At 37.4% G+C, this 144,179-nt stretch overlaps 2 protein-coding genes and 2 pseudogenes across 2 annotated transcripts; 3 read left to right on the forward strand and 1 right to left on the reverse strand.

The window, feature by feature from the left end:
* Positions 1-34,060: 34,060 nt before the first annotated feature.
* LOC149190816 (putative E3 ubiquitin-protein ligase ARI1 pseudogene) lies at positions 34,061-35,206 on the forward strand (annotated as a pseudogene).
* A 27,477-nt stretch (positions 35,207-62,683) lies between these two features.
* LOC149190817 (uncharacterized) lies at positions 62,684-66,002 on the reverse strand. Its single transcript, XM_089412275.1, has one exon. The coding sequence runs from the start codon at positions 65,794-65,796 to the stop codon at positions 63,478-63,480; it is 2,319 nt and encodes a 772-aa protein (XP_089268401.1). The 5' UTR covers positions 65,797-66,002; the 3' UTR covers positions 62,684-63,477.
* A 1,967-nt stretch (positions 66,003-67,969) lies between these two features.
* On the forward strand, positions 67,970-99,450 carry LOC149190818 (uncharacterized). Its single transcript, XM_089410597.1, is given in 2 exon segments — positions 67,970-68,324; positions 98,204-99,450. Coding segments are annotated over 2 exon segments (1,602 nt in total).
* A 404-nt stretch (positions 99,451-99,854) lies between these two features.
* On the forward strand, positions 99,855-104,478 carry LOC149190819 (uncharacterized; annotated as a pseudogene).
* Positions 104,479-144,179: the final 39,701 nt, after the last annotated feature.

Below are 144,179 nucleotides of genomic sequence, written 5' to 3' on the forward strand. Positions count from 1 at the left end.
TATTTCCCGGAGAGAGAATGTACCCAAATTGTATAGACTTGATACAAACTATTTCCAGGAGAGAGAATGTACCCAAATTGTATAGATTTGATACAAAATGCTTATTTTTAAATAAATTCAAAACATATTAAAAATATATATTTATATATAAAAAAAGATTTCTCAACCTTTCTTTAAAATATTTCTTATTGCACTACACTAGTGTGGCAGGTTTCACGAAGAATATGAATCAATGTTGGAGAAGAGTTACAATTGTGCAAGCATATGTTTGTGTAAAAATTAACCAATACCCAAATTGATAGTACAATTGAGATTTTAATTAATTTAAAATAAATATATATATATATATATATATATATATAAAATAATTTAGAATGTAGTTGTTATTTGGTTTCCAATATTCATTATTTTCAATTTTTAATATTTTTTAAAAAAATACTTATACTTTATAATCTTTTATAAAAATTCAACAATTCCAACTTCATAATTTTAATTAATTTAAAAGAAATATATATATATATATATATAATTTAGAATATAATTGTTATTTGGTTTCCAATATTCATTATTTTCAATTTTTAATATTTTTTTAAAAAATAATTGTACTTTATAATTTTTTATAAAAATTCAACAATTCCAACTTCATAAGTTTATGGTCATCTTTGTATTGGTGGGACAATTGCTAATTATATTTATAAAAGGCAACATTTTGGCCATTTACGATCGCATCTTCTCATCCTCCTCTCGTCGCCCTTCTTGATATCACCTTTTTTTCTTCTTATTTGCTTCTGGCACCGACAACATTGTCTGCTAAATATCGAGCAGCTTTTTTCTTTTTCATTGCTTCCAGCACCAGTAGCATTGTCTGATAAATATCGAGAAGGATTTGTAATGGTGGAGTGGATGATGAGCGGCGATGAGGAGGATTTGATGAGCGGCGATGAGGAGGATTTGATTGAGGAAAATGAAGTCTGCGTAGAAGATGTTTCTATCTCCATCCCTGACGGCGCACAGAACATCAGCCGTCACAGAGAGAGGATTTACGTAAGGTGATGGATATCCTTGTTGTTAAATAACAGGTTGCTCGCACACTCCTGATTCATTATCGCTGGGATTTTGCAAGATTACTTGATCCATTTGTAGAGAGGGGGAATGACTGGTTATTTTCCCAAGCGGGGGTCGCTATTAGACTGGAATCCACAAATCCCCTCTTTGTTACCATCTGCATTGTCTGTGCAGAGGGAGATTTGAAGGAAGAGGACACCACAACGATGAATTGTGGTCACACTTTCTGCAATGTGTGTTGGACAAAGCAAGCGGATTAAGTGCATGGCTCCCGACTTTAATGTCATCTGTGATGAAGACATTATAAGAAAAGTAGTCACTGTAAAAGATCCTGGAGCAGCCCAACGATTCGATCGCTTCCTATTTGAGTCCTATATTGAGGACAATGACAATGAGATACTCAGAGATATATTGACACCAACACAAAAAGAAATGAAACAGAATCTTTTTGAAGATCAACAGCAGCAGCTAGAGGGAACAGTAGAAAGGCTTTCAAAGATTATTGAGGGGCCTTCTGATCAACTGAGTGTAATGGCCAACCGAACGAAAGATATTGATCTCACTCGCCTCGTGGAGTTTATCCAAAATGATTAGGTCCGTAACCTTCACTTGACAGCACATCCAATTGCTACATGTAACTCCAAGGGTGTCCACATACTATCTATCTGATACGAAATCGATATCACACTAATACTATATTATTCAGCGCCATGTATGACACAAACCATCCATTTTGAGTAGTCTTTGTTTTCTGAACGTCTCTTACATTCATTGTCTTTGGCGTTGTGTTTCATATTAAGTAATACTAATGGCATTAGTCATATAGTTGAGATTAAGTCAATGGTCGAACGTCTCTTACATTCATTGGTTTTTGGATACCAGGCACACAATCAGAATGGTGTTGGGATGAAATAACGTAGGTTCTATCTTTTTTGAGTTAACTAATATTAAAATAATGTAGATCCTACATTTTTCCCTCATTCTTTGTTGTGTGCTGCCCATTTAAGGTAAAATATTTTTATTAACCCTAGTACTAATTGGTATAAAATCTACAGTAAACAATGGTGGGGATAAAAGCGGCTGGAAACCTCATGTTCAATGGTATTTTTAAAGCTCGTAATTTTGCTGAGAAACAGGATCCCAAGGTGCATTTTTCTACTTTTGTCAGTCTTTGTATTCTATTTTATGTAGGAAAATCAATAGTAGATGAATTCTATTTTATGTAGGAAACTCAATGGTAGATTCCAAGTGCAATGCTAATCTCTAATTGAATTTTATTTAACTATTTATCATAATATATGTAACTTAATGTCTAATGTTGTTTTATAGAAGGATTTTCTGTTTTGCAACTTCCATTTTTAGTTTTTTTGGCTCTCAGTTGATTTTGTAATGTTCTTAAATATACACCTATTTCTTAACTTTTTGCTGAATACATTGATTTTAGAATCTAGCCAACCTGAAAGTCCCACAGAAATAGAAAAATCCATGAGCCATTTTGGAAATTGTCTTTCTTTTCTCCATGGAAAAACATTGTGGGAAACCCAAGGGAAGCTTCTTCACATTCAGTGACAAGTTTGAGCTAACCCCTTGGGCTTTGGAAAGCATTTGTACATTTGTCTGATATATAAGTACAATTGTAGGTGGCATCTCCTCATTTTTCTTGGAATTGTTTTAGATTTTTGGTGTAAAGATCTAAATGTGTTACTTTTATTTACCATAATGTGTCTTTTGGGGAAATCATGATGCATCATGCTTTATACAAAAAGGATAAAATTGTAAAAACAAAAATAGAGTCTTATGGATCATCATCACTCTGTTAGGAAATCAAGAGCACCTAGATTAGGGTGATTTCTCTTAATTTTGATAACTACTTTTGATGTTCTTTTACTTAATTTGATGTACTTGTAGTTAGCCTTTTCTTTACTTGATTATTGTAGTGTTCTTTTATCATCAAACCTCTACCAAAAAATGAAGATCAATAATGCAAGATGACACAAGATATAGACTATAAGCGAATGCCAAAACCTCTCCTCTAGAGAGGAAAACCCACAAGAATTCTTCTATTCTTTTAGAATATTCAAATGAGGAATTCCAAGACTTAAGACTCAAGACAAAGACCCCTCCAAGACCAAGTGAGACTTCTCCTTGATGAACTTGCTTGTCACAAAGTCAACCCAAGTCAGGCTTGCTTCACAACTGTTGCTACTTCTTCCTTTGACCACAAATTTGGAACTGCATCCTAAGACTGCAATTTTTGGCCTAGTTGCATAAATCCTAGCTTCACACGTGTGGGAAAAGATGGTGAGAAATCTTCTCTTGACTATATTCTTTTTTTGTGTCTTTCTGTGAGCTGATTGGATTGTCCTCGAGTGTGGTTGAATGCCTTGTATATTTAGCCTTTTCTTGAAGCACAAACTATCATTGTGAGGCTGACTTGTCATTGTTAGGATGATTGGTCTTCTTGTAAGCCAACTTGGTCTAGGAGGAGGACATTTGACTCTTTTCACTCTAAATAAATCCTTATCCTTTTTACATGATACAACATTCCCAATAGGGTCTTTACATATGAAAATGATTTCTTTGGCTTTTTGACTTCATGAAAATGCCCTAGAAGCACTCAATGGGTACTTTAGTTATAAATAAAATGACTTTGAGCATGAAACCCATGCTACAAAATAATAATAATAAATTTTGTTTTTCTTTTACATTGAATACATAACATAAATAGTGCATGAGACATTATGAAAACCGAACCTGGTTACATTTTCCAATATACTATATTGATGTAATTGTTTAGAGTTAGACTAACAAAAATAGTGCATAAGACATGATAAAGACTAATATACTATATTGATGTAATAGTTTAGAGTAAATCTAACAACATATCTCAAAATAAGTATAGATCCTCATCACTTGAATATTTCAACTTTACATCATACAAACCACTTGTCTTCATGGAAATATTCCTTAAAGTCTAAAAATTAGGAGCGAGGTATGATGGTAAATGAGTTTCATTCATTGTTTGACAACTTGCTATGGTCTATGTATCATATTGTTCTAAGAAAAGACTTCACCTAGAGCTGGATGGAATTCCGAGAGCTTCACCGCCATAATCAGAAACTGAAAATTAAATTTTTAATATGTACACAAAAAAACTGAAAATTATATATATACTATACTATTATCTATAAAATTTCTTAGTCCTCTTCTGGAGCTTTCCCACCAGCATAATAAGAAACTAAAAATTAGATTTTAATGCCTTGAACCTTTCCTTGAACTTTATACTATGCTTTACAGCCTTCAGGTAATTAATAATTTAGCTATATAGCTTAAATAGAATATCCACTATGTGGGGTTTCAAACAGGTGGAAAAACATCCTTTAATAAAAATTCAAAACCCCTAAAACTCTAATTTTATTCGCTTGAGATCTGGCATGTGAGGGCGAGCTGGTAGAGGATTTGTTTCTGGGCTTGAATGATCCATTTACGTGTTAGATCCTATGCCGATGTGGGCTGATTTGTATTTGTATCTTGATCTGAAATGTGGATCTGCAGATCCAGCTTCAAGTCCCTGCGCATTTGGTAATACAGGGATTATTTATATCAATATGAGTGTTACAGGCCATGTGATTTAACTTCAGATGTTATGCAACATATCAATATTACCAGCACGGTATCAAAAAAAAAATCTGAAGTCTGAATATTGTGATTCTCCCCGGTGTAATCTACAACCACATACCTATGTACTACTTTAAGGTTGCTTCTTGAATTTTTTCTCATATTTCTGCGCATAATGTAACATATAAACAGAGAAGTGCACGATACAAGTTTAGAATGATGAAATATGCTTAGTGGTACAAATGTTTGATACAACAATGCCTATGGTTTGCTTATTGTTGATAATAAGTACATTACTTCCTAGGTATCTTCTTTTTCTGACTGTAGCTATTAAACATATATATTTTTTTATGATGATGCTCTAAAATAGCAATCCTTTTGATTGTTAGCTATTAGATAAGACTGGTAAAAGTACATCACGTGCCGGGAATTTTCATTTTCTGATCATAGCTCCTGAAAATATATGCGAAAGGACCTTTTGGTAGTCCTTCTGTTTGTAACCCAATACTATAAGGTGACTTTCTCTGATGATGTTAAAAATTACTATTAGTATGCTGGTTGGAGCTTTGTGTGGATTACTTATCGTATACTTGAAAAAAATTGAACTCTGAAACAGTTGCAATGATGCTGCTGAAGTTGATGCAGGTGCGATTATTGCACACCTTCTGTATTTATTTTAATCCGGACTTCTTGTCCCAGTGGCCTTTAAGTCATTAATCGTATACCTTTAGTGGGTAGGTACAACGGAAATTGATGGTTAACAGATTGCCTTAGTGGTCCCATGTTTAGGGTTGAGGGTAGCTAAAGAAAACGCTGTGCATATGTATCTGAGGCTTTGCCTCATTTGTAAACATCATATGATCTAGTCTGAACACGATTCATTGATTATCTGCATATCGAGGATATTCACTATATTGTTATTCTGGGTTGTTCATATGTGTGGAGACTACTTTCCTCAACGGTTATTTGTTTTAACTTTATCAGTTGAAAATAGTTGGTTTAATTGTGTTTGCTGAAAATTTATTTCTTTGAGGTAAATGCCTATTGTTCGTTGATTCTGTAGGAGAGAGCAAGAAGAACTAAATGGATTGATAATTAGTTAACTGGTTAATGTTTGGTTAAATGTCATCTCTCTTTACATTAGCTTTCTCTCAGGCAAAGACTCATCGAACGTGGTTTTTCCAAGGCTAGAGCAGGAATAGATTACGAATCATCATATGGAAAGATCTGTCCAAATGATACGATATTGAAGCTTCAAAGGACAACACCATATTACAGAAGAAATCGTGCTCATGTATGTAGTTTCTAAGTTCCAGGTGAGTTTACACATGGTGTTGAATGTCCATAAGGGGCATGCGATGCCTATATGTACAAGCTCTCAGAGGGTAGTGTCATGAAAAGAACATCATGTTTTGTCGGCATTCTTTGGAAAGGAAAACAAACTTTAAAAGAATCGTGAACAAATATATGCATTCTTATGTATTGGCAATTTCTCATTACACATCCTTAAATTGTTGTCAATATAGATAATTTCCTAAAATTGGTCTTATATGGTGAACTTCTATCCATCTAGTACATTATAGCTAGATGATAATTTTTTTGTGATAACAGATTTCCCCCCAACGTACTAGTGTTAGGAGCAAATCGTATGACCGAAGTACATTGTATGGACACAATCACTAGACAATAAAGTGGGTTAAAGAGAGAGAGAGAGAGAGACCAATGGAGCTGAAGCGAAAGAGGATAGTGACAGAGGGGCGAGACCAATGCAAGTCTCTTTTTATTTTGTGGTACCGAATCTTAGTGAGGGGGGGGAGGCATACCTATATTGGCCGAGATAATGTAGTACAAAAATAATGATGTGCCGAGCAATAAAATACACGCTGAATGGTACATGACATGTTGGCATAAATGAGCCAAAAAATAATACAATGTGCCCCATATACATAATGTGCCTAGAAAAAAAATGATCCAGGACTGAATAACATAACATCTAAGTACATGAGATATAATGGCCCTTACCTCAAAAAATGGGTGGATGGGAGGGAGAGTAGAACAACCAAAGAAGCCTTGCTGAACAGGATAGGGTCATGCAAACTTAATGGATCATCTAAAGGAGACATGCATGTTATGAGTGTTACAAGTGGTAGGAATCAAACCCATCAAATATGTGGAACTGCATCTGTGGCTGTAGCATAAGATGAATTCATCTTAGCATTTGGGGGATACCTGAAGGGACACCCCCTCATGAGGTCTAAAACATCTCACACACACACGGGAATCATTAGTACAATCCCCTGCAGCACTGGACCATTAAGTGTATGAATCACAAGCATGAAATAACTAATTCAAAGGGAAATGATAAATCCCTTTGCTTTATCTGAGGCACCAAACAAGAGTGGAAGCTGGAACTAAGATACACCACTCTCTAGGTTGTTCTTCTGGAATAGATGTGCTGATGTCAACAAATAGGGCTTGCCATAGGTGAGGAAATGAGGATCCTCAACTAACGCACGAGGAAAAATAGTAATGTAACTGATGGACTGACACCAGGGAAAATGGATAAAATGGGACTGAGGTACAAACAAATGACTTCCCTTGTTAGAGCATTAAGTGCATGGTTGGCCTGGCAGCGCCTGACTTCACTCCTGAGAGGATGGTCGACAGTATGACTGAAGGTCAAAATGGGCGATGCAGGATGAATGGCATGCAATGATGGTGTAATATTGTAACATGATACAATGGGATGCAAAATACACTCCATGGATGTAAAGGTGACACATCGTGGATGCTCTGAACAAGGGTGACTCGATGACGCTGCAACACAGCATAGGCCTAGCAGGGACCATGAAAACATGTGCAAAACTCATGACATATCGACACATGAGACTACAAACATTAAGAGGAGTTAGACCTCAAGGTACAAGCGTCACATCTGAAGATATTTGATTTTGAGAGGTGACGAAGTGGCCCTTCTTGGAAAAATTGTTTCGTGGTGAAGTGTCAAATCATAAAAATGAAGAAAGACCCATTAGAGTACTTGGTGAGATATTTCCAATGGTGCTGAAAATTTGTTAGATGGAGCTATGGTTTGGTCAAATATTCAATAAAAAATAGGGGTTTCCCTAGAAAAGGGCTTTTTCCCTCCAATCTAATTCATTTTCTAAGTGAAGTGTGGTGAATTTGGAGAGGGGTAGAAGGCCCTAAATCTTGTGGAGATTGTAGCGAACAAACCGACCATCAGAATCAGGATCCGTGACTTTCAGGAAGTGGCCTTACTTGTCTAAAGATGGCCTTAATGCTTCTTGGAATGATGGTTCTTGTTGAAGAATTAAGGGAACTGAAAAACGAGAATGAACTACTAGAGGAGGTCTAGAATCATCCTTACCCACTAAGTCAAACATGGGGACTATGTGGTAAGGGTGGTATGGCATAGAGTAGAATATTTGAAGATATGGTGTTAAATGTCTACAATATGTGATGTGAATATGGCTTGCCGGAGAGGCTGGTAGGACAAACTATCCAAGGAATGGGAGGATAATCGATCATACTTAGATTCTATGGGATCTAGGCTGAGACTTATGTTAATCAATTGATAAGATGGCCAGGGGAAAATCATCATGCCCCCAAGCATGGGATACTACCCGAAAACATATGTGATGGAGGGGACTGATCTAGTATGAAAAGGTGGGGATGATGCCCCCTAACATGAGGATTTTATGGAGCGCCATTATTTTTCAAGTGCTTGAAAAAGGAATTCAAGCATCTAATCCCAACTTGGCGCGAGATCCTCCAAAGGATGATAAGGAGGTGTAGGGGCATATGTTCCCCCTAGTCTACTATGGGCGTACTAGATGGATTTAGAGTGGTGGAGTCCAAATATGGAAGGACGAATGCATGATGATGCATATCATCCCAAGGATAATCAAGGGTATCCATGGCTTCCATGATATCCTTATCGGAATGGAAGATGGGGGAAGGGAGGAATATTGACTCATGATGTAGCGACAGTACCTGGTGCATCATCTTGATAAAGAAGGTTCACATACGCATCATCTAAACTGGTAGAGGATGAACTAGTAGATGGAAAATCTATCGATATTGATACCTTGGTATTTAATGAAGGAGGTTTGATAAAAGTGCGTGCAGAAACCTCAAAAAGGCTTTCCTACGAGGAACTCAAGGATGATGATAGGTAAAGGATATGGACTGTAGAGTTTTTCAACTCAACATCGTGGGAGGGATCATGATGGTGGGACCAAAGTCCCCTTGTTCTGGTGTACTAGTGGTACCAGAATCCACAGGTACAGGAGTAGATGATCTACTACAAGTGGCCTCATAATCGCAAAACGCTTGAAGGAAATTGTGAAATTTGTTGAGACGAGGGGAACAAGGGGAATAATGACCATAATGATCACATAAGGCACAAGGGTGATTTGTGTGCAACGTTTTGAGTTTCTTGGTTAGTCTCGGTAAGGTAACTTGGACCTCAGAGATCTTTGACTCAGGGAACATTTCATGAACCAAAGTTTTGAGATGAGGAAGCTCAAGGCAATTATTCGTGGCATGCCTAGAACCTCACACACAATACACTGAGGTGTCGGCTTTGGATGTTTGGGAGCTAGAGGTGCTTGGGGAGCCTTGACCTTAGGTACCTTCTTCTTGGATTTTCCCCCTTGTTTGGATGTTATCGCAACAGGAGTGGGTTCCTGCTAAGGTTGCGGTGGAATTGGAGCAATGACAGGGGTCGTAGCGACCAGTTGAACCGGGGTCAAAGTGTGATATGGTCTAAGATGACTAGGCAGAGTGTTCAATGGGGGATTAATGTACCACACTGGGATCCCCAAAGTCATATTAGAGAGAATCAACGAAACCATAACAGGGACAAAATATTCCAGGACAAGGAAACAAGAAAGGTATATGTCCTATAGGGTAATGTCCCGATGAAACATCTCCTGGATGGTTGAGACCTGGAGGAATGGTTCCTAGTGGGAACAAAGTGGAGGCACCCACAAAATGGGGAGGTCCTGGGGGGTGGATCCTGATAGATCGGTTGAGATAGTAATAACAGGGTGCTGAGGAGCTGAATGTTGATTAGATGTACCCGACTTCTTTTGAGCAGCCCATGACACTTGTAACATGCAAACACTCAAAGAGCTAGGCTTAGAGATAAGAGGGGGAGGACCGGGGAAAACACCTAATAATGAGGAATATTTGTAGACACTCTTGTGCTTGGAGTCCCTATTACTTGCATTTATACCAATAAGTATGATTTAGTTCCTTCCTAGTCCAGTAAGATCAAGGATTGGGGGTTCCAGTAGATCACCAATCCCCCTGCTGAGCCCTATGGTTCCACCTCCACTTTATCATACCTTCTCCCTAATCTCCTACTTAGCTCCTTTATTTTCTTTACATAGCACTTTGAATCTTGCAAAAAAAAATATCAAGTTGTTCCATTTGAATCTTTTTTTTAGCAGATGTTGTTTCTTAAGGCTACTACTACCTCTTATATTCCATTATAAAACTTTCATGATTTAACTATAGTTTAGAACTGTGGGCGAGCATAATGCTCTCATCTTACCTGAATTTATTAGCATAACTCCCAACTCCTTGAGGGCGACGTTGTTTGACTTCCTCCATCTTTTATGATGGCTCTTCTATGGCACCAAAAATGTCTGAGATCCTGTTACTTTCACTCCTAACTCATCTTTTTCTGGATGCAGTATTTTTTGCCCCCTTAATCTTGTTTCTTCTCTCATCATGTATAGATATTGGATTCTATCTATTTGATCGACATTGATTACTTCTATCCCCTATTTTCTCGCCTATTCCATAATATCCTGGATATTAATTCTCTCATGCTCGATTATCTCCTGCAATTCTAGATCCTAAATTCCTACTTCGCTTGGGGGCATTTCTGCATCTCCATCAAAACCTTTGGGTAGATATGAGATATCCCATTGTTGTTCAAAATCCTTGTTCAACTGGTCCCTCCATTAACCAGAGAATCCAAGAACATGCATTAGATATTAAGCACATCGCTCTCGTTCCTCAGCCTTAGTTGAACATGCAGTGAAATCCAATCACCATGTATGATTCTTGGGTCATCGCCATGGTTCATCATTTCCATCATAGGAAGATTCGAGAAGCCATTGAAATTGAAAAGCGCGTTATTAATATTAACAGGGACGATGGTTGGAAGTTAAGTAGAAGCTAGATCCCCGCTAAAATAAGATAGATGCTATAACGTAGATCAAAATAATGTGAAGAAACATTTTCTCCCATGGCTGAAATAACATAGATCCATTCTGGAAATTGGAGCAAATGTTTCTTCAAAATCGATTCCTTCAACCTATGCATATCCTTTGCAAACTAATCTTGCCTTGTTCCTGGTAACCTATAATCCTTCAAATGTTTTGCTCCCCCTGAACCTATAATGAAACTACCATCTTGTTCAAACTACCTTCCTATCAATCGTAGACTTGTGCCATATACTGTTGCGTAGACTCCTCCTCTTCAAACATTAAGGAGTCAACAAGCCAGATTTTTCAAAATATTGAGTCACGTAATAGGCCATATTGACTTGAGTCAATATCTGAAGCAAATGTTAATTCCTCGTGACCTTTTGCTTTTATAAATCCCGAAAGTATAACTATTGAAACCCTGTTATCTGCGTTGTCTTCCTATACCTGTTTCCTTTTCTAGACCTTCTTATTCCTACAATATTGAGCCATGTTCCCACAGTTATGACACTTGAAGCATTCAATGTTGTCCATATGTGATTCCATCTGATATCTGCGACCACGAGCATTATGGCCATAGTTATGGAATTTGAAACATTCAATGTTTGGCCCATCTAGCATGTATTCTCTTTTGACAAAATCATCATGGAACCTGTCTCGTGATCCTACAAACTTGCTTCTAGGGTTTTGCAGATAATGATTGTATCTGTCAAAAACTTCATAATCCCTAGCCATATGTTCATAGTTAGCACATAAAAAACAATAACCATTAAATAAATGTGTGTACCTAAATGGTTCATTTGTATGCAGTGGTCCTTGATAGTTGTACTTGTCAATAACTTTACAATCCTTTGCCATATGTCCACAGTTATCTCATGAAAAAAATTAACCATTAAATAAACGAACATACTAGGAAAATGTTTCATTCTTCTTTGGAGGCGGTGTTGTAGTTTGTTGTGGTCCTTTGTTCTTGATTTATTTGGTCTTGTTCTCTGGAGTTTCAACATTATTCTTTGGCTTTTCACTTTGATTAACTTCCTTCTTAGAATCATCCTGCGAGGATGTGGAGCTTGTACCTTCATCAACTAGAGCTTTACCATCTTTAATTGCCTTCATTTTTTCTTCTTCATCTGCCTTATCTTGTAAGTGTTCCTGTTGCGATCCCTTGAGTTTATTGATCTCATAACAGATTGCATCAAGTTCTTCTTTCTTTTGAGCAAGATCTTCTTGAAACCATCTTTTCAACATCTTCCTTCTTTTTTCTGCCTCCTTAACCTGTAGCTTGAGAAGAGTGGTCTTCTCTACTTCTCTGTTGAGAACTTGTATTTGTTCCTTCTACTACTCATTTTCAATCCTAAGCTTGCTTATTTCTACTGAAAATTTTTCTAATTACTTTTGTTTTTGGTCAACAGAAAATATGTATCTTTGATTAGATTCCTTCCTTTCAATTTCTACTTCCTACATCTGTTGTGTGATCCTACTAATCTCTCCAAACGTTGTGTCGAGTTCTTGTTGCTTCTGTTGGACTTCTCTCTTGAGGTCTCGTTTCTTTGTATTCTTGATTTCTTCCAATTGAGTTATAAGCCTACTAATCATCTTCTCAGACTCTTCATTTTCTTTGATGAGTTCTTTTGTTGTCTTCAATTCTACTTCCAAAAGTCTCGTCTTTTCCTTTTGATTTTTGAGTTCCTTTAACACCTTGGTCACTTGATTTTGAAACTCTATTTTACTCATTTCTCCCATTTCTTCATCATGATCAGAAGGATCCAAATTTTCAATAACATCTTGACTTGATTGCTTTGTTGAATAGATATTATCAGTCTTTTCCGAAGAGCTTTAGCTGTTGAACATTGACCAACTTTTGTTTTCACAGAATTTGGAAAAACATTAAAAATTACATTCATGGACTTTGGATTGTACCTTTTAACTTCGTTGGTAGATGTGTCTCCAGAGACAACTAATTCCCATACTCCATGTCCCTGCAATTGTAATTCCATCGTGGATTCCCATGTCCAATAATTATCTGCATCAAAATCAAGGGTTGGTACACAATACTCACTTTCTTGACATTTTATTGTATCTGTACCTTCCTTTGAAATCCTTGTAACCTACTTCTTTGTCTTTCCCATCTCTATGCTCTGAAAACTGACTTACAGTGGTTAAGCTGTTACTAAAGGAACCAAGATCTGATACCAATTGTTGGAAATACTGAGAGGGGGGCTGAATCAGTATTCCTTAACAGTTAGCACTTTTAAATATTTTCAGAGCATCAGTTAATCTTCAATTATTATTAATGTTTATGCACTAATAAAAGTAAATAGTAGACACAATAATTTTAGGTGGAAAACACCCTTCGGGTCAAAAACCACCGAACACTTTTCTAATAAATTCTTTAATCTTTAGCCCCAATTGAAATGAAAGCAACAACTTCCTAGAATTTTATAAAAGCATTCTTCTCCAGCTCACACTGGAAGGACGCCCCAAGGCTCTGGTTTCTTTATTAGTCAACTGAATGGATGCCCAAACATCCCAGACCAACCTACCACCCTCAGGTGTTCATAGGCTCCAACCTGTAGGCGACTTCATGCACCAACCTAGCACCTCCCTTCCACCCTATAATGACTAAAATGAGACAAGAGTGTGGATTCTCGTACTAGATACAACAATCCATGATAATATATGATTGAAAATGATTTTGACCAAACACCCAATCACACTATGACCTGAAACCCAACCATGACATCATCCCAACAGAGGCTCTTATACCCCCCAATAATGCCTTTTCGACTCTAGGTAGATTGACTCTTTTACAATAATGACTCTTCCAATGATGACACTTTTACAAATGACTCTCTTAAAAATTTACAATTATGACTCCTAGCCTTGACACCTTCTTCACAATATACGAATGACTATCATGTCATCAAAACCTTTGGGTAGATTTGGGATATCCCATTGCTGATCAAACTCCTCGTTCAACTTTAGCCTTTCTTCCTCTCTTCCTTCTCTATTTTCCTCACTGTCCTATTTTTCCCCTCCTTGTTCCTCTTTGTTTTACTCGGCTAGGACTTCAAAGCCATTTCTCTGAGCTTTTCTTTCCCCCTAATTTTGTTGTTGTTGTCTTCTATTAGGTCTACCCCTCGGAGTGGGTCTGACAAAACCATCTGCATCCTTTCGGTCTGTCTCTTTGTTTTGTTCCTCCATTTTTCTTGAAGGGAATTCCCCTATCAAGTGTCCATGTTCATGACATCTTCTGCATCTAAAAGGGATATGTTCATAGTCCATTGGTTGTAACCGAAATTCATCATGAAACTCTAGTTTGACTGCTTTAGGCAATGCCCCAGAGAAATCCATTTCAATACAGATTTTCGCATACATTGTGTATCTTCCTTGTAAATTTTCTTTTGATATTTTAATTAATTTTATGAGAGAATCTCCTATCATATTTAGAGTTGTATGGATCAAATAGTCCAAGGGAAGGGAATATAGCCTGACCCAAACTGGGACGCATGTAAAGGTTTCCTTCTCTGGGTGAAACTCTCCATCCATGGCCTCATGCATAAACCAGTTGATGCAAAAAATAAGGACCGCCATCAAATATTCAGTCTCTATATTCCATATTTGAAAACACCACCGTAAAAAAGCCTTTAGACCCTAGATGTAACTCTATTTCTCCTCGCAGTTTACAATGTTGTTTATTCCTATCACACAAGTCTTTTTTTGTGGGCCAAAGACCCATAAACATGTATATGACATCATATGACCTCGTGTGTTCCTTGAATGCCTGGGTCTCGGGATCGATGATCAATGTCGTTGGGATCACCATTGTTTGTGGCTTACATGACCCTGTGGAGCCTTTTGACATCTAATGTTGTTGTTGGTCCATTTTCTTTCCTGTTGGGTCCTTTTCATCATTTATTCTTTTTCCTTTCCCACCTACTTCTTCCAAACCTTGGACATTCTCTCACAAAAAATATGCATATGCACCGAAGCGCATCCTGATCCCCTTTCCTTTGTCCATTGCCACATTCTGATAAGAGGGATCCCCGCTCCCTCCTCTAAAAGCCATCCAAATAAAACCATAGTTGCTGCTACACAGAAACCCTTTCTTATCCCTCTTCAAAATACTGTATGAAATTTATTCCCAATATCATGTCTTATCAATACCATATGCATATGATAATTCTTTTAATTAATGAGTTTAATTGAAAGGCAAAAGAGAACATAACTAGTTTGGAGATAAATTTCAACCTTTGATTCGTGAATACTATTAAAAATATTTTAGAATATTTAGAGGACATAGGGTAAATCCATACCATCTTCTTAATAATTATTGATAATTAAATTAAAATTCTCAAATCTTTATTCCAAAATAAACATGTCTATGAGCATAATTAAAAAATATTAAAAAATTAACATAAAATAAAATAAAATATTTATAGAATATTTTGATTGCAAAATGAGTTATGGTTTTTGGGGATATGTATTTATAAGTCATGGTATTATAGCAAAGATAGAACAGACATAATGGAGATAATATAGGTGTTAGATGTTAGATGTTAGACATTGGATGTTAGATATAATTTTTTTTATTGTAAGTTTGTTTTCATTAATAAAATTAAGAACACATTTGTAGAAAAATGATTATGTAACCATATGTAAATTTAATTAATAATCACATAAAATTTTAATACTTACAACATAACAAGACTCTTAGATCCATCTTAACTCCGGATCTACCAAGCCCTAAGAGGGATCAAATCTATTTTCACTCTAAAAGAGGGTTGTATCTCAAGAGATCCCTCTTGGGGCTTGTAGGATCCAGCGTTGATGGATCTATGTTGGTTTTATTATTAATTTTTTATTTTATTTTATTTCTTATTTTTAGTTTTATGTAATTTGACCAATTCAAAATGTTTTATTGATAACCATCATCATTATTATTATTATTTTATTTTGACTGAGTCAAAATGTTTATAGGACATTACAACATCTTCCTATTTTTATAATTATTAATTTTTTATGTGCTTATTGAAAATTTATTATTTTAATTGATATGATAAAATCCATGTTAATTTATAACTACTATTTACTATTTATATGTTAAATATTTTAATGTGATATTTATATTATGATTTTTTATTATCTATAAGTTTGTTGGTAGCTTTATTAATAAAAAAAATTACAATTTAAAAAAATTGAATTTAATTTTTTTTTTAAATCTAACATCTAACATCTAATATCTAATGCCTACACATCTAAACTAACAATTACACCAACCTAGATACATCTTAACCCCAGATCTATCAAGCATCGAGAGGGATCAAACCTCTCGAGGTGCAAACCTATTTTTTGAGTGAAAAACTTGAGGAAAGGTTTGCACCTCGAAATATATCAAACCTCTCGAGGTGAAAACCTCTTTTTTGAGTGAAAAACTTGAGGAAAGATCTAACATCTAATATCTAATGCCTACACATCTAAACTAATACTTATACCAACCTAGATCCATCTTCACCCTAGATCTATCAAGCGTTGAGAAGGATCAAACCTCTCGAGGAGAAAACCTATTTTTTGAGTGAAAAACTTGAGGAAAGATTTGCACCTCGAGAGATGTCAAACCTCTCGAGGTGAAAACCTATTTTTTGAGTGAAAATTTTGAGGAAAGGTTTGCACCTCAAGAGATTTGATCCCTCTCAGCGCTTGATAGATCTAGGGTTGAGATGGATCTAGGTTGGTTTCAGTCGTGTGCAGTCATAAAAAAATTATTGAAGATATAATTATTTTGATCATTTTAAATATGCTAAATATGTCTAATATTAATTTGGTCAATTTGACTTTAACTTTGATTAGTTACCTCAATTTTTTGAGATGAGAGAAACTGTTAATAACTTAATGATGAAAATGATGATGTGAATAATAAGAATATAGTGAATTACAAACAATCTTCATTGCGATCAATTTGGAACTATTTTCTTCTACTATTGTTATTGTCACACCTATTAGTTATCTTCTATTACCGTGTTTGAATGTAAAATGATTAAAAAATTTGAATGATGGAAAATGAGAATAATAAAAATTTAGCCAGTTACAAATAGTTCACAGTTTTAAGAAGAAGATGTTTAAGGTAAGTGAAAATTTTAAGTGGGATGAAAATTCAAGTATTTTATTTATGGTTGAATTACTGTAACAAATAATTCAATCCACATTATGAATAATTTTTATGTGCATACACTGAGAGAGTTTTTATGTTTTGCGGGCGAGATAGAGATGTAGATGGAGGGGGAGAGAGGGAAGAAGAGAGAGGCAAATACATGGAGGGAGGAAGAGATATAGATATGGGAAGAGAAGTGTTAGAGAGAGAAATAAGGAGAAGAGAGGGAGAGGGAGTGGAGAGTGAGATAGATAGATATGGAGAGAGAGTGTGTATGTTTGGGGGGTGAGATAGAGAGGTAAGGAAGGAGAGACAATGGGAGATAGAGATACAGATGGAGGTGGAAAAGATGTGCTTAAACTGAAATCAATGCAAACTATTAATCTAATTACCTTGAAATTAATGTACATCATACATCTAGTTGCATCAAATCAACATCTACATTGAAATCAATTCATCTAGTGCAAACAATCAAATATGATTAGAAATGAACATCTACACTAAAATCAATGCATCTACTGAAAACAATAAAATAGGTTTAGAAATCAAAATCTACACTAAAATAAATGCATCTAGTGCAAGCAATCAAATAGGATTAGAAATAAATATCTACACTGAAACCAATGCATCCAGTGCAAGCAATCAAATAGGAGTAGAAATCAACATCTACAGTGAAATCAATGCATCTAATGTAAGGTATTAAATAGGATTAGAATTTGACATCTACACTAAAATCAATGCATCTATTGCAAGCGGTCATATATGAGTATAAATCAATATCAACATTAGAACCAATACATCAAGTGCAACCAATCAAATAGGAGTAAAAATCAACATCTACACTGAAATCAATGCATCTAATATAAGGTATTTTATAGGATTAAAAATCAATATCTACACTAAAATCAATGCATCTAGTGCAAGCGATCAAAAAAGGCTTTCCTACATGCAGAAACCTCAAAAAGGCTTTCCTACGAGGAACTCAAGGATGATGACAGGTAAAGGATATGGACTGTAGAGTCTGTCAGCTCAACATCGAGGGAGGGATCATGATGGTGGGACCAGAGTCCCCTTGTTCTGGTGTACTAGTGGTACCAGAATCCACAGGTACAGGAGTAGATGATCTACTACAAGTGGCCTCGTACCGCAAAGCGCTTGAAGGAAATTGCGAAATACGTTGAGACGAGGGGAACAAGGGGAATAATGACCATAATGATCGCACAAGGCACAAGGGTGATTTGTGTGCAACGTTTTGAGTTTCTTGGCTAGTCTTGGTAAGGTAACTTGGGCCTCAGAGATCTTTGACTCAGGGAACATTTCATGAACCAAAGTTTTGAGATGAGGAAGCTCAAGGAAATTATTGGTGGCATGCCTAGAACCTCACACACAATACATGGAGGTGTCGGCTTTGGATGTTTGGGAGCTAGAGGTGCTTGGGGAGCATTGACCCTAGGTACCTTCTTCTTGGATTTTCCCCCTTGTTTGGATGTTGTTGCAACAGGAGTGGGTTCTTATTAAGGTTGCAGTGGAATTGGAGCAATGACAGGGGTCGTAGCGACCAGTTGAACTGGGGTCAAAGTGTGATATGGTCTAAGATGACCAGGCAGAGTGTTCAATGGGGGATTAATGTACCACACTAGGTTCCCCAAAGTCATATTAGAGAGAATCAACGAAGCCATAATAGGGACAAAATATTCCAGGACGAGGAAACAAGAAAGGTATATGTCCTATAGGGTAATGTCTCGATGAAACATCTCCTAGATGGTTGAGACCTGGAGGAATGGTTCTTAGTCAGAACAAAGTGGAGGCACCCACAAAAGGGGGAGGTCCTGGGGGGGCGGATCGTGATGGATCGGTTGAGATAGTAATAACAGGGTGCTGAGGAGCTGAATGTTGATTAGATGTACCCGACTTCTTTTGAGCACCCCATGACATGTGTAACATGCAAACACTCAAAGAGCTAGGCTCAGAGATAGGAGGGGGAGGACCGAGGAAAGCACCTAATAATGAGGAATATTTGTAGACACACTTGTGCTTGGAGTCCCTATTACCTACATTTATACCAATAAGTACGATTTAGTTGCTTCCTAGTCCAGTAAGATCAAGGATTGGGGGTTCCAGTAGATCACCAATCCCCTTGCTGAGCCCTATGGTTCCACCTCCACTTTATCATACCTTCTCCCTAATCTCCTACTTAGCTCATTTATTTTCTCTACATAGCACTTTGAATCTTGCAAAAAAAAATATCAAGTTGTTCCATTTGAATATTTTTTTTAGCAGACGTTGTTTCTTAAGGCTACTACTACCTCTTATATTCCATTATAAAACTTTCATGATTTAACTATAGTTTAGAGTGGGTGAGCATAATGCTCTCATCTTACCTGAATTTATTAGCATAACTCCCAACTCCTTGAGGGCGACGTTGTTCGACTTCCTCCCTCTTTTATGATGGCTCTTTGTGGCACCAAAAACGTCTGAGATCCCGTTACTTTCACTCCTAACTCATCTTTTTCTGGATGCAGTATTTTTTGCCCCCTTAATCTTGTTTCTTATCTCATCATGTATAGATATTAGATTCTATCTATTTGATCAAAATTGATTACTTCTATCGCTTGTTTTCTCGCCTATTCCACCATATCCTGGATATTAATTCTCTCATGCTCGATTATCTCCTGCAATTCTAGATCCTATATTCCTACTTCACTTGGGGTCATTTCTGCATCTCCATCAAAACGTTTGGGTAGATATGGGATATCCCATTGTTGTTAAAACTCCTCGTTCAACTGGTCCCTCAATTAACTAGAGAATCCAAGAACATGCATTAGATATTAAGCACATCGCTCTCATTCCTCAGCCTTAGTTGAACATGCAGTGAAATCCAATCACCATGTATGATTCTTGGGTCATCACCATGGTTCATCATTTCCATCATAGGAAGATTCGAGAAGCCATTGAAATTGAAAAGCGCATTATTAATATTAACAAGGACGATGGTTGGAAGTTAAGTAGAAGCTGGATCCCTGCTAAAATAACGTAGATGCTATAACGTAGATCAAAATAATGTGAAGAAACATTTTCTCCCATGGCTGAAATAACATAGATCTAGTCTAACAATGGGAGCAAATGTTTCTTCAAAATCAATTCCTTCAACCTATGCATATCCTTTGCAGACTAATCTTGCCTTGTTCCTGGCAACCTATAATCCTTCAACTATTTTTCTCCCCTTGAACCTATAATGAAACTACCATCTTGTTCAAACTACCTTCCTATCAATCGTAGACTCGTGCCATATACTGTTGCATAGACTCCTCCTCTTCAAACATTAAGGAGTCAACAAGCCAGATTTTTCAAAATATTGAGTCACGTAATAGGCCATATTGACTTGAGTCAATATCTGAAGCAACTGTTAATTCCTCATAACCTTTTGCTTTTACAAATCCTGAAAGCATAACTGTTGAAACCCTGTTATCTACTTTGTCTTCCTATACCTGTTTCCTTTTCCAGACCGTCTTATTCCTGCAATATCAAGCCATGTTCCCATAGTTATGACACTTGAAGCATTCAATGTTTTCCATATGTGATTCCATCTAATATCTGCAACCACGAGCATTATGGCCATAGTTATGGAATTTGAAACATTCAATGTTTGGCCCATCTAGCATGTATTCTCTTCTAACAAAATCATCATGGAACCTGTCTTGTGATCCTACAAACTTGCTTATAGGGTTTTGTAGATAATGATTGTATCTGTCAAAAACTTCACAATCCCTAGCCATATGTTCATAGTTAGCACATAAAAAAAAATAATCATTAAATAAATGTGCATACCTAAATTGTTCATTCGGATGCAGGGGTCCTTGATAGTTGTACTTGTCAATAACTTTACAATCCTTGGCCATATGTCCATAGTTATCTCATGAAAAAATTAACCATTAAATAAACGAAAATACCAAGAAAATGTTTCATTCTCCTTTGGAGGCAGTGTTGTAGTTTGTTGTGGTCCTTTGTTCTTGATTTCTTTGGTCTTGTTCTCTGGAGTTGCAACATTCTTCTTTGGCTTTTCACTTTGATTAACTTCCTTCTTAGAATCATCCTGCGAAGATGTGTAGCTTGTACCTTCATCAACTAGAGCTTTACCATCTTTAATTGCCTTCATTTTTTCTTCTTCATCTGTCTTATCTTGTAAGTGTTCCTGTTGCGATCCCTTGAGTTTGTTGATCTCATCACGGATTGCATCAAGTTCTTCTTTCTTTTGAGCAAGATCTTCTTGAAACCATCTTTTCAAGATCTTCCTTCTTTTTTCTGCCTCCTTAACCTGTAGCTTGAGAAGAGTGGTCCTCTCTACTTCTCTGTTGAGAACCTGTATCTGTTCCTTCTACTTCTCATTTTCAATCCTAACCTTGCTTATTTCTACTGAAGATGTTTCTAATTACTTTTGTTTTTGGTCAACAGCAAACATGTATCTTTGATTAGATTCCTTCCTTTCAATTTCTACTTCCTACATCTGTTGTGTGATCCTGCTAATCTCTACAAACGTTGTGTCGAGTTCTTGTTGATTCTGTTGGACTTCTCTCTTGAGGTCTCGTTTCTTTGTATTCTTGATTTCTTCCAATTGAGTTATAAGACTACTAATCATCTTCTCAGACTCTTCATTTTCTTTAATGAGTTATTTTGTTGTCTTCAATTCTACTTCCAAAAGTCTTGTCTTTTCCTTTTGACTTTTGAGTTCCTTTAACACCTTAGTCACTTGATTTTGAAACTCTATTTTACTCATTTCTCCCATTTCTTCATCATGATCAGAAGGATCCAATAACATCTTAACTTGATTTCTTTGTTGAATAGATATTATGAATCTTTTCCCAAGAGCTTTAGTTGTTGAACATTGACCAACTTTTGTTTTCACAGAATTTGGAAAAACATTCAAAATTACATTCATGGACTTTGAATTGTACCTTTTAACTTTGTCGGTAGATGTGTCTCCAAAGACAACTAATTCCCATACTCCATGTCCCTGCAAATGAACTTCCATCCTGGATTCCCATGTCCAATAATTATCTGCATCAAAATCAGGGGTTGGTACACAATACTCACTTTCTTGACATTTTGTTGTATCTGTACCTTCCTTTTAAATCCTTGTAACCTACTTCTTTGGCTTTCCCATCTGTATTCTCTGAAAACTGACTTGCAGTGGTTAAGCTGTTACTAAAGGAACCAAGCTCTGATACTAATTGTTGGAAATACTGAGAGGGGTTTTGAATCAATATTCCTTAACAGTTAACACTTTTAAATCTTTTCATAGCATTAGTTAATCTTCAATTATTATTAATGTTTATGCACTAATAAAATTAAATAGTAGACACAATAATTTTAGGTGGAAAACACCCTCCGGGTCAAAAACCACTGAACACTTTTCTAATAAATTCTTTAATCTTTAGCCCCAACTGAAATGAAAGCTACAACTTCCTAGAATTTTATAAAAGCATTCTTTTCCAACTCCCACTGGAAGCACGACCCAAGGCTCTAGTTTCTTCAGTAGTCAACTGAATGGATGCCCAAACATCCCAGACCAACCTACCACCCTGAAGTGTTCACAGGCTCTAACCTGTGGGCGACTTCATGCACCAGCCTAGCACTCCCTTCCACCCTATAATGGCTGAAATGAGACAAGAGTGTGGATTCTCATACTAGATACAACAATCCATGATACTATATGATTTAAAATGATTTTGACCAAACACCCAATCACACTATGACTTGCAACCCAACCTTGACATCATCCCAACAGAGGCTCTTATACCTCCCAATAATGCCTTTTCGACTCTAGGTAGATTGACTCTTTTACAATAAATGACTCTTCCAATGATGACACTTTTACAAATGACTCTTTTACAAATTTACAATTATGACTCCTAGCCTTGACACCTTCTTCACAATATACGAATGACTATCATGTATTCAAAGGATGTCTTGCTGTAATGCTTCCTTTGATTTGATACTTCTGCTCTTGAATTCTTGCTTGAATTTTTACTTGAATCTTCTTCTACCTGCATGCAAAATTTCCCGGTGAAACCAATCCCAAACAAAACAAAATACCCTTCAACTTACCTCTGCCTACAAAACACAGGTAAGTGCATAATAATGAATACATGCAAATTAAAATTACAATGCATACCTGAAGCAACAATCCACGATACAATATGATTTACAATGATTTTGACCGAACACCCAATCACACTATGACCTGCAACCCAACCACGACATCATCCCAACAGAGGCTCTTATACGTCCCAATAATGCCTTTTCGACTATAGGCAGATTGACTCTTTTACAATAATGACTCTTCCAATGATGACACTTTTACAAATGACTCTTTTACAACTTTACAATTATGACTCCTAGCCTTAACACTTCTTCACAATATACAAATGACTGTCATGTCTTCAAAGGATGTTTCGCTACAATGCTTTCTTTGCTTTGATACTTCTGCTCTTGAATTCTTGCTTGAAGTTGTACTTGAATCTTCTTCTACCTGCATGCAAAATTTGCCTGGTAAAACTAATCCCAAACAAAACAACATACCCTTCAACTTACCTCTGCCTGCAAAACACATGTAAGTACATAATAATGAATAAATACAAATTAAAATTACAATGTGTACCTAAAGTGTGCTTGTCACTTTTGTTGTTGACTTGTTGCAACAGTAGACAAAGACTCCCACTGTTGATATAGGCCTAGACTCTATGCAAGACTATATCCAAAACTGACCTAAAGATATATACAATAGAAACTGATAACAGACCCTAGACTTGTGATGAACCAAGTTCTAAGTATAACAACATAGACCATTCTATCAACTAAGACAAGGCAAGCAACATTAACTTACAACAGCATATAGATTTAGTAGACTTTGTGTAGCATGAAATGTGTAGTATCAAGAATCGGACATCCTAAATGTGGTATCAAAACTAACTGTGACATACAGAGACATAGAGATATAACCGTGACCCTATATATACTTACGTTGTCCTGCAAAAATATATTTCAGAGATGATACTCAAAATTCAAACACTAATCATGCATACCTTGTTGTAGGAGACTTACCCTTGACTGTTGATGTGTGGTCCTTAGTGTAGTAATCCCTGAATTCATGCTTTTCCTTGCCTTCTAGGTGCTCGATATTGAATCTATTGTATCTATAAAATTTTGGATCTCTAGGATCTGAAATATTGTCCTGTCATAGCCCTCTGAGTCCTGTTTCCAACCCCACAGGTCAGATCAATATTGGATTCTTCAAGAAAGAGTTATGCCCAATCTCTCACAATTACCTGATTATAGACTGGTTTAGTAGAGTGAACTTGTACGAAGTGCCATGTGTCATTGTTGCAACCTTCAGCCTTGAAAACTCTACTCAACAAACTATGGTCTGTCTTCTTTCTCTGACTATTTACAAAATTTAAATCCAATGCTCAGAGGGAAAGTTATGACGATTTTCCCAAGGTCACCAGTTTGACATGGAATTCGGGAGCCTGTCAAAACCCTAACTTCCTTAGATCATATCACCGCAAATATAGCGAACCAAGATCTGAAATTTCATCCAAGGTTCAACAAGATTTCATATCAAATGGGTTTTAAGTGCATCTTCTGAAGCTTCACAAAAAATTTTATAGTGACAATTCCACGATGACCTGTTTGAAGCCACAAAATCCCTACTATAGGAGGATATGAGGGTCATTATTTATTTGAATGTCTTGAGCTGAGAGGGTCCTCAACAAGTGAACGTTGGAGGGATTTTAGGAGAATTTTTTTATTATTATTAATTATTTACTATTCAATGACCAGAACTAATTATGAGTGCCATGCCACAAACTCATAGGGTTTTAGCCCACTAACTAGGGTTACTAACTTCAAACGCACATAACTCTCAAACAGTGAAGAACTGTGAGGCGTACCATATATCAACGAAAACATATCGATGAGTAGAATCCATAAAGAATATATTTGATGTAAAATCGTATGGGTTGTCACGTCAACATTCCCTTGCAAGATCAAGGTAGCCCCTGGTGCTACTTGGGTTGACATTAATGACAACCATTGATCAATAGTAGTTAGCTTCTTCTTTAATTGATTATTATAGTGTTATTTTATCATCAAACCTATACCAAACCTTGAAGTTCAATAACGCAAGAGGAAACAAGATATAGACTATAAGCCAATTCCAAAACCTCTCTTCTTAAGAGGAAAACCCACAAGAATTCTTCTCTTCTTTTAGAATATTCAAATGATGAATTCCAAGGCTTAAGACCTAAGACAAAGACCCCTCCAATATGAAGTGAGACTTATCCTTGATGAACTTGCTTGTCACAACTGTTGTGGCTTCTTCCTTTGACCACAATTTTGGACCTGCAACTTGCGACTGCAAATTTTGGCCTCGCTACAGAAACCCTAGCTTCACACATGTGGGAAAAGATGGTGAGAAATGTCCCTTTCTTCCATCACTTGAGGAGATGCTTCTTCCTTAGTAACTTGGCTATCAAATAGATCCTTTTGAACCCCAAACTTCAACCTTTTTCAGTGACTACAATTTTGGTCTTGCTGTTGCAGAAGATGCCCTAGTTTACTTGCATGTGTGAGATGATGTAACCGAAAACAGTCGATGATGTAACCCAAAAGAGTCTCCAAAATGCTTCGATCTTTCTTCCTTGAGTTCCCTTCTTCACTTGAATTTAGTATTTTTTTGTCCTTTTGTGAGCTGATTGGATTGTCGTCAAGTGTGGTCAAATGCCTTGTATATTTATCCTTTTCTTGGATCTCAAACTGTCATTGTGAGGCTGGTAGGATGACTGTTCTTCTTGTATGTTGACTTGGTCTAGGAGGACATTTGACTCTTTTCTCTCTAAGTAAATCCGTTTTACATGATACAACATGCCCAATAGATTAATTATATATGACAATGAATTCTTTGACTTTTTGACTTCATGACAAAGCCCTATAAGCACTCAATGGGTACTTGACCTATAAATAAAATGACCCTGAGCATGAAACCCACGCTACAAATAATAATAATATTTTTTTCTTTTCTTTTACATTGAATACATAAAATCAATAGTGCATGAGACATTATGAAGACTGAACTTAGTTACATTTTCCAACACACTCTATTGATGTGATAATATAGATCAGGTCTAACGACATATCTCAAAGTGGGTCTACATCCTCATCACGTGAATATTTCAACTTTAACGTGACTTGACTACTGGTAACGTGACTTGCTTTGATGATGTTATAAACTACTATTAGTATGCTGGTTGGAGCTTTATTTGTGGATTACTCATCATATACCTGAAAAAAATTGAACTCTAAAACTGTTGTAATGATGCTGCTGAAGTTAATGAGGGTGTGATTATTGCACACCTTCTGTATTTATTTTAATGTGGACTTCTGGTCCCAGTGGCCTTTAATTCATTGATGGTACACCTTTAGTGGGTAGGTACAACTGACATTGATGGTTAATAGGTCCCATGTTTAGGGTTTGAGGGTAGCTAAAGAAAACCCTATGCAATGTATCTGAGGCTTTGCCTCATTTGTAAATATCATATGATCTAGTCTGAACATGATTCATTGATTATCTGCATATCAAGGATATTCACTATATTGTTATTCTGGGTTGTTCATATGTGTGGAGACTACCTTCCTGAAGGCTTATTTGTTTTAACTTTATTAGTTGAAAAAAGTTGGCTTAATTGTGTTTGCTGAAAATCTATTTCTTTGAGGTAAATTCCTATTGTCTATTGATTCTGTAGGATAGAGCAAGAATAGATAAATGGATTGACAATTAGTTAACTGGTTAATGTTTGGTTAAATGTTATCTCCCTTTATGTTAGGTTGCTATTTTTGAGGCAAAGATTCATCGAATGTTGCTTTTGTAGTCTAGAGCAGCAATAGATTATGAATCATCATATGGAAAAATCCGTCCAAATGATATGGTATTGAAGCTTCAAAGGAGATCACTTCGACAATTTACATAAGAGTGGGCATAAATTCAAAACTACATTTCTTTTTATCCAAATTTGATGATTTTTAGGTCAATTTTGGTCCTCTCGAAAAAAGGAATTCAATGCCATAATTATCTTCTTCAAAAGACTTGCCGAAAGTGGAATTTGGCCTTCATTACCAATTTTAAAAAAACTAGTTGAAACTCATAATCTAATGTGGGAGTTTGCTTTGGCACCATCAATTCCATATCACTTGTTTTCATAATTTGGATTCTATTTAGGGCATGGGAATTAGAAAGTGAGTGAGCTAAGGCTTAATGGTGGTTGCACTTAACATCAAAGAGTGTTATTGGGATGTGATAGACAAGTTGATAAACTGCCTCTAGTGTATCTAACATACATGAATGAAAGGTTTTAGTCAAGCCTTCCCTGTGGTCAATTCTTGATGTTTCTAAGTGTTTGTAAATTTATGAAATCCTATTGTTTTCCTTGTTACATGAGTCTTTATTCAAGAGTATGTGTAGAGGCTTGACCATATTTTCAAGAATAGACTCAAAATGGAATTTTCATGTGGCATTATATTGATGTTTTTCATGCCCTTTTATTATTGATCCATTTTCTTCCATTAAACCCTATATGCTTTGGTTGCTGTAATTATATGGTGTTCTCAATTCCAAGGGTCCTGAAAGACATATTTATCATTTAAGTGGTGTTTTTTTGGTTCCAAACAAAGATTGTCAGTCAAATATGTACAAGCTCTGAGAGGGTAGTGTCGTGAAAGGAACATCATGTTCTGTTGGCATTGTTTTGAAAGGATGTAACAAACTTTTAAAGAAGCTTGAACAAATATATGCATTATTATGTATTGGCAATTTCTCATTACATCATTCTGTTCTGATTGTTAATTGGTAAAATATACTTTTTCTGCAAGGTTGGAGTATGAATATTTTGTCAAGGAAGAAAAAGAATGGGGTCTTTTCTTGACCATGATACAACAAATTTCATTACATCGTTAAATTGTTTTCAATATAGATAACTTCATTCTTGAATCTAATGATTTTTTATGATTTATCTTTGAGCAGAGTAAATGATCCAATTGTAGCAAGGTTGTTGAATAAAGCTGGTGAGATGTCATCTCTTGTTCCTCTTGAAGATGAGAGTATAAAGACTCTGTATGTGGGCGGGCTTGATTCAAGGGTTACTGAAGTTGATTTTAAGGACAATTTTTAGGCATATGGTGAAATTGAGTCTATTAGACTTGTATTTCAAAGAGCGCATTTGTTACATATATAACCAGAGAAGGGGCTGAGAAAGTAGCAGAGAATTTGTCCAACAAGCTAGTTATAAAAGGCTTGAGATTAAAGCTATTGTGGAGAATCTTGAAATATGATACAGGATACCTCACATTTTAAGTAGTCTTTGGAATGATTAGTTGTGATTTAAAACCTGACCTATTGGGCTTCCTCCACGTTTCTCTAGGGGATTAAATAGTTTTCTCCTATGTGTTTATTGCACAAGTAGCATCTCAGACCAATTCTAAGCAGGAAGTCCTAAAATTGTATTTGTATATGTAACTGTGTCAATCCTGTTCAACTCCTTACTTTTCTTACTTAAGGGTTCTATTGTTATCTCTAAATACTTTTATTAGTTAAAATTGTATTTGTATATGTAACTGTGTCAATCTAGTTCAACTCCTTACTTTTCTCGCTTAATAGTTCTACTATTATCTCTAATACTTTTATTGGTTAAATAGTTATTGTAGTTCAATAGCCTCATGTTGCTGCTTGTTATCTTGAGGCATGTGAGTTTTACACCATTTTATTTAAATAATGACCTATTAGAATTAATGGCTATGAAAGGAGAAAATTGTTGATTTTTTATTATATTTTTAGTTAAATAAAATAAACAAGTATATTGAATTTTTGGTTTTTTATTATATATTTTATTTATAAAAGAGAGTGGGAAATATTTTTATCTGGGAGTGAGATTATTGATGTTTTATAATACTTTTAATTAAACAAACCAAATACATATATTCATTTTTGTTTTTTATTATATTTGAAGTTTTTTAATTTTAAAAATGACATATGTCAACTCCAAGTTGAACACAAGTATACTTACACATACTTGCACATCTCTCTCCTATTGGGTTGTAGAATAAGTCCCTTTGTAATAATTGAAGTAACATGGTTAATTTATCATTGACAATTTCCTATAATTCTTTGTTTTGGGCTTCCCATTTAAGCTAAAAGATATTGATTAACCCTCTACTTGGTGAAGACTGATTGGGATAAAATCTATAGTAAACATTGGTTAGGATAAAAGATGTGGGAAACCTCATGCTCAATGTTATTTCTAAAGCTCTTTTATAACATGTTTATGTTAATTAGGTAGTTAATTGATATATATATATATATATATATATATATATATATATATATAAACAAAAATTAACTCTAAATATAATAATCATGCATATATTAATAATTTAAATGAATAAAAGTATATTATAAAATATATAATATAACTACATAAAATTTTAATATTTACAATATAACAAGATTCTTAATTATGGATCTTACCATTGATATTATTAAAGTGTAAATAGGTTTGCTTACAATACCATGGGGAAATATTGTGGCTTATCAATACCACATACCAAAACCATAACTCATTTCAAAATCAAAATATTTTATAAATATTTAATTTAAATTTTATTTTATCACAATTTTTTGAAAATTTCTCTGGGTCCATTATAATTCTACTTTAAGATATCAAAAACTTAAAAAACCTATATTTCTGACATTTTTTTACTACAATTTTGAATAAATACCTATTATATACTTTATAATAAACTACTAAGGAAAAACAAAAGTTATATAACATCATAAACTAAAACAAAGAAACAACAAAAAAAAAAACAAACATAGCTTTCCAAACTGGACACTTCTTCAAAATTGGAACTCATTGATCAATCTTTCTGCTTTGGATTTTTAACTCTCTTCCCTTTTTATGCCTTGTGTATTCACTAGCTTTGGCCTCTGCTAGTGCTAGCTTAAATCCTGTGACAAACATGTCTTCTATATTCACTAATTTATAGTGAATGGTTGCCATTCCTGAATTAAAGGGATTTTTGAGTTTTCTCCTAAGTCTCGTTTTGTTGGTCGAAGGCGCTCAACATGCCTTCCATTGCCTCTAGAAGCCTGTCCATAATGGGGTTGATGTTGATGTTTTCAATGTTATGAGAACATTCTCCATGAACAACTTGCACAACATTAACACTTTCTTACCGTTGCTAGCTTTTATACCCATGAAGAACTTTCACAACATTAACACTTTCTTACCGTTGCTAGCTCTTATCCCTATTAGGTCCGGAGCCCTAAAGGTCAAATATAAACTTGTCCGTCAAATATAATCCTAGAGGGTCCTATTGTCTGGTTCATTCATGTCTATTTGGCTTCAAAATTCTTGCAGGAGATACACTTTGATATAGAGGAAGTGAAGGAATAATGCATTTGAGAGCTGACTTCACATGCAACCTATGGATGCAAGATCGACAAGAGTACTAGACGGGTGGTGTCCGAGGCCAAGTAGTAAATGACCACTGCTAGACTATATGGGTTGTCACTTTTGGAACTTTTATATTTCAAAAAATATATATATATATATCAATATTAACTCTCTAGTTTATGATGAAGATTCTTAATTTTTAAATAGGTTTTGTTTTAATGTCATGGACCAATATTATGGCTTATTAATACCATATGCACATGATAATTTTTTTAATTAATAAATATAATTAAAAGGAAAAAGAGAACATAACTAGTTTGGAAATAAATGTCAACCTTTGACTACTAAATAGTATTAAAAATATTTTAGAATATAATCCCTACCATCTTAATAATTATTAATAATTAAATTAAAATTCTCAAAGCTTTATTTCAAAATAGACATGTCTATTGGCATAATTAAAAAACATTGTAAAATTAAAATAAAATACAATATTTTGATTATGAAATGAATTATGGTTTTCAAGGATATGGTATTGATAAGTCATAGTATTCACCCAAGGTATTGTAACAAAAGCTATCTACAGGTAAAGGATCTTTAATATGGTAAAGTTGAAGGTAAATCTACATGGTTAGAAATCTTATTACAAGTTTTTGCATTGAGAGGAGCTCTACAACTAGGGGATAGATAATGTAGGGACATTACATGTTATATATACTTTTTAAAATTATTATTTCTTATATTGTAAGTTTGTTTTCATTTATAAAATTAAGAACGAATTTTTTGATAACTGAAAATGATAATATACGCATCACATTAAAATATAACATATAAATAGTAGTTATAAATTAAGATCTGTATTACCATGTAAATTAAAAGAATGATTCTATGCCCATATTTAAATTTAATTAATAACCACATAAAATTTTAATGCTTACAATATAACGAGATTCTTAACACGTGGCCTAAATTAAAAAATGATTCTTTACCCATATTTAAATTTAATCAATAACCAGATAAAATATTGATACTTACAATATAAAGATTCTTAACCAGTAAGTTAATCCATCTTAACTTCAGTTCTACCAAGAGTCGAGAGGGATCAAATCTCTTTTCACTTTAAAAGAGGTTTGTATGTCAAGAGTTGAGAGGGATCAAATCTCTTTTCACTTTAAAATAGGTTTGTATCTCAAAAGATTTGATCCTTCCAACACTTAGTAGATTGAGAGTTGATAGATCTACATTGGTTTTATTATTAATTTTTATTGAGTAAATTATTAATTTTTTTATTTTACTTTATCTTTTGTTTTTAGTTTTATGTAATTTAACCAAGTGAAAATGTTTTATTGATAATCATCATCATTATTATTTTTATTTTATTTTTATTTTAATTTTATTATGATTGAGTGAAAATGTTTACATGACATTACGTCATCTCTGCATATTGGGTTGGAGAGTGTCTCTTTAGGAAATTACTTTTTATTTTTTAACTAACCCCACTTGTAAATGTTCACAAACATTTACACTATTACAATATCTCCCCATAGTATTTTACTTTTAATTTTAATTTTAAAATGTTATAAAATAAAATATTTATGAAATATTTTGATTATGAAATGAGTTATGGTTTTTGGGCAAGTAGTATTGTGAAGTCATAGTATTGGTTGATGGTATTGTATCAAAACATATTTACAAGTTAATAATATCCATGGTAAAATGGGGTGAATATCCATGGTTACGAATTTTGTTATATTGTAGGTTTATTGTAAGTATTAAGTTTTAATTTTAAAATTAAAATAAAATATTTATAATTTTTTTGGTTTTGAAATGAGTTATGGTTTTTGGGTATGTGGTATCCATAAGCCATGGTATTGTAAGAAATCCTATTTAGAACTTAATAATATCCATGGTAAAATGGGAGCGAATATTCATAGTTAAGAATCTTGTTACATTATAAATATTAAATTTTTGTGTGTTTATTATAGTATGTTTATTATGGCTAAGGAAATCATTATTATTATAGAATTATCATCAAAAAATCCTAGTGTGGGTGTTAAATTGGTTTATTATGGCTAAAGAAATTGGCAAAGGCTTTGGAGCACTCTAGCATTGGATCAAGGAAAACAAAGATCAAGCAAGGAAGAGCCAGGATCTAACAGTTACAACAAGATTATTTGCAAGTATTTGCATGTGTGATTTCCTTACTAGCTTTGGCATGCATGGCACATGCATGTGTGTATTTGGTTCTCTTGTTGTCATTCTCATGGGTTTTGCTAGGTGTGACAATGTTCTTTAGCCTTGCCTTTCCATTTTCGGATAGTCATGGTGTGATGAGCTCTCTTATATTTGGTTGAGATGGATTGTCGAATGGTTTCGAAACTGAGTGAGGTGGTCTCTGAAAGAAAGAACACAAGGCCTAGGAATCCTTGGACTGAAGTGGAATTGCGGTGAAGAAAGATTTTGTGTGCCTTGGTGGGCCTAGGAATCCTCAACTAACGAATGACAAGATATACAATAAATACTAGATGTGTGTGTCCTTGATTAGGCCTAGGAATCCTTGACTAGTGAATAATAGGATATACAATAAATCTCGAGGGTTGAGTATTGATTAGGCCTAGGAACCCTAGACTATTGTATAGTGGGATGTATAGTAATATGTAGAGACTAGGAGACAAGAAAATTCCTCACGATGCAAGTGGAGAGAATGGCATCCATGCTTGTTTAGGGCCTAGTGATATGGTGGGGATTGAAGTAAAGCCTAAGGAAACCTGGTTTGGTTTGGTTTTGCATCCCACAATCATGCTTGGAATACAACATGGGGATGATTGGCTGATAGAAAGATTTGATTTAGCCATTCTATGCTCAGGTGGTTCGTGGAAGTCTCATACTATGGGAGATGGACATCTTGCAGTGATAGGTGGCAACCCTCCATACCCTATGTTGGTATTCATTAGAGCAATGCAAGAGTGCATTGAAGTCCTTGAGTAGTTGAGGAGCAATAGTGGACAGATTGAGAGTTGTTCACAAGTGGAGTTGCGAACAACTCGACAATAGTCTCAATGTGCTGTGCCATTAATGGAATAACGCACAACTAGTGAGAAGATTGGATAGTTGAGATTCAGTGTCCAGATAGATATGAAGTTAAGATAGATCTATATTAACTTAAATGTAATAACAATAACTTTAAATTAAAATAAAGTTATAATTCACTTAATAATTATTATTATTATATATTTTTAATGTGAGATTTACCATAAAATTAAGGTGATGGATATCCTTGTTGTAAAAGAACAGGTTGCTCACACACTCTTGATTCATTATCACTGGGATTTTACAAGATTACTTGATGCATTTCTAGAGAGGGAGAATGACTGGTTATTTTCCCAAGCGAGGTCGCTATTAGACTGGAATCCACAAGTTCCCTTTTTGTTACCATCTTAATTGTCTGCGTAGAGGGAGATTTGTAGGAAGAGGACACCACAATGATGAATTGTGGTCACACTTTCTATAATGTCTGTTGGACGAAGCACTTTCTTCTTAACATAAACGAAGGACAAAGCAAGTGGATAAAGTGCATGGATCCCGAATGTAATGTCATCTATGAAAAAGACATCATAATAAAGCTAGGCACTGTAAAAGATCCTAGAGAAGCCCAATGTTTCGATCGCTTCCTATTTGAGTCATATATTGACAACAACAAGAAAGTGAAGTGGTGCCCTAGTGTTCCCAATTGTGGAAATGCATTCAGTGTTGAAAGAGACGTTTACTGTGAGATTCAGTGCAGTTGTGGGCATCAATTTTGCTTTAATTGTTTAGCACAACCACACTCTCCTTGCTCCTACTCCATGTGGAAGCTGTGGGAGAAGAAATGCCAGGATGACTCTGAGACAATAAATTTGATTACAGTTAATACCAAGTTGTGCCCCAATTGTGGGAGGAACATGGATAAAGATGGTGGCTGCAACTTGGTGAGCTGTGTATGTGGCTAATACTTCTGCTGGTTGTGTGGTGGTGCCACTGGAATAAACATTGTTGGGCATAGTTGTGGTCGATATAAAGAAGATCAGGAGGAGAAGGATATTGAGAAGGCACAACATGATTTGAGAAGGTACACACATTATTACTCTAGATGGATAGCTCATAAGGATTCATTAGATCTTGAAACAAAGAAAAGGGAATTATTAGAGAAAAATATTTTAGATTTTGAAAGCAAGGAATCTCGTGTTAGTGACAATAGATGGCTACTAAATGCACTGCAAAGGCTGTTTAGATCAAGGCGTGCCCTTGCTTATTCATATGCTTTTGCATTTCACGTGTTTGGTGATGAAATACTCAAAGATATATTGACACCTACAGAAAAAGAATTGAAACAAAATCTTTTTGAAGATCAACAGCAGCAGCTAGAGGGAACAGTAGAAAGGCTTTCAAAGATTATTGAGGGACCTTCTTACCAACAGAGTGTAATGGCCAACCAAGGGCAAGTTATTGATCTCACTCGCGTGGTTGATACAATGTGTCGAAGAATGTATGAGTTTATCCAAAATGATTTGGTCCATGACCTTGGGTTGAAAACACACCCAATTGCTACATATAACCCCAAAGGTGTCCACATACTATCCCATATGTAATTGATATCACAATACGTGTATTATTTTATTTTATTTTGGAACTTGGTTTTTATTAGTTTAATTATCTCATTGAATTATATAATATTTTAAAATATAAATTTAATAAAATTAAAATTAAATTAACTAAATCACGAATTTAGCAAGAGCATCAAATCTCTTTTGGATTTTTTTAGAGTGCAAAATTTGAACTAAATGTTTTCACCTTGACAAATTTGGCCCTCTGAATATAAATAAATAAATATCTATATATATATATATATATATATATATATATATATATATATATATATATATATATATATATATATATATATATATATATATATATATATATATATACATACCCCACTTTTTTTTCCAATCACTTTATATAATGCATTTATTGCAAATCTTAACAAGTGTGATTTCTTCCAATCATAGATTCACTATTTGGGGCGCATTGTCTCCAAGGAGAGGATAAATTTGATAGAACTAGATCTGTTCAAGAAATTTAATCTAAAATCATGAGACAAAATTCTACTCTACATAAATTTGATATAATTGGATCTCTTCAAAAAATTTAATCTAAAATCATGAGACAAAATTCTACTCTATTGATCTGCTGAAAGAAACTCACAAGTTAGAACAACATGCATAGACATGCAATAAGCACAACGAAAAATACACAGTGATTTCTAGGGATAATCCAATTGGAAAAAACCCCTCAAACCTCTTTGAGCTGAACCTACAAAAGAATAAACCCATTTTAGTGTGACCTATTACACTACTACTATAATAATTTTAATTATTTTCATTGCATGGATAGGGGCTCTTCAGGCCACTATGGTAGAGATATTGTGAAACCAGTGCTTCCCTTACTACTCCTCCTGAAGGCTTCTTGGTAGACTTCTTGTGTGAACATTTTGTTGTGTAGTTCCCAAAATCGTGGTAGTGGAAGCATTTTATCTTACTCATGCCTTTCTTCTTGCCATTATTTTGGCTGGACTTAGCTTGGATCTAGGTCTTCTTCCCTTTTCCCTTCCTCCCCTTTGCAACCAATGAAAAATTCCCTTGATCCTCAGTGTTGGATGATGTTCCATCCCGGTTATTTCTTCCGAACTCTTCTTGAACCAAATCAGACCACAACCTTTCCCAATTCGGTAATTTTTCCCTTCCATTCATGAAGTCTTGGTAGTTGTGCCAAGATTTTGGAAGGCTTAGAAGAGCTAGGCTGACTAGTTCATCTTTTGCAACATTCACACCAACCCCTCCAAGCTCATCCCTAAATGTGTAAAACTAGAGAGATACTGTGAAATAGTATCATTCTTCTACATCTTAATGTTTCAAAGTTTGTCTTTCAGGGCCAATTTTTTTATGGCCACTGCTATTTTCAAATAGCTCAGTCAATTCCTTCCATATAGAAAATGGTGTCTCTTTGCCATGGAGATTTGAGACCACATGGTTTCACACACCTTTTAGAAGAATTCTCCTAGTTTTTGCAACATCCCTCTTCCATTGGGATAATTGTTGTGCATCTAACTATGGAGGTTTTATAATCTCAGTTTTAACATATTCTAACACACCATTATCATCGACCATTGCTTCCATTCAATCCTTCTAGGCTATGAATTTCAAGCTAATGATCCAGGTGGATATTGGTTGCCACCCTCTAATTCCACATGAACCCCCCATCATTGTTTCTTTCATTTTTTTAGTTTCCTTATTTGCATCAAAATTTATGATTTTTGGCAGTTTTTCGGGTCCTAAACTTCCGGAGCCATTTTGAGGCCCTAAACGACTTTTTTTGGGAAAAATGGGAGCAACATAGTTTGTTGGATTGATGTTGCTCATCCCAAAGTTGTATTCCTGGGATAGATATTTCTAACAAGTTATTGTGCGTGTCAAACGGAGATTGTATGCCAAAGTTACAACCCCGGTAAGTTGATGTACCAATTTACAGAAAACGGGGCCCATAATTTGGCGATTCATCTCCTAGGGTTAGGGTTTTGGATGTTTAGGATTTTCCATTGTTTCTCAACAATAAATAGGCCTTAGAGCCTCATTGAAAGTTATTTTAGAGGCATGTATCACTCACATCTCTCCTCAGAGATAAGCTACCATCGCCCGAGCTAGTTTATTTCCATTTATTTTTGTAAGCATATTTCAGTATTTTACATTAATGAAATGAAGTATTATTTCTGCTGTATCTCTATAGTTATGGCTATCCATGTAATTTTTTGCATTCCTGTTTAAATCTGGATCAGTGGTATCAGAGCGGTCTGCTCTTTCTTTGTTTTTCTTTGCATGTCCCCAACGAGGTCAGGATATAAGGAGTTAGGGCTTGAACTGGTCGAAGCTTTGCAAGACCAACCTCACAAGTCCTGGCGGCCTCCATGGCAGATGAAAAGAAAGAAAAGGGGGTAGAAGATCCTATCAAAATCTTTCTCAAAGAGGCCCTCAAAATAATTTTTCAAACCAAGCTTAAGCAAAAATTTAAAAAAATCTACACACCTTTTTTCACTTTATAGGAGCTCGATATTGCCTCTGATGTATATCTGTAATTTTGGATCATCCAGTTCTGAAATTGCGACCTGTATTATCCCTCCATGTCCTCTTTCTAATGCCACCAGTTTGATCCAAATTGGATTCTCCAAGGAAGAGTTATGTCAAATCTCCCACAGTGACCTGATTATGGACTAGTTTAGTAGAGAAAACTTGTACGACATGCCACATGTCCCTATTTCAAACTTTGGCTCTGAAAAATATGTTCAAGAAACTATAGTCCGTCCTCTTTCTGTACCTTCTTACAAAACTTCAATTTGATGCTCAGAGAGACAGTTATGACGATTTTCCCCAGGTCACCTGTTTGGAATGTAATTCAAGAGTCTGCAAAAAAGACCAACTTCCTCAGATCATATCTCTGCCAATATAGCGCAAAAAGCTCTGAAATTCAGACGCAAGGTTCAGTGCGATTTCGTCTCAAATGGGTTTTTTTTTCGCTTTTGAAACATCGCAAAAAAAAAAATGTTATATCAAAAATGCCACAATGACCTATTTGGAGCAGCGAAACCCTAGAATCCAAAGCTCTGATACCAAATGTTATGAAACCAACTCACAAAAAGATAGAAAAGATAGATCAACGCCTTAGAATTCAGCCTCTTCGAGGGGAAAACTCCTTTACATTACACAAATGAATGATTCTTTCATGATTCAAATGAAAAAACCTCCTTTCTATATATAGGAGTCTAAGGAGTCACAATATAACCCAACCAACCTAACGATAATAATATAAACACAAAAATAACAATAGAGGGATTCTATGGGGCACAGTAATAACAATATGGGGACAATAGGGTCACAACAATATTAATAAGGGATATAACTACAATATTAATGGGGTAATCACTAGTATTATAGGGACTTAACACAAGCCCTATAACCCCGCGCCACTTGTCCTCTCAGTGAATAGCTACCAGCTCATTTTTCCAGGGAACACTCCTAGTGTGCATCTGATTCCAAGTGGCAGTGCTAATGACTAAAACAAATCCATCTGCAACCTTCACTTCTCTACTACACAGTCCCTCGGGAATCCAGTCACCCCTTCTATGCAGTAACTCACCTTCCAAGTTCCGCTGGCAACCCCATCCTAGGAAGTCCATCCTTTAACAAGGCTTCCTCACATCGAAAGATACAAAAACCAACGCACATACCTTCCACAACACATCATACCAGTCATAGCATGCTCATGGAAATCAATGGACACTATTGGGTACCAATGTCCCACAATGGCCCTACTCCTGAATACTTTACCAGCATGCTACTACATGTTCCAATTTATTTTGTTGTTGTTGCCAATTATTGCAGTCAATTTCAATCGCCCAACCGAGCATTTCACACATTCCTATACCAAGCATATAACTTTCATTAGATTTAAAATAAATTGAAATAAATTCACATCATACCTCATTGGTAGCTCGTCAATAAGGTGCATTTGCAATCTTGTTTGCTTCCTATCATAACAAGTCAAACTAGCATATTTCACCAAATCAACATGTATACAGATATCACATCATATTAGATCAAAACATAGACATCAAAATCATATATTATATATAACCATCATAAACCAAAATCATAAATCATAAACCAGAATCATAGATCATAAATCAGAATCATAGATCATAAACCATAATCATAATTCACATGTAATCATCATATACCATAATCATAAGTCACATGCATAATAAAACTGAAATACAATATTGACACCTATCCTTCATCAATCCTTACTTCTGCCCTTTTTCTTTTGTATAGACACTGGATCAGTTACCATACCCAACAAACACCCATTGCCTTCTCCTCTACTAGGTGCACATACGCATAGTGTGCATCACACACATACAACCACACCTGACACACAACACCATGCAATACATGCACCTACACCTAATGTTCAACACATACACCTACAACTAGTGTACAACACAGTGCATCCATCTATACTTGATGTGTAATACCACCCAATACATGTTCCTAAACAAAGTACAACACAACGAGTACACACACTGCAATACCAAGACTACATGATGCACATACATAATACCACATGCTCTCAACACAACATGTATGAAATGCACACAATACCACACGTGCAACAGTACCATATGTACAACATGTAAACAATACCACCAGTACACCGCACCACTTGCACAACATGTGCACACCATCACATGTACACGGTGCTAGTTGCACAACATGTACACAATGCCACATGTACACCAAACCACTTGTACAACGTGTACACAATACCACATGTACATAGTACCACACACACGAAATGTACGCGACACCACATGTACACAACACCACTTGCAAAACATGTACACAACACCACTTGTACAACATGTACACATCACCAGATGCACAAAACAACACTCGTACAATCATGCACACCACACCATATGTACATAGAACCACATGTAAATCATGCACACAACACCACTTGTACATAGCATTGAATTCCCAACATGTACATAGCATTATCTGTACACAACACTACATATCTAACATGAACAGAGCACCATATGCACACACACCACATATACGTCATGAACACAATACAATATGTATGCAACACCCCATATGCAATATTCTCACAACCCTATTTGTACCATCATGTACATAACATTGCATAAATAACATGTACACATGCTATGTATACGCAACACCACAAGTGCACACATAATTTATGCAACATGTACAACATATACAACATATGCATAACAATAGTACCACACATATAGAACCACACTGACCCTACCAAGCAACCCTGCTTCCCATGTGTTATCCAAGCTTGTCTTAGCATGTCGCAGACCACGTTGCTTTCATTTTGCTAGTGTATCCTTTGGTATAACATGTCCACAATATAGTCATAATATAATCACATAATATCAAATCATAACCACATGATATTGACCTCTTATATTTGTCATGACTACTCTCCCCACTTGATTCCTCATGAACTAGGAACCTTTTCATACCATTCAGTTTCATAAGCAACTATTCCTTCACAAGAATGATCCCTGATAATCCCTATTAGACAATGACATAGATACATACATACATACAAATATAATTGTTAGCATAAAGCAATCATCACCTTGTTAGACAACGACATATATACATTCATGTATACATATATAAACATCATCATAATCATGATCATAACATAATTACCAGATAACATAAGGTCTAGGTTAAGAAAAATTCATTTACTCATGCAACACATGGGCAACATTGAGAACAATAGTTCCCAACATAGCCAAGGCATATGATGCCTCAAATCCATTTACTTTACCTTTTCCTATTACCTTTCTCATGACTATACTCCTACTATCCATTTATCATAATGGACCCGACTAGTCCAATCGATTGTCATAGCCTTACCTTACACTGCACTTACTCATGCACAGAGCTTCATCTGAATCTTACATTACCTTTTGGGTACCACACAATGCAAAAGCACAACATTGACACCATGACTCAATCCCCATGGTTCCTAAGGAAAGCTCAACCTAAGCCATCTTCAAGATTTCATGGCAACCTGTCTTGCCATGCAACTCCGTGCATCATGCTTCCATAAACACATAATTCTCAATATATAATTAAGCATAATAATACACCATCTACCTCATCTAATTGTTCCATGCATGCTTCTTACAACTGAACACATCCATGCCATCTCTCAAGGGACTCCAATTCTTTAACAGATCCACCTATAGCTAAAGACTATCTATTATACCTGACAAGTGGGCGTTCATGAATATAGCACATATCCACATAATGTCAGACAAAATCAAGGTTAAGAAGATTTTCCTATGTGCAAAGCACTCATTCATTCGAAATTAGGGTTTCCAAACATAGCCAAATGAATTCTTTCTCAATTCTTTTCTTTTACCTTTTTACCTTGTTGGAATCGAGGCTTACTATATGCTGTCACACCACCCAACTGTTTGTTATATAAACACATAAAATATTACCTTGTCATGCTAATACCAAGCATGTTACCCTGCAACTTCTCACACATGTCAACCACATGTTCCAAATATCAAGACAATCATATCTATTAATTTGAAATCAATTTTTACCAAAACTAAAAATCATGTCATAATCCATAGTCAACTCATAGTAATCATTCATAATACTACAACTATCACCTACTATACTCAAGTACATACCAACTATCTCAAGCAACCCTACCAAGCAACCCTACTTCCCTTGTCTTATCCAAGCTTGTCTTAGCATGCCGCAGACCACGTTGATTTCATTTTGTTAGTGTATCCTTTGGTATAACATGTCCACAATATAGTCATAATATAATCACATCATATCAACTCATAACCACATGATACTAACCTCATATAATTTTCATGACTACTTTCCCATTTGATTCCTCATGAACTAGGAACCTCTTCATACCATTCAGTTGCATAAGCAATTATTCCTTCACAAGAATGATCCCTCACAATCCCTATCAGATAATGACATAGATAAATAGATACATACATATATAATCATTAGCATAAATCAATCATCACCTTGTCAGAAAACAACATGCATATATTCATGTATACATATATAAACATTAGCATAATCATGATCATAACATAATTACCAAATAACATAATGTCTAGGTTAAGAGAAGTTCCTTTATTCATGCAACACATATGCAATGTTCAATGTTGAGAACAACAGTTCCCGACATAACCAAGACATATGACATCTCAAAGCGATTTACTTTACCTTTTCATGTTACCTTTCTTATGACTATACTACTACCGCCCATTTACCACAATGGACCCATCTAGTCCAACCAATTGCCATAGCCTTAACTTCCGTTGCGCTTACTCATGCATCGAGCTTCATCTGAATCTTACATTGCCTTTCAGGTACCACGCATCTCTCCTTGAGCTCCATCAACTTTCCTCTTTCCCAACCAATTCCCAAGACTCAAAATAATAAAAGATAAGACAAGAAAAAACCAAGAAGAAGACCACAAAAGCCCATAATGATATGACACTACAACGAAGTGACAAGGCCTTGCACCAGACATAAACAAAACCGCAAATCAAGATCAAAATACCAAAAGCACAAGACTAACACCATGACTCAATCCCCATGGTTCCTATGGAAAGCCCAACCTGATCCATCTTCAAGATTTCATGGCAACTTGTCCTGCCATGCAACTCCATGCATCATGTTTCCATAAACACATAATTGTCAATGTATAATTAAGCATAATAATACACCATCTACCTCATCTAATTGTGCCAAGCATGCTTCTTACAACTAAACACATCCACACCATCTCTCAAGGGACTCCAATCCTTTAACAAATTTACCTGTAGCTAAAGACTAGCTATTATATCTGTCAAATGGGCGTTCATGAATATAACACATATCCACATAATGTCAAACAAAATCAAGGTTAAGAATACTTTGCTATGTGCAAAGCACTCATTCATTTGAAATTAGGGTTTCCAAACATAGCCAAAGGAATTCTTTCTCAATTCTTTTCTTTTACCTTTTTACCTTGTTGGAATTGAGGCTTACTATATGATGTCACACCAAAACAAAGCTCAATAACCGACACCACATTTCCAACTTCCGGACCTAAACATTAACACAAAGTGTCGGCCAAATGTCTTCCTAGGCAATGCTTCACTCACAAATCCTCAACAGCCATTGATCCAGCAGATCAAGTATGACAAATCTCTCCTAATCAAACTGATTGGAAACTAACATGCTATCAAAACCTTCCAAAGATTCACCTCTACAAACACATCCCCAATCAATAATATACTTTCACATGTACATAATCAAATACAAACCTCTGGGGTCATTCTAGATGTTGCTCCTCAAATCAGTAGGACTATCAACTGAATCCTTGACAGAATATTCCTCAATCATATACTTTCATTTCCTACTTCTCATGTAGCAACATATCCTCCGAAATTCATTTTTCAATTAACACCAAGCTATGTGCTCCCTCTCAACCAAGAAGCCCCTCTTCATCTGGACTCCCTCTTAATATTAGGGAGATATCTTCTATTCAGGATTCCTCAGAGAGATCAGCTTCTTCTTTTCATCATCGGAGAATCTTTCATGAATTTTGTTAGCACTCCAGGAAACTCTCCTAGGTTGTAGCTCGGAGATGCCTGGTAACATATAAATCTTCAATATCGTTCTCTGAACTATTGGAATGGATTGGGGTTTGGATCAAGTCAGATGACCGTTTCAACTCTGTTTCCACTGAAGACATGCATGAACACCCTAAGCTTGACAAGGCTTTCGACCAATAATGCTCAATGGTTTATAGATTCAAAGAATAGATGGAGAATCCTAACTATACCAACAGATATATACATAAACATATATGAATGGCTAGCTACATAAAGTAAATGAAGCTTGCAAATCTAATTTATCAATGAAGAGATAAGATGACAGTTATCTAGCATTAGACACAGAAGAAAACATGAATAACCTATTCAAGTGCAAGCTTAGAACAGAGGATAAGATGGAAATTGAAGATGTAACAACAAAAGAAGTTTGTATTACTAGAATGAAGATGGGATGCTAGGAGGAACAAAGTATCCACAGTCTCCAAAAGTTGAACCCATCTTCCTTCAAACTTTCAGCCATTTATAGGGCTTTTACTATACTCTCGAACTCTCTGAGGCTCGAGATGTCTTAATCTATCCCTTCTTTCTTCTAACTACTTGATGTCGTAACTAGACAAACATGAGCTCAGAGAGCTCTGTTTCTAACAAACATGGTAATCAAATTCTGGTAATTTCGTCGTGTTGTCAGGTGGTTCACTCATGCCAACGATGTTCCATGATCATTTATGTTGGTTCGGGTGCATCGTGCTGTTGTTTTTCCCTTTTCGGCCATGCATTTTGTTATTTTAGTTCATAGTCCAACTGTCAAAAACACTGACGAAGCCAACAAATTTCCTTTCCGAGTCACTGTGGGAAGTGGGGTACGGGGGCCGTTGGATGGTGTGGATCGACGGTCGGGATGTTGGTCAGGTGGCAGAGATTGATCTGATTGGAGATCAGAGAATGGAGAGCACAACGGAAAGGAGATGAACCGAGAGAGGACCCGCCGATATTTATGAGCACAGGTGTGTAATTTTTAAGTCCGGCTTATGGTTTGACTACGAGTTTTTCCATGTTTTCCTTTGTATTGCGATAATTGTATGGTCCCAAGTTTTTAAAGGCTTATGGCCAAAGCGGAGCAAGAGGAGACATGGACCATCGGAGCTAAAACAGGGGACATTTCCGTTAAAATAGCAGCACTGCACCTCAGGGCTAACACTGGTTCCTTCTGGGGATGAAAGCCTCCTTGTGAGGTTTCAAGAACTGTAAACTACTGCCTTTCCAATAACAACCAAAACAAACTTATCTCCTAGTGTTCCATTGGGCATGGAGTTTATTTGCATAGAAAACAAAAACTGAAAAAACCTATTACAATATTAAGGCCTTAAAGCCTCATATGAAGTAAAGTTTCAAAAATCGCCCACTGACTAGGCCATCAAAAATACCTTCTCCTCCAAATTGTGTAGAATGAAAGTATTTTTTATCTGAACTTGAGCAATGACAAATGGTCTCGTCCATAAGGCATCAAATTTACTATGGTTTCCCTTCTTTTCCTTCAATGCATCCCATTTGAGAACCCAGTCACCAACCTGAAAACTATCCATTTTTGTCTTTCTATCAAAGGTTTCTTTGATCTTCTTCTGATGAATTCTTGACTTCTCAACCAGTTGTTCTCTGATCTGATGTAATTCAACCAAGCTACTCATTCTCCTCGCCATGTCCTTCTCTTCATCATGTTCTTCTTGCAAGACTTTGGCCACGGGGAGAATAAGCTAGATAGGAAAAACAGCATCATCGCCATAAACCAGCTTAAATGGAGAATTTCCTATGTACTTCTTGTTGGTAACTCTATCAGCCCATAGTGCAAACTTCAACTTGGAATCCTAGATCTTTTTTTTTCCTCCAACAGTTTTTTTATTATCCTTACAAAACTCTTATTGGATGATTCTGCCAGACCATTGCCTTGAGGATAATATGAGGTAGAATGCACTAATTGAATGCCCATGGATTCACACATGTCCACCAATTCTTCTTCCATGAAATTTGCTGCATTATCAATGACTAGTTTGGTTGGGCAACCAATTCTAGTGAAAATATTCTCATTCAAGAACTTTAAGATAATCTGATGATTAGCATTTTTAGTAGGTATAGCCTCAATCCATTTGGTGAAATAATCAATGGCTACCAAGATCCATTTGTGATGGCCACTGGAATGTTGATTGATCTCACCTATGAAGTCCAAGCCCCACTACTGGAAGGTACCATTGGCATGTACTGGCTTCAAGGGTGGTAGTAGAGTAGATCCTTCTTATCCCCCCAATGCTTTAGGAATGCATCATTTAAAGCGTCAATATCTACTATAGACCTTGGGGTCAGTTCTCTGAACCATTTTCTAGCCTCTCCATCTAGACTTTGGACAAAGACTCTCATCCATACATCATCTTCACTAATGTCCAAGTTATCAGCGTAGCTATAGAATGATTCAAGATGTTCCTTAGCTATAACACCTTTAGTCCCAGTGAACTTAGGTATATGCTTTTGATATTCTCAAGTAGGCATGGCATTTAAAGGAGTGGGCAGTACTAGAGGTCCATACCTAGCAGCTATGATTCTTTCCATTTTGGTAGGTGCTGCCATAGTTGTGGTGGCTATAAGGGTACTGGAAATCTGAATGACAGAGGGTTGAGGAGTGACTGATAGGACTAAAGGAGTATGATGGATAGGAGGAGAGGCTTCCTTTTGGCTTACAACAAAAGGATAACCTAAAGAATAAGGAGCTCTATGAATCTCTTAGATTTTTTCTTCACTGCTAGTATTAGATGTTATACTCTCAACATGTATTTGTTCTATTACAAGATTTTCTTAAAGAGATATAGAATATTTTTTAAAGCTACTTGAACCTGATGCTCCTTTCTGCAACGCCTTTCTTTCTTTGACGATTTTTTTAGGGTCAGGTACCAGTTCATCTCGTGGCTTCTAAGGATTTCTCCAAGTATGCCTCATAAACTGAGCCAGAACTATGGAGTGGAGTCGCCAAGAAGTTCGTCCTCCAGTAGAGTCGCCAGATAGATGAATACAACCCAAATAGTGTCCAGACTTTATCTATCATCAAAGCTTGATCTGTGGTGTCCCCCAGAGAAGCTGAGCTTTAGTCTCCTCTCCCCGGCAGCGGCGCCAATTATGTTAGCACTCCAGGAAAATCTCATAGGTTGTAACTCAGAGATGCCTGGTAACATATAAATCTTCAATATCGTTCTCTGAACTATTGGAATGGATTGGGGTTTGGATCAAGTTAGATGACTGTTTCAACTCTGTTTCCACTCAAGACATGCATGAACACCCTCAGCTTGACAAGGCTTTCGACCACTAATGTTGAATGGTTTATAGATTCAATGAATAGATGGAGAATCCTGACTATACCAACAAATACATACATAAACATATATGAATGGCTAGCTACAAAAAGTAAATGAAGCTTGCAAATCTGATTTATCAACGCAGAGAGAAGATAACAGTTATCTGGCATTAGACACAGAAAAAAACATGAATAACCTATTCAAGTGCAAACTTAGAACAAAGGAGAAGATGGCAATTGAACATGTAACAGCAAAAGAAGCTTGTATTACTGGAATGAAGATGAGACGCTAGGAGGAACAGAGTATCCATAGTGTCCAAAAGTTGAACCCATCTTCCTTTGAACTTTCAATGATTTATAGGCTTTTTACAATACTCTCGAACTCTTTTTGGCTCGAGATGTCTTAATTTATCCCCTTTGTCTTCTAACTACTTGATACTATAACTAGAAAAACATGAGCTCAGAGAGCTCTGTTTCTAACAAACATGGTAATCAAATTCTGGTAATTTTGTCGCGATGTCAGGCGGTTCACTCGTGCCAGTGATGTTCCATGATCATTTCTATTGGTTCGTCTACATTGTGTTGTTTTTTTTTCCATTTTCGGCCATGCATTCAGTTATTTCAGTTCACAGTTCGATTGTCAAAAACACTGATGAAGCCAACAAATTTCCTCCCCAAGTAACTGGTGGGAAGTGGGGTATAGGTTGGATGGTGTGGATTGACATTCGGGATGTTGGTTAGGCGGCAAAGATCAGAGAATGGAGAACACAGTGGAAAGGAAATGAACCGAGAGCAAACCCACCGATATTTATGAGCGCGAGTGTATAATTTTTGAAGTCCGGCTTATGGTTTGGCTACGGGTTTTCCTGTGTTTTCCTTTGTATTGTGATAATTTTATGGTCCTGGGTTTTTAAAGGCTTATGGCCAAAGCATAGCAAGAGGAGACGTGGACCATCGAGCTAAAACAAGGGACATTTCCATTAAAATAGCAGCACTGCACCTCAGGGCTAACACTAAGCTATGTCCTCCCTCTCAACTAGGAAGCCCCTCTTCATCTAGACTCCCTCTTAATATTAGGGATATCTCTTCTATTCAGGCTTCCTCAAAGTGATCAGCTTCTTCTTTTCATCATCGAATATTTTTTTATGGATTCCAACCATTTCATCGAAGTTATTATCATCCTCGTTATGCTTATCACATCGAGCATCTTCACCAAGTTGAAGATTTTGCATTTGCACAACGTAGATAGCAAGTACAACCACATCTATAGAAGCATGAAGTTATCCATATCAGAGTCATGGAATCATTTCAATCTTTATACACATCAAATACCCAGACTTAATTATGAACAAGAGACATATACTCTTCAACATCTTGCTAGTGACTTTGTCATAAACCCTACAGTACTACTTCATAACAACTTTCATTCCATCTAAGATTTCAATGTTTCTTCCAAAGGTATGACATAGCTTACTTCAACGTATAGAAAACCCTAAAATTAATTCAAATAAATATAGATCTACAAAACATCTAACAACTTTCAGAATTCATATGTTAGATTACTAGATCCTAGATTTCATGCAAAATAATCAATCAAAGTCAATCACAACTTAGTCATTAACATTACCAACTTCCACTAGGGTTCGTTGCAAACCCTAGATTTTCAATTAACCATCAATTCCAAAACTCAAATTTCAACAATCTTACACAAATCTCAAATTATCATATTGTCATCATACATCAAAGATTTTTACTTCTACTAAGGTTCAAATCCAAAACCCTAGAATTCCATTTTCATAATCTCAACAATCATTAAATATATCTTAGCTTGTTATATCATACATACTAGACAATTTAACTACTACTAGGGTTTAGCTGCAAAACCCTAGATTTTCAATCGTCATCCTAGAATCTTAGATAAAGACTTTTATTAAATCCTAAGAACTTATGACCATCAATAACCAAGTCAACACACATATCTAGGAATTCATAATCATTCATAAGCATATCATATGCCTGACAACATTAATATATTTGACCTAGACCAAGCTAGGGATTCAACCAAAAGGGCATATATATATATATATATATATATATATATATATCATCATCATCATCATGATGCAAATACATTTCATATGATGTGTTAAACACAACTTCAAATAAGAGTTAGACATACAAACTTGATTAGACTAGGGTTTGATCAGACAAACACACTCATACCAAGGAAATCATTTCTAAGACATTGAAAGGGTCTTGGTCATACATTCCACCAAACCCTAATGAGTTAGGGTTTCAATGTAGAAACATAGCAAATCCAACATTACCAAAATTTCAAGGGTTTAGGATTTTAGACCTTATCATTCAACCCTAACAAGTTAGGTTTTCCTGACCATACCAAAATCCCAAACATGACATTATAAATAAAACCTCAAATAATATTTCACAATATCCCTAAGCAGTTTAGGTTTTTAGACATTCACATTAGCATACCCTTTGGTTAGGGTTTTCGAGGACCTGTCTAGGTTCTACAAAAATAGTTAAAAATATGAGTGAGGAGGGTAGATTTATCAAGAGATGAATCACCTGAAACAAGAATCATTGTGATTCAATATAGCTAGGTATAAGAATGTTAGTAATAGATTTTCAAATGAATAATCCTTTCAATATAAAGAGAACAATGTATTAAGACATACCTTTGTTCCTTGACCAACCTAGTCTTGAGAGGTACTCCTTCATACTTCTTACATATGTTTTTCCTAGTCAAGGCAGTAGAGGGAGAATATTGATCAGTATTTAATATAATCAAAACTAAATGAATACATGAAAACAAAAACTGAAAGGAAATGAGATACTTATCTTTGGGAGTAGTTGAGGGCTCCCTCCAAAGCTTGAGGGAAACCTACAAACTTATAAAAAGAATAAAATGTTTTTCTCAAAATATGTTAAAAACCTATAAATTCTAAAGCGTATGAAACAAGATATCTAAAGCTACAAGAAAAAGACTTAGTAGTGTAAGTCCCTAATGTCAGATTCTTCGAGCTTGGCTTTCTTCGAGTCTCCTTCCTCAATAAAGTTGGCATGATCTCTATCTCTCTTCTTATTCTTTGGATTGTCGGGACAGTCACTCTTGTAGTGACCCTTCTTATGGCATTGATAGCATTTTATCTTGGACATGTCAACATTTTTCCTTGGTCTTTTCGATTTCTTTCCTTTATGTTGCGGAAATGTAGGCATTTAATACTCCTTCAGAATTGGCAACTAATGAGATCCTTAATTCTTTTTTACTATAGGCAATCCATAGTTCTTCAAAAGTGGGAGCTTCCTTCCAATTGTTAAGACCTGCAATAAATGCACACCAAGAGGATGGTAATCCTAATAGAGTAGTGATGATGAGTTCTTTGTCTGGAACAATTTCATTAATGGCCAAGAGATCATTCCTAATTCTAGCTATCTTCACAAAGAAGGTTGTCATAGTGTCTTCTTTAGTCATCTTTGTGGTCCTTAGCTCATTCTTCAAACTTGCTACTTGACCAATGTTCTTAATAGTAAATAATTTTGACAAGGCTTCATACATTTCCTGAGCATGATCGATGTTAGCTATGAATGGGACAAGGTTGTCCTTTATTCCTTCTACCATCAGAGTCATGGCCACCAATTCTAATTCCCTGTATTTCACTTTGTCAGCATCACTGGAATCCTCTGTAGGCTTCTTTACTTTTCCTTTGACCAAGTCCAGTACCTTGTTCTTTTCAAGGATTAGGTCAATCCTCTTCTTCCAGGACCTGTAGTTAGAGGCCCCTTCAAGTTTGTTCTCTCCCTTGATTGTGTTAGACATCTTCCTTGAATATAGTAGACTCTTTCCATGAGATAGTCCTTTTGAATGGTTCATCAATCGAGTGCTTGAGACTTCCTTTTACTTCCTTCTTCACCAAAGCTCTGAAACCATGATCAAAAAGGTAGAAAGATTTTCTTATTCCTGACAAGTACTTGTGATGTTTCTTATTATTACAATTCTTAATATCTTATTTACTTTAGTTCATCAAGCAATTACCAAAGTAGCAACACATAAAACAATAGACACGAGATGTAGGCATTGTTACACTAAAATTTGTCACCATGACTATTTGCAGTTAGTATGGCTCCATCAACTGTCATACTATCCTCCTTGGCAAGTCTCATACCTCTGCTCTTCATGTCAAACTCCAAGAAAGAGAGAAAGTCTTTAAAAATCTATATATCTTTGGGTACGCAGTTTCTCTTAGCCTTACTTGCGTGTACGCACCTCAAGTTCACAATACCTGCGTACTTGTACGCTCTGTCTGTAAAGGGCTGGGTGCGTACTCCTGTAAAGGTCAAAAGGCGCAATTTTCACTTCAAAAAAAGTTACTTGTGGTCATTTCTAGAGCATTCTAGAAGCTTGTTTGACGTGTATTGAGCGCCTCCAGATGGTTCATGTATCCCTATGAAAGAGGAACTTATCCCATCAAGAGGGGAGCTATCCCATTCAAAGAGGGGCATATCCCATTGATGGTGGACCTGATTAACTTCCTCTAGAGCACTATAATACAGGCATTGGGCCAGAAGGAGGGGAGGTTGAAAGCTGAACATTCCTAAGGGTAGATGCTGCTGGAATTAGGACTCCCTTGTAAAGCTTGAGAGGAGAGATTCCCATCCTTTCCTAGCCTTATTTGAGAGTGGGTGAGCTGATCAAAGTAAAGGAAAACTCTTGCTAGACCCTAGGAGGGACCTGCACAACACCAAGGCTCAGGTTGTAATGGTTTCTTTTGTTTCCTCTTAATACAAATGAACTCATTTTTCTCAACAGATTGTTATTCATGATTTGTTTCATATACTCGTTGGTCTGTATGATGGATATGTATTGTTTTATGAGTTTATCAGGTGCTATTTAATCTTTTGGCTTGTTAGTGAATGCAGGTTTCGAAGAGAAGGAGGAGCTCATCCGGATCGACGAGGCTGGACTACTACAAAGCGTTGGACTAAAGGTATGTTAAAATCCCCTGATTACTTGTATTCTCGATGCATGTTTAGATAAAGGTAGTGTTTATTTGTCTTGTTTGTCACTAGAAAGCCTTTGCTTCTAAGGAGGTCGGTTTTGTCCGCATTATCGACTCTTTCTGCATAACAAAATGGCGACTCCACTGGGGAACTCCATTGATGTGAATGATTTTTCCTTTGTGTGAAACTTTGATTTGAGAAAAGTCGTTTGTTTTCTGGTTTTTCGCTGTTTGACTGTGTATTTGGGTGGGATAGCTTAGGGTTAAATTAGATTTTAGTTTTTCTTGGTTTTGCTAGCAGTACGCACCCTCTGCGTTGAGCACAATGCGTACCTGTACGCACTGCAGTTGTGTACACAGAGCGTGGCCGCACCTGTGCAAACAGGCTACCTACGTACCCCTGTCAAAAGCCTAGAAAATTTCAATTTCTTCTTTTTTATCTTTTAGATTTTGTTTATAGCTTGTTTTTGCTGCCCAGATCCACTGGTTACCCGTCAGAAGCTTTCATCTTGGTTAATTTCATTGGCATTCCTAGTTTAAGCTTCCATCAATTGGGTGTTTTGAGTCTCTTTTTGAGAAATTCTTAATTTGTTTTCCTTTGGTCATTACTTGGGGGGGCTAAATTGTGTATGAGTGTTAATCGCCTTTGAGTGTTTTTATTTTTTGATATTTGGAACTCTCACCCAATTTTCTCGACTTGCACTTGATTGATTCTTAGATTACATTAGAATCGTCTTGTGTTTGAGAATTCTCTTGCATAGATCACATTTGCATAATTAGAATTCTCATTTTCAAAATATGAATGAAAAATGTGCATAGATTACATTTGCATACTTTTCAAGTGAATTGTGCTTAGATTACCATTGCATAGTTTACATTCTGAAAAATCAATTGTAGATTTAGATCAGCTTTCTTTGATTTGAATTTACACAAAAAATAAAAATGAAAAAAATGGTTTGGAATTGATTTGCATTAGTTTTTCTTGATAAAATTAGTGCATTAGAGAATTTGTTATATTTTCTCTTAGTGATCAATTTTTTGCATTGTTGGAAGTGAATGGAAACTCTCTCCTTACTTTAGTTAGGATTCATCGAATTGAAAAGATTACATTATCATTTTCGATTGCATTCAGTTGAGTCGGGTCATAACACCATTGGTTTCATTTCCATTTACCCATTTGAGTAAAAACAGCCTTAATAACACAGCGCTTAATTAAAATTCATCTAGTAATTTTTTACATTTCTAGGGCTCTGATACACCAACATAGCTTAGGCTAGTGTCTTGGAGTAGGAGAGTAATTAACTCTCCAAGACAGAAAAACCAAACAAGTAGCTCATCTTGTGGTAGGATAAATCCAACTGTTACATCTATGCTCTGGGAAAGCTCCTCTTAAAGGAGAAGCATGAGACCGTGTCCGAACCAGTGAGGGGATCAATCCCCCTTCATTGGGAAAGACGCCAGATACGCACGTACTACAAACGGTAAACCTCGGATTATTGTCGAGGAGTCTGGGGTCACTTGTCGGTAAACCTTGGATTATTGTCAAGGAGCCGGCAAGGGGATTGAGCTTGTTACTCTGCCCTTGCGTGCTATCGGGTCGTACACTGTTCCCCTAGGTATATTTGTTATTGTTGGTAACCTTAGTGACCATTATCTTTAGGGTTCTACCCAAGGTAACGGTGGAGGGAAGATCCCACTGTACCTGGAGCAGACGTCGGCTAGACTCACTTGGATTTTCTGGGGGGTTCACTTCACTCGAGACGGTTAAAGTGGAGGAACTTGTGCTGGTCTATTCATTAAGCAGGTTTCCGGGGTAACTGTTCCACCCGCCACTTCTGTACTGAATTCGACGATGTTGGGCTTCATCACCAACTAGTGTTTTCGGTCCGGAAGGTTACTGTTTGTGTGTGGTTTGACTCCTAGATTTGATAGCGCGTGTTAATTTGTTTGTTTTTACTTTTAGAGACCATAGGTGTGAATTGTGAATTTTAATTGTTAGGTGTGAATTGTGAACTGTTAATTTTAGTTTTAAATTGTTAATAAAATTCACTGAAGTTGAATATAATTGCAAATGTTCCAGAATTTACCAACCTAGGAACCCCTCCTAACGAGAATCCTAGTACTTTTCCTTACTTTGGAAATGTTGGTCCTCCTTATATGGCTACTTTTTCATTACCTGGATTTACAATAGGTTTACCGATATGGTTATTTTCAACTTCGTTGGCCCAAAGTACTCCAATTGTTCCACCTCAACCGAATGCTTCACCTCAACAGAGTTCACCATCTCAACATCACCAACCTTCTGTTGACCCTTTACCTTCTTCGCCTAATTTTTCTTCCTCCATTTCTTCCTCTTCGCCTGGTAAAAGCCTTGATGCTAGTAACCAGGAGGCTAAGAAGAAGAAGAAAAGGAAGAAGAAGAAGAAGAAGCAAGATAAGAAAGAATTCAACCAACCGACCACGACTGTAAGTGTTAGTTGTGTTGAGGAAAACTCCGACATGCATCGTAAACCCAAATACCCTTGCAGGCTTTGTAAGGGTGACCACTTCCTTGTCAATTGTCCTGGTATTCCAAAGGTCTTGGAAGTATGGTCAGAAAAATCTCATCAACTTTCCATTGATCCATCAACCAGTGATAGTCAGGTTCCTGGGAAAAATGGTAAAGTTAGGTTTCCTTGTAAATTATGCAAAGGGAGTCATCAAACTCACATTTGCCCTCACATGGATGAAGCCTCAACATTGTTGGAAAACCTTACTGTTCCACAGCAAGAATTTCCAACTGGTTACCGTAAACTTTCTCCCAACCTACCATCAACTGACAGAGTGATTGATTTAATTTCAAGTACAGTCGATCACACTCTTCCATTGGAGAGTGAAACTCATGTCACTCAGGTTGATGATCCATTAGTTGATCAAGTGGTCGATTCAATTTCACATTCGGTCGATCCCACTTTCCCTTTAGAGAGTGAACTTCACACCGCTAAGGTTCTTTTTGTTACATCAGATTCTTCTACGCCAGGGGGCATTTGACCTGTTTCTACAGAACCCCCTCCAAGTACTGAGGTCTTTTCCTTTGATTGGAATAGACTGACAGAACCTCGTCTTCCTTCCTCCATCCCTTTCCAAATCATTGTCAAGGCTGGTGGTAGGGACATACATCGTACTCAGGTAGATGAAGGTGCTTCTGTTAGTATTTTATCCTCAATTGTTTGGAAAGCTTTGGGTTCCCCTCAGCTTGCACCTATTACGCAGAATCTGAAAGCTTTTAACAGAACCATTAGTGAACCTTTAGGGATCCTTCCTAAGTTTTCTATTACCTTGGAAGGTAAAACTGTCTGTATTGATCTTATGGTAGTTCGAGGTCCCTTGGATTTCAATTTACTCCTTGGGCGAGACTATGTTTATGCAATGAAAGCTGTCATATCGACACTCTTTCGCGTGATGTCTTTCCCTCACAATGGAAATATTGTGACTGTAGACCAGCTTTCGTTCCCTAGTCTTGTTTCAACTACCAATAATATGACATCCCTAAATGTTCCTGATTCTCAAGTGGTATCTACCCTGCCACTGGTTAATTATGTGGCAACTGGTCCCATGTTTTCAGTTACCGATGTAAGTGAGCCTCTCACTGTTTGCTCATCTTCCTTTGATTTAGATCCGGTAATTGGCATGGAAAACTCTATGGGATTATTTGAACACGATGTTCTTATCCCTTTTGAGTCCCTTGACATGTGTTCCTTCCAGAGAACTATTCTTCCTTCTGATGAAGACCTCTTGGAAGCCATGATCAAGGTGTGTCCATTGACATGTCTTTCTTCCAGTTGGAAGCCATGATCAGTGTGGGTGAGGAAAGTTCCTTCTACTGTGTCAACCTCGTTAAAAAATGAATCAGTGTGGGTGAGGAAAGTTCCTTTTACTGTGTCAACCTCGTTAAAAAATGAATCAGTGTGGGTGAGGAAAGTTCCTTTTACTGTGTCAACCTCGTTAAAAAATGAATCAGTGTGGGTGAGGAAAGTTCCTTTTACTGTGTCAACCTCGTTAAAAAATGAATCAGTGAGGACGAGGAAAGTTCCTTTTACTGTGTCGACCTCGTTAAAAAATGAATCAGTGAGTGCGAGGATAGTTCCTTTTACTGTGTCAACCTCGTTAAAAAATGAATCAGTGAGTGCGAGGATAGTTTTTTCCTATATCAACCTCGTTAAAAAATGAAACAGGCTAGTATGAGGATAGTTTTGTTACTAACTCAACCTCATTAAAAAATGAATCAGCTAGATTTTAGGATATGTAAGTAGGTTGTAGAAAGTAGGATTTTGTGAGGATAGTTCCTGTTACTGAGTCAACCTCGTTAAAAAATGAATCAGGTATGAGGATAGTTCCTGTTACTGAGTCAACCTCGTTAAACAATGAATCAGGTATGAGGATAGTTCTTTTCTTGTGTCAACCTCCTTAAAAATGAAACAACTCCCTTTTCAAGTTAAATATTGAAAGTAAACCTTCATTCCATCCATCTGGTTGAATGCAATGAAGCCTGGGGGGCATGTACCTCGCTTTGCATCATTATACTGGGGGCATGCGAAATTTTTGAGCATAGTTCCTTGTCTTGTGTCAAGCTCGTTAAAAAATGAATCAAGGTTTTTAGAGTAAAGCTTCATTCCATCCACCTTATTGAATGCAATGAAGCTTGGGGGGCATGTACCTCGTTTTGCGTCATTATGCTGGGGGTATGTGAACTTATAACAAGCATAGTTTTTCGTTTCAAGCTTGCGTAAACATGAAACGGAATCCGAGCATAGTTCTTTTCATGTGTCAAGCTCGTTAAAAAATGAAACAAATCCTCCTCTAATTGAGTCGAGAGTTTGAATAGATATCATAAATGTTAAGTTTAGGTTAGTTATTTCAGTGTTTTGCATAATTTTCTTACAGTGTTAGGTCGAGTCTTTCAAACGATCTCGTACATGAACCTTCATTCCATCCAGCTTGTACTTAGTTGAATGAAATGAAGTTGGGGGGGCATGCGCTCTAGCAGTTATGCTTAGGGGGCATCAAGCACAGTTTTCTCCCCGTTTCAAGCTTGTGTAAAAATGAAACTACTTTGAAGCATAGTTTTTCTCTGTTTCGAGCTTTTGTAAAAATGAAACCTATCTCGAGTCAATTTCAGTTATTTTCAAGACTCGTTAAACTCATGAAAATCCCCAGTGGAGTCGTCATTTTGTCATGTGGAAAGAGTCGATAATGCGGACAAAACCGACCTCCCTAGAAGCAAAGGCTTTCTAGTGACAAACAAGACAAATAAACACTACCTTTCTCTAAACATGCATCGAGAATACAAGTAATCAGGGGATTTTAACATACCTTTAGTCCAACGCTTTGTAGTAGTCCAGCCTCGCCGATCCGAATGAGCTCCTCCTTCTCTTCGAAACCTGCGTTCACTAACAAGCCAAAAGATTAAATAGCACCTGATAAACTCATAAAACAATACATATCCATCATACAGACCAAGGAGTATATGAAACAAATCATGAATAACAATCTGTTGAGAAAAATGAGTTCATTTGTATTAAGAGAAAACAAAAGAAACCATTACAACCTGAGCCTTGGTGTTGTGCAGGTCCCTCCTAGGGTCCAGCAAGAGTTTTCCTTTACTTTGATCAGCTCACCCACTCTCAAATAAGGCTAGGAAAGGATGGGAATCTCTCCTCTCAAGCTTTACAAGGGAGTCCTAATTCCAGCAACATCTACCCTTAGGAATGTTCAGCTTTCAACCTCCCCTCCTTCTGGCCCAATGCCTGTATTTATAGTGCTCTAGAGGAAGTTAATCAGGTCCACCATCAATGGGATAAGCCCCTCTTTGAATGGGATAGCTCACCTCTTGATGGGATAAGTTCCTCTTTCATAGGGATACATGAACCATCTGGAGGCGCTCAATACACGTCAAACAAGCTTCTAGAATGCTCTAGAAATGACCACAAGTAACTTTTTTTGAAGTGAAACTTGCGCCTTTTGACCTTTACAGGAGTACGCACCCAGCCCTTTACAGACAGAGTGTACAAGTACGCAGGTATTGTGAACTTGAGGTGCGTACACGCAAGTAAGGCTAAGAGAAACTGCGTACCCAGAGATATATAGATTTTTAAAGATTTTCTCTCTTTCTTGGAGTTTGAAATGAAGAGCAGAGGTATGAGACTTGCCAAGGAGGATAGTATGACAGTTGATGGAGCCATACTAACTGCAAATAGTCATGGTGACAAATTTTAGTGTAATAGGCACTATGCCAGGGAAAAACCCCCTCTCAAGGGGGAAACCCAATCAAGAAATTTTTCCTTTCAATAGTATTCTTTGAGACTCTTCACCCTAGACCAAGATGGGACCTTTCCTCCACACCAAGTTAGCCTCCCAGAATTTTGACCCCTTTCCAGCAACTTCGACTAGACAACAGCTTCCGGCAACAAAGAAACCAAGAAGACTTCGATCTCTCAATCCAGAGCACGAAACAGAGAGAGAGAGGTACCAAAATTTCGATTTTTCTTTTCTCCTTAGACTTCCCCAAACTCGCATTCAATTCGGCTTCCTAGCAATAGACTTCACACCTTCCCAGCTACAAGAGAACTTCGCACTTTTTCCCAGCTACAAGAGATATTGAACTTGTGTGAGAGAATGATGCTCCAAATGAATTCGATGAGCTTGTATTTATAAGCTCCAGGTGAGGTCGAATAGGGTCCTTAGGCCAACTTGATCTTCTTCTAGGTCGACATGGTGTGGAGAATATATAAATCATATTTGACTCAATACTTAACCCTTTTACATGATTCAAAAGCCCAAGAATGGTCTCTTTAAAAGTACAATGACTGTATTGATTCAAAATAAATCCTAGAAGTCCTCAATGGGGAGTTTGACCTAAAACAAGGTGATCCGAGCATGAAACCCATTCTTTAATAAGTCGCAATAATAATAATAATAATAATAATAATTTTTTTCTTTATTCTTTTGACAAGTACATTACATGATGACTCAAGTACATTAATGAAGACCGAACATAATTACATTTTCCAACACTTGCAATGTCCATGTTATCACGCTCACACATCTTTGGTTATGCATGTACTCAATTTGAGGGCATAACAAATATAAAGCTAGTGGCAAATAATGTAATGGTCAGATGCACCAACTCCTTGTTATTGGTGAATCTTCTCATCAAGCTAAGCATAGATGCATAATCATATATAAATTTTGTTATAGCCTTGGATGATTCAACAATATCCCTGGCAAAAGGAATTTTTCCTATATCCTCTAACATCAAATCAATACAATTTGTAACAAAACATGTCAAAAACAAGTTAGGATATCTATCCATAAGCAACCTACTAACAACAACAAAATCTACAACATTGTGCGTTATGACTTAGATAACACTTTGTGGACCTACCTCCTAAATGAATAGGTTCAACTATTCACATAATAATTGTGCATCTTTAATATGTGTAAATGCATCAACAAATTTAATAAACATTGCCTTAAGGATCTCTGATGAAAAGAGCTTCGAGGAAGAGAAATCTCATCTCCTTAATGTCTTTGTTGAGAACGATTATAGTAGATACTTGGGACAAAAAGCGTTCCTCAAAGAGGCTAAGAATTCATTAACTAAAAAATAACCAAAGGAACAAATTCCAGGTGTCCATCTTCCGTTCGTTCAAGGGACCACTGATAGAATTGCAAGGATTCTTAGAAAACATAATGCCCTCTCGTCCTTTAGACCCCTTAACACCATTCGAAAGTCCCTCAAATTTGTGAGGGATCCTATCAACCCTAAGGACATGAAAGGGGTTTATATTATCCCTTGTTCCTATGGGACCCCCTATATTGGTGAGATGGGTCGCTCCATTAATCAAAGGATTAATGAGCACACAGCTAACCTTAAGTATAGGAGAACCAAGTCTTCTGCTTTAGCAGAGCATGTGGAGAAAACCAATTATCATGTTTGCATCGAGGAGGCTAGTGTTATTGCTAAAGTTTCGCAATTCCATCACCAGAAATTTAGGGAAGCCCTTGAGATCAAAAAAAGCCCTATCAATGTCAATAGAGAGGATGGCTAGAAGATCAGTAGTCGCTGGGTCCCAGCGCTCTCTTCCTAGGTATCCTGTGGCCTTTATCCTTTAAGGTGTGGTTGTTATTATTTGAGGTATTTTAGTAACACTTAATTTATGCTATTAAGTTTATTTTAATTAACAATAAAATTAATCTTAAATTAATCTTGGATAGGATACTAATTTTAACCCTTAATTAAGCTATTAACTAATTTTAAATATTAAAATAATTTTATTTTTTTTAATGACCCTTAGGTTACTCTAATACTTTCATTTTTATAACTTTTATAAATAACTATTAAATTAAGTATTATCATTTTTATTTTATTTTATTTTTATTTCTATTTTATTTTTTTATTTTTTATTTTTATTTTTATTTTTACTTTCATATTTATAACTTTTATAAATAACTATTAAATTAATTATTATTAGTTTTTATTTTATTTTATTTTATTTTTTTATTATTATTTTTTTAACATAGTCCGTTTAAATCGTATTTTAATAAGAATATCACTAACTATATTACCCTAATACTTATATATTTAACAACTTTTATAACTAACTATTAATTACTCTAATATTTATAATAACTTTTATAATTAAATATTAATTTATATTAATTTATTTTATAATTAATTTAGTTTAATATATATTTATAACTATAAATGGTCCCTTTACTTTTATTTTAATTAATTTATTTATTTAAATATAGGTTTGTGCCCCTAATTCGGTCCTTCTAACCGTTTCCCGGTCAAATTTAGCCGTTAGACAATATAGCCATTATCTGGTCAAGAATTATAGCCGTTGGATGTTCTAATCTAACTATTTAAGATGCTAAGCTAGATCTGATTCTTCAACTTGTTCTAACAATGAACCACAATGAACCACACTGGTTGGTTCGAAACGCATCGACAAATGAAATCTCTTGTGATTTACACCAAAAAATCTCTCATAAACTAAACATTGTCCCCTTAGAGAAATGAACCAAGTAGTAATCCAACCATCTAACATCACAGTGCATCTAGTGTGTTCCCATGATGCGTTAAACTTCTCCAGTCTAGCAGTGCAATCAGCGTTTTCATTTTGAAGAATAAGTCCTCTCGGTCTTTTATACCCCAAGCCAATAATAACAACATTAAACTTAGACTAGTAGAATGGAATGTTGTTGGCAATGCTGAAAGGAAGGTCACTCCATAGAAAACACCTATCCACTACGTTGTCAATTTATTCCCTTCTCTTTTCTTTTAAGCATTGACCTAATAGAAGGTTGTGGGCCATGTGTGGTTCTAGGAACAAAAAACGATGAGGTAGATGAAATCTCAGTTATTGTGAAAGGTGATGTTGAAGAACCAATCTCACTTATTCGTTGCCCCTACCAATGTATCTACGATTAAGATTAAGGGGAATCAATCTCCACCCCAAAAAAACATAATGATGGCAAAGAGAAATAGTGTGCTCCTCCTCCTTGCCCCAAACAAAACTGGGTTCCTCCTCCCTTGTTCTCGAATCCCTTCTTGTTTGCAAAATGAGTTAAAAAAAATCAAAAATACAAACTTAAATTGCCCTTGTCCACACAGCTCGGCAATTTTTCCAATCATCGCACAATATTTTTCCTGCAGTTTATGATAGAATCACAATTTTTTGGCCCTTGAAAAAATCGCTGACTTTTTTGGCTGGACTAAAAAACCGTGACATCACATTGTTTTCATGATTTTATCTAGATGTTTGCAACATTGGTTGTCAACTCTAGGCCATAAACTCCACATTGTAACTTTTAATCATGTCAGTACCTATTTGGTGGTTCAACTTTGTCAAAATGGATGTTCTAAATTTAAATTTGTTTTTGAATTAACGAAGATCATATTTTATGCATGGAAGTTCTCACAATTGATTTGGAGGTCCACACAAGCCGCTTAAAAATTTACAACCCTCACAACCTAACCTCTTAACCATTTCTTGCTCATACTGTGGCTTAGGCACCAACTGCTTACAATTTACGGTCAACATGGTCCATCATGGACCAGGCACTTTCGATGTTGCTCATTGCAAACTTGAGAGATCTGTAGGCCACTTGGGAAGTTCTAAGCTAAATTTCTCTTGAGATCTTGATTGATGAAAATCACTACCTGAAAATGGAGATCAAACAACAAAGTGCATAAACAATAGATTTGCCATGGAACTTCTTATTTTATATACCTATAAAGACATGCAAATTAGCAACACCAGTCAAAGCTTGAGAGCACCCCAATGGCATGCTGGATTTCATCCGAGATTATTATCAGAGTTTTCGGGGTTGAAAATAGAGTGCCGAGGCTCCATCAGTTCTCAATGAAATGCATCTTTACTTATGGAGCTTAGAAAACACTTTTGAAAAGAATGCAATATCTAACGAACTTGACATATGATTATATTAAAATTCTGGTACAGTATACATCAATAAGTTCAAGCAAACATGAAATACAAGCATATAAGAACACACATACCATGAGGCAAAACCATACATAACTGCATCTTTTCAGGTAGAAATAGAGCTGATAACAATTTGGCTCTCCAATATGCATAAATCCAGTGCCTGATATGATGCTTAATGTTATGCCACATATGGTATCCAAAAAGATGATGACCAGGTCACTGATCAATTCACTATGAAGACCATAAAGTTCAATTTGTCAAATGGCACAAACCACCAGAAATGAGTTTCTTCATGGTATATTCAACTTAAACAATTCAAGAAGCGCACAGGTTAAACAGCAGCTATATGTATAGTTAACTGTGATCTTGAATGAATATACTGCACTCATAATTATGCAAGGGAGCTGTTTTCAAACAAATATATTGTAGCAATGTATCTTTTGCCTATGGTTTACATACAGTTGTCTGCAACTAAATATGAGAGTTCCTGAAAACAATAAGCATTTTCGCTTGACAAGCTTATCTTCTTTGCTATGATACATCATAAGAGTGTACTTCTACATATCAAAGTATATACCGGTTAAGTTGCAAAATCCAAAAGTTCCTTGACAACCTGATCCAAGGAGCCCTGCCTAAAGTTTTGTCCATTCCCTCCAATGACAACACCGCTTGGTCTGGAACAGTGGTGCCAAATTGTAACGATAAGCATCCCAATGCTTCTCCTTTGTCCAGAATTATATTATCTAACTTCCATCTCAAGCAGATGCTATATTTTCTTCACATCCAACAACTCGCCCAAGATAATTATGGCGTCTTCCACTTTGCCAATCTTGAGAAACCCATTTACCATGGCCCTTTCACTTTCCGCCAAGCAGCCCTTTTGCATAGCCAGATTTACAAGCCTTACTACCGTCTTTCCCCTGCCTAGTTCACACAGACCTTCAAGAAGATCTATGAATGTTGTGATCTCTGGAAGGAACCCCTTCTCCATCATATTCTCCACAAACTCTATAGCCACTCCTATAGGACCCCCTCCCCTGCAAAGTCCCTGGAAAATGGTATTATACGTGTGGGCATTTGGAGCAACACCTTCTTCCAACATCTCTGTATAGATCGCCATAGCTTCACGCATCCTCTTTCGCATGCAGAGATATTTTAAGATGGGATTATAGGCCGCCGCATCAAGAGGCATCCCTTTCATGGGCATTGCTCGCAATATTTTTATAGCGGACTCATAACTGCCACTTCTGCAAAGCCCAAAAATCAGAGTGCCATATGTAATAGCATCTAGATTCCAGCCATTGTGAATCATCATCCGGATGATATCTCTAGCTTTATCAATATTGCCCTCTTTACAGAAAGCTGCCAGGATACAATTGTATGTTACCTTGTCAGGAACTAAACCCTTGAGAAGCATCTCATCAATGAGCTTAGTTGCTTCTTCGACCCTCCCAACTTTACAGAGACCATGGATGAGGGAATTGTATGTTATGATAGTTGCCGTGATCCCCCGGTCATCCATCTTACTGAAAAGTTCCTCTGCCTCTTGAACTCTCTCTTTTTTGCAAAGACCATCTATTAAGGTATTATATGTGATAATATTTGGATGACAGCCCTTGTTCTCCATTTCTCTCAAAAGTTGCATTGCTCGATTCAATCTCCCCTCCCTACAGAGCCCATCCATCAACACATTACAAGTCACTCTGTCTGGAACACAACCCTTGGCATACATCTCGCCCACTAACTCTGCAGCAGCATCGACCTTGCCTCCCTTACATAACCCATGCAATATAATGTTATGGGTATAAATATCAGGTTCATGCCCCTTGCTAGTTAGCTCATTGAACAGCTTACTGGCTTCTTCCACCTTACCCTCCTTGCACATTAGACTGATCAGACTGTTATATGTAACTAAATCCGGATCACAATCCGCAGAAACCATTTCATCCAAAAGCCTTTTAGCCTCTTGGGATTTCCCCATCCTGCACAGACCCGATATCAGAGTATTATATGTAATGACATCAGGTTCGAACCCCTCTGCCGCCATCTTCTGCAGGAGCTCTGCAGCCTTAGGTGCCTCTCCAGCCTTGCAGAACCCATTGATCAATGTATTGAAAGTGACCCTATCAGGAGAGAAACCAGTACCAGAAATCTCTTGCAGAAGGCTCGTTGCCTCCTCCACCTTACCCTGCCTACAGAAACCATGAAGAAGAACATTATGTGTTACGCTGTTAGGAACACACCCACGGGAACACATTTCTTTATACAACTCCAAAGCCTCTTCCATCCTACCCTCCTTGCTGAACCCACGGATAAGAGTGTTATATGTTATATAATCAGGGACCAATCCATGGTTAAGAATCTCTTTCAACATACCCAATGCAGAACCCAACTGGTTAGACCTGCAGAGGGTCTTTATCAATATGTTGAAGGTCTTGACATCAGGTTGGACCCCAGCAGCCTTCATTTGTGAGTACAGTGACTCAACCATCTTAAGCCTATTCTCGTCTACAAGGGCACTGAGTAAATGATTGTAGGACTGGGTTGGGGGTTTAAGTCCTGTTACCTCCATTTCTTTGAGGACTTCGAGGGCGTCGTCCACCATGTGGACATTGGTGTAGATCCTCATCATGCTGACGAAGGCTCCCTCTGTTGGGCCGCAATTGTGGAAACCCATCTCGTCGAAAACAGTTCGCATCTTGTTAAAATTCCCTGTAAAACCCAGCCGACGGATCATCAATTCATAGACTGAAGAATCTGGAGTGTAGCCTTCCTGTTTCGTGGCCCAGCGAAATACTCTGAGGGCTATTTCAGGGTCCTTCTGGCTGCTCACCACCCTCATGAGGTCTTCTGACGTGAAGTTTGGGGGCAGTCGGTAAATTGCTGAGATGAATTTGGTGGTCAGGCGTGGTGTGGATGAGAGTTCAGAGGAATTTTCATTTGCATTGTCGACTTGTAGGGATTTGATGGGCTTGGGGTTTCGAATGTGAGTTTGAGGTTTTGGGTTTATGGGAAGTGGCGTAGATGATGATGGGAATTGAAATTGGAGAAAGGGGTTTTGATGGATGTACAGTGCAGAAGCCATTGCTGTCGCTGCTGATATGGTCGCGGAACATGTTAGCCCGACTCCATTACTTTCAGGATGGGGAGCATGTCTGCTTGTGGATAGTTTGTATATTTATACGAAATTCCAGCATGGTGGAAGTGCTCTGATTTCTGAGTGGCTTTTCGGAAAATTTGGGTGGCTTCTGAGCGTTCATATTTTCTGAAAATATTGGTGATTGGTTGGAATCAATATCAAATTTATATCTTTTGAGAGTTACAAGCCCTTTCACGACGTTCACTTAATTTATATGTTCAAAATGTATTTTAACCACATAATTTTATAAAATAAAATTGATTATTATTATTTCATTTTCAAAAAAATATCTGACACATAAAAATATTAAACCAGGTTCAATATAAAACTTTTACTTTCTTTAAAAATAAATAAACAAATTAAGATACAACTTTTTACTATGCTTAGTTTAAATTTTACCATTTATTAAAATAAATAACTTCAGATATATATTTTCCCTTATTAAAACATATAATTATTAAAAAAAATTATTAATTAACTCACTCTATATTAATGACTATGTGTATTTTTTGAGGAGTATTTTTATAGTATGATATATCAACAGATACAACATATAATATTAATGACTGTGTACTTTTCGGTTCAGGAGTATTTTTATAGCATGATATATGTACATCATATAATTTTTTATCTTTTGGATAATAAAAATTACAATTTTTCAGTAAAACTCACTCCATATTTTATAATAAATAATAAAATAGTTAAAATGATATAAAATATTTTATAATAAAAAATCGAAATTACTTAAAATATGTTATAATAAATAATAAAAGTTGAAATGACATTTAAAAAAAATAACTTTATGTTTAGGCAGTACCCTATAAAATAGTTAAAGGTTATCTCTTGTATGACATTTAAACAAAGTATAGCCGGCTTTTGCAAATATTTCAAATGAATCGAGAGAGGAGTAACGTAGTTTTCTAAGGAGCATCTAGGGTTTGATGTAGATGGCTTTAGAGGGGAGGGAGTGGGGTTCTTTCTTATCGGAACGTGGTAATGGAGTCCATTAAATGGACACAGGCAAGGAAATTAGGATGGGCTTCGGGGCACATGCAAATGGTATGTCAGAGAATGTCCATGAGTCGGCAGAAGTAGGTGGGAAAGGACAGAGAATAAATGAAGACAAAGGCCCAACAGAGAAGCAAAAAAACCAATAGCAACATCAGAAGTCAAAAAGCTCCACAGGGTCATGTAAGCCAAAAACAGTGGTGATCCCAATGACATTGATCATCGATCCCAAGACTCGGGCCTTTAGAGAATGTATGAGGTCATATGTTGTCATATCCAATTTCATGGTCTTTGGCCCACAAAAAAATCTTTGTGCGATTGGATCAAACATCATTGGAAGCCAAGGGGAGAAATAGAGCTACATCTAGGGTCAAAAGGCTTTTTCATGGTGGTATTTGCTAATATGGAAGACACAGACTGAATCTTTGATGGTGGTCCTTATTTTTTTTCATCAGTTGGTTTATGCTTGAGGCCATGGATGGAGAATTTCACCCCGAGGAAGGAAACCTTTACATGCGTCCCAATTTGGGTTTGGTTGTATTCTCTTCCCCTGGACTATCGGCTTCCTACAACTTTAAAGCTAATAGGAGATTCTCTTGGAAAAATCACTAAAATCTCAGAAGCAACTTTACAAGGCATATACACATCATATGTGACAATTTGTGTTGAAATGGATGTCTTCGAGGCTCTACTTGAAGCTGTCAAACTAGAGTTTCGTGACAAATTTTGGTTACAACCAGTGGACTATGAACAAATCCCTTTCAGATGTAGAAGATGCCATGAACATGGCCACCTAATAAGGGAATGCCCCTTAAGAAAAATGGAGGAACAGAGCAAAGAGACAGACTGAAAGGACGCAGATGGTTTTGTTAGACCCACTCTAAGGGGCAGACCTAATAGAAGACAACAACAACGAAATCAGGGAAGGAAAGCTTGGAGAAACAACTTTGAAGTCCTAGCAGAGGAAAACTCAGAGGGACAAGGTGGGGAAGAAGAGGACAAGGAGGAAAAAGGAGAAGGAAAAGAGGAAGAAATGGTGTAGCCAAATGAGGACTATGAACAACAAGGAGATATCCCAGATCTATCAAAATATTTTGAGGGAGATGCGGAAATGACCCTAAGTGAAGTAGGAACAGAGGATATAGAATTGCAGGAGATAATCGAGCAGGAGGGAATCGACCTCCGAGATATGGTGGAACAGGCAAGGAAACAAGGAATAGAAACAATCAATGTAGACGAAATGGATAAAATCCAATATATATACCTGATGAGAGAAGAGATGAGATTACGGGGGCAGAAAATACCGCATCCAGAAAAAGAAATTGGATCTTTGAAGGGATCTCAGTTGGGAGGGAAAGTAATGGGATCTCAGACGGTTTTGGTGCCACGACAGAGCCAACGAAAAAGAGGGAGGAAGCTGAACAGTGTTTCCCTCAAGGATATGGGAGCTATGTTAATAAACTCAGGTAAGATGAGAGCGTTAGTTTCGCCCTCATTAAACCGTAGTTAAATCATGAAAGTTTTATCATGGAATATAAGAGGCATTAGTAGCCTTAGGGAACAACGTTTTTAAAGAAAAAGATTCAAATGGAACAACCAGATGTCATTTTTTTACAAGAGTCAAAGTGCTCATTAGAGAAAATAAAGGAGTTAAGTAGGAGACTAGGGAGAAGGTATGACACAGTCGAGGTAGAAGTGCAGGGCTCGGCAAGGGGATTGGTCATCTGCTGGAACCCCCAATCCTTGATCTTACTGGACTCTGAACCCAACAGATCATACTTATCAGTAGAAATTTCGGTTATAGGAACCCCAGGCACAATGGTGTTTACAAATGTTTATGGGCCTCAAAGAATTGAGGAGAAGGTCAAGCTTCTGCAAGATCTAAGTAAGATAAATTTCAAGAAAGGGAATCTCCCTTGGGTTTTGGGGGGAGACTTCAATATGATAACCTCTCTATTAGAGAATAAAGGTAGCCAAAGAATAGTAGATAGAGATGCTGAAACATTTAAGAAATTCATTTAGGAGACCAACTTTATTGATATGGAAACAACGAATGGTTGCTTCACTTGGAGTAATAAGCGGGGAGAGCAACATCAAGTGGCATCCGTGCTTGAAAAGTTTTTAATCTCAAAAGATTTTTTGTTGAGAGGGGTAGATGTGGCAGAAAATATTCTTCCTTATGGGGGGTCTGATCTGTAACACCCTCCTCCCACATCTACCCAAGTAACCGACCAATCGAGGTAAACATGTGACAATAAGTTACTATGATATGATTTGACCTCATAAGTCACCTTAAGGAAGTGGAACCGATGGAAACACACCATGCAGACCTTCCACATCGGCAACATGACTCCCATGAACCATCCCAACCACTTAGGTAACCGGCCCCTCGGTCCCACTGAGTTTTCTGACCATTAAACCCCTAGTCGCTCCCTTGATATGGGCATGCATGCATCCAAGAGGCTCTGGACACTCCCACAACATGGGTATGCATGCGTCCAGGGACTTTTCTGCCCAATGATGTGCATGCGTCTCCATGATTTGAGCGATTTTTTTAGACCTAGAGCCTAGGTCACTGCCCAGAACTCAATGACACTTTCAAAACCAAAAGATATTAACAGAATAAGGAAACAAATACAATTACTTGAATAGGGATTTGATTGGACCCCTACTAACCATGACAGGAATTTCGTCAAACATATCACAAATATGTAATCTACAGGAGTAAACAACATATCTGAGCATAGGGGTCTTCTACTTATCTGAGATCGCTAAGGAGCATTGTTCCCTTATATCATTAATTGCATTATCATCTATTTGGTCATAGATACATTGTTCATTCATTTACAAATCAACACATGAGGAAAGCCATACATCATCATTGTCATAATACATGCTTATGACCAGCATAATAACAACAGAAATGTCAAGGATACATCAACCATAGCATCCACATATAAACTAGTACATTTATACATAAGATATCAAGGAAATAACCTCTTATTAATGAATGCAAAATCCAACTGTAATACCCCTTCCTAGGTCTACCCAAAGTAACCATGCCAACTGGGGTAAACATGAGGAGAGATGCTACTACAATCAGATTTGACCTCCTTTGTCACCTTAAGAAAGTGGAATCGACAGAACATCACATACAGTCATACAACATCATCAACGAACCCCTTAGGAAACAAGTTAGCCACTCAGACAACCTGTCCTTGGGTCCCACTACTATTCTGCAACTCTTAGGCCTCAGTCGCTCTCATGCTATGGGCAAGGGAGCGACCAACAACCTAAATTCGCTCTCACAAGCTTGCCTGCTAGCGAATGTGGTCCAGAATTTCCAGTTCTATGCCAACAACCCTAGGATTTGAGCCACTTTTCTAGCCCATAATCCTGGCCTCTGCCCAGAACTTGTTGTAACTTTCAGAAATCATTAAAAACATGATAACCATGCTAATCAATCAAAAATCACCCTCAGGACTAGGCCTGAGCATCCCCAACCGGAACTGGAATTATGTCAAACACTTGGCATCAATGCAACCTACAGGTCTAGGATACAAGATAGAGTATAAATGACTGAAAAAACTTAGGAAACATAACCAGAAGGATCACCTTCTTCTCCATTGAACTAATACATCATCAATTAGGTCTTTCATCCATCCATTTAACAGTTACAAGTAACTATATGAAATAACCATGACATGAACCAATCATTCAACCATGCTTATAACCATCACAAAAATATATAAATATCATAGACATGACAGCCATTAAATCCACATATAAATCAATGCAAAAGTAAGAGAACTTAGCTTTTATTAATCATAGGAAAATTTGACTAGCCACGTACCACCCGACCATAGACATGGCTGAACCAAATCTCTCATTCAGCCAGTCCCCCCTGTGCCATATTCCAAGCATGAATGTGGGATATCATAGAACAACCAATCCTCTAACAATCAAGGGAATCCAAAGGTTAACCCACCTCCACCCTCATCCAACCATGATCACACCAAAACCGGTGCTCCGATCACAACCGAACATAATTTGGAATGCCATCCGGAATCCATCACTATCCTTGAGGAATTTTCTGTCTCCTTACCTCTCAAGCTTTACCATAATCCAAACCTGGATCACTAGGCCATAAACCAAGACTGATCCCTTAGGCTTTACAGTGTATCCCGCCAAAATCGGTCAAGGGATTCCTAGGCCTTTGGGAATGAACCTTGAGACCACCTCCACCCCGCATTCCGAAATCCATCCGGTAATTCCAAAGTTCCAAAAACCGAAATAAACATCCCAACATACCATGGCATCCGAAAAAAGGCTAGTTTAGGCTGAAAACCATTGTCATGATGCAGCAAAACCATGCCACCAACAACAAGAGAATAATGTACCAACATGCAAAGCCATGCATGTCCAAACCAGCTGGGAAATCACACATGCAAAAGGTTACCTGCAAGTATTCCTATTGAAGCTGCTTAATCTTGCTTTCCTTTCCTTGTTTCTTGCTTACTTTTCCTTTCCTTTCCTTGTCTTCCCTTTCCTTTGCTCCAAACTAGAGTGCTAAAGAAACTCTAAGTGACCAAGAGAGTGAGAGAGAGAGAGAATAATGAGAGAGCTCCAAACTTGAACTGACAACAGCCATGAATTGATCCTCAAAAGCATTTTTATTCACGAGGCCTCTAATTTCATCATTTTCCATTATTTTCCTTAAATTTCCTCCTCACATGCAACTGCTAGATAGCTAATCCTCAGGATTAACCTTGGGTTAGTTTGGGTAGTTATTGGAGTCCAAGAAATCCCGAGAGTTCTTGGACTCCAATAAATACCCAAACTGAACCAAGGTTAATCCCAAGGATTAGCTATCTAACATTCCCCCCTTAATCCGAAGGGATGTACCAAAGTCCAAGAATGAGAGCTCAAAATGAAAAAATTCATCTCAGCCAAGAACTGAATGTCTCTGAGAAATGGTTTTTAAGGATAACCACAAACTAAGATGGGAGAACTCAAGATCTTAACCAACACCAACTCTGGAACCTTCATATCAGTTCTCATAACAACCAAAAATGTGGTTTTAAGGTGATCACAAACTCTGGAACTATCACTATAGTTCCTCAAATAGTTCCAAACATGGAAGTGCTCAATCAGCTCAACTCAGAATCAGACTCGCTTGACATCTCGAAATCGAACCTGTAGCAGACCATCAACAATTCCTCCCTTGTCGGATACAAGGTGAGAAGTATTATTCATCACTACAAGGCTGGTCATCACTCTCGAACATATCCTTTGGTATGCTCTGTAAATCTTCTTGGTTGTTTTCGTTCAATCCCAAGAAGAAATCCATCTAAAATTTACCTTCTCTCTTGCAGTAGTATTCTTTCTGGAACATCTATTTGTAAGATGATTTCTCTTTCCAAAATTCTCACATGGGTGAATATCAAAACACTGATCTTTCACATGTCCAACTCTGTTACACTGTTGGCATTTATCAACTTGTTCTGGAACAACACTGTCCAGAAATCCAACACTTCAGAATTGTATCAGTTCACAAAAATCTGGAATGTGGAAAGATGCATCCAGAATATCCTCGTTTTAACCCAAATCAGTTTTGTGTTTATTTTTTGTAATCTCTTCCTATGGTCTTAAAAACATTTTGGTAACGACGAGCTTCACATTTGTATGCAAATGACTCTCACATACACTTTCCTGAACACGACTTTCCGCTGCACCCATATTTTCTCTTGAAATCACTTCATTACTCTGATCATTCTCTAACTGATGATTAGGCTCAAACAAACTGTTATTCTGAAAATGTACAGGTTCAAAATTCTTCTTTTGCAGTTCTTCTCACTGAAACTAGGACTCTAGCTCCACGAATTCAATTTTTCTTTTCGCATTTTGTAAATATATTTTGGATGTCAAAGAGTGTGTCCTTACTGACTTGGACACTATTATGAATTGTAGATGAAATTAAATTGTGTAATAACTGCAACAAATCATCGACTTTGGCCATTTTCTCGAACAATCAACTTTGAAAAAAGGGGTGTCGGCTATCATCGAAAATGCACCCAATACAAACAAATTTACAATGATTTAACCAGGTGTCGGATTCAACCGAAAATGAACCCATTTCTGTACAAGCCCAAATAAACTCCACAATGAAAGAGCATTGTATTAGTGATAAAATTATTTATTTATACATGTGTAATCTAGGTATGAGATAGTTCTGTCTCGGTAACTTATTAACCGTAAAAACAGAATGTAAAACTAATTACATATTATACAATAACAATCCTGAAGGATTATTTAACATTCCCCCCTTAATTTGAAGGGACATCTGACATGCTGAGTAACATTCTGAACTTTTCAAACTTTTCACATCCCAGTGGCTTTGTAAATATGTCTGCGATCTGCTCTGAAGTAGGACAATGTGTCAGATGAATAACTTTGGCCTCTACATAATGTCGAATCAAGTGATATTTGGTGTTAATATGATTGCTTCGATCATGAAACTTGGGATTCTTAGCCAACTGAATTGCAGAAGAGTTCTCGACGAGTATTGGAGTCGAAGCCTTTTGTTTCTCCTGGAAGTCTTCAAGTATTTTTCGAAGCCAAATGATTTCTTTTGTAGCTTGATTTGTTGCAACATATTTGGCTTCGGTGGTAGAATCAATAGGAACATATTGCTTGTGTGATCTCCAACTGATGGTTGTTGATCCAAGACTCATCAAATAACCAGAAGTAGAGACTCCATTCTCCTTATCTCCATCAAAATCAGAATCTGAATAGTTGGTGAGATGGAAATCTGCAACTTTGAAATATTTGATGTCATATGTTCAAGTGCCTTTCAAATACTTGAGCACTTTCTTTGCTACATTCCAATTACCTTCACATGGCTTATGCATGAATATGGAAAGTATCCCTACAACAAAATCTATGTCAGGTCGAGTAGTAGTTAGAAATTTCAAACTTCCAACAAGTTGCATATACTTTGTTGGATCTTCAAACATACTTGCTTTAGTGGAAGTAAGCTTCAAATTCTGCTCCATAGGAATAGTGACGGGATTACAATCTTGCATCCCAAATATGTCCAATAGTTGTCTAGTATAATTTTTCTGAGAAATGAAAATATATTTGGGTTTCTAATCAACTTCAATCCCTGAATAATAATGTAATGAACCCAAATCTATCATTTCAAAAGCTTTCAATAATTCTCTTTTAACAGATGCTACATAGCCATCATTATTTCCTGTGATCATTAAATCATCTACATACACAACCAAATATATAATTGACTTTCCAATTTTCTTAACAAAAAGAGTTGCATCATCCATATCAAATAACTTATAATTCAACTTGAGAAGATGTTTAGTTAATTTTCCATACCATGCACAAGATGCTTGTTTCAATCCATACAAAGCCTTAACCAACTTACATACCTTTTTCTCTTTGCCTTTAACAACAAAACCTTTAGGCTGAAACATATAAACATCCTCCTTCAAATCGCCATTCAAAAAATTTGTTTTAACATCCATATGGTGTATCTTCTAGCTATTATGAGTTGCAAGAGAAAATAGAGTTCTCATCGTGCCCCATTTTGTTGGAGCAAATGTCTCTATGTAGTCAACACCTTCCTTCTTAGCGTAGCCTTTTGCTATAAGCCTTGTGTTGTATTTATCAAGCGAACCATCTGCCTTGTATTTGATATTATACACCCATTTACAACCAATGGGTTGACACCTACATGAGGATCCACTAACTTCCAAGTTCCATTCTTAATAAGTGCATCATATTCCTTTTTCATTGCATCCTTCCATTCATCACAATTAGTAGCTTCTTCAAAGCAACTAGGTTCGCTAATTGTACAATGATTGAATTCACAGTCATGAGAAACATTGCCTGAATCACCTTTAGAATTCATTCTTGTTTCAAAATCATCATACTTTCTTGGAAATTTTCGAGCACGTGTAGATCTTCGTAAAGGTTGCTGAAGTGGTTGTGATAGTTGTTCATCCTGAAGTACAAGTTCTTCAAGAACACTTTCTAACCCTGTAGAAACAACACTACCCTCCAAGTTTTCTTCAGCAGTAACATCCTCATCATTCTCATGAGTCAAAGATGGAAAAACCATAGACTGAATCTAGAATGGGAACCCCCCCTTCAGTATGTGGGACATCATTATCATATTCAAAATAGAACTTTTTAGATGCAAATTTCTCCAAATGAGTCAGTTTCCTATCGAAAATGGAATTATTTTTATTTGATTCAAGGAAAATAACATCTCTGGAAAGAATGAGCTTCTTGTTCTCCTCATCATACAACCTGTAAGCTATGGAAGTAGTAGAATATGCTAGGAAAATACATTTATGACTCCTAGCACCCAACTTGTTGCGTTGATGTTGAGGAATTAATGCATAGCATAGAGAACCAAAGACTCGAAAATGTTGAACAACGGGAAGACAATTATATGACATTTCATAAGGAGATTTATTATTGATTATAGAAGAAAGACAACGATTGCGAATATAACCTGCACATAGCACTGCTTCTCCCCAAAACAGTAACTTAACATTCTTAAAGAACATCATAGATCTAACCATATTAAGAAAAGTTCTATTCATACGTTCTGCAATGCCATTCTGTTGTGGATTATAAGGTATGGTAGTTTGATGTTTAATTCTATTGTCCTTCAAATATTTTTCAAAAACATGATAAGTGCTCAATAAACTCAATCAACTCAACTCTGACTCAGACTCACTTGACATCTCGAACTTGAACTTGTAGCAGACCATCAACAAAAACTTGCGACCTTTTACCTTCCTTTTCTCCTAATTTCCTTTATTTTCATAAATAAATGTGCCAAAATGGCTTTTCTCCTTTTAATGCCTTTGCCTTAGCCTTTTCCAATTTTCCTTAGCCAAAACATGCATCCAGTGATGCCCATTAGGATATATTTTCCCAACATTTAGCTTGCAATAAGTGTCCCTTAACCGTGGTCATATTTTTCCTTTATTAACTTTTATTACATGAACTTTTCACCAGGGATATTATAGAACCCTCCCCCTTGTGGATCACCATCCTCGGTGTTTAAACACACCAAGACCTTAGCAAAACCATTGAAAAGAAAGCATATTTCCCATGGAGCTTTATAACTTAGCCTGTTGTAGTATTTACAATGAATAACCTGCTCAAAAGAAAAACATCATGACAACATGACAAGATAATAACCATACCACTTATTGGAGCTTTATAACTTAGCTCATGGTGGTATTTACATCAATATACATATACATATAAAAATATTAAAACATCAGCAAAACATATGCCAAACATAAACCAACATTAAACCAAAACTACTTTATCTCAACTAGCAAACAATGAAGGATATAGGGCTCGCATCTAATCTGCCATTTCCCATGTAGATTCTTCAGGCCGAAAGTGCTTCCGCTACACTTTAACTTTCTCTATGGCTTTGTTCTTGAGCATCAGATATTTCCACTGCAATATGCATTGACGCTCCGGCTGGAACTCTCCTTCTTGCTCCACCTGCAATACAGACCAATCAATAACATGATCAACATCCTTTATATACTTATTAAGTAATGAAATATGGAAAACATCATGGATTTTCATTGTTGGAGGAAGTGCAAGTTGGTATGCCACTAGTCCAATCCTCTCAAGGATCTCAAAAGGCTTGCAATACCATGGTGCCAGCTTGGCACATGAACCAATCCTCAAAGATCTTTTCTTGGGCTTGATGGGAAAATACACATGCTCCCAAACCTGAAACTCTTTGAACAACCTGTGATGATTTGCATAACTCTTATGTCTATCCTGTATTACCTTTATATTCTTCTTTATAACTTGAATTTCCTGCTCCATGTCCACTCACACGTCAGGTTCATTAAGTACCCTGTTCACTAGACCACCCCAGTTGATGGGAATGTTACAACTCCACCCATACAATGCCTCAAAAGGACTCATCCTCAATGACTCATGATAACCATTGTTGTATGCGAACTCCACCAATGGTATATACTCTTCCCATTTCCTCTGTTGGTGCATCACATAAATCCTCAACATATCTTCCAAGATCATGTTGACCCTCTCTATCTGACCATCTGTCTGTGGATGATAAGTTGTGTTGAAGGCCAACTATGTACCCAATCCTGCAAATAGCTCCTTTCAAAACTTGGAAGTGAACTTTGCATCCGTGTCTGACACAGTCTTATTTGGAACACCATGTAGTCTCACTATCTCTTTGATGAACACATGTGCTACCTCAATAGATGAATATGTAGTCTTTACTAGAATGAAGTGAGCTACCTTGCTCAACCTATCAACCATGGCCATAATAGAATCATGATGCTTCATTGTCCTCGAAAGACCTATGATGAAATCCATGCAAATGACCTCCCATTTCCATTTCGGAATTGCAATAGGATGTAGTAGACCACCTCGAAGCTTGCATTTCACCTTTACCTTCTAATAGTCTAAACATCTAACTACGAACTCAGGCACTTCCTTCTTCAGATTCGGCCAATAATAGAACTTCTTTACCATTGTCAATGTCTTATGATATCCTAGATGACCCGAATATGATTTCACATGAAACTCCCTCAAGATAAGCTTCTTGATCTCACTGCAATTCAACACATAGATCCTATCTAGAAACCTCACCAAGCCATCAGTCATGAGATGATATTCTGCATCCTGATCACATGTACATGTACCTATAATTTGTTGTAACCTATGCATAATCTCCATGTATTTTTCATCCCGTTGTCCTACCTGCAAGATCATATTTTGTAACTTTGTCCATAAGAGCTTATAACTGCTATATAATTTACTTGTTCCTTCCTACTAAGAGCATCTACAACCCGGTTCTCCTTCCCTTTGATGTATTTGATCTCGAAGTCAAACTCACTAAGGGTAGCCAACCATCTAGCTTTCCTAGCATTTAGATTCGACTGGTCAAACAAATACCTCAACCCACTATGATCACTCATCAATGTGAACCTCTTTCCCAGAAGATAATGTTTCCACATCTTCATTGCATGTATAATCGCTGCTAGCTCAAGATCACGTGTCAGACAGTTCTTCTCACGCTCATTTAGTTTCCATGACTCATAGCACACTACCTATCCTTCTTTCATGAGAAATCCACCAAGTCCCCTTTTGCAAGCATTTGTACACACAACAACCTCCTAGTCCAGATCCACAATCTTTAGCACTGGTGTATGTGTCAACAACTGCTTAAGCTGCTCAAAACTATCTTCACATTCCATCGTCAATTCAAACTTCTTACCTTTCATCAATTCAAAATGTCCCAAGTAATGTACCTCGGTCTGAAATAAGTTTCAATTGCTAAGTTTAGCATAAAATTGATGCTCTCTTAGCAATATCAACACTACTTCTAAATGTTCGACATGTTCCTCCTCATTCTTAGAATATACGAGTATGTCATCAATGAATACAATAACAAACTTGTCCAAATAAGGATGCAACATGCTATTCATCAAACACATGAATGTAGCTAGAGCATTAGCTAAATCGAATGGAACAACAACAAACTCATAATTCCCATACCTGGTCCTGGATGTAGTCATGAAGATATCCTCTTCCTTGATGCATACCTAATGGTATCCCGATATCAGGTCGATCTTAGAGAACATTGTTGCTCCCTTTAGCTAACAAAACAAATCATCAATCCTCGGCAAAGGGTACCAGTTCTTGATCGTTACCTTATTCAGTTGCCTGTAAGTAGTACACAATCTAATAGTACCATCTTTCTTCTTTACAAACAACATTGGTGCACCCCAAGGTGATACACTATGTCTGATGTATCCTTTGTCCAAAATTTCCTTTAGTTGCAACTTTAACTCAACCAACTCATGTGTGCTCATCATGTAAGGTGCTTTCAATGCTGGAGTTTCCATTTGCACTAACTCAATAGAAAAGTATACCTCCCTGTGAGGTGGAAACTCTAGAATTTCCTCTAAAAATACATCTTGAAACTGCTGCAATACTAGGTACATGCTTAATGCATCAGCATCCTCAACTTCCTTACCCTTGTCAAATGCATGCCAAGTCAACACATCCTCATGTATGTCCTAGACATTCTTCATGTCTTCCCACCAAATATCCGCTTTACCTTTAAGACTGAAATTGGTTATCCTTGCTTTCATGTTTTATGAGTAATCATGCAATCTAAATAATTTCCGCATGTCAAGCAACCAAGCCTCTGCATCCTACGATTTCTTCATCTCTCCATTAAAGGTAGGTGGCTTTTCCTTCTTGAACTCCTCTGAAAAATACCCCCTATCATCCTACTATACGGATGATAATGATCATGATCATGATGTTTATCAGAACCAAAACTAGAGTAATACATGTGTCCAATACCTCTCTTTTTCGAAGTGTCCAACGACCTACCATCTCTGATAGTGTCAGATCTATTTGACTTGTGTCTACTATGAGGCATGCTGCCATATGCCCCATTACTTCTATCCTCATGTCCATGGCTAATCTGAAGATGTCCTTGTCGCTACAAATATGATAAACGCTAAAGTAATATTGCTTTCACCTCTATTTGTTTCTCTTGCGCCTGCATGATTTTGTCATTGTCTACTTTGTAACTCCTTATTTATTCTTTCAGACTTCTCAAGGTGTCTGCTAAGTTAGAAGAGTGCCCCACACCACGTTACCCACATGATTCATAGGGATATTATATGTAGTCTACTACCTTGCTACCCATCTGATCTCTTTCCTGCAAGTATACTATGTTAGATAAACCAAATCACCACAGATCATTGTACCTTAGCATAACTCAGGGAGGATATCTTCTTGCAAGATCACCAAATTAGCATGATGCGTGTACAACATAACCATAATAACATATACACATAGATCAATAAGTGCATCAATGCATAACTATCATACTAAATAGGGTTCAGTCATCAATGCAAGGCCATATCAACAATGCATGCTATGACCTCATGTGTGACAACAAACAATACTCCAATAGAAACATTGCCTCATGCAACTATCCACCTGCATAAGAAATGCCTAATCAAATATGCATACACATAACTGTATGTAGTTGAGCATAAGCGATCAATTCTTGTAATCAACCTACAAGACTGATGCATGTGATCAAATAACAAAGAATGCAAACCAACGTACAAGGATGTAATCAAGCTGCATATAATCGTATAACCTTTCATATACTCATGACGATGCATTCCATAAAATCAACATCAAGTTCCTCATGATAACTTTACTACTACCATGATCAATATGATGTAGTGAAATAAGCACATGGAACGTCACTGGAATAGCCAGACACGCAATTGACATGCATGCATGACCAACACATTCACCCTTATCTGTAGCGCCATATATGACCCAAAGAGAGTGCAACCATGCTCTGATACCAATCTGTAACACCCCCTCCTAGGTCTACCCAAAGTAACCATGCCAACTGGGGTAAACTTGAGGAGAGATGCTACTACAATCAGATTCGACCTTTTATGTCATCTTAAGGAACTAGAATCGACGGAACATCGCATACAATCATCCAACATCATCAACAAACCCCTCAGGAGACAAGTCAAGCACTCAGATAGCTTGTCATTGTGTCCCACTAGTATTATTCATCTCTTAGGCGTCAGTCACTCTCATGCTATGGGAAAGGGAGTGACTAGCAACCTAAAGTTGCTCTCATAGGCCTGCCTGCTAGCGACTGTGGTCTAGAATTGCTAGTTCTATGCCAATGACCCCTGGATTTGAGCCACCTTTCTAGCCCAGAATCCTAGCCTATGCCCACAACTTGTTATAACTTTCAGAAATCATTAAAAACATGATAACCATGTTGATCAATCAAAAATCACCCTTAGGACTCGGCTTGAGCATCCCCAACCGAGACTGACATTTTGTCAAACACTTGGCATCAATGCAAACTACAAGTCTAGGATATAATACATAGCATGAATGACTGAAACAACTTAGGAAACATAACTAGAAGGATCACCTCCTTCTCCATTGAACTAATACATCATCAATTAGGTCTTGCATCCATCCATTTAACAGTTACAAGTAAATATATGAAATAACCATGACATGAACCAGTCATTCAACCATGCTTATAACCAGCATAAAACCATACATATAAATCAATGCAAAAGTAAGAGAACATAAATTTTATTAATCATAGGCAAACACGACTAGGTTCGGGACTTCCACGTACCGCCCAACCATAGACATGGTTGAACCAAATCTCTCTTTAGCCAGTCACCCCCATGCCATATTCCAAGCTTGAATGTGGGATCTCATAGAAAAACTAATCCAAGAATAATCAAGGGAATCCAGAGGTTAAACCACTGGTGGGCTCCAGTATTGTAGCAATAATGCTACAACTCCTGGAGCTTCCTTCCTTAATTTTATCAACCCGGTAGTTCGTAACAAACTTGGAAGCGACGGTGCTGTATGCACAAGTACTAGCTCTTGTCGCAGCTGTCACTTGGTTAGCTGGCACAAGTCCGCTAGGGGCTCAAGCAAACTTCTATGAGCTCGTAGAAGAAGCTTTTTAACTGATGGACGAAAGCTAACTCAAAGGAAGCTAATCTATTTGCAGAAAGGAACTGAAAGCCAACAAGAAACGCAAACCCTAGCAAACCCTAATTCTACCAGCTAGTCTTACTGATGCAGAGATGGGAATGCAAACTACTGAAAGAGGTGCCATTACTTCTATGAAGGTAAAATGCATGTGTCTAGACTACCTCTATCTGAAGAAAACATCTTTTGTATTTTTGTTTCAATTATTAGAATTATCATGCATGTGCTTTTAACTAGCTTTTTACTGTGCAGAGGTGGATCAAGGAGGAGAAAGGTTTGAAAAAGGTTGGGAAAATTCAGAGAGGGTCTAAGGGATCCCTAACACCCTTCCCGAGAGTTTCACAAAGTTTGGCTACCAAGAGACCGCGTTTATGAGCTTCTACAGGAAGTCTGCAGGGGTTCTACAGGATGTTTCAGAATTTCTACAGGATGTTCAGTAATTCCTACAGGATGTTCTACAATCGGATTTTGGGTGATGGGTGAGTGGAAGAGGCTGCATGGGTGGATAGGGAGGTAGGAGAGGGGTTTGTAATGACTTAGTGACAGAGAGATGAGGTGATGAGGGGGTGTGCTAAGCTAGTTTGTCTGAAGGAGGGTAGAGGGAATGGAAGGCCGAAAAGGTAGGATAACGTGGGCAGTAGAGTAGTTGAGAGACAAGGGGTCTAATTGGGAGATGAGCAGTTGGCTTGGGCAAGGCTTAGAAGGATGAGAGAGTGAGGGAGTAGCACTGCACAGTGTAAACTGAATCAAATCATCCACGTCCTGCACATAATCGAAACATTCCTAATCTGTCCTAACTGTTTAATGGAACCAATGAACATCAACGTTATTTCTAAGGAAAACCATGTATGGCGCTGAAGCAAAGAAACATTCCAAGAGGTCTGAATGCATGGAAAACTTCTACAAACGAAAATATTGCACCAAAGATTGCATGAGTACGTAAACCAATGTTTTTGGTGGGTAGCACTGTCTGCAATTCCAGCCCCTAGAAAGAGGTGAAAATGAGTGTGCAGGCAACCCTTTTCTGGAACTTTTATCAACTCCAATCTCTTCACTCTATTCTAAACAGCTGAAGCAACTCTATCTTCTAACAATGACCTACTTAACCACACCAAGAAATCTAACTCAACAAACTGCGTTTCAAATGCATGTAAATAAAACCATAATGCTGAAAGAAAAGATAACAATACAAAAGAAGGAGGCCTTAGGCTCTCAGGTTGGGCCCAACCCCGAGAGCTATGGCTCCTTTAAAAGCTCAGAACTGAGATCAAATCTGACTGCTTTCCATTAAAAAAATAATAATCATAAGTCAAAGAGCATGCCAATAATGGCTACAAAAGAGCAAAACCAAGCTAGCAGCTCGTAGTGCAGAATGTGCAACAATGTTTCAAAAGTCATTTTCGAAGGCTAAAGCCTTATCATTTATACATCACGAGGCCCCAAGCTGGCCTCCTAAATCAGTGGGACTTGGCTGACCAAACTAGGAGTGAACTGTTGCTTCCTCAAAATCCGTTTGGCTGCCTTCTAAATCCGGTTGTGGTGGCTGTTGGAGCTCGGTGTTGGGGGTGAAGATCCCGAGGAAGGCCATTTAATGCTGGACAACCCTCCTATGAATCCTCAACCCCATCTTGGCTGTCTCCTGGTCCTTATCTGCTCGGTTTTGTTCCAATCATGTGTCAAAAAACCTGAAATGAGCACGTGTTAGCCACCTAGGAATAGTGACTGCCCTTATTCGTACAAATGACATAAACATACTAAAAAATTATGCATAAGTTATGAAAAATGAAGGATTGAGCAAAGGTAGTTAGGCCAAATGAGCCCAAAATGTTACCAAATTTGGGGCTCATCAACCACCTCCACCCTCATCCAACCATGATCACACCAAAATCGGTGCTTCGATCACAACCGAATAGAACTTGGAATTCGTCAAGAATCCATCACTATCCTTGAGGAATTTTCCTTCTCCTTGTCTCTTAGTCTTTACCGCAATCCAAACCCGGATCACTAGGCCCTAAACTGAGACTCTTCCCTCAAGATTTATCGTGTATCCCGCCAAAACCAATCAAGGGATTCCTAGGCCTTTGGGAATGAACCTTGAGACCACCTCCGCCCCGGATTTCGAAATCCATCCGGTAATTCCAAAGTTCCAAAAACTAAAATAAACATCCCAACATACCATGGCATATGGAAAAAGGCTAGGCTAGGCTGAAAACCACTATCATAACCAGAAAGACCATGCCACCGACAACAAGAGAACCATACACCAACATGCAAAGCCATGCATGTCCAAACTAGCTAGGAAATCACACATGAAAAAGGTTACCGGCAAGTATTCCTACTGAAGCTGCTTGATCCTGCGCTCCTTTCTTCGTTCCTTACATTCTTTTCCTTTCATTTCCTTCCCTTCCCTTTCGTTTGCTCCAAACTAGAGTGCTCCAAGAAACTTTAAGTGACCAAGAGAGTGAGAGAGAGAGATTAATGAGAGAGCTCCAAACCTTAACTGACAAAAACCATGAACTGATCCTCAAAAGCCTTTTTATGCATGAGGCCTCTAATTTCTTCATTTTCCATTATTTTCCTTCAGTTTCCTCCTCACATGCAACCTGTGACCTTTTACCTTCCTTTTCTCCTAATATCCTTTATTTTCATAAATAAATGTGCCAAAATGTCTTTTTTCCTTTTAATGCCTTTGCCTTATCCTTTGCCGATTTTCCTTAGCCAAAACACACATCTAGTGATGCCCACTGGGATATATTTTACCAACATTCAGCTTGGAATAAGTGTCCCTTAACCGTGGTCTTATTTTTCCTTTATTAACTTTTATTACATGAACTTTTCACCAAGGTTGTTACACCAACCCGGGATGGGACTACGACGTTCCACCCGACCGTAGAATGGTTGAGCTAATTCTCTCTTTAGTCATTCACCCCTGTGCCATATTCCAATCATGAATGTGGGATTCAAACCAAAATAACTAACCAGGGCATCCCAAGGCTAAACCACCTCACCCTCATCAATAGAAACCAGGCTTTACCGTAATCCATCTCGGATCACTAGGCCAACAAAATAAATATGTAATGACAGGCTTTACCATGATCTCCACCAGATCACTAGGCCAAAAAAATAAACATGTAATGACAGGATTTACCATGATCTCCACCAAATAACTAGGCCAAAACAAGCATGGATGCCACCAGATTTCTCTGCCTACACTATGAGGAATTTTCATGTCTCCTAGTCTCTCCGGCTTTACCGCAATCCATAGTTCGATCTAGGGATCACTAGGCCCTAACTAAGACACCATTGTCCAAGCTTTACCACATCCATCCCTGGATTACTAGGCCTGATGGAGAGCAACCAAATCTTGGATTTATCGTATATCGTGCCTTTAACCAGTCGAGGATTCCTAGGCCCATCAAGGCACACAATACCTGACTTTACCACAACCCACAGTCTGGTTCAGGGGTCACTAGGTCAGTGGATTTACCAAAATCCACAGTCTGGTTCAGTGATTACTAGGCCATGTGTTCTTTCTTTTGGAGATCCACCTCACTTAGCTTTGAATCCATTTGGTAATCCAACTCAACCAAAACATGAGAACCCCATCACACCATGGCTATTCGAAAATGGAAAGGCTAGGCTGAAAACATTGTCACACCTGTAGAAAACCATGCCATAACAAAAAAGAACCACATGTAATGCCATGCATCCCAAATCTAGCAAGGAAATCACACATGCAAATCGATAGTTTCAAAGAATCTTGTTGTAGCTGCTTGATCCCACTCTTCCTTGCTTGACCTTTGCTTCCTCTCTACCTCCTTTTCCTTTCTTGATCCAATGTTAAGAAAAAGTTAGTCAACTGATCCTCACAAGCCTTTTATCAATGAGGCCTCTATTTTTTTCATTTTCCATTATTTTCCTTCATTTTACTCCTCACATGCAACCTATGACCTTTCACCTTCCTTTTCTCCTAATTTCCATTATTTTCATAAATAAATGTGCCAAAAATGTCATTTTGCCTTTCCAAAGCATTTTCCATCGCCTTTGCCAATTTCCTTTCGCCATAATAACCGAAATGAATACCCACTAGGATGTTTTTCCCACCACTCAACTTGTAACACGTGTCCCATGACCATGGTCCTATATTTTTTTACATGGATTTTTAACTATGGTTGTTACAAAACCCTTGCCCTTAAGGGAACACCGTCCTCAGTGTTCAATGACACCTATAACTAAAAAGACCGCTGAAAAAAAAAACATACTACCCATGGAGCTTTATAACATAGCTCATTGTAGTATTTACAATGACCATCTTCTAAAACACGACAAACATACCGTTTACTAGAGATTTATAACACAACTCATTACGGTATTTTTAATAATAACCACATATACACACATATACATTTTCTTCAACCATCAAATAACCATATTGTCTATGGAGCTTTATAAATCCAACTTGATACAATATTTACAATGATATACACATATGCACATTTTCTCATCCAACAAATACAAGGATGTGATGCCCATATCAACCAAAAAGGGAATCTAGAGGCTCACACCTCCACCCTCAAAAGTAGTATCGGGATTCACCTCCTTCCCAGGAATTATGGAATCCATTGTCCAAGTCAAAGTTGCATCCAATGCCCATCACTACAATCCTACGCCATTTGCCCTCTCAGTGAACAATTACCAGCTCATTGTTCCAGGCACACTCCTAATGTGCATATGATTCCATCTGGAAATGCTAATGACCAAAACAAATCCATCTCTGGCCTTCCCTTCTCTGCTACATAATCCCTTGGGAAATTTGGTCACCCCTTCTGTGTAGTCACTCACCTTCCAAGTTCTCCGACATCCCCTATCCCGAGTGATCCATCCCTTACCAAGGCTTCCTTGCATCGGAAGGTTAAACAAACAAGGCATATACCTACCTCAAAACCATCATACCAGTCATAGCGTGCTCATGGAAATCAATGGACACTATTGGGTACCAGTTTCCCACAATGGTCCTACTCTTGAAGTGCTTTACCAACATACTGCTACTTGCTCAAATTTCTTTCACTACTGCTACTAATTATTGCCATCAATTTCGACCACCCAACTGGGAATTTCATGCTTTCCTGTACCAAGCACATTGTTTCCATTAGGTTTAAAATAAATTGAAATAACTTAAAATCATACCTCATTGGTACCCAGTCAATAAGGTACACCTGCAATCATGTTTACTTCTTGTCATAACAAGTCAAACTAGCATCTTTGACCAAATCATCATGTATAAACATATCACATTAGGTTAACTCAAAACAAAACCATCATAGATCAAAATAATAAATCACATGTAACCATCATAAACCAGAATCATAGATCACATGTAATCATCATAGACCATAATCATAAATCACATGCATAATAAAATTGAAATAAAATACTGATACTTATCCTTTAATCAATCTGTAGCTTCTACTTTGTTCTTATTCTGTACACACACCTGATTAGTTTCCACACCTGGAAAACACCAAGTGACTTCTCGTGCACATGCACATAGTGTGCATCACACACATACAACCACACACGACATACAACACCATGCAATACCTGCACCTACACCTGACATACCACACATACACCTACACCTAGTGTACAACACAACACAATACATACTCCTACATCCGGTGTACACCACCACACAATACATATACATACACATGTCATGATACCATGACTACACAATGCACATACATAGTAACGCATGCCTGCAACACAACATGTACGACATGCACCCAATACTACATGTACACCAATACCATATGTACAACATGTACACAGTACCACGTGTACACAACACCACCTGCATGACGTGTGCACAACATCACATGTACACAACACCACCTACATAATGTGTGCACAACATGACATGTACATTGCACCACATGTACAACGCGTACACAATACCACATGTACACCGTACCACATGCATGACATGTACACGACACCACATGTACATAGTGCCACATGCACGACATGTACACAACACCACCTACACACAACACCACTTGTATAACATGTACACAACACCACATGCAAACATCACCACTTGTACCATCATGCACACAACATCATATGTACATAGCACCACATGTACAACATGCACGCAACACCATATGTACATAACACTGCATATACAACATGTACATAGCACCATATGTACAAAACACTACATATCCAACATGCACATAGTACCATATGTACACAACACCGCATATCCAACATGTACATAACACCATCTATACCCAACACTGCATATGAAATATTCACACAACACTATATGTACCACCATCTACATAACTTTGCATAAACAACATGCACACACAAAATATATACACAACACTGCATGCGCACAACATCACAGATGCAACATGTACAACATATACAACATATGCACAATAGTAGTACCACACATCCAAAACCACACTATCTCTAGCAAGAAACCTTGCTTCCAGTGTCTCTCCTCCATCCATGCTTATCCTAGCATGTCGTGAATCACATTGTTTTCATTCTGCTGTTGTATCTCTCAGCATAGCATGTCCATAACATAAACATAGACATAGTATAATCACATAATATCAACTTGTATCCACATGTTAGTGACCTCAAAGACATGTCAGGCTACTCTTCCCACTTGATTCCTCATGAACCATGAATCTCTTCATGCTACTCACCTGCATAATCAATTATTCCTCCACAAGAATGATCCTGATGACCCTATCAGACAACGTAATACATACATACATATATACACATCAACATAAAATAATGATGATCTTGTTAGACAATGACATGCATACATACATATATACATGCATATATATAAACATTAGCATAAACATTATCACAACATAATTACCAAATACCATGAGGTCAAGGTTAAAAGGACTCCCTTTATCTACGCACACCATGCACAACATTGAGAACAATCATTCCCAACATAGCCAAGGCATCTGACACCTCAAATCCATTTACTTCACCTTTATTGTTACCTTTCTTGTGACTATACTACCATTGTCCATTTACACCAATGGATCGAACCAATCCAACCGATTGTCATATTATTACCTTCAACTTCCCTTGCTCAAGCACCGAGCTTCATTTGGGTCTTACATTACCTGCTAGGTTTCATTCAGCTCTTCTTGAGCTCTATTAACTTTCCTCTTTCCCAACCAATTCCCAAGACTCCAAAAAAAAAGGAAAGAACAAGAAACAAATAAGAAGAAACCATGAGAATCAATAACAATACGACACCACAAATAAAGTGGCATGGCCATGCACAAGACACAAACAAAACTACAAATCAAGGGCAAGCAATGATCCGGATCTTAGGAGGAGGCCCCCAAGATCTAAAAGATTGAAATGGATCTTGGGAGGAGAGACCCCCAAGATCTGAAAACTTGAAATGGATCTTAGGGGAAAGGCCCCAAGATCTAAAAGATTGAAATGGATCTTGGAGTAGAGACCTCCAAGATCTGAAAGATTGAAATGGATCTTGGGGTAGAGAGATCCCCAAGATCTGAAAACTTGAATTGCCATAAGAAAAATAAGAGAATGCCCAATAAACAAAACCACAAAGAAATTTTTTTATTAAAACCGATAATAACTGTAAAGGCTACATTGTGGCGGACAATCTGTCCTTTTACAAAATGTGACTTGTTACTTATAGTATTTTTCAGTTACAATACCACGGGTCAATTCCATGGGTGAATGAATACCATGGGTGGATTTTACAATACCACGGGCAGATGCCATTTACAATACCATGGGTAAATTCCATGGGTGAATGAATACCATGGGTGGATTTTACAATACCACGGGCGGATGCCATTTACAATACCATGGGTAAATTCCATGGGTCGATGAATAATATGGGTGGATGAGTACCATGGGTTGATGCCATTTTCCATTCGGATCATTCCTCCCTCCTTAAGAAGCAATGGTCCCCATTGCGTAAAGTTCCCTCCTGCAAAGCCTTTGTTGAATATGAAGATCCACTGAAGATAAGGGTTTTACGTGGTTAACCCAAAACCCTGATAAATGAAGATCCGAGGATAGAGATACCCTGTAATGTTTGTGACCAACTGTGATTCTGACAGTGTGTGGCCTAGCAAATGGACTTCGATGAACTGTGGGTTTGTGGATGACCCATAACCATGAAGAACGAAGATCCGAGGATAGAGATACCCTGTAATGCTTGTGACCAACTGTGATACTAACAGTGTACAACCTAGCAAATGGACTTCAATGAAGTGTGGGTTTGTGGATGACCCACAACCGTGATGTTGGTTGCTGATGAAGTAGCAGGTGCCTACATAGCCTGGGGTGGGAGGGCACATCTCCAAATAACCCAAGTCGAATGCTGCTATGTTGAAACTGATGAATGTGAAGCAGGTGCCTACTAAAGTGGGGTGGGAGGGCACGTCTCCAATGGGAACCCACTCCGAATGCTGCTCCAGAATTAAAATGGACATAACTCGGCCAATATAACTCAGAATATTTATTATAACCTGTTTTTGGAAGTAGAAGGACCATTTTGCATCTTCCCATATGATGGAAATCCTTATTTTGGCACTCTGAGATCTCAGATTCACGCTGCAACAGTTCCGCCGTCACAAAATTCTGATAAAATAGCTGATTTTAAATCAGCGATATCTCCCACATCCGAACTCCGATTCGACCCATTTTTTTTTTGAAATTGGGTGATTTTTCGAGAGGAATCCAGATCTGGTATTTGTTTTTGTAAATTTTGTACCAAATGTTTCAGATCTGATCTAAAAAGTCGCCGCCCAAAAAAATTTCTACAAAAATTGAAACTGAAATATGCATGTAACCCTCATTCTCATGGAATCGTAACCTGCTTTGATACCACTGATCCGGATCTTGGGGAGAGACCCTCAAGATCTGAAAGATTGAAATGGATCTTGAGGGAAAGGCCCCAAGATCTGAAAACTTGAATTGCCATAAGAAAAATAAGAGAATGCCCAATAAACAAAACCACAAAGAATTTTTTTTATTAAAACCGATAATAACTGTAAAGGCTACATTGTGGCGGACAATCTGTCCTTTTACAAAATGTGACTTGTTACTTATAGTATTTTTCAGTTACAATACCACGGGTCAATTCCATGGGTGAATGAATACCATGAGTGGATTTTACAATACCACGGGCAGATGCCATTTACAATACCATGGGTAAATTCCATGGGTGAATGAATACCATGGGTGGATTTTACAATACCACGGGCGGATGCCATTTACAATACCATGGGTAAATTCCATGGGTCGATGAATAATATGGGTGGATGAGTACCATGGGTTGATGCCATTTTCCATTCGGATCAAGCAAATCACAAAACACCGAAAGCATAAGACTAGAAACAAACACCATGACTCAATCCCATGGTTCCCAATTCTTCCAAAGGAAAGCTCAACCTGAGCCTTCTTCAAAAATTTCATGGCAATCTCTTGCCATGCAATTCCCTGTATCATACTGCCATAAACACATAATTGTTAGTGTATAAACAAATATACCAATATACCAGTTATATTACCTTGTTGTGCCAAGCACGTTGCCTTGCAGTTGAACACGTCTATGCGATCTCTCAAGGGACTCCAATTCCCTTGACAGATCTAGTTATAACTAGATACCAATTGTTATACCTGTCAAATACATGTCCATGAATATAGAACATATTCACATAATTTCAGAAAATATTAGGGTTAAGAAGAATTCTTGTATGCAAATCAATCATTCGTTTGGAATTAGGGTTTCCAAATGTTGCCAAAGGAATTCTTACCCAATTCCTTTCTTTTACCATTACCTTGATGCAACAAAGTCTTACTATGTATTGTCACATCACCCAATGGATAGTTATATAAAAAAATTCAACTATTACCTTGTCATGCTAATACCAAGCATGTTTCATGTAATTGTTCACACATGTCAACCACATGTTCCAAATATCAAGACAATCATATCTATCAATTTGAAATCAACCTTTATCAAGACTAACAATCATGTCATAATCCAGAGTCAACTCATAGCCATTAGACATAATGCTACAATTGTCACCTATTACACTCAAGTACATGTCATCTATCTCAACACATATGTGTTAGTATAATCATCTTAAAACAAGATCCTTCCTTCATGCAATCCTATAGACAAATTCTCACATCATGCAATAAATCAAAAATTCAACAAAGTATAAACGTACCATGTTAGATAAATCAACTAGATGACATAATGGACACCAAACACTCTAACACCAAATAGATGACATAATCAAACAATGAAGCACAAAGTATACTACATAATCAAACCCATACCTTAATGTATATTAGGGGAGGCTATCTTGTCTTCACAATCAAGCTAGATTATCATGATATAACTTCACAACATATCAACTCAACCATAAATAAGGTCATGATATCCATAACAGTAACTATCTACCAAGTTCACATCATAAACTCATAAACAATTTTCATTCATGCATAACAATCACATATGCACATCCAGTCTATATTAGTACACCACATTGTCATAAGTACATTATCTCATACCTGAATGTGACAACCATAACCATCTACACAGACCAATCCAAATTAGTATGATAACATCAATATCTTAATGTAATAACCCTAATCATCAAGTGACTAGCATATAACAACAAGAAGTTATATATCATGCTCATCAACAACTTGTAAACTAATAATCAAGCTAACTATCATATAACAACAACAAGTTAACCTATAACATACTCATCAATAACATATAACATAGTCATCAAGTTATCTAATATAAAAAAATGATAGCAATGCTTGCAACCACAAGTTACTATCATTCATGACTATCTGACACATGTGCACATGAATACACTAATCAACTAGCATCTATCATGTATGTAGCAATAACATCAATAGAATGAAAGGCATACACATAACCATAATGCATATAATAATCATTAACCTACAACTTGCATGCCCAACATACAAACATGTATAACGACATGCTCTTACCTCGAGGTCCAATGCTGCAACTTCACTTTAATGATATGCACCTCCTGCTCTATCTCAGCCAACACATTAGCATCATAACATACCAATATCACCACGATGACCTATTTGCATACAATGACCTTATGCATAACAACCTTCACCGTGAAAATGCATGCATAATAACATAGCAAATGCATATACAACCATACACTCATGACGACATATTCCACAACAACACCATCAATCTTCACATGGTGACATCACTACAACCATGATTATTACCATGCAAATGCAACAAGCACATGGAATACAAACATAAGGAACACATATGCAACCAAAATGAATGCACGACCAACACACTGCCCATCTAGTCTGATGGGTGAACCATGCTATGTTACCACTCTATAACACTCTCCTCCCACATCTACCCAAGTAACTGACCAACCAGGGTAAACATGCGACGAGAAGTTACTATGATATTATTTGAGCTCCTAAGTCACCTTAAGGAAGTGGAACCGATAGAAACAAACCATACAAACCTTCCACATTAGTAACATGACTCCCAAGAACCATCCCAAGCACTCAGGTAACCAAACCCTGGGTCCCACTGAGTTTTTGGACCATTAAATCCCTAGACACTCCCTTGATATGGGCATGCATGCATCCAAGAGGCTATGGAAGCTCCCATGGCATGGATATGCATGTGTCCAAGGACATTTCTGCCAGGCGTTGTGCATGTGTCTCTGGGATTTGAGCCACTTTTTTCAGGCCCAGAACCCAGAGCTCAATGACACTTTTAGAACCGAAAGATAACAATAGAATAAGGAAACAAATGAAATTACTTGAATAAGGACTTGACTGGACCCCTACTAACCATGACAGGAATTTCATCAAACATATCACAAATATGTAATCTAACGGAGTAAAAAATAGATCTAAGCATAGGGGTCTCCTATTTATCTTAGAATCGCTAAGAAGCATTGTTACCTTATATCATTAGCTGCATTATCATCTATTAGGTTATAGATACATTTTTCATTCATTTACAAATCAAAACATGAGGAGAGCCATACATCATTAATGTCATAATACTTGCTTATAACCACCATAATAACAACATAAATATCAAATATACATCATCCATAGAATCCACATATAAACCAATACATTTATACATAAGATATCAAGGAAATAACCTCTTATTAATGAATGCAAAATCCAACACAGGATGGGACTACCATGTTCCACCCGACCATAGAATGGTTGAGCCAATTCTCTCTTCAGCCATTCACCCTCATGCCATATTCCAAGCATGAATTTGGGACTCAAACAAAAGAACCAACCAAGGCATCCTGAGGCTAAACCACCTCACCCTCATCAATAGAAACTAGGCTTTACTGTAATCCATCCTGAATCACTAGGTCAACACAATAAACATGTAATGATAGGATTTACCATGGTCTCAACCAGATCACTAGGCCAAAACAATAAACATGTAATGACAGAATTTACCATGATCTCCACCAAATCACTAGGCCCAAACAAGCATGGAGGCCACCAAATTTCTCCGCCTACACCATGAGAAATTTTCTTGTCTCCTAGTCTCTTAGGCTTTATTGCAATCCATAGGTCGATCCAGGGATCACTAGGCCCTAAACAGAGACACCACTCTCCAGGCTTTACTACATATACCATCCTGGGATTTCTAGGCCTGATGGAGAGCACCCACCTCTTGGATTTACCGTATATCCTGCCATTAACCGGTTGAGGATTCCTAGGCCCACGAAGGCACACAATACTTGGCTTTACTACAACCCATAGTCTAGTTCAAGGGTCACTATGTCAGTGGCTTTTTTGAAATCCACAATCAGGTTCAGGGATTACTGGGCCATGTGTTCTTTCTTTCAGGGATTACTTATCTTTGAATCCATCTGGTAATCCAAGTCAACCAAAACATGATAACCCCATTACACCATGGCTATTGGGAAATGGCAAGGCTAGGTTGAAAACACTGTCATGGTTGGAAAAAACCATTCCATAACAGAAAAAAACCACATGCAATTCCATGCATGCCAAATCTAGCAAGGAAATCACACATGCAAATCGATACCTGCAAAGAATCATGTTGTAGTTGCTTGACCCTTCTCTTCCTTGCTTGATCTCTTCTTCCTCTCTGCCTCCTTTGCCTTTCTTGATCCAATGATGAGAAAAAGACTTGTTAACTGATCCTCAGAAGACTTTTTATTAATGAGGCCTATATTTTCTTTATTTTCCATTATTTTCCTTAATTTTCCTCATCACATGAAACCTATGACCTTTCACCTTCCTTTTCTCCCAATTTCCATTATTTTCATAAATAAATGTGCCAAAAATGCCATTTTGCCTTTCCAAAGCCTTTTCCAATTTCCTTTAGCCATAATAACCAAAATGAACACCCATTAGGATGTTTTTCCCACCATTCATCTTGGAATACGTATCCCATGATCATGGTCTTATATTTTTTTACATGGATTTTTAACCATGGATATTACATGACCATTGGATAGTGCTTTTAATGCTTCAGTTGGTAGGTACCCCAAAAAATAGGCCCTTTAGATTTGAAGCCTTCTGTTTATAGAACCCTACCTTTATGGAGAAAATCAAAGGATGGTGGGAGGAGTGGATCTCAGTCAGAGGTTCGAAAATGTACACCCTGTGGGATAGGTTAAAACATATTAAGGTGAAATCAAAGCAGTGGAATAAGACAGAATTTGGGAACATCTTTTAAGTGGAAAAAGAATTGGAATAGAAAATAGAAACACTGCAACAAAGATTTATCTCTGAAGGGTACTCAGAGGATAGTAAGGAAGAGGAGATGGAGTTACTAAAGAAATGGGAGGATAGATGTAAATAAGAGAAAATTATATGGAGACAAAAATCTCAAGTGTTATGGCTCAGGGAGGGGGAAAGAAACAATAAATTATTTCACCGGTTAACACTCAATCATAGAAACTCCAACAGAATCCTTGGAATAAAGGATGAGAGGGGGCAAACTTTTGAGGCTCATCAAGACATTGAGGAGGTCTTGGTCTAGCAATTCCAAAATGTAGCTAAAGATCCCCAAGTGTAGATAAGGGTAGATATCCAAAGGATTGCGAGGCATATTCCGAAGATGCTCACTGAAGAGTACAACAAGAATTTAAATAACTCGGTCTCCATGGAGGAAGTGGAATTGGCAGTGAATGAAATGGCTAATGGAAAATCCCCTAGACCAAATAGATTTACTATAAATTTCTTTAAATATTGTTGGGAAATTGTCGAATATGATATTTATGAGGTGGTGGAAGATTCCCAAGGGTTAGCAAAAATTCTCAAAGCCTTTAATTTGACTTTTATAACCCTTATTCCCAAGGAGGAGCTAGCTAGTACGCCTAAAATGTTCAAACCGATATCCCTGTGCAATGTTTGATATAAAATCATATCCAAAGTAGTAACTAATCAAATGAAAACAATTCTTCTTTATGTGATCTCGAAGAACAACCTAGTTTTGTGGAGGGGAGATAGATTCTGGACAATGTAATCTTGGCACACGATGTAGCTCACTTGGTGAAGACCCAGAAAAGGGCAGTATGATTATGCAATTAGATTTATCTAAATATTATGACAAGATCATCTAGGAATACATGGTAGCAATGTTACAAACATTTGGCTTCGATGAACATTGGATCAACTAGATTATGACAATGGTCTCATCACCTAGTTATTCAATTTTAATTAATGGAGCCGCATCAAAAAATTTCTTCTTGTTGAGAGGAATTCAACAAGGGGACCCATTGCTTCCCTTATTAATTATCTTAGTGATGGAAGGACTTGGGAGGGTGATAAGAGAGGCCAACAGAAGAGGAGACATAAAAGGACTTAAGTTTCATGAGGATGCTTAGGCGACCACTCATAAAAACTTTTTATATGATACTATGCTTCATGGAGTTCCTACGGTTCAGGAGGCATGCCATTTTAAAACCATTTTGGAAACCTTCATGAAGACATCAGGTATATTAAACCAGTCAAAGTATATGATTTTATTTTTTACCACTCACATTGCTATCCAAAGAAATATATCAACTATTCTAGGGTTCCAAAGGAAACCCCTCCCTTCTATGTATTTATGTGTTCCCCTAACAGTGAAAGCCTAGGAGAAATCCACCTGGGAGAGAGTAATTTCCAACCTTGAAGTCAAGGTTAAAAGATGGAAGGTGAGAGCTCTGAATTTGTTGGGGTGACTGGTACTAGTAAAGGCAGTGCTCCAGGCTATCCCAGGGTACATGTTATCTATTCTTCATGTACCTAAGGGAGTGCTCCAAAAAATAAGGGAGATCAAAAGAAACTTTTAGTGGTGAAGGGAAGAGGAAACAAAAATGGGCAATAGTGGTATGGAATACTATTTGTAAACCCAAGCATGCAGGAGGGCTGCAATATTTTAAGATAATTAACAGAGCAAATGGGGCCAAATTATGGTGGAAATGGTTAAAGGGAGGGGAGACAACATGGGAAAAACTATGGAAAGAAAAATATGCCCCTAATTTTCAACTATAAGACCTAGTAAGGCTCACAGGTTCAATCCAAGGTTTGGCTATATGGAACCTAGCATGGACTAACAGAGAAATTATACAACAACATAAATTTTGGGAAATTAGAAATGGAAAGGATGCCCTATTATGGGAGGATGCCTAGCAACAACAACTAAAATTAAACAAACAAAAATGGTAGGATCTGTTAGACTCCGTCTTGTCAGTCAATGAGAGATTGATTCTTCTTCAGTAAGTTTGTATCTGGTCAAGTGTGATATAACACTTTCCAGAGCAGAGCATCGGCTAGGTGAAAAGCAAAGTAAGGCAAGGAAATTCTGCAGTGGCATATGTCTGTTCCTAGTTCTGATATGAGTCATTTGGGCTCCTATGTTGATGTACAGTAGTGGCAATCCAACTAACATTGCAAATCCAATTAAAGATGTAAGCGCCCAGATTGATATCAAAACAGGAGGCGGTAGATTGACACTCTACCAAAACTGTCTTTGTCGTTGTCTTTCTTGGAAGAGAACACAACATCAGGGGGAAAACATATTTGTGCCTACATTGACATTACCTTGACAAAAAATAGAAACATGAAAATGTAGAAAAGTCGAGACATGATCAAGTGATAATCAGTGGATCAGTTGAGAAGTATTTGTTTGGCAACTCTGGAAATATTAGTCAATCACAAGCCTATCACCTGCACCCTTGGAAAAAGTTTCATAGCTCCAACATAATCTCCAGATATGAATGTCCAGTTTGAGACAGAGCCGATTGCAACTACTCAGAGTTCCCAATACGTTTTAGAACATCCACATAAAGCTTTTGGCACTTGCTTACCGGATCCAGGTCCAAGTGTAGCTAGCAAAATTTTCACATCTCTCTTGAACAATCTTCCGGGTCTCATGAGTGGATCCATGGTACTCTAAAAACTAGCTACCAAAATTTTCCTTGTTCTCCACAAGAGGTTATATCTTATGGCTTGGCCCAGCTGGAAGTGGCTACAGTGAAACTTGATATTTGTTGTAAGTTTTGTGGGAATGAAGGTCATAAGCAAGTTACTTGTCCAGTGAGGAAGATAGCATTTAAAAATGATCTCATGTGTTGTGTTTGTGGTGATGAAGATTCAACTATTAATTGTCGAAAGAAGGTATCATTGCAGAGTGCAAAACTGAATACTACTAATAACCATGATATATGCGATGAACTTGGAATAGGGAAATCAGCAGTATCCGTGGAAAAGAGTGGGTCTGGGCTTCCAAGACAGTCCACTCAACCACTGGGTCTTACAGACAATTATATGTCATGGTTAGCTGGAGGTTTAGAACACAGACAAACTGAAAGTGCTGGAATAGGAACCGATACAAGGAAGGGTGGTGGATTTGAGACCTCTTCCATACAAGGTTCTTGTCCGTATGGATGCAGCCCCTACTCTTCAGATGTGGATATGGAATCTAGTTTTGAGAGTCCTTCCTTTTCCCATATGGGTTTGGGATCTCATTTTGAACACAATCATGGTAAAGAATTTGATCATGCAAATGTATATGTGGGATATCTGCCTCCTACCATGGAAGAGGAACAATTGATTAAGCTGTTCTCTTCTTTTGGTAGAATAGTTGAAGCCAGAATAATTAGAGATCATGTGAATGGTTCAAGCAAAGGTTACGGTTTTGTAAAATTTTACAACATCCATTGTGCTGCTCAAGCTACTGCACATATGAATGGCTACAGGTTGGAAGGCAAAACTTTAGCTGTAAGGGTTGTAGGATGGCCTCCTTCTGGCTCTAGGGTGGGACCTGCAGAAGGTCTTTACACTTTTGATAAGCGACAACCACCAAGATTGCCTGTCCATTCTTGTGATTATGCACAGCCATCGTGGAGTTCTCCCACTAGGATTGTATCGTCATCTCCTTATAATCCTTATTCTGATAACGATGGTTCTGGTATGTCATCCCATAGTGTCAGTCCTTTGCAAGGAGATACTTTCAACAGTCTGTCAGCTACTTCATTTTGGACATATGGTCTATATCAGTTGCCATTGCCTTTTGTAGAATTGTCTAGCAGCATGCAAGGTCCACCTAGATCTCAACAAGTGCTAGGTAATGTGTATGATTCCTCGATGTCAAAACCAAATGTTCTTTCAGCCAATGCTATGAGCCATGTTTCTCCAAACCAAGCCAGGATTTCTACATATTGGCGCTATGCACCTTTATCAATTCTATCAGGCAGTGCATGGTCTCAGTCACCATCACGAGGTTCATTAATGGGAGGTTTGGGTACTCCATGGTCTTCTAGTCTTTTTCCTTTTGGATATGAGAAGAAAGCTGTGGGATTGGAATAAGAAAGATTTTGATCTGAAATGGGGCTGTGACATGAGAACATTTCAGGGATAGATAATATTTCTTTCTGAGACTTAAAGTTGAGTGTGTATATCAAACAGAAGTAATTAATCTCTGATTGACTGTGTACAAGGTAAATTGCCTTCACTGTTTTTGTGAGCAAAAATATTGATAAGCAAGCTGTGATTTAGTTCAACCAGGACACACACTTGTGTACTATTGGAACTTCAGCAACATCAGTAACCATTCGATAGAGGGACTCAAAAGAGCAAATACGAGTTTCAATGGGCAGAATGGCTTCTGTTGTGAAGACAGTGCCGTTGTATCAGTCGACAGCAATATAAGCATTGTATTTCATTTTGAGGGCTGTAAGTTTTCTTCTTCTCAACGAGTTGATATAGGAGAAAAGGACACGCTGGTTTCAAGTGCTGGAGAGATGGTTGTCGATAATGAAGGTCAACTGGCTGAGTTGTCATCATCACGATGTCAGATGACACCTAATAAACGAGTTGATGATAGTGCAGTTTATGTGAACAGTGATTTATGTTTTGATTTGAGAAGGGAGGCTGTGTGCTTTGTTGGTCAAGCTTTGGACAGAGGTCGGGAAAAACTTCTGGCAGCTTATTACAAGTCGTATGTCAACTTTGTTCTCCTCAGATGCTCTGTTCAACTAGCATGCATCAGTTTTTACAGTGCCATTCATTGTCACTGGAGAAGCGTTTTGTGGTGTGGAAGCTACTCAGTTTAAGCAGAAAATGAAAAATGTGTGTAAAAATAATTTTTGGATGTTTCATCGCCAGAATATGGAAGCACTGCGGGTTGATGATTCTAGCTTAAATGAGGTTTCTATGTCGACAGTTTCCTATTTGCTTGGTAAAGGAAGTGCAAGTTGTGTGGGTAATGATACAGTTGTAATTGGGGCTCTGGGAAAAAACAATTCTGGGAATGGAAACTTCATCGAAGGGGGTCTGTATTTTGTGATGTGGCAGCCAATTGCGAATCCGATCCGTTTTCAAAGTACATGCGGTGGATTTACTCCAGATCATCAAGATCCTTTCCTAATTTCGGTAAACCGGCCAACGCATTTCCAGAGATTTGGGGCGCAGTTTGCAAAGTGGCATGCAAGATTCGATTGCCTGTGTTTATCTTCAGTAAATGGGATGGACACCTGTAATGCCACCTCTTCATCAGATTCAACAGATTCGAGTGGAAGGAGCGCTATTCTCTCTTCAGAAGCGCTGAGTGTTTGTTTTTTAGTTTTATTTATTAATAATGAAAAAACAAATCCCTTGTCTTGGGGGTCGATTTGTTTTGTTTTAACAGATTTTTTATTTAATGTATCAAAAACAAAATCATTTGGAGAGAGAGGAAGAGAGAATTCTGAGTGCTGAGAGGTGTGTGTAACAGAGCTTCATTGTACAGTTTTTGACAGAGATTTTTAATGAAATTACACAGCTCTGACTTCTGAGATTCCTGTGGTATGATAATTTAGCATAAGTTTTTCTTGTGTTTCATATGTGATCTGTTATGTTTCATTTCACTTCATGATCATTTCTAATTGAACAAATGAAGTGTTAAGGTAGAATTCATCATTTGTATGCTCTACCTTTAAGTTTGTTCAATATTCAATGTTTTCTTCTGTTTGACAAGGATTCATCTTCTATGCCCTTGTCAGCTCCTCAGCAGTCTTGCCATCTCATTTAATCTAAATTTGGTGTTAAATTTCCTGCTTACCTTGCCTCAGGAGATAATCTGTGTTTTGATTACATTTCTCTGTTCAACCTGTTTCTTTACCCCATGCAGCCCAGAGAAACCCCATCATTTATTAAAAATCCTTTTTTATCAGTTTACTAGCCTAAAATCAGTGTTACCCTATTGGTTATCTCGCCCATTGAAGATTTTGACCGAGATAGACCGGAGAGAGCCCTCTCCTGCCCCGTAGGGCTAGCTACGAGGCTAAGTGGTTTGATGTTGCCTTGAGGTTTACCTTTCTCAGCCTGAGGTGAAATTTCAAGCGCTAACATATTGGCGACCATACTGGGGAGAACATTCGACTTGTTGATTGTCTTGTCCCAGTACATGCAATCGAGGTGCAAATCTGATGTTGATGGTGGACAGTAGTCAGACACTTATGCAAGCTGAACCATTCACCTGGCAACTCCAATTCGACCCAGACATTCCAACGCTCGCTGATCCATTCATGCAATGGTAGGGTATGTGGCAAACCCTGCCCTGTGTGAAGCTGTAGAAGGAATAAGAAAGGAGCTAGCAGATACTGAATTTGATGAATATGTTTTCAGTGCCTGGCTTCATTTGTTGAAATCTTCAAAGTGGTTCAAAACTAAATTTTTCGAGTTAATTGTTGAAAGAATCGAGAAGGAGATTCAGTGTTTAGATGAGCAGATCCAGTCTTATGATTTCCAAGACCCTAAAATGTTCTTGGAAATCCTTCCTCCATTGACAGTGTGCAGCTGGAAGTATTTGTTGCAGAGTTGGGGCAGCCAACAGAGTCTGGCTTCCGTGATCCTATTGCGGCAAATTTGGACGTGTTTTTCAGTTTGATTGACAGATCAGGCTGTCTTTTCCGTGACCAGGGTCATTACTTGCACGAAGGGCTCATACTCAGGTTTACTTGAATGGCTAATCTGGCATTTCAGTATTACCTGATCTATTGTTTGTACAGCAGATTAGAGTAGATTTTGTAAATAAATAAGCAGCCATAAGGGCAACATCTTGTTTTAGTTTGCTTGAAGATTGTTAAGTCGTTTTTCAGTCATTTCAGTCTTGAGATCAAATCAGTTTGAGTTCAGTTTCAGTTGTGTCGATGATGACTCCATTGCCCAATAGATGGAGGCATTGTCTGCTCTCCCAAAGTTCTGCGGTTCTTGGCACCTCCACGAACCGGCAGCTGCCATCCCAAGAGGAGCCGATGTTAGACTCCGTCTCATGTCAGTGTGAGATTGATTCTTCTTCAAAACAGGGTTTTGAAGAAGAAATCATTTAATGTTGTTTTTTTAGAATATGTAATTTATTCTCCAGCTCTTCAAATGGCAGCAACTTTAAGCTCCTATCCCTGCACAAGCACAATTCAGAATATTCACTTTTCATAATATATCAATGGAGTCCTACAGTATTTGCCTCAATCCTCACAAGCAGATTAAGAAAGATTTTGTCAGCAACTTGAATGGTACATCAATTCTTGAAATTGCTGCCCTCACTGCAATTATGCCTGTTCTTATCCTCCTGCGACAATGGAATGTGTTGCAACTCAGATGGAACCAAGGTGGATCTACCAATATTCAAATGGAGGAGCATAGCAAGGTGAATGTCTTGGTAGCCACCGATGTTGTTGAAGAAGACATTGATGTGCGAAGTTGTAGCTGTATCATTCGTTTTGATTTGCCAAAAACAGTAAAGAGCTTTATTAAATCTCGTGGGCATGTTCGTCAAAACAAATCAAATTTTATCCTTCTTCTTGAGAGAGGTAATGAGAAGCAACAAAAGCTATTATATGAGATAATCAGGAGTGAGGAATCAATGAAGGAGACGACTGTGAATAGCAACCTAAATCATATACCTTGTATTCAAGAGCAAAGTTCTGTTGAAACAAATGTTTATCGTGTTTCATCATCTGGAACTACCGTCACCTGTGATTCTAGTGTCAGTCTTATCTATAAATACTGTGCAAAGTTGCTTGGGGATAAATATTACTCACCTAGACCTGAGTTTATAGCGAGAAAAGTGACAACCACATTTCGCTTCACAATGCTCTTGGAACTCCCATCTCCGGATATTCTTATACCTTTGATCATGTTTTTGGATACAACTCAAAGAATGCAGACATTTACAAAGTCCATACCAAGGATGTTATCGAGGCAGCCGTTAACGGCTTTAATGGTACTGTATTTGCATATGGGCAAAACATGAATGGAAAGACATACACCATGCAGGGTTCGCAGGAAGACCTTGGTATCATTCGTTTGTCTGTCTACAATGTTTTAAAAAATATCCAGTCGATATCTGATCGAGAATTCTTAATTCAAGTTTCCTATCTGGAAATTTATAATGACGAGATCAATGACCTCCTTGCTCTAGAGAACAAGAAACTCCAAGTCCATGAAAAATTAGAGCGTGGCATATTTGTTGCAGGTCCAAGAGAGGAAAGTGTGAACACCCTAGATCAAGTTTTTTGATCTCATTGGCCTGGGAGAAGCACACCGACATGATGGAGAGACAAACATGAATGTACGTAGTAGCAGGTCTCATACGATTTTTCGGATGGTTATTGAAAGCAGAGACAAGGATGCAGAGTTAGATGGAAGTTCATATAACAAGGATACTGTGAGAGTTTCTGTTCTGAATTTGGTTGATTTAGCTGGTTCTGAGCGAGTTGCAAAGACTGGAGCTAGTGGCGTCCGTCTTAAGGAAGGAACACACATTAACAAGAGTTTGATGAGTCTTGGTACTGTAATCAATAAACTGAGTGATGGTGGTGGAAAACAGAAAGGACATATTCCTTATCGTGATAGTAAGCTGACCCGCATCCTACAACCAGATCTGGGTGGCAATGCCAAGACTGCTATCATCTGTACTATTGCACCTGAAGAGGTTCATGCAGATGAAACACGCGGGACCCTTCAATTTGCAAGTAGTGCTAAACGAGTCACAAATTGTGCTCAAGTGAATGAAATAATGACAGATGCTGCACTGCTAAAGCGTCAAAAGAGGGAGATTGAAGAGCTGCGTAAAAAGCTTCAGGGATCTCACTCAGAGAATCTGGAACTGGAAATTTTGAAGCTAAGAAACGAGATGTTGAAGTTTGAACTTGAAAGGGAAAAGTTAGCTGCTGAACTTGAGGAGGAGAGAAAATATCAACTGGAGCGTGATCGCCGAGTCACAAATTTTATAACCTTAGCACTCTGGTTATAAATTCAGATCAAGACAGGAACTCTTTTAAGCTAAACAGCTGTGAGTAAACTTATCCTCGTCGATTAAGCTTGAAGTTTTTGGGTCAGGAAATGAGATCAATAGGCAATGAACGCTTTGTGTATTCTATCTGAATCAAGGCATACAGAAGACCGCTATTCAAACAGAGCAAGAACAGCAGAATAGGATTCGATTCCTATTTCCAGACTTTATTCAACGAGATCTGCGCTCCATGTGTCGGCCATCAGAGGATTTTTAGAGGAACGCTGTTTTATTTTAGAATAGAGGAAACACTCTTTTCTATTGTTGTAACTGCAGGTGAAACAGTGCCCCTGTTTTGGGGGTCGATCTGTTGTTTCTTCTAAAATAGTTTATTTAATGTATTAAAATAATCATTTGTAAGAGTGGGAGAGAGAAAAAAAGAGTTCTGAGAGCTGGTGGAGAGAGAACTGAGCTCCATTGTACAGTCTTAGACAGAGATTTTAATAAAAAATGCAGCTCTGACCCCTGAGATTCCTGTGGTATGACAATTTAGCATAAGTTTTCTTTCTGTTTCATATGTAACCTGTTATGTTTTCATTTCACTTCATGATCATTTCTAATTGAACAAATGAAGTGTTAAGGTAGAATTCATCATTTGTATGCTTTGCCTTTAAGTTTGTTCAATATTTAATGTTTTCTTCTGTTTGACAAGGATTCATCTTCTATGCCCTTGTCAGCTCCTCACCAGTCTTGCCATCCCATTTAATCTCAATTTAATGTTAAATTTCTTGCCTACCTTGCCTCAGGGGATAATCTGTGTTCTTGATTACATTTCTCTGCTCAAGCTGTTACTTTGCCCATGCAGCCCAGAAAAACCCCGTCATTTTATTAAAAACCCTTTTTGATCAGTTTACTAGCCTAAAATCAGTGTTACCCTATTGGTTATCTCACCCATTGAAGATCTTTATCGAGATAGACCAGAGAGAGCCCTCTCCTGCCCCGTAGGGCTAGCTACGAGGCTAAGTGGTTTGATGTTGCCTTGAGGTTTACCTTTCTCAGCCTGAGGTGAAATTTCAAGCGCTAACAGGATCTATGGGTAGCCATGAAAAGATAGGGACACGGGGAAGTCCACCAATTATGGGCTCAAGGACTAGAAAATAACAAATGGAGAAGATGGAACTTAAATATCCTCCACCAGGCAAATCTAAGTGATTCAGATATACAAGATATCACATAGGAACTTAACAAAAGACAAATCCTAGTGAATGATGATTGATACCAACTCTGATGGGGGAATCGAGAAGGAGGAGATTTCAACCTCAAGGAAGCCAAAGCTTACCTTCAAGTTGAACATATCGATTTCATTAACCCATCCTAGAGTAAAATCTGGCTGGCCTCTCACTTGATGAAAATTAAAATGTTTATGTGGTTAATCTTGTATATGAAGGTGCTAACCCGTGAGAATTTAGTTAAGCAAGGGATGATTGGTCCATCATGGTGCTTCCTATGTGATAGGGAAGAAGAAAACCTTATCCACCCTCTCAGCACTTGTAGCTACACATAATATTTATGGGATTGGCTCACCATCATCTATAGTCAAACTGACAGAGATAAGGAAAGTATACATGAAACAATTAGAAAATGGTAGTTAAAATATACTAAAAAATGAAGTGGTGAACATGACCTAGAACTTGATTATGGGATTTATCCTATGTTCAATCTGGAAGGAACGCAACCGCCGAATATTCCGTGATAAAAAGCTCCCAGTTGCAAACCTGATGGAATAAATTTACCGTCAACTTAAGGAACCCATTAGTAGTAGAAGAATTCAAACCTCAGGGGAACCCCTCATGAAGTAAGAATTTTAAAGTTTTTCAACCTGGATTACTTGAATGGTTCCATCCACAGACCCAGAGAAAGCCCTAAACATTCAAGCTCTATAATGTGGCAGGATCCTTTAGAGGGTTTCTGGAAATTGAATTTTGATGGAACATTTAAAGGAGACCCAGGCAAGGCTAGAGCCGAAGGAATCATTTGGGATTGGACAAGTAAAATTCGAAGGCTATACTTCACCAATATGGGACAAGCCACAAATAATGCAGCTGAGTTCCAAGCCCCCGAGTAGGGGCTGGAAACGTTGCGACGATGGGGAATGGTGAATGTAATAGTGGAGGGGGATTTTGCACTAGCTATCCAATTGACACATAGGTTGCAATGTGTCTTTCATATGAATAAATTCATGAAGAATTTGTGCCTCTCTGAGATAATCCAAAGGATTAAGGACCACCTAGGGGAGTTGAAAATGATGGAGTTTTCCTTATTAAGATGCTCAGCTAATGCGTTGGTGGACAGAGTGGAAAAAGAAGGGGTCGAGAGTCCTAGGTTGATCACTGAGCTAACTTGGGAGGACATGGCGGACGAAGAACTAAAGGATGACATCCGAGCACTAGCGGAGCGAGATCACTCCAAGTCAAAAGGAAGAATTAACAGATAGGGGATGGGCCAAGATGATGACAATGACCCACCCAGTGAAATTAATGGTTAATAATCACCAGGATTTGACAAATAGAGGTTGTTAGGGATGATCGAGAAGGTATGTGTCATCAAGATATGAAGGAAACGACAGTCGTTGATGAGAAGGTGCGGAACCTAGTTTCATTCAATCATCAGTCGGGAGGTCACTTTAATAGGAAATGATGGTTAAAGGAGTGGAGAAGGATAATTCTAGAGCGGATCTATACCGGAATAGGACAATGGCTATAATGATCTAACATAGACTGTATGCAAAGGCGAATAAGGAGGAATATGGCCCCATCCTCACATGAATGTGCTGTAACACCATCGGTAAGTGGAAGTTGTTAGAAATAAACAGGGAAGGTGCTCAAAGGACGAGGCAAAATGATATGTTCTGGATGTTTCCTTTATATGTTAAGGATTAACAACACATTGGATGCATAGTGAGAAGTGTGAAGGATACAAGGGGGAGTAATAGCGAGAGAGAGTTTGTTCATCAGAGAATCGAGACCTCTAAGACAATTATGACTAAGGGGAGAAATGTTGGTGGCAGGCTGTGGGGGAGACTGAGAGTGGATTCTCAGAGCTCCATGGTTGGTAAGTGGACCATAATGGAGGATGTGATGAGGGAGGAAACACTAAATTATTACGTGACTATCCCTAAGAAAGGCAAAGAAATAGTCAAAAGCTGGGAAAATAAATTTAGGTGCCTGCGAAGGAGAATCCTGGACAACAAAATTGAGGAAGAGGTTGTTTGGAACATAAACACAAGGAAATCCTAAACGAGGTAGATGGTCTACTAGAGAACTTTGGAGACGACGTGGCATGTTAAAACTTTAGTGGGAAGTTGCAGGAAGAGGTGTCGGAAGAGAGAACGAGGTGTCAAATGGAACACCAGCTACAATTGAAGGCAATTGAGCAGCGATTGCGGGTTGTAGAGGTGATTTTTTGTTGAATGTTAGTTTTTCTGTGCTAATTTCAAATTTAGAATTAAAAACAATTGCTTATCATTTGTTTCATGTGCATAGGTTTCCTTTATGGTGTTTGTGAATGAACAAGTAAATTTTGTCAAGTTTTATGTCAAATTCATGAGAAAAATAGCATGAAAGTAAAGTGTCGAACAACAACAAACAAATGTACAACTAACCACCAAAATGAACACTTAACACAATGTTTTGATGAAGGAGTTCACCCCTCCTGGGCTACATCTCCTTGGTCTAGCTTCCATGGCTTGGGCCTCTATATTAGATCAAAATGGAAAAAGTGTTGTTTACAATACTATACTACTCCTAAAACCTACTTCAATGTGCTCAAAACATCAAAATTATCTAGGAATTCCTTTTCCTGATCCCAATTTGGTTGAAATTTTCAAAAGTTATGTCTTCTTCAATTTATCTAGGAATTCTCCACTAAAACTGGAGGAACTCCAGTTAACTCCGCTAAATTTTGAGTTAGTGCCGAATTTAGGGGCTCCGCCAATTTTTCTGCCAACTTAACTCGTAGTTTATTAGCGGATAAACTCGTATTAATTAAGCACTATTCTTGCAGTTAGCGCTAATCACGCGATTATGCTAACCTCTAGACTTTGGTTATGCAATAGTGTGGTCACATGGCAAGGTAATCGATAACGGTTATGGTTTAGCTGGACGCTGTTTCTTTGGTGGTGGTCACATGGGAGGGGGATAGCCCTCCCTACCCCCAACCCACCATGGTTAACATAATGTATACAACTTGCAACCGTTATAGGTTAAGACTTATGGTGGTGGTGTAGTGGTAAGTCATGGAGGTTTTTTAGGTGAGGTCGCAGGTTTGACTCAGCCAACCTACCCATAAATTTTTCTACTGCGCACCGATAGATGCTCAACCTTTGGGGAGGGACATGTGGTAGCCTCTGGGCTTGCCACATGTCTCCTCCTCATTGGTCCTTCTTCCACCAATAAGAAACTGCTAACTCAGCAACCTGTCGACCAACCACAATGCGCCACTTCACAAGACACCATTAGATGTTGACCAACTCGTTGACCTACCTAGTCACCTACCACATCAGCAGTCCAGATTGCTGACAGTGCAGTGACTATACCTTTTTTTTTAATTCCTCTGTTTGGCAAAGCAGACAAAATGCAATATCTTTCTCATATGATCTCCGTTTTGAGTGAAACAAGTTGCGTTGGTATCGTATCTCCAAAATTGATACAGTCATTCAGGTTTTGAGTGATTCTGAGCACTTTGATTTTTGAGCTAAATATTGATGACTTGATCATTCCTCCTCACTGGAAGCCTTTTGGACCACAAAATATACTACCAATTGTTCAACAGGTGAGGGTACAACTCCCTCACCTTATCGATCTGCATCCATTTGGATTTAGAGGGATTTTGTCCCTTGAGTCCCACTCGAAGGTATTCGACATTCCCTCTCTTTGAATTTTTGGTTCTTCTATCAAGTATGAGATCTTGCTGAAGTTCATCAAGATACTATGGCGAGAAATCATCTACTGATGGCAGCTGGACATTCTCTCCTTGGTCATCAATCAAAGGAGGCTCAAACAATCTCATATTCGCAACATTAACAACAAAGTATATTTTCATATAAGGAGGCAAATCTAGCTTAAATGCATTGTTACCAATATTTTCTAGAATTTTAAAAGGACCATAACGGATTAGCTTTGTTAGGAAACCAGCTCACAAAAATATATATCAACGCCTTAGAATTCAGCCTCTTCGAGGGGGCGACCTCCTTTACATTACACAAATGAACAAATCTTATATGATACAAATGACTAAACCTCCCTTCTATATATAGGAGTCTAAGGGGTCACAATATAATCAAGCTGACATAACAGTAATAACATAAGGGCACAATAATAACAATAGTGGTTTTCTATGGGGCACACTAATAACAATATGGGGACAATAGGGGCACAATAATAACAATAAGGGATATAATGACAATAGTAATGGGGGAATCACTAGTATTATAGGGACCTAACATGCCCCTCTCCTTCCAAAAAGCGTTGTCCTCAATGCTTGAGTAGTTCTGGATGATTCTGTATAAAATTCTCATCCTCCCATGTGGAATCTTCAATGGATAAGTTCTTCCACTTGATGAGATACTCCGAAATTGATTGATTTCGTAGCTGTCGAGTTCTTGTTTCTTTGACTGCTACCGGTTCCAATATGATTTTTCCTTCCTCGTCAAGTTTTGGAAATATTGTTTGAACTGGGAGCTTGTCACCTATAACCTTCTTTAAACATGAAACATGGAAAACTGGGTGCACTCGGGAAGCTACAGGAAGCTCCAATTTGTATGCCATAGTACCAATCTTTTGCAACACCTTGTACAGACCATAATACTTTGGTGATAGTTTATTATCCTTCTTAGCTTGATTGAGGGACATTTTTTTATATGGTTGTAGTCGTAGGAATACCCAGTCACCTACATCAAAAATTCTTTCGCTGCAATTTTGATATGCTTGTTGTTTCATTCTATTATGTGCCAATGTGAGGCTATCCTTTAAGAGTTGGAGAACTTGTTGTTGATGCTCGATGTGATGTTCCACTACTTGAACCTTAGAATTTTCTCTTGAATATGATGTGATGGATGGTGGATGATATCCATAAAGTGCCATAAATGGGGTCATTTTTTCTCCAGTATGGAAGGAAGTGTTATACCACCATTCAGCCAGAGGCAACCATTTGACCCATTGTGTCTGTTTATTAGATACAAAGCAACGAAGATATCCTTCCAAACATTTGTTTACTATCTCAATTTTCCCATCAAATTGAGGATGATAAGATGAGCTATGAGCTAACTGAGTACTGAGACAAGAAAATAATTCTGTCCAAAAATTTCCAGTGAAAATGGGATCTCTGTCGCTTACAATAATCTTTGGGTATCCATGTAGCTTTTTAATTGTTTCCATAAATGCAGTAGAAACTGTACTAGCTTCAAATGGATGCGATAATGCACAAAAGTGTGTATACTTGGTAAGTCTATCAACTACCACCATATGACAATCTTTCCTTCGGACTTGGGTAAACCTATGATAAAATCCATTGAAACCTCCTTTGTTAGCTTGGAATGGATACAGGTTGTAATAGACCTGGGCTCTTAATTGTTTCAACTTTATTTTGTTGGTAAACCAAACATTCCACCACAAACTTTTGAATATATGATTTAAGGCCATCCCAAAAAATTCCTTCTTAACCCTGTGGTAAGTTTTTAAAAATCCCGAGTGCCCTCCTAATGGAGAAGTGTGTAATTCCATAAGATTTTTTTTTTTGAGTTGGGAATTCTTACATAGGTATAAGTGATCTTTGTACGATAATGAATCATTTTTCGAGCTAAATGTATCATATGTACTGGGATCTTGTTGTAACTTTTAAATGAGTGCCCATACATCTTCATCATTCTTCCATTCATCCCTTGCTTCGTTTATTCAATTTGGTTGGATAATAGAAATGGCGCACATCAATGCTTCCACATCCTCATCCTTTCTTGAGAGTGCATCTGCCACAACATTTTGCTTCCCTTTTTTGTAAATGATTTCAAAGTCATAACCCAACATCTTTGTGACCCATTTTTGTTGCTCTTCAGAGGATAATCTTTGTTCTAAAAAGTATTTAAGACTATCATGATCCGTTTTTACCTTGAAGTGTCTTCCCATTAGGTAGGGTCGCCATTTCTTAAGTGCATGTAGTATTGCCAACATTTCCTTCTCATAAATAGCTTTGTGTAAATACTTTCCTTTCATTGGATGACTTTCAAAAGCAATGGGTCTTTCATCTTGCATTAAAATAACACCAATTCCATTTCCCAAAGCATCACATTCCACAATAAAGGTTTTTTTGAAGTCCGACGTAGCTAAGACCGATATTCGGCACATTGCCTCTTTAAGATGTTTGAAGGCCTTTGTTACTTCTGGAGTCCATGAAAACGCATCTTTCTTCAATAATGTTGTTAGAGGAGCTGCTATTCTCCCATAATTCTTAGCAAACTTGCGATAATACCTTGTCAACCTGAGAAATCCTCGCAGATGCTTTATGGATGTGGGGATTTTCCATTCCTTAATGGCTTTAATTTTGCTAGGGTCTACCTTAACACCTTCATGAGATACAATATTTGACCTCTTGTACTCCAAAGAAACATTTGGAGCTTTTTGCATATAATTGTTTCTCCTCCAATAGTTTGAGCACCCTGTCAACATGTTCAACATGATCCTTCCAAGACTTGCTGTAGATTAGTATATCATCAAAAAATACTAACACAAATTTTCTAAGGAAGGGTTTGAAAATGGAATTCATCAAACCTTGAAATGTAGAAGGTGCATTGGTAAGGCCAAAAGGCATGACCAAAAATTCATAATGAACCTCATGAGTTCTAAATGTTGTTTTCAGAATCTCTTCAGTCTTCATTTTGATTTGATGATATCCTGAATGAAGATCCAACTTGGTGAAGTAAATTGATCCATACAATTCATCCAATAATTCATCAATGATAGGAATGAGAAATTTATCTTTAATAGTGAGCTTGTTGAGCTCCCTATAATCCAGACACATGCGCCATGATCCATCCTTCTTGTGCACCAATACTATTGGAGCAGAGAAAGAACTTTGACTAGGTTGAATTATACCAACCTCTAGAATTTTTGCAACGTCCAATTTCACTCTTTTGAGCATAGGGATATCTGTACAGCGTGATGTTTGGAGGAACAATTCCTAGAATCAAATCAATAGCATGATCATGATCACGAATAGGTGGGAGGCCTCTGGGAGTCTCAAATACCTTGGAATGATTGTCCAAGACTTTTTGGAGATTTGGAGAAATAGATGATTTCAATATGGGAACCTTTAGCGAACATAATTGTGCAATTATGCCTCATTGTTCCTTCTTTAGAAGTTTTTTCATACCGTTAGAGCTGATTATCTTTCTCGGTTTCCCTGCAATACACCTTAATTCAACTTCCTTTCCTTCCACACAAAAGTTCATGAAAATTTCTTGAAAATTAAAAGCTATTATACGCAAGGATTGTAGCCATTAGACTCCTAGTACAACATCAGCAACATTAGCACAACTCCAGAGAAATTTGTGGTTCCTCCACTTGCAACCATCACTTGACGCTCTAGTGATGGATATAGGAAGAAATTCAATTCCTTGGCTATCTTACAATGAATAAAATTATGGGTACTTCCCGAATCAATCAACACTATTACCTTTCTCTTCTTGATATGTCCTTCTATCTTGATAGTTTGAGGAGTGGTAATTCTAGCCAATGCATTACAAGATATGGTCGAATTCATTTCTTCTTTATCAAGGGTTTATTAGTGGAATACATCCTCTTCTTTTGACATTTCTTGTTCCTTTTCTTCGTCCTCTTCACAATCTATGTAGAATAATTTCTTCTCAGCACACTTATGACTTTTAGTGTATTTTCTATCACAACTGTAACAAAGCCCTTTTGCTCTTTTTTCTTCCAATTGTTGTGGTGTCAACCTTGTAGGTTGTGGAAGGCTAGGGGCAACAACACTTCCATATTTATATTTTTTAGTGGTAGGATTCTTGGTTGCCATAATTTTGCTTTCCATTTTTCTTGCTAACCTGAATGCCTTCTCCAATGAATCAGGTTCCCAAAGGCAAACCTCATGTTGGATATTATCCTTTAAAGTACCTATGAACACATCAATCCTATGCTCCTCTAGAATATATTTTACCTTTATGTTCAATTCTTGGAAGTTCTCAATGTGCTCCATCATTGAACCCTTTTGTTTGATATTTATCAATTGGCTAAAAAAGGTGTTGCTTTTTGTATCCTCATAATGTGCTATCATTTCTTCCGTAAAAATTTCCCAAGTGATCTGAAATGGGGACCTAATGGCTTCTTTTCAGCTTACAAGAACCTCTCCCAATCCAAAGCGTATTAATTTCCAAGATCTAGCTTATGATTAACCAATTGCAGAATTAAAAATGCTTGACATAGGTGTATGCTTATGTTTGTTTCTAGACTATTTATGTGCTTTAAGTTTATTTGCTTGAACTAATATAAAACACATAACAAAAAATAAAGCAACAAATTCAATGCAACAATAAGCAAACACACATTACGACAATATAATATGGAGTTCACCCTGATATCTTGGGCTACGTCTCCTTGAGCACTAATCAACTCGACTAGGCTCTTTGGGATTATGGCTGAATTCTCTTACAAGCCCCACGCTCAACTCCATTGGCTTACAAATGAACCTATGGGTTTAGAATACCATCTTATCTCATTGGTTTTCCTCACTCTGCAGATAGATCTAGGCTTCTCTGGACTCGACTCCTTCAGTCAGTGCTCTGAGCTTCTTAAGCTTCTGGACTCTCTGACTCCCTCAGAATTCTGTATTGTCTCTGGAACTCCTTCTTCTGTCTTCAACACACCCTGGACACCAGCAACAACTTGATCTTTTGATCTCTTTGCTGTTATGAACTTCATTACATCCCATGGCTCTTAGAAGTCTATTTGAGCTCTCTGGCTCTCTAGCTAACTGGCTCTAGCTCTCAGCTCTCTGGCTCATCTAGCTCTGGCTCTCTTAGCTATCTGGCTCTGTCCATCTGGCTCTGCCTTCAACCTCTGGTGGCTCTGCCTCTTTTTTCAGGAATTCTGATGTCAGGGAGATCACGAACCACCTGATATTTGCATGCTTTCCTTATCTGAGAGAAGCTTAGATGCCCCAATCTTCTGTGCCATAGCCAGTGTTCATCATTCTTGCTTAGATAGCATTGTTGTTGTCCTCCCTTGAGTATGTATAAATTATTTGGAGTTCTTATGCCTTTGATCATTGTTTCTCCTGTATCAAGCTCACAAACAATACATCCATTTGATCGAAATATTACCTCATTTCCTTGATCACACATTTGTTTGACACTCAATAGATTATGTTTTAAGCCATCAACATATATAACATTTCCAACTTTTACTTTTTCTTTCAAAATAACATAACCTTTACCTTTCATGAATTCAGGGGTGTCATTTCCAAATGAGACCTTCTTTTCCTTTTCAAAGGCACTATATGACTAAATTTTTTCTTTATCACCTGTCAGATGTTTTGAGCAACCACTGTCGTTGTACCACTGATTTTCCTGTCCTTCCGCATATAAGGATATACCACATCTTTCTGGTTGTGGTTCTTTCTTCCTCCATGTTTTGGGACTTAATGAAGCTTGCTCCTTCTGAGTTGTTTGCCGAAACCTACTCCTGCACTCAGAATCTTCATGACCGAAGTTATTACAAATAGAACATTCTATTTCATTTTCAAGAGAAAAAAAGTTATTGTAGGTTCTTTTCATGATTCCAGTCACACTCCTTTGATTTCCTGCTTCTCTGGTCATGATGGTCTTATAGGCAACACATTGAGTTGCTTTGTGTCCAAAGTTATGACAAGAGAAACATTAGCCATTGAAGAAATTCCTACGATTATCAAACCTTCCATCCAGGTGATTGTAATTTCCATAGCCATTCGTTCTTGAGGCAAATTGAGAATGATTTACCTGTGGTTGGTTGTAGCTTCTGTTCATCCTTGAAGTAGAGTGCCCTTGATTTACTTGGTGATCTCTATTCATTCTTGAAGTAAATTGTCCCTAATTTACCTGGTGATTTGCATTGTGCCTTTTCTGTCGATTGCCAACTTGTTCACTTCTCCTTGTTGCTTCAAGATAACTTTTGGAGGTAGATGGCTTCTGTGTTTGAGATGCTTCTTCAGTATACCCAAGACCTATCTTGATTAGAGGAGAATGCTGCACTTTGATAATCTCATCTAAAGTTTCAGATCCTTTAGTAAATATAAGATTAAGAGCTTTTGTTTTCTCAATATCTTTTCTAAGTCCCACAATTTCGCATTCTAACTTTTCATTGTGTTTTTCCCTTTCAGCAAGTTGGAATGTCAAAGTATCTATAATCATATTCTTTTCTTCTAAACAAATTTTAAGTTTAGAAATTTCTTCATAAAGACCTTCTTCATCTATAGCGTCCAAGAAATCATCATCTTCAAAAGCCATCAGAAGTCTATAATCATTACCTTGTTCATCTTCATCACTATTTGAAAATCCATCACTATCTTCATGTGTAGAATAGCTCTTCTTACTTACATTCTATTTTCTATTCCATCTAACTGGTTCCTTACCTTTGTCAAGCTTATCTTTATGAGGACACTTGGCTGCATAGTGACGGACTCTTCCACAAGCAAAGCATTTAAAAGGTAGCTGACCTATGAATCTTCTAGAACCTCGTTGAAGGTTCTTGACAAAGTTTGATTCTTCTTCTCCTTCCGACATATGTCTTGACTCATTGTATTCTCCTTTTCCTGAGGCTTTGAATGTAGATTCTCTCATGTCTGATGGTCCCCATTTTCTCATTTTGAAAGCAATTAGGATTTCATGCAGCTGTGACATGGTAATGCTTTGAAGATTTTTCTTTTCTTCTATGGCCAAAACTTTTGATTCAAACTTAGAAGACAAAGATCTTAGAACCTTTTCAACCAAAGTAGCTTCTTTTATCTCTTCACCCAAGTTTTTCGTACAATTGACAATCTCATCTATACGTAAGAAATAATTAGCCACACTTTCATCATTGTGCATTATGATATTTTCATATTGGATTCTGAGAGTTTGTAGTTTTTCACGTTTTACCTGATCATCTCCTTCATAGCTGAGAACAATCTTGTCACATATTTATTTTGCGGTTTTGAGTTGCATAACCTTGATGAATTCTGATTGAGATAAACTCCCTAATAGAGTATTGACAGCGTTTGCATTTGTTTCATACTGCTTCTTACCAGCTGTATTTTTAGGAGTTGCTGATGGAAATGTGTATCTTGTTTCCACGATATCCCAAACTTATGTACTAAGAGATTGAATATAGGTTGTGATTCTTACCTTCCAATAGACGAAGTTGCTTCCATCAAAGATTGGTGGCCTGATATATGCCTCCTTTTCGTAGTTGCTCATGATGATAGATCTTCCTTCAAGCAATCAAGCTTCTTCTGAAGGACCGGCTCCGATTCCAATTGTTAGAAATAATATTGAGAGGGGGGTGAATCAATATTATCAAATCAATTATTTTTATTTCACAATCAGATCTGTATATGCTACTTCAGCTTTGGGAAACTGCGTATATACAGTACTATGTCTAAAAAAACCAGCGTATATCAGAAAACTTAAGATTCATTAATTTATGATCTTTAATCAGTGCATCAAGACTTCATTAATCATAAGAACAATAAACAGGAGCAGTAAAACAGAACAGATCATCATACACATGGATAGAAAGATATAAGGTGGAAATCCAATGTGGGTGAAAACCACCTACTACAATTCGTCTCTATCTTCTTTTAATTAGAAACTTCTTTTTACAATGATTCTGTACTGGTGTAGTCTTATACTAGTACGCAGGTTGCTACCTACAGAAGGCTACAACCTTCTCTCATTCTCCAGCTTCTCCTGGAAGGGAGCTACAACCCCCTTAGCTCTTGTACTAGCTGAGGTACTAGTACGTAGGTGCTGACCTACAGAAGGCTACAACCTTCTCTTTTCTTTCGGGTACCACGTTTCATAAATTTTCAGACTAGATCCATGAATAACATCAATCAAACATCAATTATATCTGCATCAACCAATCTCCTTTGTACAAACCAATACTGAATCAAATAGTCACTTCTCTGAATGTTGTACCCAAAAAACAGTAACAGTAACCAGACACCAATTCTAAACCTAGAAAACTGCAGCAATAAACAGAAGTAGCTAAAATATATTTCAAGAGACATACGCTACTTCAATGTGTGCAATCTACGTGCATACGCTTCTGAATTAAGGCCAACCAACGTATATGTTGTTCTGCATTACAAAACCAACGTGTATACGCTCCTTTTCTTCGTTGAACCTGCGTACAGATCTATAAAAGATAATTTATCCTGTTCACTTATTCAGACATCAGTTATACCCATATTATCAGATTTATAGATCAAGTCATGCGCCAAAATAACAGATCAAAATCACACAAATATACTACTATTCAAGCCTTAAGATCTTGATCCATCAATAGTACTTATCCTTCTTCTTGCACTCAGGTTCCTCCTTGATTCAGATCCAGCTATTCACCATGACCCAATGACTAGTATTCTAGATCTAGTTCTTCATTAGATATTCAATACCTGCGACAATGCACTTGCCTAATGATCTCCTTCCCCTTTTATAGTCTTAGGCCTTACACAAAACCATGGTCCAAAACCATAAAGAATCAATACCTTGCACCAAATACCTGGGTTCAACACTTTAGACAAGATACCATGGTCCAAAACCATAGGTCCAAATACCAAGGACTAAATACCATGGAGCAAAAATAAGTTTTCCCACACGTACGCACTTTTTCGTCCATGAAAGTGTGTGCATACGCATACGCGACTTTTGGTTGGAAATCCCACATGTATATGTGACTTCGTCAAAGGGAACCTACGTATACCTCTTTTTCTTTCATTATGAGAGCCTGAACAGTGATCTGCCATCTAAGTGAGTTGCCATCAAGGACAACACCTATGTCAAAGTGCCAAACCTGTGTCATAATGCCAACATGTTATCCTACTGACTTTCCTGCAAGATCCTATCATATAGATATGTCTCATAGGAACTCATAGCTGTTATATGATTTACCTATATCTACTTCCTAAGAGCATCTGTGACTTAGTTATCCTTTCCTTTGATGTATCTGATCTCAAAATCAAACTCATTGATCATGGCCAACCATCTAGTTTGCCTAGAGTTAAGATTCATCTGGTCAAATAGATACCTCAATCCACTGTGATCACTCATTAATACAAACTTCCTACCAAGAAGGTAGTGCCTCCACATCTTCAATGCATTTATGATCTTTACTAGCTCAATATCATGCATCAGATAGTTCTGCAAGTGTTCATTCAATTTACGTGGCTCATAGTGCACTACCTGTCCTTCCTACATAAGGATTCCACCAAGTCCTCTTGTTACACAGTAATTTGTCACCATTTGTCACCGTCCCTGTTACCCCTTTCCCGCACTTTGGAGGACTCATTCCGGGACCTGTGAGAAGTGATATAACTTGAAAACAATTGCATTATGTTCCCCTAAGTATGGACTTCATATGCCCTGAAGACATCTCCTGCAGAATATCCTTAAAAAGTCCCCTTTTTCCATTAGCGTGGATCCACAGTGTATTACCCGCGCTAATGGGGGAAATCCTCCAAAGAGGGCACGCCAGTTGGCACTCTGTCTCAGAACTATACCTGCGCCAATCGAGTTTGGAAAAGCTTTTTAACAAACGCACACGCGAAGGTTTTTTCCTTTCGACTCATGAAGCTTTTTAAGGATAATGCCAATCCCATGGATGTCCTGATTCATCGTATCTCCCTTTCCTCTATCCATAATAGCTTTTTGAGGATAAACCCAATCCCATAGATGGTGTGATTGATCTTATCTCCTCCTCCTCCATCTATAAAAGCTTGTTCTGTTGCATTTGACAAGCTAGTTCGAGCATAGGGAGAATCATACTTTCAGAAGTCTAAGAGATTGCTGTAAGAGTCTTCTTTGCATTCATAAGCAAAGAGAGAGAGGCTTGTTCCCAATCCCAACAAGCTTTGCAAGACATATGTAGCTGATCACCCAGCCAAAGGAGGATTTGACGTCAGAACTATGGTTGTATTCTTCTTTGTTGATTATCAATAATAGATGACTATCATTATGGTTCCACTCTTGTTGTTCATTGTAATGATGTTTGAGTTATATCTTTTCTGACTGATATATAATTGCATCTATTGGATTTTATGCTTGTATTTCTGTTGTTCTTTGCATGTGCAGGTGTCCATTCACGAAGATCGTGGGGATCGTGACCGTCCGGAGCAAAGGAACAAGAGCGGCGACTCTTCTACGAATATTAGCATTGGAATCCAAGTAGGCTCTCATCATCCACCTTTAATTTGCAATTAGGAACTTACGTGATAGCATTGTTTGATTGTTGCTAGACCCGGTCTGGGCTAGTAGGGATCGCCTCTGTCCGCAGAGGGGATTTACCTCTCCAACACCTCTCTTTCAAGCATCCTTACATATTACAAATCCTTTGTCTGGATCTACGATCTTCAACACTGGAGCATGTGTCAACAACTACTTAAGCTTCTCAAAACTGGCCACACATTCCTTTGTCCATTCAAACTTCTTACATTTCCTTTGCGATGATGTAATAGGATAAGAAATATGTGAGAAGTTCCCGATGAACCTCCCGTAATAACCTACAAATCCCATGAAGGATCTTACCTCATCTACATTTCTTGGATATGTCCACTCCATGATAGCTCTTACTTTTTCTGGATCTACTGCTATGCCCTCCTTGGAAACAACATTCCCAAGTAATGCACCTTTGTCTGAAAGAAAATGTACTTTCTGATCTTAGCATACAACTAATGCTCTCTCAACAACCTCAACACTACTATCAAATGCTCATCATGATATTCTTCATTCTTGGAGTATATCAAGATGTCATCAATGAATACAATAACGAACTAATCCAAATAAGGATGTAACACACTATTCATCAAACAATTAAATGTAGATGGGGCATTAGTCAAACCAAATGGAACTAAAAAAAACTAATAATTCCCATACCTAATCTGGAAAATTGTCTCGTAAATGTCCTCCTCTTTGATGCATACCTAATGATATCCAGATCTTAGATCAATCTTCGAGAACACTATTGCTCCCTTCAACTGATCAAACAAGTCATCAATCCTCGACAATAAATACATGTTCCTGATGGTCACTTTATTCAATTTCCTGTAGTCAATGCATAGTCTGAGAGTACCATCCTTCTTCTTCACAAACAATACCGGTGTGCCCCATGGCGATACACTTGGCCTAATGTATCCATTTCCCAACATTTCCTTCAATTGCAGTTTCAACTCTACCAAATCTAGAGTGCTCATCTTGTAAGGTGCCTTTGATCCCGGAGATGCCCTTGGCACCAACTCAATAGAAAATTCTACTTCCTTGTGTGGTGGAAACTCTAAAATATCTATGGGAAACACATCTTGAAACTTCTGTAGAACTGGGTACTTTCTCACAACATCTACATCCTCAACTTCGCTACCTTTGCCACTAGAAATATGCACTGCAAATAACATGCACCCTTTTCTGTGACTATGCTTGGCCTACATAGCTGTCACCATCCTAACTAATGTGGCTTTCTTCTTTCCATGAAAGACTCTTGGTTCCCCATTGTCATCCAAGCACTCAATGGATTTTTCATAACAATCCACCTTGGTCCTGTGATGGTACAACCAATCCATGCCCAACAACATACTATATGATCCTAATGGTAATACATTCAAATGTACTGCAGTAGGCATACCATTCAAATAAAATGCACAATCCCTCACCCAATGATGGAATCACTTCTTTGTACATGTAGCCAACTGCACTAACCAAGACTTTGCATGCACTTCTTTGTTCAAACCACACTTATCCACCAAGTTAAGACTAACATAGCTATAATTAGATCTAGGTTCAACCAAAATAGAAACAACTTGATCACAAAGCTTACCATCCATCTCAATGATAGATGTATGATGGTATGCTTGTCTGTTATCCAACGCTGCATAGATACAAGGAACGCTCTAACCAACATCCCCAACAAGCTTTGCCTCTTATGCACTATATATTTGAGGCCTACCACCCTGATTCTATGGAAAATCTCTCTTAAGGTGTTCCTTACCACATGTCCCACACTCCAACCATATAGTACCATGACCTTTATGTTGTTTCTGGGATGCATGTCCCTATCTAGATGCATTGAACTTCTTTTGTGGTGCCACATTTTCTTTCTCTTTTGCATTCTAAGAAAATTTTCTTTTTGGATACCATTTACCTTTACCTTTATCTTTCATTTTCCATCCTTGCTAAGATTCATTCTTATGCTTCAACTACTCAACAATGCTTAAATTTCCCAATATCTTCCTCAAGTGATCGAGGCTCATCATACTCAATTCAATCTCTAAATGCACGTGGAAAACCACTGACAAATCTATGAACTTTAACCTTCTCATATTTAAGATATGGTACATACCTCAATAGCTCTAGGAACTTGGTCGTATACTTCTCATCTATCATCAATCCCTTCTTTAGCTCATAGAAATATTTGGCCTTACTGTCATAGTACATTTATGACAAGTACTTCTTCCTGAAAATCCTCTTGAACTCATGCCAAATCAAGTCCTCTATCCTGATTTCTCTAACCCACTTCACATCTTCCCAACAAATATCTGCTTTACCTCTCAGGCTAAAGATAGCTACTCCAACCTTCATATTATATGTGTAGTTATGCAACTCAAAGAACTTCTTCATCCAAAATATACAAGCCTCTGCATCTTCCAGCTTCTTCAAGTCTCCATCAAAAGTAGGCGGCTTTTCTTTCTTAAATTCATCTAGAAATTATCCCATATCACTCCTCCTATAAGGGTGATAATGATGGAAATCATAATTCCTATCAAAACCAGAACTAGAGTAGTACCTGTGTCCATCACGTCTCCTATCTGAAGTATCCAACAACCCGCCATTTCTAACCGTATCATCTCTATCTAACTTATGAACACCATGAGATCTACTACCATATGCCCCATTAGATATGTCCTCCTGTCCATGGCTAATATGAAGTGGCCCATGTCGCTGCAATTCTGACAAACTTTGAAGGAATATTGCATTAACCTCTGCTTGTTTCTCTTGTGCTTGCATGATTTTGTCATTGTTCACCTTACAACTCTTTATTTCTTCATTCAATCTTCTCAATGTGTCTGTTAAATCAGAAGAGTGCCCAACACCATGCATATCATCTGATTCATAAGGAGAATCTCTGTAGTCTACCATCTTGCTATTAATTTTTGATCCCTTTTAGACTTGCAAAGCATGCTATGTTAGCTAAATCAAATCACAATAAACCAATGTACCTTAGCAAAATTCGGGGAGGATATCTCATTTGCAAGATCAACCAAATCAATGTAATACATGTACAAAAATAATCATAACATCATATATAAATATAATACATAAGAATATAACCATATAACCATCATTTTAGCTAGAGTTTAGTCATCAATGCGTGACCATATCAACCACACATACCTTGAACTCATGCATGACAACAACAACTATACCAATGTACATTGACACTACGCAAGCATAAACAACATGTCACCAATCATACACTCATGATGACACACTTCACAATAAAAATATACTTTTCACGGCGAAATAACTACAACCATGACCGACACCATGCATATGCAACAAGTACATAAAGCACAAGGATGATTAACACATGTGCAACCGACATGAATGCATGACCAACACACATCACCCATCCAGTCCAAGGGGTGAACCATGGTATGATACCACTTCATCATATCAGATATCACCCAAAAAGAATGGAAACTAGACAACACCCAAAGAGAACGAAACCCACTTTGATACCTCCATGGCATCAGATATGACCCAAAGAGAGTGCAACCTGCTCTGATACCACTTTGTATCACCCTCATCCCACATATACCTAAGTAACCGACCAAATGGGGTAAACATGTGAAGAGAGGCCATTATGATGGGATTCAACCTCCTAGGTAACCTTAAGGAAGTGGAATCGATGGAAACACATCACACAAACCTTCTAAATCAGCAACAAAACTCCCAAGAGCCAACCCAACTACTCAGGTAACTAGCCCATGAGACCAACTAATGTTTTAGACCATTAAACCCCCAAACGCTCCCTTGATATGGACAAGAATGCATCCAGGAGGCTCCGAAAGCTCCCATAAAATAGTATGCATGTGTCTAGGGACATTTTTCTTCAGACTTGTGCCTGCGACTCTGGGATTTGTGCCACTTTTCAATCACAGAGCCTATGTCACCGCCCAAAACTCATTGACACTTTTAGAAATGAATTTACACAACATAAAAATGATGCATTTGAAAAAAAATGACAAGGTATAGACAAGACCCTTACTAGGCATTAGAAATTTCATCAAACATATCACAAATATGAAATCTATAGGTCTTAACAACAAAACTGAGCATAGGGATCTCATACTTATCTGAGAATCACTAAGAAGCATTGTTCCCATATATCATTAACTGCATTATCATCTATTAGGTCATAAATACATTGTTCATTCATTTACAAATCAAAACATGAGGAGAGTCATACATCATCACTTTCATAATACATGCTTATAACCAACATAATAACAACAGAAATATCAAGGATACATCAGCCATAGAATCCACATATAAACCAATACATTTATGTGAAAGATACCAAGGCAAGAACCTCTTATAATGAGTGCCAAAGCCAACCCGAGATGGGACTACCATGTTCCACTCGACCATATAATGAATGAGCCAATTATATCTTCAACCATTCACCCTCGTGGCATATTCCAAGCATAAATGTGGGTCTCAAACCAAAAGAACCGACCAGGTGATCCAAAATGGATTTAGCATAGCCTCCAGATCAAAAGTCTTCAATACAGGTGAAAGTGGAATAATGTTGAAGTGCTCATGAAAACGAAGCCAATGGTGCAAACATCGTGTAAATCCGAGTTCGAATAAGGAAATTAGAGGCAATCAAAGATTCAGGTCAAAAGGCCAATGCCTACATCAGTAGGACAGGTGGCAACCAGGGAAAGAGTCACAGGTTCTAGATGATGTTAGCGCAGAAGATGATGTGGCAGTTTACGATTGGTTAAAACCATGGGCAATGGGGAACAACGATCAAGAGTGGAGATCGTTCGATCAAATGAGATCAACGCATATCATGTCGAAACATGTAGGGAGGTTATCTTGGAAAATGGATGCAATAAAGTTATGAAAAAGAAGCTAAACGCTTTGAGTTCCGATAGGAGGGTGGTAAATGGTTTTTCACATGCCCTCAAGGTAGGAAGCAGTTTTTGACCAAGAGCATGCGATTCCACTCAGCGCTGGAGACGTAGCATCCCGAAAACCACTTTCTTGTGCGCCATCGAAGAATTATCAAACATGCTAGTTGGAGCGTGAGACCACGTGACAACCATCGGATCCCACAAGACATATTAATGGTGCAAGTTGTCTGGATTAGTTGATGAGTGGGACGCGACAGCCATCAAATGGTTTGTTCTCGAGATCAATGCCAGGGAAAAGCCAGATAGTAAGGGTCCACACCACGCCCGCTGGTCCTTTCGTTTATAGTCTGTTTCTATTATAAATCTATTATTCCACATTTATTGCAATTTGTAATTGTACGTGTTATATAAACACCATAACACAGAAAATTTGACGAAGGAGGTATTGTGAACCATTCCAGGGAGTCTAGGGGTCAGAGTGACTAGTACGCTTGAGTTTATACTCGTTTTGACTCGAGGATTCGAGCGGAACACAATGGTGAGATCAATAGTTTGTGTTTGAGACTTTGTTTTTGAGCTCACACATGTAACAACAATTTGAAGACATAATAAAGAGGTCAGCACTGGAAGCTAGGACCAGGAGACGTAGCCAGGAAGTTTGGTTAACTCCTTTATCAATTTTGGTTGTGTTGATGTGTTTTGATTGTCTTTTATAATTGTTTCAATGTCTATTTTATTCACAATCTTTTCGATCCATTGCACTAAGTAACATAGGAAACTTCACACATAGTCTGTAATACCTTTTTCAATTTCAGATCACTAGGGCATCCGTGTTACAAAGTGTTTGATAGTTTATCTAGTCTTTTACACATTTTGTAGGCTTTAAAAGCAAAGTGTCCCAGAACACTCTATTTATTGACATTTTGATTTAAACACTCTGGCGAACGCGATATATATATATATATATATATATATATATATATATATATATATATATATATATATATATATATATATATGCATGTTTTATTTCTACTTATGTGTTCATAACATGATTCAGTTTTATAAATGACGCAAATGTCTATCAAGAACAAAATTTGCTAATGCATCGGTTAATGTATTTAAATTACATGGAATATGTTGATATGTAATGCAATCAAAATTTCTTTCCAGCAATCTAAGACGTAGATACATACAAAATATTTTTGGATTTCTCACTGAGTAATGATTGTTTAAGTGTAACACAACAAGCTGCGAATCCAACTTGACAACTAAATCCCTAATGCCAAGAGCAACTGCTTCTGACAAGAGTTCAATAACTGAACGGTGCTCTTGATAGCATGAGACCACCCTGATCACTTGGCCTAGCAGCTGACACAGTCTCACAGAGACTCCCACAGTATGTCTCTACCAACACAATGGAAAATTATCGATAGTCGCATAATCTCGAACCCTTTGAGTTATTGCCTCCAGATTGCACTCCATCTCAACTAAGGGGTCAGCCCCTTCCTCGTAGTCCACACCCACTATCGGATGAGAATCTCGCCATGCTATTGATGGCATTCTTGGTGGTCTCTCTGGTCCCACGTTTGCACATTTATCATAAGTTGACTCTTAGTTTACACTTTTATAAAAATCAGAAAACTTGAAAAATTCCAAAAAACAAGTTTTTGCCTACATCAGTCCACTATTCGCCTAATGGCAGAGGTAGATCTGGATCCCACATGAAATCTATGCTATCATAAGCATAGTCATCTACCATGAGTAGTTGTCATTCAAGCCAAGCGAAGAACTGTGGTGGATAATGTATATGTTGACTGTGCCTCCTCGACGCATGAACTGACTCCATCTCACGAGTCTCGAATATCGGGGGGCGGGATGTGGTACTTCTGCCAACTGATACTAGAAGAGGGGCACTCACTCCAAAAAATAAGTTCACCAGTATAGAACTGAACCCAAATTGCTTCAGGTGTCCATGCTTACCCTTGGTTAGTTGTCACTTCATGTTTGCCAAAAGGCCTCCACACCAGTTGAAGACTGTAGAGGCAAACATGCAATAGCATATTAGAACTGAGACTTTGAAGCCTCATGCAAGGTTTTCATCTTGGATACACATGCCATGGTGAACAAAATCATTCTCAAGGTGAGGTTGTTGGTTATTGTGCAAATGGGGTGCAAATGGACATAGATTAACCCAGCCTCTAACCTGACCAACCATTTGGGAATTGGAGAGGATGAATATATAGACTAGGAAAGGGAGTTAGGACTTCTCCAAAGATAGGATTAGGCCCACATCTCAAGGAGGTAGCTCATAGAGCTAAGACAAAGAGGTAAAAATGGGAGGATTCGACCTCATCTATGCGAAACCACCTCTAGCTCGCCGCTCTGGAAGCTTCTAGATCACGAAGCTTCTCACCTCCTTTGAGAAAATTACCATTTTGGAGTCATCAAGGGTATATGAGAAAACAGAGTGATGCCATCATGGGTTGGGTATAGTGCAACATGCAAACATCATGGATTTTAGCCTCATAAGAGCAATGATGCTCAAATTAGGGTTAAAGAGCTATCTCCTTAAGGGGAAGCTCAAGGCATTTTCCAATCAATGTCTTAGGAAGGTTCTAAACTGCATATATGAATGAGTACACTGCATTATGGTCACATTTCGGGCACTTCGAGGTATGTCACGGGGAAGTGCAGGAGGTGTGAAAAAATATTGTGTAACAATATGCATTAGGGTTATACACATTAGGTTTATGAACATGTATTTGATGTTATGATTACATTCATGATAGATGTTAGATGATTAGTGTAGTTATATGCACATGTGTTAGATAGTCAAGAATGATGGTAACCTGTAGTTGTATGCATTGCTATTATTGTTTTATATTAGATAACCTTATGATTATGTTGTATGTTGTTGATGAGTATGACATATAGCTTATTGTTGTTATAGGTTATTAACTTGATGATTAGGGTCATTTCATTGAGATATTGATGTTATAATTTGGATTGGCCATATGTGTGATGGTTATGTTCATTGCCTTGAAGATCTTGATATTGTATGTATTGTGTTAACCTGGTTTGACCTATGCATATGGTTATGGTTGTGATATTCAGGTATGAACCGACATATTTGTGAGATGGTGTCATACTAATCTAGATTGACTTTGCATATGTGTATGAGTTTACGATGTGAACATGTTAGTTAGATATTGTTATGGATATCATGATCTTATGAGTGCTTGAGCTGATGTGTTGTAAAGTTATATCGTGCTAATTAGATTGATTTTGCAGACAAGATCACCTCCCTTGAGATACATTAAGGTATCAGTTGCTTATGTCATATATTTGGTGCTTGACTATTGATTATGTCATCTAGTTGATTTATTTAACATGGTATGAATGTTTGATGAATTGCATAATATGACTATATGCTCAAATGATTTTGTTTTAAGATGATTGTACTAAAATATATGTGTTGAGATAGTTTGTATGTACTTGAGTATTGTAGGTGATAGTTGTAGTATTATGAATGATGACTATGAGTTAACTATGGATTATGAAATGATTGTTAGTCTTGGTAACGATTGATATCAATATAATATATATGATTGTATTGATATTTGGAACATGTGGTTAACATGTGTGAGCAGTTGCAGGGTAACATGCTTGGTATTAGCATGACAAGTTAATAGTTGATGTTTCTATATAACTAACAGTTGGGTGATGTGAAAACATATAGTAAGCCTCAATCCCAACAAGGTAAAAATGTAAAAGAAAGGAAATGGGCAAGAATTCCTTTGGCTATGTTTGGAAACCCTAATTTCGAACGAATGAGTGCATTGCACATAGGAAGTCTTATTAACCTTGGTTTTCTCTAACATCATGTGGATATGTTCTATATTCATGAACATGCACTTGACGGGTATATTAGCTAGTCTTTAGCTACATGTGGATCTGTTAAAGGATTGGAGTCCCTTGAGAGATGGTGTGGATGTGTTAAGTGGAAAGCAGTGTACTTGGCACAATTAAATGAGGTAACTGGTGTATTATTATGCTTAATTATACATTGACAATTATGTGTTTATGGTAGCATGATGCAAGGAGTTGCATGGAAAGACAAGTTACCATGAAATCTTGAAGATGACTCAGGTTTGGATTTCCTTGGGAACCATGGGCATTGAGTCATGGTGTCAGTCTTGTGCTTTTGGTTTTTTGAGCTTGATTTTCAGTTTTGTTTATGTCTAGTGAAAGGCCTTGCCACTTTGTTGTAGTGTCATATTGTTATCGGTTTTCGTGGTATTCTTCTTGCTTTTTTCTTGTCTTCTCCTTTATTGTTTTGAGTCTTGGGAATTGGTTGGGAAAGAGGAAAGTTGATGGAGCTTGTGGAGAGTTGTGTGGTACCCGAAAGGTAATGTAAGATTCATATGAAGCTCAATGCATGAGTAAGCGCAACAAAAGGTAAGGCTATGACAGTCGGTTGGACTGGATGGGTCTTTTGTGGTAAATGGACGGTAGAAATATAGTCATGAGAAAGATAACAAGGAAGGTACATTAAATGGATTTGAGGCGTCATATGCCTTGGCTATGTTGGGAACTGCTGTTATCAATGTTTCTCATGTGTTGCATGAATAAAGGAATTTCTCTTAACCTAGTCCTTATGTTATCTGGTAATTATGTTATGATCATGATTATGTTGATGTTTATATATGTATACATCAATGCATGTATGTCGTTGTCTGTCAAGGTGATGATTGCTTTATGCTAACGATTATATATATGTATGTATGTATCTATGTCAGTATCTGATAGGGATTGTCAAGGATCATTCTTGTGAAGGAATAATTGTTTACGCAACTAAACGGTATGAAGAGGTTCCTCGTTCACGAGGAATCAAGTGGGAAGAGTAGTCATGAAAAATATATGAGGTCAGTATCATGTGGTTATGAGTTGATATTATGTGATTATATTATGAATATGTTGTGGACATGTTATACCAAAGGATACACCAACAGAATGAAAGCAACATGGTTCACGAAATGCTAAGACAAGCTTGGATAAGACACTAGAAGCAGGGTTGCTTGGTAGAGTCAATGTGGTTCTGGATGTGTGGTACTATTGTTATGCATATGTTGTACATGTTACATATATGATGTGTGCACTTGTGGTGTTGTGTATACATAGTATGTGTACATGTTATTTATGCAATGTTATGTATAGGATGGTAAAAATAGGGTTATGCGAATATTGCATATGGGGTGTTTTATACATATTGTACTTTCTTCATGACATATATGCGGTGTGTGTGAATATGGTGCTCTATGCATGTTGGATATGCAGTGTTTGTGTACAGATAATGCTATGTATATGTTGCGAATGCAATGCTATATACAAGTGGTGTTGTGTGCATTTTTTACATGTGGTGCTATGTAGATATGGTGTGGTGTGCATGATTGTACGAGTGGTGATGTGTGCATGTGGTGTTGCGTACATGTTTTACAAGTGGAATTGTGTGTAGGTGGTGTTGTGTACATGTCTTGCATGTGGTGTTATGTACATGTAGTGCCGCATACATGTCATGCATGTGGTACTGTGTACATGTGGTATTGTGTACACGTTGTACAAGTTGTGTGGTGTACATGTGGCATTGTGTACATGTTGTGTAGGTGGCGCCGTGTACATGTGATGTTGTGCAGGTGGTGCAATGTACCAATGGTACTATGTACATGTTGTACATATGGTACTAGTGCATGTGTGGTATTGTGTGCATGTCATACATGTTGTGTTGAGGGCATGTGGCATTATGTATGTGCATCATGTAGTCATGGTACTGCGACGTGTGTACTCGTTGTGTTGTACTCAGTGTAAGTACATGTATTGGGTGGTATTTCACATATGGTTTAGATCGATACATTATGTTGTACACTAGTTGTAGGTGTATGCGTTGTATGTTAGGTGTAGGTGCATGTATTGCATGGTGTTGTGTGTTAGGTGTGGTTGTATGTGTGTGATGCGCACTATGCATATGTGCACCTAGTAGAGGAGAAGGCACTGAGTGTTTGTTGGGTGTGGCAAACGATCCTATGTCTATATAAAAGAAAAAAGGCAAAAGTAAGGATCAATGAAGGACATGTATCAGTATTGCATTTCAGTTTTATTATGCATGTGACTTATGATTCTGTTATATGATGATTACATGTGAATTATGATTCTGGTTTATTATCTATGATTATGGTTTATGATTTATGATTTTGATGGCTATGTTTTGAGCTAACCTAATGTTATATCTTTATACATGTTGATTTGGTCAAATATGCTAGTTTAACTTGTTGTGGAAGGAAGTGAACAAGATTGCAAATATACCTTATTGATGAGCTATCAATGAGGTATGATGTGAATTTATTTCAATATATTTTAAATCTAATGGAATTTATGTGCTTGGTACAGGAATGCTTGAAATGCTCAGTTGGGTGATTGAAATTGATTGCAATAATTGGTAGCAACAACAAAAGAAATTGTAACATGCAACAACATGGTGGTAAAGTATTCAGGAGTAGGGCCATTGTGGGACACTAGTACCAAATAATGTCTATTGATTGTCATGATCATGCTATGAATGGTAGGATGTGTTGAGGCAGGTATATGCCTTGGTTTTTGTATCTTTCGATGCGAGGAAGCCTTGCTAAGGGATGGAATACCTAGGATGGGGGTGGCGACAGAACTTGGAAGGTGAGTGACTACACTGAAGGGGTGATCGAATACCTGAGGAACTGTGTACCAGAGAAGGGAAGGTCACAGATGGATTTGTTTTTGTCATTAGCATTAACACATGGAATCAGATGCACTTTGGGAGTGTGCCCTGGAACAATGAGTCAGTAACTGTTCACTGAGAAGAAAAGTGGTGTAGGATTATAACGTTGGACATTGGATGTAGATTTGACCTTATAGTGGATTCTGGACTTCTTGGGAAGGAGGTGAATTCTAGTATTACTTTGATGGTTGAGGTGGGAGCCTCTGGATTCCCTTGTTGATTGATGTGGGCATCATATAATTTATTTGATGGTTAAGAAAATGTGTATATGTGTATATCATTGGAAATATTGTAATGATTTGTGTTATAAAGCTCCAATATGTGGTATGGTTTCTATCTGGGCATGTTGTCATGATGTTTTGCTTTTGAGCAGGTCATTCATTATAAATACTGCAACGCTCTATGTTATAAAGCTCCATGGGAAATATTTTTTGTTTTCAGTAGTCATGTTGGTTATATGTGTCATTCAACACTGAGGACAGTGTTCCCCCAAGGGGGAGGGTTCTGTAACAGTCTTGGTGAAAATTCCATGTAAAAAATTATAAATACCATGGATCACAGGGCACGTATTCCAAGCTGAATGGTAGGCAAGACATACTAGTGGGTGTTCATTTGGTTGTTTATGGTTAAGGATATTGGCAAAGGCAATGGAAAAGGCATTAAAGAGGCAAAAATATATTTTGGCACATTTATTTATGACAATAATACAAATTAGGAGAAAGAGGAGGTGAAACGTCATAGGTTGCATGTGAGGGGGAAAATGAAGAAAGTAGATGCCTCATACATAAAAAGGATTCTAAGGATCAGTTGGGAAGCTTCTTCCTTTCAGTGTGAATCTTTTGTTAGTTTAGTTTTTGGAGCTCTCTCATTATTCTCTCTCTCTCATACTCTTGGATAGGATAGAACATAGTATTACAACATCTAGCATATTGAGCTCCAAAATGCCTCTTGGCACAATGAATACTAAACATAAATATCTAAAAAACATCAAAACACTTCCTTTATCATACATATCACATTAACAACATGAAAATAATCATAAATATTAATTAAATTACATATTTTAAATTATTATAATATTATTGATAATAATAAAAATTAACATAACATGTATTTAAAAACAACTAATACAAATTTCTTAATCAAAAAATTTCAATCCTACTTTACTATGTAAGTTATTAACTTTGTGAGACTAACATGGAATGTAAACAACTGATGTAAATGATAAGCATTAGATTGCCTTTACTATTCACAAGATGTTAATTTATAATACATTGTACATGACTATTGGATTCATCTTCCAATGTCTCTTGGACTCTGGTGGCAGTTCAAATTCCACACCAACACATAGAGGATTAGGTGTCCAACATTCCCCCCCTTAATCTGAAGGGGTATGTATGAGTCCAAAAAGAGAGTTGTAATACAAAATGTGAAAAAATGCATGGCAACACTAAGATGAATGTGCTCTCTGAGATGTTGGTATAAGGGGGTGGTTTAAAGATGACCACCAACATTGGAATGCTTAGTGCAGTTCCTGGAACTCTTCCAAATATGGCATGAATATGAGGTCTCTTACTAGAGGAAGTGTTCCTAATGTTTTGAAGAGGTAAACCTTCAATCTTGAAAGTCAGGTCTCAGACCGCATAAAAAGGGAGAACCTCAACCTGAAAAGGGAGGTCTCAACCTGTGATGGTTTAAGGATAACCACCAACTCTAGAAAGCTTAATGAAATTCCTGGAACTCTTCCAAAACTGGCAAGAAGCTGAAGTCATCTGCTAGAGGAAGTGTCCCAAATTCTTTGAAGAGATGTCTCAACCGTGCATAGATGGTTTAAGACTGATCATCAACCGAAGGCATGCTTAGGGGAATATTTGTCTCTGGCTACAACTCTGAATTTGGTACGACAGGTTGTGGCTCAGGCTCACTTAATGTGGCTTTGAAGCTTGTATATGACCATCACTTCCCCCCTTTTCAGATACTGATAAGGTTGTATCAAAACCACCGTGCATTCAATCGTGGTGAGTGTTTATTATTTATAATATCAAATGACAGAATAATTACAAATCAATATAAGAATTAGAAGAAAACTTTATTTAAATATTCCTGGAATCAAGGGTCAGCTAATCTCCTAGAATCAAGCCTTAGGTGTAGGCAAAATATCCTCAACCGTATCCTTAACACCATCCCGCAAGCTAAGTGTCAGATTGGAAAGAACGTGAAGCTTGGTGCAAAAAAAATCAAAAAAGGGTTGAGGAAGACTTTTGGTGAAGATGTCAGCAACTTGTAGATGAGATGGCACGTATTGCATGTGAATTTTGCCAGTGACAAGTTCGCAAAGAAAATGATAGTATAATTCAACATGCTTGGCTCACTTGTGAGAAACCGGATTGGAGCTAAAAAAAAATGCACTTTTGTTGTCACATAAGAAAAGTGGCTTCAGGGGAATCGGGACCTGGAGGTCATGAAGGAGATGTGGCCAAAGAAGTTCAACAACAGTGTTTGAAAGACCACGATACTCAGATTCACAACTTGAACGAGAAACAATAGGTTGCTTTTTGTCATTCCAAGAGACCAAATTGTCACCAAGATAAATAGAGTGACCAGAAGTAGAGCGACGAGTGTCTGGACAACCAGCCCAGTCAGCATTAGAGTAAGCAACCAGAGCATCAGGAGTAGCAGAGGGGTGAAAGGAAAGACCAAAATGGAGGGTGCCCTTGACATAGCGAAGAATACGCTTAACAATAATAAAATGATCCTTAGTTGGAGCATGCAAAAATTGACTAACAGAGTTGACAGCATGAGCAATGTCTGGGCATGTGATGGTCAAGTATTGAAGTGCACCAACAAGAGACCGGTAAAGAGTAGGATCCAAAAAAAGAGGGCCATCAGTAGAAAAGTGTTGAGAGACAATCATGGGAGTATGGACAAGTTTGTGGTCAAGTAACTGAGCACGAGTAATAATATCCCGTGCATATTTCAGCTGACTCAGAAAGAGACCATCTGCAATTGGCGATGCTTCGAGACCAAGAAAGTAGTTGAGAGAGCCCAAATCTTTAGTGGAAAAATTAGAATTGAGTTTAAGAGTAAAGTTGTCAAGAAGAGATGAGTTGTTTCTAGTAACAATAATGTCATCAACATAAAGAAGCAAATAGATAACATCAGAGTTCTCATGAAAGACAAATAGATAAGTGTCAGCGCGACTGCAAGAGAAACCAAGTCGAAGGAGAAAAGAGCTGAAGCGCTGGAACCAGGCACAAGGAGCTTGCTTCAGACCATAGAGAGCTTTGTTTAACATGCATACATGATTAGGGAAGTGAGGATCAATGTACCCAGGTAGTTGTTCCATATAAACACATTTTCAGTGAGAGTGCCATTGAGTAATGCATTCTTGACGTCAAGTTGACAAAGGGGCCATTTGTTGGTAACAACAAGAGAAAGAACAACATGAACTGTAGTGGCCTTGATAACACGATTGAAGGTGTCAGTGTAATCAAGACTAGGAACCTATTCAGCAATAGGTCTGGTACCCCATTTCATCAATTGAAGTTCATCTTTGAGATGAATTTCTCGAGCCTTCGATCAGTGATTGAAGGTATTTTCTAAGGTAAGCCAAACCTCTCATGTTGTGGTAAGCCCAAAAACCTCTGCCATGGCTTCTTTGGTGAGAGAGGAATGAAGGAAGTAGAGGATTTTCTAATCAGCAGCTTTCCACGCCAAGTGTTTGTCACTAGGTGTCTGAGGAGTGGCATAATCAAATTGAGGGGGAGGGATGATGGTGCCATCAACATGACCAAGCAGATTTTGACTCTCAAGAAGGGGAAGCAATTGACTCTTCCAGAGGAGATAGTTGGTGGAGGAAAGCTTGATTGTGATCATGTGGATTAAGGTATTGAAAGGAAGAATATTGGAAGAGGGTTCGATGGCCATGGGTGTCTCATAGGATTGAGGATTGGAGGAGGTTTTAGTGGCCATGGGTGTCTCACAGGATCGAGGAGAGGATGATTAATCTGATGGGATGCTCTGATACCATGAGAAGGTTGTACCAAAACCACTGCGCATTCAATCGTGGTGAGTGTTTATTATTTATAATATCAAATAACATAATAATTACAAATCAATATGATAATTAGAAGGAAACTTTGTATAAATATTCTTGGAATCAAGGGTCATCTAATCTCCTAGAATCAGGCCCTAGGCATAGGCAAAATATCCTCAACCATATCCTTAATAGATACAAGGTGAGAAGATGAAGAGATCTCAACTGCAAGACTTTTCAATATTCAAGGAAAAATCATGTTGTATGAGCGAAATATCTTCTTGGCTATTGAAGCCCATTGCCAAGAAGCGATCCATCCAAGATGAATCTTTGTTCTTGTAGGAGGTTTTTTTTTTTAAGCATTTGTGTGAAGAATGGGTATGCAAACCAAAATTTTTGCATGGATGAAGATCAAAAAAATGATATTTCATATGGCCAACTCAGTCACAATGTTGGCATTTAACAAATTTTGACTGCGAATGTGGAGGAGCATAATCTGGAACTGAAGGTGCTGAAGATGAACTGCCATGAAGAAATCCAGCACTCTGAAATGAATGGGCTTTTAGTAATCTGGAATATTAAAGGACACATCCTTGTCATATCCAAGAACAGTTATGTGCTTGTTATGGACAAGCTCTTCCCAAGGTCTGATGATGGGTTTGGGAAGTGCATACTGAACTTCTGCATCCGCATGTAACCATGTTGCTTCATTGGGCACTGGATTTGAATCTGTAACATTATTGAGTTGCTATTTATGGGACTCTGTTTCAATGTTCTAAATAGAAACAGGTTCAGAATGATGACTCCATTGTTTTAATTATTCTTGCTGCAGTTGAGATTCAAGCTCCAAAAATTCAATCTGTCCTTTTGCATATTGTAGACATAATTTAATGTCATAGAGGGTGTTCTTGTTAACTTTTACCATTCCATCAATAATGGAATGTATTAGTATATTGAAAACCTATAATGCATCATCAAGTCTTGTCATCTTCTCAACAACTCAAACGAACAAATGATAAAATAATGATAAAAAGATAGACATCAACTTAAGTAAATATTTCTGCAAACTTTGTTTTCGTAATCAAACTAATTGCCAATGGAATGAATTTCATGCATAGATGGTGGATATTACATTTCGAAACAAAAGGAGCTTAAGCATCAAAAGGACTATAACCATAAAGGCTTCTTCATGAGAAAAAGCTTCTCACAACAAATATCTCTCCTCCACACTCAACACTCTCCTCTGCTTAATGCCTCCATGAAATTGAATACGCAAATGCTATTTCTGTGGGGATGCTAAATAAACATAAAAAGGGACCGAGTAGACATCAGAAAATGGGATTTGAACAAATGAATGAGCACATGCAATTCTACCCAATCTACAACATATAAATGGCTCTCTAACTGGTTGACTTTCATACAGAATTTGATAACATAATGATTACGTTGATGCTTAGTTTGATTAAAGCGACTACCATATATTAATGGGCATATATATTAATTATATCGACCATACCAAAGTACAATCCAAGTTGTAAGACCTTAACATCAATCAACACACGTATAAAGTTCCTCCCCATGAAGTAATTCATATCCCCTATCAAAACCCTTTTCACCAAGCCTTCTTGACAACTCAATCAACGCACATGAAGGTTGTCCAACTCAATGCAGAGCTTTAATAGTAGAAAAATTTAATCACAGTTTTCAATGCATTCAACACACAAATGAAGAGAACCATTGACGCATCGCTCAGAACATAATTCAATATAGAATTTAATAAAAATTAAAACACACTCCAAACCATGAGCATTACAAACAATTACATGGATATTTATTTAGAGGAGAGAAGTCTCTCATATCTCTTCTAGAGAAACTTCCTCCTAGATATTTGGAGGAAGTTGAGAGCTATCCTCTCAATTTCAAAATTCTATCCTAACTTCCCTATCTCCTAATTAATTCTAAAATGACTCACTAATTATAGACTAACTTCCCTATGCTCCTGCATCAGACTATCGGGGAAGAAAAAATACATTCATATGCTTTGTTTCTGGAGTTCCTCAATATTGGTGGAATATTTTGAAATCTATGTTGTTGTCATCCAAGTAGCGTCTTCAACTGGTTCATTTCTCCATTTAACAAAGTATTGAAAATATTCTTTGTTTTTCGTCCTTTTATCTATTCTTTGATCAATGATGGATTCAATCTTCTTTGCTAGTGCTGAATATAGCTACTTCTCCCACTGAATTTTGTCATGAATAGGTGCATCTGTAAAGTCATCCATTGGTTCCTTAAAGGGGTATAGATCTGAAACATTAAAGATGGGTGAAATACCAAAGTTTTTGGGTAGTTCTATTTCATAAGAATTTGAGGAAAATTTCCTAAAAAATTTGCATGGTCCAATCTTTTTCAATTTCAATTTATTATATTCCCCTTTAGGAAATATTTCTTTCTGAAGGTGTGCCATAATGAAATCTCCAACATTAAAGTCCAACTGTCTTCCTTTGGAACCCACTCTTTGTTTATACTTGGTACTGCTTTCTTGTAGTTGATGTGTAACAACCCTGGTGAAAATTCCATGTAAAAATATATAAATACCATAGATGATGGGACATGTATTCCAAGATGAATGGTGGGGATGACATCCTAGTGGGTGTTCATTTGTTTGTTTATGGTTAAGGAAATTGAAAAAGGCATTAAAGAAGCAAAAAGGTATTTTGGCACATTTATTTATGAAAATAATGGAAATTAGGAGAAAAGGAAGGTAAAAGGTCACGGGTTGCATGTGAGGAGGAAATTGAAGGAAAATAATGGAAAATGAAGAAAATAGAGGCCTCATTAATAAAAAGGCTTCTGAGGATCAGTGGTGGAGGTTTGATTAGTTCAGTTTTGGAGCTCTCTCACTATTCTCTCTCTCTCTCTCTCATACTCTTGGATACTTAGATTTTTCTTGGAGCACTCTTAGAGGGTGTAGCATACTTGGATTCTTGGAGCAAGAAAGCAAAGGAAGAGTAGGGAAGCACAAGAGGGCGTCGAAATCATCAACTACATCATATTTGCTTGCAGGTATCAAGTTGCATGAATTATTTCTTCACTAGTTTTGGCATGCATGGCACATGCATGTGTTTTCTTGGTTATGATCTATCATTGGCATGGAGGATGGCCAGGATTGACAATGGATTGCCTAGACTTTCCATTTCCTGGATAGCCAGGTGATTTTGGATTTACTTTCATTGCTTTGTTTTGGTTGGTTCTCATGTTTCCATAGCTTGGGTTGAGTTACTAGTATTGGAAGCCTTGGTTGAACAAACGCTCTTGAAGCCCTATAACAACTTGGGTTGAGTTATTGGTCCTGTAAGCCCTGGTTGGATAAAGGCTCTAGAAGCCCTTGGTGGGTTGAGTTACTAGTCCTAGAAGACTTGGTTGGACAAATGCTCTGGAAGCCCTGTATAAGCTGTGGGTTGAGTTACTAGTTCTGGAAGCCTTGGTGCACAAATGCTCTAGAAGCCCTGGAAGGCTTGGATGGAGACCAATCTGATGATGATTTTGGTGATGTCTGACCATGAGGTGGAATCATTGTTTGATGAGTTGAGGTGGATGGCCTCTGGAAGCCCTTGATGAGTTTTGATTGAGGTTTTCTATGAGATCCCACATTCATGCTTGGAATATGACATGGGGGAGAATGACTGAAGAGAGATTTGGCTCATCCATTCAATGATTGGGTGGAATGTGGTAGTCCCATCTTTGGTTGGTTCATTTCATTCATTAATGGGAAATCCATTTCCTTGATTTTCATGTGTAAAGGTACTGATGTGTATATGGATTTGATGGCTAAAATGTTTATTGTATTTATGTTCCTATTATGTTGGTTATATGCACATTTCATGATAGTAGCTATGTATGGCTCTCAACATGTTTTTACTTGTATATGAATGGATAATGTGTTTATGAGTTAATGGATGATAATCCACCAAATGGTATGAGGCAACAATGGTTCACAGTGATTCTCAGATAAGTATGAGATCCCTACACTTAATTTTGTTATTTACACATGTAGGTTACATGTTGATGATATGTTTGACAAAATTCCTGTAGGAGTTTGGTGATGATCTTTCTCATATTATTTCTTTTTCAGAATTGTTTCCTTTCATCCTTACTAATTCTAAGTGATCATTCCATTCTGTTTCCTGGGCTCTGGGCTGAAAAAGGTGGTTGAAATCCTGAAATGCTAGCATTAGTGTTGATATTAACTCATCGGGGTAGTCTCTAAGAAGCATTATAAAGCACCTATGCAGGGTCTAGGGAGTGTTAGTCCTGAAAATAACTCGCCTGGGCAGTGTCTAGGGAGCATTACCCTGCCCTTAAGTCCCCCAACTGGCAGTGGAACCCAGGGATAGGCAGTCTAAGTCGCTGACTTGTCTCCTGAACGTTATTTGGATGAATTCTGATGATTGTATGCGATGTTTTGCCGATTCCATTTCCTTAAAGTCGCTAAGGAGGTTGAATCTTATCATAGTGGTCTCTCATCACATGTTTACCCCAGCTGACCGGTTGCTTGGGTAGATGTGGAAGGAGGGTGTTACATGATGCTTGACTTTGTCCTGTATTTCCTGCATACTAGTTGCAAAGTCTTCGCCATTTTCACTTCTGAATTGTTGTTTTCCCATATTCCTCAATTCATAAATCCCTCTTGGATGCATTATATAAATAATCTGGAATGGGCTTAATACTATGCTTTTGTTATGTGAATCGTTATATGAAAATTCTGCCTGAGCAAGTACCTGATCCCATTGCTTCAGATGTTCACTTACCAAACTTCTTAATATATTTCCAAGGCTTCTATTTACCACCTCGATCTGACCATTAGTCTGGGATGATAGGCTGAGATGAAACTGAGATTGGTTCCCAACTTTTTCCATAGAGTTCTCCAAAAATGACCCACAAATTTGGTGTCTTTATCAGAAACAATACTTGTAGGTAATCCATGCAATCTAACTATCTCTTTGAAGAATAAGTCTGCTATGTTAGTTGCATAATTTGTCTTTTCACAAGCTATAAAATGTGTCATCTTTGAGAATCTATCAACCACAACAAATATTGAATCATTTCCTTTTTGTATTTTGGGCAGGCCTAATACAAAATCCATGCTGATGGAATCCCATGGTCGATTTGGTAGTGGTAGAGGTTGATATAATCTAGTGATTTGAATTTTTTCTTTTGCATATTGACATATTCTCCATATTTCCACAAATTTTCTTACATCTATTGACATGTGAGGCCAATAATAAAATGCTTGTAGCTATGCTAGAGTTTTATCTTGCCCAAAATGACCTGCTAAACCTCCACTATGTTCTTCTTTCAACAAATTTTCTCTCATTGAGCATCGACGATGCACAACTATTTTCCTTTAAATAAATGTCCATCATGTATCATATAATATAGCCATGTGGTTTGATCTCTACTGACAGGATTTTGACAAACTGCATAAGCTTCCTTAAAATCTGGATCATCTTGATACATATCTTTTAATTCATCAAGTCCCAAAACATTTACTTGAAATTATTGCAAAATTAAATTGATTCTACTTAATGCATCTGCCACTTTGTTTGATTGCCCACTCTTATGTTTGATGACAAATGTGAAATTTTGTAAGAATTCAATCCATTTTACATGTCTTTGACTTAATTTTGTTTGATTGTTGACATACTAAAGCATGATTATCTGTGTAGAGGATGAACTCTTTTGGCATAAGATAATGTCTCCATTTTTTTAAAGTTTGTATGATGGCATAGAATTCTTTATCATAAGAAGAATATTTTTGCTTGGCCTCATTAAGTTTTTCACTAAAGTAGGCAACTGGTTTTCCTTCTTGACTTAAGAGGATTCCTATTGCAGTTCCACTGCCATCAATCTCAACCTAAAACAACTTATTAAAATATGGGAGTGATAAAATAGGTTGTTTTGTGATCTTTTTCTTTAATAATTGGAAACTTGTATTAGCTACTTCTATCCAATGGAATGGTTCATTTTTATCCTTAATAGTTTCTACAATTGGAGCACATATGCCACTAGAATTTCTAATGAATTTACTATAGAAACTTTCCAATCCATGAAAACTTATTACCTCTGAAATGCTTTTTGGAATTGACCAATTGATTTTGGCCTTTACCTTCTCCTATTCCATCTTAGGCCTTTTCTTGAAATTGCAAAACCTAAGTACAATAGTTATGTCTTCATGAAACTACACTTCTTTAGTTGTAACTTCATTAAAACTATCTTAATATGTCTTAGGTGCTCTTCCTTTGATTGGCTATAGATTAAGATATCATCAAGGTAAACTAAAACAATTTTTCCAATGAATTCTTTTAAAACTTCATTCATTAGCCTCATAAAAGTGTTGGGAGCATTGATAAGTCTGAAGGGAATTACCAACCATTCATATAAACCATTATTAGTTTTAAATGATGTTTTCCATTCATCACCTTCTCTGACTCTGATCCGATGATATCCACTTTTGAAATCTATTTTAGAACACTCAGACAATCTATGAGATCATTAATACAGGGTAACGGAAACCTGTACCTGATTGTAATTTTGTTGATTGCTCGAGAATCTGTGCACATTCTCTATCCATCATCCCTCTTTGGAGTTAATATTGTTGGAATAACACACAGACTTAAGCTTTCTCGAACAAGTCCTTTATCCAGCAAGTCCTGCACTTGATTTTTAATATCTTTGTTCTCTTTCGGAGTCATTCTAGAAGCTACCTTGTTTGGAAGGCTAGCACCTAGAATGAGGTCAATTCTTAAAATTTAAATTTTCTACCATTTTAGTAGATAATAAATTACCAGTACTCCCACTATCAATGATAACTTTACAACATTTTTGAACAATGTTTTTCTTTGTGTGGGTTCCTTTACTTCTTCTAGAGATTTTAATAAAGTTCTTTTCATTATTAAAGATTCACCAATTTCAGGTGCATTTTCATGTGTGAAGGATTGCACACTTTCTGTATGAGTTGTCTTATATATGTGCCTCCTTGACTAGAAAATCTTTCTAGACATTCATTACCTTTATGACCAACTTTGTTACGTCTATAACATCTTACCACAAAAGAACGACCTTTACCACTTTGATATGGTCTTCGTCCTCTATAATCTCCTCCTAATGATTCTGCTTATTCTGAATTTTTGCCTTCCTCTCTTTGAAATCTTCCACTAAAAATTCCTCTGCTTGATTGTCCTTGGCTTGATGATCCTCTTCTAAATTTTCCTCTGCCTCTTACTATCTTTTGTGCTCTTCTTCTTTGACTCTGCTTCCACGACAATTTTTCTTCAACCTTAAGAGTTATCTCGTAAGCTTCTTCAATCATTTTTAGAGACAATATATTCAATTCATCTTGTATTTTGAATTTCAATCGATTAATGTATCTAGCTAATTGTTCTTCATTGGTTTCGAGATGACCAGATCTTATACCCATTCTATAAAACTCTTATGTATATTCTTTTACAGACATAAATTTATGCTTAAGGTTTTTCATGTGGCGAAAGAGATTTAATTGATAATCTCGAGGAATAAATTTACTTGAGTTTAGCCACTATCTGATCCCATCTAGTAATCTTTCCTTTATTTCGATTTCTCCTTTTAGTTTGCACGTTGTCCCACCATAATGCAACATTTCCATTTAATATGGTCATGAAGAAATTAACGTTCTTCTTGTCTGCTACACCTTCATAATCAATTCTTCAGGATTTAAAATGCCTTCATACATAGGCACATCCAATCTTGGCTTGGAACTTATTCCCACGATCATCTTGACCATCTTCCCTTCTGGAGTTTCTTCTTCTTCTTCTGAGCTTTCTTCTACTTCAATGATAACATGTCGACATCTCTTTGACTTGTTTTCTCCAATCCATCCAATCTTATTCTAATATGTCTTACTTCATCAAGTACAGTGACCTTCCTCAACCAATTCCAGCTCCTCTTTCTCCTCTAGCTCTATGGGCCATCTTAATTGAAATATAGTACCAATCAAAATAAATTCTCTCTTTTTTTTTTTACAAAAATCCTTTAAAATGATACTTTCAAAATGACCCTTTAATATTATATATATTTTTAATTAATATGGAATATATTCTTTCAACTATACAATGGATATGAGAATTTTACACAATAATTTGAGTGGCTTCTAAAACAAACACCTTCATATAACAAATAAATATTTTCCAATACTGCGTCCTTATTGCACTACAACCTATCAATATCCAGTTTTCAATGCTGCATTTAAACATTACTGCCATCAATTTGTACTTATTAATCACTTATGTTCATCTCAGGCAGAAATCGATGGCTTCTACCTGTCACTGGTTCGTGCAATGCTTACAGAGCTGCGCTTCTCCTTAAAAAATCTACCCGCAATGAAAAAAATCCAAACACTATTTTGTGCAATGATATGAAGCAACAACAATTTACAATACATTGCAAGGAACTAGAGAAAAGGGAAGAGAAGAGGAGGGGAGACTGATAAGAGATGGATGATCAAACATTGCTTGATGGAAGCTTCGACTTATAGCGATCCC

The sequence above is a fragment of the Pinus tabuliformis genome, chromosome 3_1 (genome assembly GCF_031772625.1).
Source record: "Pinus tabuliformis cultivar Carrire ecotype Pingquan chromosome 3_1, CPIR1, whole genome shotgun sequence".
NCBI lineage: Eukaryota > Viridiplantae > Streptophyta > Pinopsida > Pinales > Pinaceae > Pinus > Pinus tabuliformis.

Excerpts from the sequence above, each read along its gene's own strand:
- LOC149190817 (XM_089412275.1), bottom strand. The coding sequence starts at position 65,796 with ATGGCTTCTGCACTGTACATCCATCAAAACCCCTTTCTCCAATTTCAA.